The following is a 126,652-nucleotide window of genomic DNA, read 5'->3' as shown; positions in this document are numbered from 1 at the left end:
AACAGAATAGAATAGAATAGAATAGAATAGAATAGAATAGAATAGAATAGAACACAACAGAATAGAATAGAATAGAAAAGAATAGAACACAACAGAACAGAATAGAATAGAATAGAATAGAATAGAATACAGATGACCTTAAATGCACCTTATTTACATGAACGTTCCATAAACACTAACACATCCTTCTGATCTGACCCATAACTCAATATAAACCTGATCTAAATAAAACACACCTTTATCATATTCCATTATTTTCTTAGAATCATGTGTTTTTGTTTTGTTTTTTCTATGAATCAGACTTTGTTCTGCCGGAGAACAACAACCACAAACCAGATCTGCATTTCCCTCTGATGAAAACGTGCCCGAATGGACTTTTATTATTGGATGCATCATCATAATATTGAACCACATCAGTAAAAACCAACGCATAGGAGTGAAAACAATGTGGAAAAATGTTGATAAATACTGACTGTTTAAAGATTCAGCCGCATAAAGGCTATTGTCGAAGCAGAAATCACAAATGTTTGATTGGCGTCCGTTGATAAATACGACATTATCAGTGAAACCGAACTAAAGCGTGCGTGAAGATGGAGTTCGTTGTTTGGGTTAGTCGACATAATGACAGTGTGTGTATTTTTTTTTATATTTTGTCGCCACTCAGGCTGGATGTTTGTGTCGTTTGTGAGCTATGGTCCGACTGTACAGTGAGTGAGCACAAAAAGATGGAGTATATAGCAATCAGACCTCCATCTATCTGTCCGGATAATTAATATAAATCTGCTCATTTACCACCAGCCAATCAATCTCGATAAACACGCGCACGCGCTCAGTGGCGAGCACGCGCTTTCGCACTGGTTGATGGCCTGATTGTCTGCTGGTACGGCTCTGCAGAAACCTCTAATGAATGAGAACGAAGAAGAAGGAGAAGAAAAATATTCTGATTAGAGACAAATGAGTAAAAGATTGATGGAACTCTATCAGCCTCCTTGTGGATCATTTATCACTAATGCTGGGATGCCGCAGCGAGGAAAAGGCAGGATTTTCACCACGGTGGGCGGAGGAGGATTACAGACTGATAGGTTGTATATGAGAGGATCACACCAGCCTTTTCGGTCTTTTTTTTTTTTTTTTAACTTTTCTTTAAGTGAAAAAAAAAACAAAAAACCTCTTCTAGATTCTTGACAGGATGTTAACACCAGACAAAAAAGAAAATGACATGGATATGATACTGTTAAATACGTGCATTAATGTATGTTATATAAGCTTTAGAAATGAAGAATGAAGCAACAACAGTTAAACTATTTATATGAAGTAGAATATATACTGTTTGGTACAATAATCAGTGAAAAAAAAAAGAAAAAACAACAGATTTTTACACTTTTTAAAACAGATATCATCCATCCATCCATCGTCCGTCCATCCATCCATCTATCCATTGTGCGTCCGTCCATCCATCCATCCATCGCCCGTCCATCAATCCATCCATCCATCCATCATCATCCTCATCCATCCATCCATCATCCATCCATCCATCGTCCGTCCATCCATCCATCCATCATCCATCCATCGTCCATCCATCCATCCATCCATCCATCCATCCATTGTCCGTCCATCCATCCATCCATCCATCATCATCATCCATCCATCCATCCATCCATCATCCGTCCATCCATCCACCCATCCATCCATCGTCCATCCATCCATCCATCATCATCCATCCATCCATCATCCGTCCATCCATCCATCCATCGTCCGTCCGTCCATCCATCCATCATCCATCCATCGTCCGTCCATCCATCCATCCATCCATCCATCCATCCATCATCATCATCATCCATCCGTCCGTCCGTCCATCCATCATCCGTCCATCCATCCATCCATCGTCCGTCCGTCCATCCATCCATCCATCATCCATCCATCATCCATCCATCGTCCGTCCATCCATCCATCCATCCATCCATCATCATCATCCATCCATCCATCCATCCATCGTCCATCCGTCCGTCCATCCATCCATCATCCGTCCATCCATCCATCCATCCATCCATCGTCAGTCCATCCGTCCATCCATCCATCCATCCATCCATCCATCCATCCATTCATCGTCCGTCCGTCCATCCATCATAATCATCATCATCCATCCATCCATTCATCGTCCGTCCGTCCATCCATCATCATCATCATCATCATCGTCATCATCCATCCATCCACCCATCCATGTACCATTTTTATACTTATATTTCCTCGGGCAAAAAACAGCTAATTCTGTTTGATCACAGCTTCAGATTAACTTCCATGTTGAGAGAACTTGTTGTCTCATTTGAAAATATTTAAATCTTTACTAAATTAATGATATTGAACCACAACATCAATAACTTGTTTCCATTGGAAACAAACATAAAGTTGTAAATGTATTTATATAAAGTACTGTGCAAAAGTCCTACACTACATTAGGTTTGTTGGTTTAATGAAGTTCTATTTATATCAAAACTAAACATTATTGTTATAAGTGTTGTAATGTCCCAACTACAGTATCTATCTATATCTGCATTTTTTCACATTTTCATCTAAAATTAAAAAAAAGCTTCAGAATTTGTTTTTACTTAATTTTACTCAACACAGTACTTTTTTTTTTTTTTTAATGATTGTTATAGTTTTAAACGTTTTACATGTGCAATATTTGTCACATTCTGACCATAAATAATCATTTTAATCCACAAGTAACCACCTGGTTTCTCCACCTTTCACTCAGGAAGGAAAATCAGCCTTTAAACTTAATGATTTATTATTGATTATTGACAAATGACATGAACAATATAGTTACTGTTAATATTCCAGATAAACGGGAAGTCCAGTGAATAGTAGGTGTGATGTGTCCCAATACTTTTGTCCATATAACGTACCATTTATGTTATTTTTCAAAATCAGATTTTCTTAATTCATACATATAGGATTTTTTGGTCTGATTTATTTAATTATATTTTTACTTCCCGGATAACTTTGCAAGAAAATCATGAAGAATGTCTAATAACAATAACTATTTTTAAAGCTGTAAATGGTAAAATTTCACTTTTGCATTCACACACATACTGTATTTTCATTAAAAACATTTATAAAAGGTTTGTTTTTAATAAAATTTAGAAAATTGTACTTACACTAAAGACTATAATGACCCTTATTAACATAATCAGGTATAAGCCAAATCTGAACCTAAAATGGACCAGATACTATAAGTGTTGCATAGTTGTATCTAAAATGGAAAAAAGTACAAAAGAAAAACATGTAAGAAACAAACGATGTAAACTGATTGAAAAAAAAGAGTCCATGTAACGTGTTTCACACTTTATTCATAGAAAAGCACTGAGATTCCAACACAAATCAATATAAAATGGTAGTAGCGTTACATAAATAGTAATAAATTTTCGCTTTATAGACAGTAGCTCAAGAAGTCGCACAAAAAAATTACAAATTAAAAAAAAAAAAAAAAAAAAACATGTGATGATAAGCTATCATACTTCTGTGGCAACAAATACTGGAAATACCTTTTCATAATCAGTAGCACAAAGAGGCAACAAACACTTTCAATTTTCCCTTAAGTTAGAAAGAATCAAAAACCAAACAAACCGGGAAACAGTAGGTGAACTAGTGAACGATCGCTACCAGCAACAAACTGTACTCTACGAAAGAAAAGAAGAAAAGGAAAATAAATGAAGTGGGGAAGTGGTGGATACAGTTAACACGGACAGAAAAAACATAGCGAGTTAAGAAAGGGGGAGGGGCTTCGATGTTGTAATGCTGTCGGTTTTACGTAAAGCATCACATGAAGGCAGCCGGCGACTGGCGAAGTCCGATCCCTCTGTCGTATAGAAAACTAGTTCTGTTATAGAAAACAGTCTTTATCGTGCCCGAGGTGTTCATTTTTCCGTCTTTGCAGCAGCAGGATCAAACACACGAAGGTTATAGAATACGAAGCGGCTGCTGAAGGTGCGACGAAGAAAAAACAGTCACGGTGAAACTAAAAAATACGCCCGACGTAAAAAAAGAAAAAAGCGATGACGAAGAGAAGATCGGGGAAATAAACGCAATGTCAGCGAGACGCAACTGAAAAAAAAAAAACGAAGATACGTCGACGCTTGTTCGTGGAGAAATGCGTACACATTTGTTTATCGTTCCGTCTCGCCGCGGCGCCGTTACGCGACGCCGCACCTTGAGAAGACACTAAAGGTTTGATTAAATAAAATGACGTAAAGCAATTATAAACTTTGTACATTGATCTGTCAGAAAGGCATTTTCCACCATTTTTAGTTTTCTTTCCTTTAAATGTTGCAGCGTGTGCAGGCTGGCTACTGCGCATTGTCCTAATACAAAGCATGCTGGGTCTTGTCTTCGTCCGTGCGCCCTCCCCTCGTCCATTTTCGTCCACTTTTTTTTTTCCCTCCGTGGCGGGCGGGGCGGCCATCTTTAAGAGGCAACAAGACCGTCAAAGTGGTTCTGCATAGTCATGTTTAGTACGTATCTGTTTACAAATTAATGCCTTCCTCAAATTTTCTCATCTCCAAATAACATGCTTCCTTTTGGAAAACATTTTTTTTTTCTCTTTGCAAAACTAAAAATCAAACCAAATACAAATAATAATTATTAATATAGCAAAAAAAAATTAAAGAAATGTACACAGGAGCACCTGAGAAATGCCTTGAAGTCTTTGCTCTTAGAAAAAACGCTGTCGAACTCCCCATCTGAAACAATTCAAGTACATCCCCGCCCAAAAAAAAGAAAAAAAAGAAAAGAGGAACAAAACATAAAAATTAAGAAAAAACAAACACATAACATACTTATCATAAATAATTATAACTTTACAATTTTCTGAATTGACACTTTAATATTTACAATATCTTAAATGCTTAATGCTACTACTTTTTGTTTTGTTTCTTTAAGTGATGTCCCTGAGAACTGAGTTTAGCCTCTCTTTGCTTTCTTTTGCTCAGTTTTCCTTTTTTTTTTTTTTTTTATTCCATTCTTCTATCTGCGTTTCTTCAGATCAAAAAAAGGCCCAGAGTTGTGACTGACTACCCGGGTAAGTGGGTGAAGGTAGCTCTCATGGAATGTAAAAGCAGACGAGAAAATGTTCCTCTAGTCAAAAACCTCTTTCTTTTATTCTCCCGCCGTTGACGGGACGACTCATCTGCCGCGTCTTTTTCCTCAAATATAGTCCCGTTATCGTTTTTTTTTTGTGTGTGTGTGTGTGTCTGCGTATTCCCACTCAGTCATACAAAGTCACCAAACAATCAATAAATAAATGCTGAAGCAGGCAGGAACGTACTGAAGAGGTATTTGTGTGAAGTGCTTGTACGATGACGTCTAGTCCGACCAGTAAAGATTCAAGCTCTTGCTGTACTGTATACTGCCCATAACGACAACACTTTGCCACTTGGTAAGAAAAAAAGGGAACAAGTACATCCTGCACATAGAGAGAAAAAAAAAAAAAAAAAAAAACTTCCTGTGCCAAGGCATGTGGTCTCCTATTTAAGTCATCAAGTCATAAAAAGATACAGTATTCTTTGTGTTTGCACTTTGTATCTGCAACTCTTTGATAAAAGACAAGGCCACTTGTCTTCACAGTTCACAATGATCACAACCAGTAGCATTCACAGGTAAAGCGCTTTGAGCTAAAAGCCTTTTTCCATCACAAGAGTCAAGAACCGAAGGAACCCCGAACAAAGGCGACTACTTTTCGAAAGGCGATTTTTTTCTATCATCTTTGTAGCTTTAGCCATGATGAGAAGTGCATTTACTGTTGATACTTTGGTCTTTGTTGAATAAAAACCAGCAATTTTTTTCTTTTTTTTTTTTATCCTAAGACTTTTAAAATGTACTTAGTGTGGTTTTGAAACGTTCGGCTGCCACATTATTAACTTTTATCCCCTGATGCAGCAAAGATAGCATAGTTAGCATAGAGACAAGCAGGCAGAGCAAAGTTAGCATTCACTCAGTTATGTTTCTGTCAAAAACTGTTATTTTCTTTTTTTTTTTTCTTATTGTTACCAATCGTTGAGTGAAATATCCAGCTAATTATCTGCTGAATTTACCTTTGTGCTCACTAGCTAGGTGCTAACATAGTCCCTGTCTTTTAGCTAGTAGCGGGTAACGATGAGTGGATAACTTCTTGGCAAAAAAAACAGAGTAGAATTGGTATTCCCTCATAATTACATTTTTCCAATTTAAACTATTCTTTTACTTAAATTTTATTCTCCTCCACTAGCTGAATGAACTAGAGTGCCTGTCTGTTAGCTAGTAGCGAGAAATAATGAGCGGCTAACATGTTAGCAAAGACACAGAATAATTAGTATTCACTGACATTTACATTTTCTAAATCAAACTACTCTTTGACTTAAATTTTACTCTCCTCCAGTTGCTTAACAAAATATTTAGCAAATTATCTGCTAAATCTACCTGGATGCACACTAGCTAGGTGCTAACATAGTACCTGTCTGTTAGCTAATTGTGGGAATAATGAGCGGCTAACATGTTAGCAAAGAGACAGAAAAATGTATATTCATTCAGTTACACTTTACAATTCAAACTATTCTTTTACTTAAATTTCACTCTCCTTCAGTTGCTTAATGAAATATTTTTCTGATAAATTTAGCTTTAAAATATCTAGACAGGTGCTAAAACTTTACCGATCTGTTATGACGTGTTGGATAGGTAGCTAACAGTGGGTTAATTTCAAAACTGAGCTTTTCGATCAAAATATTCATGTACATGTCTTAAATATAGCTCTTAATTTTTGGCTCAAATGTCTTTTTAATTAAGTTTTAGTCTCCACCAATTGCGGATTCAAATGCATAGGTAATTATCTGCTGGATTCAGCTACCTGTAGACATGTATTTCCTTTAAAACAGGACAAAGATCATTAAGGTTGAACTAAAAACATCCAAAAGGTTTTCAGAGTTTCAGTAAAAGTTTCTTGTGATGGAAAAGGCACTTCAGCTACAGGCAGAGTTAAAACATAAAGTCATGTCCTACGGTGTACGAAAGCTTCCTAACAGAACAGACGGAGGTGAAATCGATGCCGTTATAAATGAAGCAGACTTGACTTCTGTTGCTTGTTGACTAAATCTTAATCTAGCGAGTGAATAGTGACCGCTGGAGTCTCACAGATTCTGAGGGTTTTGGCCATAATAAGCTGTACAGCAGTGCACAGGTGGGTCTGGAGATGGGACTAATGTTACCCCCAGTTCGTCACAGTCGTGTTTTGTTTTGTTAACAAGCTTATAGGAGGACGTATGAGATATACTGTGTGTATATATGTGCACGTGGAGCCTTTACTACTCTACCTTAACTAGAAGAGCCTGGATAATGTCACAGTCAGGCTTGTGGCCTTGACAAAACATGCACTCTGTGAAGCGACATGGTTCTGAAGATGAAGATCTGAAGGTCCATGGGGTAGAAGCAGGTCTGGTGAGCAGCGGTCGGCCAGTTTTTACATCTGTTAGCACTGACACCTACACAGAGACCACACATTTGTAGCTGTGTTTTCTGCCCCCTCTACTCTAAGATGCCCTGAAGGAAACAAGAGGCCATTTCTGACGGAGAAGTTAAAGCTGACAAATAATACAGTCGAGGTATGACAGTAACACTATGTGTGTTTTCGACCTCACTGGGCTTTTGTCTCTTTTTGGAATGACTCTTCTTCTTCTTCTTCTTCTTAAACCCAGCTGAAAGCGTCTTCTGGCTCAAAGTACGTACCCCCATCCAACAAAATCTTTTGGTTTTTAAGTCCTCATGTGCCACCTAAAGACAAGTTTCTTTTTTTTTTTTTTTAAAACATCACAATCTTTTGACTTTTTCATGTTAGATTAAACATTAGTTGGAGGGGAAGGGTGCATTGTTTCTGCTGTTGTTTCTCCCCCTGTTTTGCAGTCTCGACGAAGTAGAGCAATGTACTGCGAACACTTCCTGGTTCACATTCAAGAAACAAAACAATAAAAACAGGACAAAAACTTAAGACTTAGTCAACAAATGGCTCAAAATAAAAAGTAAAAATACAAGGAATTCAAAAAAACTTTAAATAGAAAACAAATAAGTTTAACTACTTCCCAAGAAGAGGGTCCCTGTGAGGGAGAGCTAAGGTCCGTGGGGTCAAAGGTCAGCCAAAGCGTTCCCTGACCAACATCATAAGTTTCTTCTTGCCCTTGTAGATTTGTTTCAGGTTGTCTATGAACTGGGCGAACTGAATGTGCCCGTCCTGAGCGAGCAGGAAAGTCTCCCGCGCTTTGCTCAGGAACTCTATGAACTCGCCGTAGTGCCGCGGACTGATGTGCGTCAGTCGAGAGTGCGTGGTGTTGATGTACGCCGAGATCGTGGCGTCCAGCAGCTGCCGCAGCGGCGCCTTGTCCGTCGACATCAGCTTCCCAGAGTTCCGTCTCCCGGGAATACCGGCGAGTCCGGGCGCGGTCATGGTGCACCGCCGCAGGATGTCGGAGAGCACCGTGGCGCAGTGCACGCTCTTCACCACCAGGGGGATGATGGCGGCGAGCTCGTTTTTGCCCAGCGAGTGGCTGAGCGCGCACGCCCAGAGCACGTCGTTAATAGCAGGGTGTGTGTCCTGGTTGTACGCCAGGTTAAGGTGTGTCATGGCGAGGGAGGCCAACTTGAACGAGCGCAGCGGGTATCCTCGGTGCTCCATGTACCGCGCGATGGTAAACAGCTGGGAGTACGTCATCCCCGTGGACGCCGCATCGATCACGATCTGGTAGGCCGTCTCGAAGGCGATGTGGTCCTTCTCGCAGAGCGTCAGAGCTGACAGGGCGCAGTTCTGAGGGTCCTTCATGGCGCACTGCAGGGCCAGGGTCCGGGCGCAGCTGGCCAGCTCCTCGCGTTGGGGGTAGTCGAGGCTGAGGCGAAGGATGGTGTTGTGGGACATGACCGTCGCCGCCACGATGCTGGTGGCCTCGGTGGGTGTGAAGAGGGTGTACCAGCTCTGGAGGATGCTCACCAGGGCCCGAAGACCTGAGGACGAGGACGAAAACGGAAAACATGAGTCGACTGGAGCCGATGATGTGCAACTTAAAAGTTTTTTTTTTTTTTTTTTTACCAATTATCTTTATTAGATTTTATTACATTTTTTACAACAACAAATGGCTCAGTTCAACACCTGGTCTATAAGAAAATTAAAAAAAAATATGAAGCTGCTGGAAGATACGCAGAGTAAGAAAAAAAAAAAAAAGTAGACTAACCCAAGATAAAGCAACTAGTACACTGACTTATGAGGTTTGGCCAGCCGCAAATGTAGTGTCATGAGATGAGTTTGTTATGATGAGGCTCATTATGAAGAAAATTTGATGGATTGATTGATTGATTGATTTGTAGCCCCCCATCAAATAATAACCACCACCCCCAGTCAGACCAAGGTTATTATCGTTAACGAAAACTAACGAAATGATGAAAACTAGAATTAAAAAAACATTTTCGTCAACTGAAATAAAAACTCAAATTAAAAGAAAAAAACGATAACTAACTGAAACTGTTTTGTGTGCTTATAAAACTAAAACATACAAAAATTACTGTATATATAAAATTCCCTTAGTTTTCATCTTTGTCAATGTTGATATCGGATAGAACATATGAAAAGATCAGCGGTATAAGAGAGGTATAGAAGTCAGGAGGCAAACGGTGAAAGAATGGAAAGTTTCAGTTTCATTTTCACGTAAGTGACGTTGTGTATGGATCGCACCCCCACCTACATTACCCCCCTCCCAATAGGGAATTTATACATCGTACTGCACATATGTTTGTGTCTCTGCTCAGTCAATGAGCCGCCCTAACCCGACCCCCAAATAAAGTGTCCAGGGTAACCCGCTGATCCGTGCCTCACTAATTTCTTTGAATAGGATTGCGAGGAAGATAAAATGTATGAAAAACACTGCAACTAATACTAGAACTAAACTAAAACTAAGCATTCAGAAAAAAACAACTAATAAAAAAAAACAAAAAACTAGCAAACCTGCTTTAAAAACGAATTAAAATTAACTGAATTCGAGACAAAAAAGTCAAAACTAAATAAAACTAAACTAGAATGAAAAATCCAAAACTATTATAACCTTGAGTCAGACAACAGACAATTCAATATTCAAGACTTAAGCACCTTGTCTTTAATTTTACCGTCTTTATCCTTTATATGCTGCATGTATTTCCTCTATCTGTGGTATAGATCTGGCCTTTTCAATCCAATCCACTTTATTTATATAGCACATTTAAACAACGTTTCCAAACTTTTTTTTGTGTATATTTTCAGTATTTCTTTGTATTTTTGTATATTGTCAGTATTTTTCAGTTTAATTTTCATGTGACAGTTTTTATATAGTTTGTCTTTTTGCACATTAAGAATCTGCTGCTAAACAGATTTCCATTGTTCCGGTAACAGTAACAATAAAGATCTATTCTATTCTATTCTATTCTATTCTATTTAAAGCTGAGTGATATGTCAGATTAATATATTTTTTGTTTTTGCTACATATTTTGTTTTTATGACCCAGGAAAGTAAATGTTTTGGCTTTTTTACATTACATAACTGTCTTGGAAACAGCATAATGCAACTTAATTTTTTCAGATTTTCTATTTTATTTGTTTTAATAGAATGTCTTTTGCAGTGGACAGAATTTTTTTTTTTTTTTTTTTAAACAGTACAGCTGTGAAATTCTTGTCCCCTGTAGAGGACAAAAATGCATTGCTGGGTCTCGAGAGGTGAAACAAAGGTAGATTCCAAAATCAAGATTACATTTTTCTGTGCTGCACTAATACTTTTCTTTCAAAAGTAACATAAGCTCATGCTGTTTCCTATGAGTCACCTGCACGTTTCAGCATTTTAAGACCAGAGTAACGGCACGTACAGCCGCTGAAAAAAACACTAAATAACACTAAAGAAAGGTAGTCATGGTTTATTTTTAACAAATAATGCACATTGGCTCCTGTAAGTGATGCTTTTTTGTTGCTTCGTTGCACATACATGAAGGTATAGGTTATCTACAATAGAAAACCAAACACTGACGTGTAATTTTTTTATGTTTGGCTGTTATTGAAAGACCAGATGAGGCGTTTACGTACCGACTTCAGTGGCGCAGGTCACCAACCAGCGAACCATCTCCCTCCTCCTCCAGTTCAGAGTGGATAGAGTCATCCTCATCACCTGGAACACAACAACATGTTCACTGACGCTCATAGTTCAGTCAGTTTCTGCAGCTTTTCAAGACATTAATATTAACTAGAATTGGATAAAAATTCACAAAAACATTTCCACTGTATCTGTACCTTTAATAAATGTTTCAGTGAGTTTAATATAAAGCACTTTTTCAGACCGATTTCACTTTCCAATGAAACTTTTGAAAAACGAATCCCATCAATACATGTAAATATTTGAGGTAAAATGCAGTTTGTCGTCTTTTCGTGGTCATCAGATATGACCCATTTGGATGTTCAGAGACTCTGTAGTTACCGTGGAAACACTGTCATCTTCTACAACATTGATCCACCGGTAAAACCCATGGAGTTGGATCAATGACAGTGGATGGACACAGTTGTTTTACATTGAGTTAATGATATATTTAGTAGAAAAAGTCACTTTTTCTTCCGTTTTGATATAATAACCTTTAAATTCAGCCTGAGCTTTAATGAACATCTACATGATCAGTAAATTAATACTACTTACGAAGCCTCTATTCTATGGTTTATAGAGCATAATAATGACTTAGCAGAAAAAAAACCCAAAAAACAGACGAAACCTCTGAAATACAAGAAGTGTTCAAATCATTTTGACCACCAATGTATATTCTACTGTTCAGTTTTCTTTGTTTTGACATAATAACGTTAAAATTTTCTACATGATCAGAAGCAGATAATATTGTATTAAAGTGTAATAAATCGCTTACAGGTTAACTGTAGAAAAATGTTTTGATATAACTACCTTTGAATTCAGTCTGAGCTTTAATGAACATCTACATGATCAGTAAAATTAATACTACTTATGATGCCTCTATTCTATAGTTTATAGAGCACAATAATGACTTTGCAGAAAAAAAAAACCCCAAGAAACATGAAACCTCTGAAATACAAGTGTTCTTATCATTTTGGCCACCAATGTATATTCTGCTGTTCAGTTTTCTCAGTTGTGATATAATAACGTTCAAATTTTCTACGTGATCAGTAAATTTAATACAGGAAAATGCGTGATTTTCACTAAAAAATGCAAAATGCAGAGGATAATATTGTATTAAAGGGTAACAAATCACTTACAGGTTAAATGTAAAAAAAAATTTGATATAACTACCTTTGAATTCAGTCTGAGCTTTAATGAACATCTACATGATCAGTAAATTAATACTACTTATGATGCCTGTATTCTATAGTTTATTGAGCATAATGATGGCTTTGAAGAAAAAAAAAACAAGAAACAGATAAAACCCCTTAAATATCATAAGTGTTTTTGACCACCAATGTATATTCTGCAGTTCAGTTTTCTCAGTTTTGATATAATATTAAAATTTTCTACATGATCAGTGAATTTAATACAAGAAAATATGTGACTTTCCATGCAAAATGCAGAGCATAATATTGTATTAAAGGGTGATAAATCGCTTAACTAAGGTTAACTGTAGAAAAATGTTTTGATATACAACTACCTTTGAATTCAGTCTGAGCTTTAATGAACATCTACATGATCAGTAAATTAATACTACTGCATTTATGATGCCTCTATTCTATGGTTTATAGATCATAATAATGACTTTGCAGAAAAAAACAAAAACAAAAAAAAAAACAGATGAAACTTCTGAAATATAATTAGTGTTCTAATCATTTTGGCCACCAATGTATATTCTACTGTTCAGTTTTCTTGGTTTTAACATAACATTCAAATTTTTTTACGTGATCAGTACATTTAATACAGGAAAATGTGTGATTTTCACTGAAAAATGCAAAATGCAGAGGATAATATTGTATTAAAGGGTGATAAATTGATTCTGAACATATAGGAGCCAGAGATTATGTGCGTAATGAGGCACCTTAAATGCTGAGATGGACCACGTTTACACTGAATGACCTACATAGGACCGTATAATTGTATTCTTTAATGTCGAGGTACTGTTTGCTTGTCTGTGTTGTTCTTTGTTGAGGTTGTTTTATTTTGGTTTCATATATTGCTGTCACTTAGGTTACTAACTTCATATCTTTTCATATACAAAGGCGTGTTGTATACATGTAACCTGTGACTGAAAAAAAACTCAATAAAATAAGTTGGGGGGGGGGGTGAATTGCTTAAGAAAGGTAAAATTTAGAGAAATATTCATTTGGAAGTCACAACAAAAATAGTTCTAGATCTTTAAAGCTTGATAATTTGCTAATTTACACAAGTTCTTGGGTGCAGCAGGCTTCATATGTGATATTTTCAACACTTGAATCCGACCAAATAATCAAATCTAAGATCCATCCAAGTTGTATTTTGTGCATTTCGAGGCTTAAATTTGTTAATATTGCATTTAGAGTAGTACATGACCCACAGAAACCCCGATGACAGACGTACATTCAACGTGTCGTCATAATTACACAGACGACTGTGTGAATTTCGACCCCTGCGTTCTGAACTCTTAATTAGCACTTTAGCTGTCAGGAATTCAACTGACGCGCTAAATACCGAGTAGAAGCAGCGGGTAAAGACACACTGATGGTCTGAAGGCTTCTTCTGTGTTTAGTGTAAAACCCAAAAGGCTTAATTATGTAGTTTGGCCTCATCAACACCGTGTGATGTTTTCTCTGTTCATTTGTAGTGAGGCTGTGGGGGCCGGCCAAAATTACACGCTCCGGAAAACCGCTGCATGTTTTGCTCGGCGGCCGATTGCCCCGTTGGGTTTTTTGTGGTGATCTGATGATTGAAAATGACGGACTCGCCCTCATTCGTACCTGCAGTCCCAGCTCCAGCGCCACGTTGAGCAGCGTGATGTCGGGCGGGCTGTCGGCCGGCGTGGCGATCTTAAAGGCGTCCTGGGCCAGTTTGAAGATTAAAGATGAGGAGTGGATGTTTTTCTGGATGGCCTCCAGCACCGTCCGTAACCTCAGCATGTCACCTGAGAGCAGACGGAGTGTGTACAATGAAAACCGGATGCAAAGAAATACACGATGTAGACAAAAGTATTGGGACACGTTGAATTCATGTGGTTCTTCTCTAACAGGGGTCTGGGATACAAAACAACACTGATAAATGTCATAATATAGTGTTATATTGGGATAAGTATCATTGCATTGGTTTGTATTGTTGCCTAAGAGATGGTTTTTACTTAATTTCTCTCAGCATTGATTTTGTTGGTTTGTTTTTTTATCTGTGACTATGGTTTTAAATGTTCTACTTCTAAATCTCTAAAATATTTCTCATGCTCTGACTGTAAATAATAACACTGGTCAACAACAAATTTATTGTTTAAGTTTTTTGAGCTGATTTAGGATAATTTTGCTGTGCTGAATCCAAAAATCACATTAATTTTGCTTAATCAGGTCAACTTTCTTAACTATGCTACATATTGGCTTTTTAACATGTTTGCTTACATTTATGGGCATTTTCACATCATATGATACAAAATTCTTTCACATTTCTTGCAATAAACGAGTTCTGAAGATTTTACTTTTGCCAATTTATGATTAATGTTTTTTTTTATATTACAGGTGAATGAAATGGCTTCGACTAGAAGATGTTGCAAAAATAAGCCTGACGTATTCTGCTACATCTGCGGTGAATACACCATTGTACCTAACAGGAATCAAGTCACAAGTTTCATTAAGTGTGCTTAACAATCTTATTTTGGTATTAAACTTGGTGACCAAGATAAAGTTTACAAAAATATAATCAATTTTGTGAGAAGATCAAATTTTTCAAAATCAAATTAGCAAAAAAACCTGACCTGATTGAGAAAAACAGATGTCATTTTTGGATTTAGCGGTGCAAAATAGTCCTAATTCAGTTGAAAAAACCTAGACAACTTGCAAAAAATATTTTTTGGTAACCCAGTGTAGTTTTCTACCACAACTAACCATCTACTTTCTTCACGTCTCCCATTAACACTTTTAAGACTGCCATTAGAACAAGCTGCCTAGGTGTCTTCATGTTTTCTTCACAATGAAAGTGTCAGAAAATATATTTTTTGCCAATTCTTTTGCACCTTTGTTTTTAGCAAGAAGTTAACTTTCAATATATGACCATTAATTACCATTATTATGAATAATAAATGCTTAACGAAGTGATATTTTGCTTCTTTTTAAATAGAATTATGCATATACAACAGTGTTTTTTAACCTTGGGGTCAGGACCTCATGTGGGGTCACCTGGAATTCAAATGGGGTTGCCTGAAATTTCTAGTAATTGATAAAAATTTTTACAATTACTAATAAAAAATATATGGTGAGTTCACTGCAAAAATCAAAATCTTACCAAGTGTATTTTTGTCATTTCTAGTCCAAATATCTCATCACACTTAAAATAAGACATAATCACCTAAAGAGGAACTTTTCAGTGAGATATAAGAACTGATTTTTAGACAATAGATCTGGAAAATCTTACCAAGATAATTTTCACTTGTTCCATTAGAAATTTTTTTGGCTTAATTCAAGATTTTTATTTTATTTATTTTTTTTTTAATTCAAAAAAAAAAAAAAAAAATCTGCCAATGGAACACGTAAAAATGATCTTGGTAAGATATCTTGACTAGAAATGAGAAAAATACACTTGGTAAGATTTAGATTTTTTTCCAGTGTAAGTTAAGTGGGAGATTTTTCCTCAAAAGTGAGACGTTGTAGTATAAAATGATCATTTACAGTCAGAGCATGAAAAATATTTTAGAAATTTAGAGGTAGAACATTTAATATCATAGTCATGCATGTTTTGGAAATGTACAAATATTCAGCCGTTCTGGGGGAAGGTTCACTCAGTTCTCTGTGATGTGTTGGAATATGCAATCCCAAAACTCTTGTCTTGTTCTTTACCTGGGACATTTGGAAGAAACGGTGCATAAAGGAGATACATATCTTGTCAAGATCCTCCTGGTGGCCGGGAAGAAGGCCATAACAAAGAACTGGCTTAAGACTGATGCTCCGTCTTACAAATAATGGCTTTCAATCATAGATGATAGACTTGACATGGAACATCTTACATATAAACTGAAGTTGGAAGAAAATCTCTTTATAAAAAATTGGGGAAAATAGCAAACATTCAGGGAAAAATGTGTCTATTCTGAAACAAGCACAGGCTGTTCTTTTCATGTTTGTTTTCTGTTCTTTTGTTTCTTTTCTTGAAACTCAACCTGAGGAGAGTGGATTGTATTATACTGATAAAAATGAGAAGTAAAAAAAAAATAAAAATCATGGATTTTAAAAAAACAAAATCAATGTTGAGAGAATTTAAATAAAAACCATCTCTGAGCCATTTTTGAAGCAAAGATAACAATTTAAACTGAACTAACTAATGCAATGATATTTATCCCACTATAAGCTCTTTTAGAAGTAGTTCTTTATCAAGTGGTCTTTAGAGTATATATACTAACCTTAATGTTAACCTGGATACTAACCCACTGTTTCTGTTTTGTTCTGTCTGTTTTTTGTCTTCTTGTGCTGTATGCAAAGCTGCTGAATATTTGAATTTCCCTCGGGATTAATAAAGTATCTATCTATCTATCTATCTATCTATCTATCTATCTATCTATCTATCTATCTACAGGGGTTGGACAAAATAATGGAAACACCTTCACCTCAAGATGATAATGCCCCAATCCATACAGCTAGAATTGTTAAAGAATGGCATGAGGAACATTCTAATGAAGTTGAGCATCTCGTATGGCCGGCACAGTCCCCAGACCTCAACATTATTGAGCATTTATGGTCAGTTTTAGAGATTCAAGTAAGACGTCGATTTCCACTGCCATCGTCTCTAAAAGAGTTGGAGGGTATTCTAACTGAAGAATGGCTTAAAATTCCTTTGGAAACAATTCACAAGTTGTATGAATAAATACCTCGGAGAATTGAGGCTGTAATTGCCGCAAAAGGCGGACCTACACCATATTAAATTATATTTTGTTGATTTTTTAAGGTGTTTCCATTATTTTGTCCAACCCCTCTATCTATCTATCTATCTATCTATCTATCTATCTATCTATCTATCTATCTATCTATCTATCTATCTATCTGTCTATCTGTCTATCTATCTATCTCATTATTGTTTTGTATCCCAGACCCCTGTTAGAAAAGAAACACCTGAATTCAACATGTCCCAATACTTTTGTCCATATCATATACCAGGCCTGAACATTAGAGTACCATCTGAGACAGCGCTGGTACCTTTAGCGGCAGTGAGCATGGTTGAAGCCAGTTCACACTGCTGTGACTCCAGGTGACCCAGTGTGAACCAGCGGGGATACCGGCTGGGCACGATGGAGATGCCGTGGTGGGGGTGTCCCACGTCTCCAGAGCCGGCTGATGACTCCAGCACCGGCAACCTGGACCAAAAAAAACAGGTTTACACATTATAATGTAGTTATTTTAACTTACAAAGACAGAAATAAACCTGCCTGTTCACATCAGACTGAGACCACATGTATAAATGAAGAAGTTACATCAAATCTAAAGACACTAATACACACACATACACTGTCTCTGTTTAGTTGTATGTGAGTATACAGGTGAATGTATAGGCTAATGCCATGTGATCATACTATGTCTATTCGTTTTTTGTTTGTTTGTTTTGATGATGCCTATGTCATCATTATTAATTTTTTTAAATTTATAGCGAACGAGTGATGTACTAATGTTGGCTGTTGTATATTTTGTTTCTATCACCTTTCGACTGCAAATGAAAAGTAGTTAATTTTATTAATTCTGGCATATTTACATGGGTGTATTTTTATACAGCAATGTTCATAAATGTGTGTGGTCCCTATTAAATAAACCAATAAAACAATAAAAAGCAATAAAACAACAAATGTGGGTCATTTGTTGATATCTATCAATTTATATGAATGTTACGGTCTGTTTACCTCCTGTTACGTTCATCTGTGTTCCCTCTTTTATCTCCTGCTTCATTCGTTCACGTCCTCTCTTTTATCTGCTGTTGTGTTTGCATATATTCTCTCTTTTATCTTATTTGTTTATTAGTTGATTTGACAGGCATAGTGCACATCTGTACATCTGAACATCTGTACTGAGACAACAGCGGATGTAAATATACAGGATTATAGATAAAATGACCATTTTTATACATAATCTCCCGTTTCATTTGCGTATGTTTTGTCTTTGACCTCCAGTGAAACAAAACTAAACTAAACTAAACTAAACTAGTTTTAACGGTTGGTGGAAAAAGACCATAGCTTTGACATGGTTTAAATCACATGTTCCTCAGTTTTACACAGATGGCTTTTTTTGCTTGAATTAAGCAAAAACAAAAATCTTGAATTTAACAAAAAAAAAATCTTGAATTAAGCAAAAAAATCTGCCAATGGAACAACTGAAAATTATTTTGGTAAGATTTCTTGAAATAAGATTTTCCAGATCTATTGTCTAAAAATCAGTTCTTATATCTCACTGAAAAGTTACTCTTTAGGTGATTATGTCTTATTTTAAGTATGATGAAATATTTTGACTAGAAATGACAAAAATACACTTCGGAAGATTTGGATTTTTGCATTGTATGAAAAATAAATCCGTTAGAATTTCAAGCACTCAAAGTGAAAGTCAAGCACTTTCCTGACCTTGAAAACACATTGAAATTCAAGCATTTTCAAGGATTTCAAGCACCCATACCAACCCTGTACATGGAGCATATGTTGAAAAATAAACATCATATCTTAAACTGTTTTTTCCACGAACGTTTTGAAGCCCCTTCGAATATGCCATGCAAAAGCAACTTCGTGTAGATCAGGAGGTGAATTCAAAACTGACCTCATGGCGCGCAGAGCCACCTTATAGGCCAGGTCTGCGTCATGTGGCAACAGGGCGGAGAACAGGTACTTGGCAAAGGTGTGCATGGGAACGCTCTCCCGGTGGATGACCTCACCCAGGCCGCTAAAGGGACCAGCTGGACCAGACAACAACAACAACAGAATCAGAATGGGTCATACGGTATTTTCTTTTCTTGATGCTGATTGACATGAGTCATTCATCTAAATTATAAAGTCTCTTTACAATTTAACACATTTATGACAATTTCTTTGAGACTCTGGTTTCAACCAGCTCAATATGTGAAGTGCCATGAGATAATGTTTATTATGATTTGGCGCTATATAAATAAAATTTGATTGATTGATTGATTGATTACAAAAGCAAATGAGTAGACAAATCTGTGGAAATTATTACAAAATGAAAAGTAGATACTGAAATTTTTTGCCTCATTTAATCCACCTCTATGTGGGCACCATTAGTCCAGATGATACTGGATTTGTTTCCATGTTGGCTGTATCATAGCCTCATCAATGGTGTCAATAGTCGCTTTTCCATTGACTCTCAAATTGCGCAAATATAACTTGCACATACAAATTCACCTAACGAAAAAACAACAATTTCACCAAAACTCTCATTTTTTGCGCAGGAAAGAGGTGTTTTTTTGGGCGTAGCGCAAATGATATATCACGCAAAACTGCAATGGAAAGACCTGACTAGAGTCAGGTGAATTAAAAAAAACAGATGTTGACAGACGTTACAACAAGCGAAGAAGAAGAGTTTTAAAAGAAACATGTTGCGGTATGTGTGGACACACCAGGAAACTGAATCATTTTTTAATTTAGTACGAGATAGAGGGGTAATATATAATAATAATAATGAATATATCTGTAAATCAACATGATATTTGCGTTCGTCGCCATGTTTATGGAATGACTTCTCCTGTCAACTCGCAATAATAAATAAACAAATCATCGCATTTGTGATTTAATGGAAAAACCAACATTACGCACTTCTGTTTTTTCAACATTTCAGTAAAAATCGGTAAAGTTTTACGCAGATGTCCATTGGAAAAGCGACCACAGGCATCAGTGATCTTTGACTTCAGGTCGTTGATGTCCTGTATCTTTGTTCAGTGCATGATATCTTTAACATAAACCCCATAAAAACAAATTCAGGGCTGATATCTGGTGAGCGATGTACCCGGGGAATTGGACCACCCTTTCCAATCCACCGGTCTGAACATGTTTGATTTAGGAACCAACCAACATGCATGATGGTTGGTTGAAGTTCATCCAGTTGTAGAGACACATATTCAAAAGGTCAAAGGGAAAAATTTGCAGTTATTGATCTCTTGTTGAAGAAAAATGGACCAATGATTGGACTGCACATGATCCCATATATCCCCCACTATAAAACCACTGGGTACATGGAACAAATCTGATTAACACATCTCATCAATTGCTTTTGTAATAACTTTTCCACTCGTAAAGAGACTTCATGGACACTGTCTTTAAAGTGAAACTCTGAACTGATGTCCTGCTCGTACCTTCCAGCAGCTGTATGGCCTGTTTCCTCAGCGTCTGGACCAGTAGATCATCCAGCTCTAGTTCCAATAGCTTCGCGACAATCTGCTCCTCGTTCCGACACACCTGGACGACACAAACATTTGAATATGTTTATTAGTGTTGGCAGTAATGCGTTACAAAAGTAATGCATTACAGTAACAGATTACTAGTGTAAGGCATTACTAATCAATTTTCAGTAATATTCTACTCGGTACATGTTCAGTAGTGCTTGCTTTACAACACACTTTTCGGCCATAATTTAATTGCTCGAATGAAAACAAAAAAACAAAAAAAACCGGCAAGATCATGAGATTTTAAGGAATCAACAATGCATCTGTAAAGTTCTATTTCCTGTTGGTGTTCAGCCAATGGGTGAAGACGTCAGAAGACAGTCCATTGTCCACATGGACGTATGCTCATTACTAACTCTAACCCTGCTTTAAGAAGCTAGTTAGCATTAGCATGATCCCTGTGATAAGCAATGACAAGGTAAGCTAACATTTCTATGACTAGTTAGAATTCTTATCGATTGCGGATTTATCTACTGGTGTCCTCGGGCTTAGAATTTTTCCATTTACTGCAACGAATACATTTACACAAAAGAACAATTACATTAATAAGATCAGATACAGGCGAATTCAATTTATCCATAAAATAAAGAATATCAACAGTATCAAGCAACGGTACATGGTCAATTTTTTATTTCTTGATGTCAAACTAAAATTCTTGAGTAATTGGACATAAAACAAACAAATGTTCTAATGTTTCCTCAGACTTGACACAGAAGGAGCTACTTCAAATTTAAAAGGTTTTTTTGAGAAATTCCTTAACTGGGTAAGTATTATGGATGATTTTGAAGTTTCTTTTACTTTTGGAGAAATAGGCCATCTAATTAATTTGGAATTTGTATTTTTATTACAGTGGACTGTGACAGGAATTCAGGAACCTTTATTCGTCTTCTAAAATCTGTAAATATTTTAGATTTCAGGGCAGTACCAATTACCTTGTTATTACATTTATGAGGAATTACTTTTAAATAACAGTAACAAGTAATCTGTAATGGTTTACAGTTTGGAAGTAACTTGCACAACACTGATATTTGTTTAAAAACCCATAACACTCACAAAAACAGTGACTCCTTGTTTAGCTGTTCTTCTGTTGAAGCCGTCGCACAAATCCACCAGTGATATTTTGTCATTTCCAACTGATTTTAAAGGATATTGTGTTTATTTTAACTCCACAAGCACAACGTTCTGATCTGTGTTTTGTTTTCTGAGCAATTAAAGGCCGGCGGGAGGCTTGTTTGTGCGTTCTATTCGTTGTTGTGACCTTATTCAGGATCCCCGAGAGCTGCTTTAAGAATTGTTGATTGGTTTTTAAAGCTCTCGTTGCGTTAAACATTTCTAAATCAGTTTTTTGCTGCTTCTTGTGACATTAAGAGCGGACCTTGGCAGCCATGTTAAGCACTCTTAAGGAGATTAGCATTTACACAAAGAAATGTTCCTGTGCATGTAAGTACTCTGACTTTCTGGTTGTTTTCCAGGAAATGAAGAAGTATGTGACCTTTTCTGGTTTGTTGCGTGGCGGCGACTTCACAGACATTTAATATTGTTTTTTTTATGTATATGCTATATGGACAAAAGTATTGGGACACGTTGAGTTCAGGCGTTTCTTTTCTAACAGGGGTCTGGGATGCAAAACAGTACTTTACAGCAACAATTTACAACAGCAAAGTAGAAAGGATCTGTTCAAGAGAGGCTAAAAAACGCCCGGAAATAACAAAAAATATGAAGCCAGAATATGGATACTGAATGTTCAAGACCAAAAAACATGTTTGAGGAGATGTAAAGCAGTTGAAAGTCTACTTTTTGCAATCTCAAAAAGTTTTATTATGGATATTTACAGTTGTTTCTGAAAATAAATATGGTAAAAACTTCAAGTCTATTTCTTTTTTTCTACTAAAACACACTATATTAAAGGGGACATATTTTGCTAAACCCACTTTTATTAGTCTTTGGTTCATTTATTTGTGTATTTGGACCCTAATAGTTCATGAAGTTTGAATTTGAGCCCTCCAGGTGCTGCAAAGCTATTTTTATATTCATTCCGGCAAAAATCAAGTGGATTTCTACAACCTGTTTCAAGTCCTGCTGAATTTGTTACATCTATAAGTAGTTACATCACGACATTTGCACATATAAGGTCAAGACTTCCGACGAACATTTCTCCAAATACGGCATAACTGTTTGTCAGCAGCAGCGGTTGTAGTCCAGGCTGAAAACAACAACCTGGAGGGGGCGGGGCTGGAAGTGGCTCATGTGCATTTAAAGGGACAGCACTCAAAACCACCTTTCTGGTGTCATTAGTCAGAAATAAGGTACAAGATGGACCTGTGGAGTTGAATTAATGAAGAATTCAGACCCAAGCATAGCATTTATAGTATATGTAGACCACAGGGAAATGTTTTAAAATGCATAATTCCATTTAAAAAAGCAAAATGTCACTCCTTTAAGCATTTATTTATAATAATGGTAATTAATGTCCAGATATTGAAAGTTAAGTTCTTGCTGAAAACAGAGGTGCAAAAGAATTTGCAAAAAAAGACATTTTCTGACAATTTTATTGCAAAGAAATCATGAAGACACCTAGGCGGCCTGTTCTAATGGCAGTCTTAAAAGTTCAAATGGGAGATGTGAAGAAAGTAGAAAAGTATTTACAGTCAGAGCAGAATTTTTTTTTTTTTTTTTAGAGATTTAGAGGTAGAACATTTAAAATCATGGTCATGGATAAAAAAAAACAAAAAAACAAAATCAATGTTGAGAGAAACTAAGAAAAAACCATCTCTGAGGCAACAATAGAAACCAATGCAGTGACATTTATTGCAATATAAAACTATATTATGACATTTGTCAGTATTGTTTTGTATCCTAGACCCCTGTTAGAAAAGAAACACCTGAACTCAACGTGTCCCAATACTTTTGTCCATATCATGTACACTACAAACAAAAAGCTAAGGATATTTTTTAATTTTTGGGCTATTTTTTTTCAGTTGGGATTCTTGCACAGCGCTTTTTACTTTTTTGTGTGTGAATTGAAACACATTTTTTAATGACCAGATATAGTTTTATTTACAAATGGCAAAAATGACCCAAAAAAAATGACAAAAAAAAAAAGAAACATCCTTAACTTTTTCTTTGTAGTGTGTATGCAGTAATTTCTAGCCAGAACTGGAAAAAATATGTTGTTTTTCATACCTTATCCTGAGCGTACAGGCCTTCGGGCATTATCCTCTGCTGACCCATCCCCATCAGAGCCACCTCCAAGGCCAGGGTCAGGTAGGACTCCCCCCCGTCCGGACTGCCCCACACCGGTACGTGGTTGTAGACTGGAGGTCTGGGGTCGCCTTCTGCGAGTCGAGGGAAAAAACAAAGAAAACAGAGGGAATAATTACAACATGTTTGAGTCTCTGAATTCATTTAACTGAGCTGAAAACACAGACTCCAAAGAACCTTTTTTCACTTAAAAACGCTGCCAACTGGCGCTTCATCGGAGAGCACGCTGCGAAGAGGCGTTCGAGACAACAAAAAGGCAAGGAAGTGACATGCCAAATTCACTATAGGGATATTTTTGAAGTCTCTTACTTACAGCCATGGCTTCATTTTTGAGACCAACGCTGAGAAATGAAACGCTTCCCTTAGAATAGAATAGACTTTATTTGCCATTTGCACCGATGCATAGCAGTATAGGTACATTGGAATTCTTGTGCGTTTCCCTGAGTCACGGAATCCAAAGAAAAAAAAAGACATGAACAACAACAGAAACAAAACATAAACACAGCTAAAACATATAAAAACAGTTATTGCACAAACAAACACAAATACATACTTGATAAATAGAATACTGTATCAGAAAAAAATAAAAAAATATATAAAAAATAACTAGAAAAGCACTCGGAGAGCACAGACCTCTGCCAAGGCAGTTCAGCTCACCACCACCCCCCCCCCCCCCACCCATCAACACCAAAATTTTAGCATTTGTTCCTTGTGCCAGTATCAACATTTCCTGAAAATTTCATCCAAATCTGTCCCTAACTTTTTGAGTTATCTTGCTAACAGACAAACAGACAGACAGACAGACAAACCCTGATGGAATCATTACCTCCACTGTTTCACTTGGCGGAGGTAATAATAATAAAAGTACTAAGAGGTAGAACAGGTTAATGGATTTGGTCTGAATATTATTAGAAAGGGATGTTTGTTAACAGCCAGAGTGGAACACAGTGACTGAATCGCTACATGTGGCATGTTCGAGTGTTTCCATAAACTGAAAAAAATGTGGGAAAATCAGCCTTGGCACGAGGGTTTATGATCAAAGCTGGGTTTAATATTTTAGAAATGTGGCGTCCGTGGACTAATCTAAGATGGCCGCTCCGCCAGGCCCCGATACTTGACAGCTATAACTGACAACAGATGCCATGAGAGTCTCAGCTGTTGATTGGTGCCCATTTGTTCTGTGTTGAAACCCCCCCCCCCAACACACACACACACACCACTGCCATTCAGCTTAAATCCCCTCTGAGCAATAGATCCCCTCAATCCTGTTTATTCCACAGCTCTGTGTGTTTGTGTGTGGTGTGAAGGGAAAAGTGGAATCGAGTTTTTTTTTCAGTGGGAAATGTCTTGTGTTTTTCCCTTTTGCCCTTGGACGCCATTGGTCGGTTTGAACAGACTTAACGCCCCGATTGGTTGACACGTAGTCGACAGATGTTCGCAGCTGTCTTGGAGGTGACCAGGCCATACACTCAAAAAAAAAAAAAAAAAAAAAACCACACACACACACACAATAATTCAAATTCCCAAAACGACATAAGACAATAATTCACTCTATCGCCAATACACACACACTGACCGATGAGTGTGCCAGTGGTCAGCATTGTTTGAACTGACAATAGTTCCCTGTAGCTTGGTAACAATGGGAAAACCCAACCCCTATTCTGCTCCGTCGCAATGGCCACTGGTGAAAAAGGAAAAAGGAAAAAAAAAAAAAAAGGCAATGGGCAGTGTGAAAAATGCAAATGGTGATGGATTCTATACCTACCACACACACACACACACACACACACACACACACACACACACACCCACATACAGAGGGCTGTGGTCTAAATGAGCCTGATCCATTCATGCTCTGCTACTTTATGGTCGTCTGCTGCACAATAGAGCCTGGTCCTGACACAAGAACGTGGACTCTGTTGTTGGATGAGTCACTCTCTGGCCCCGATCACCTCTGCCTGGGATTAGGCTGCGTCGGCCCGTGAAGGGTGACCAGGAATTAGACTGTGTGTTTGGCAAATAAACTCTGGGGCGAACCGATGCGACGCTGCAGGTTGTAGTTGTGATGGTTAAAGGGGTGAAGACACTGACAATCATGTACGTTGTGGTTTTATTAAAAGGTGAGTCATCTACAAAACAGGGTTACATTATTGTCCTGCTCCCCGAACGGGAGGCAGGGGTACTGTTTTCGGTTCCGTTTGTTTGTTTGTTAACACTGTAGCAGCAAAACTTTTGGTTGAATTCATATCAAATTGGGTTTACAGATTGCCAGTGACCCAAAATAGATGTGACTACATTTTTGGAAAAGTAGGTCAAAGTTCAAACTTTTTATGAACTTTTTTAATCTTATCTTACCTTACCTAATATTATCTTATGTTACCTAATCTTATCTTAATTTACCTTACCTTATCTTATCTTACCTTATCTTGTCTTACCATATCTTATCCTACCTCACCTTATCTTATCTTACCTTATCCTACCTCACCTCACCTTATCTTACCCTACCTTACCTTATCTCATCTTGTCTAACTTTATCTTACCTTATCTTATCCTACCTTACCTTACCTTACCTTACCTTATCCTACCTTACCTTATCTTATCCTACCTTACCTAATCTTACCTTATCTTATCCTACCTCACCTTATCTTATCCTACCTTACCTTATCCTACCTCACCTTATCTTATCCTACCTTACCTTATCCTACCTCACCTCACCTTATCTTACCTTACCTTATCCTACCTTACCAAATCTTACCTTATCTTATCCTACCTCACCTCACCTTATCTAATCCTACCTTACCTTACCTTCTCTTATCCTACCTTACCTTATCCTTCCTTACCTAATCTTATCTTATCTTATCTTACCTTCCTACAGGCTAAATTCCATTCCATAACTTTTCCAGGTTTCTCATAAAAAACGACCGTCTTGCCATTTTCTGCCGGTATAGAAGGTTTGACAATACTTCACACAGCGTTAAATGTGTTTCTTTGTGACCATTCAGAAGTCCTTTAAGTGCAGGGGGTTTTTTTTTTCTCCAGATGAATAGTGTTGGGTGTTAGAGTTTGATCTGTAGTCACAGCTGCATACTAACGCCCGCTCATAAAGAAGGTGATGTGGAAAGTAAAGGTTGTACTTATAATTCATAGAATATAGAGAGAAAAGTTTCCTGTGAGTCAAAGCTACATGTGGTACAACTCAATGACCAGGTTACAATGAGCAGGAACTCAATAGAGACGTCGGGTTTAGTGTCGTTTATCGGTGCGTTACAGCCGTCTTCGTTAGCGATTTCTTCAAACACCTTCTATAAAACTACAGGTTGGATTAATTTCTTATTTTACATATAGCCTCCTTAGGCCAATGTTTACAAAGTTTGTTCACAGTTTTGAGAATTTTTTATTTTTGCTGAATTTTTTTAAAAAGTAAAACTGTGCTTTTACTTGTAATGGTCCATATTTTGATGACTTATACCAGGGAAATGGTTACAGATGTCATTATAGTTACTATTGAGCAATGATAGAAAGTCATATGTGGACTTTGGTTGAGTTAGTTGAGTTCTCCTCCAGTGAAAGCTCCACCCACTTCTATTGGGAGATTGATCTGCATCAAAACCACAGGACTGTAACATAGAGACAGAACCTGACAACCTCACAAATTCAACTTGTTAATTCTTGAAAGAACATAATGCTGAGATACAGGGCCAATGGTCCTATTTTTAATGTTATGACACAGTTGTTTGACCTTTGATCCTTTGTAAATTTCCAGTAAGTCACAGAATCGGGTTGGTTTGCATGACCTGATATGTGACTGTGTATTTTTTTTTTTTTTTTTTTTTGTGCGTTTACCTCCGGTGTCCATGCTGTTGTCGTCATCTACACGGCAGGTCTCGGTGAGCGTGGTGAACAGGCAGCCAATGGGGTCCAAGGGGTGACCCACCCAGCCCTCCAGGTTGGTGGTGGAAGTGACGCCCCTCTGGAGAAGCTCTGGAGGAAGGAAAAGGTTTGGATTTGATTTTTGGCCATTGTACTTCTGATTTGATTGAAAAGCACTTTGTGAATTCTTTCTGCGATAAATGTTATATAAACTTTATTATTATTATTATAGAGGATGAGGAAGACAGGCACGGTGGATATTGTGTGCAGTTCAACTACTAAACTGCTAAACCCTGTAATATGAATTATTCAATTCTAGGGCAAGGATTAAATGATATAAGCTGCAAAAATGGATTTTCAATAAAGTAAAAAAAAAAAAAAAGCCTTGTTTATAGAAAACTGTTCTTATTTTTTGCCTAAAGTGAAAAATAGCAGGTTTTGCAGTGGAAAATGAATCCTATTTTAAGGAAATATATAATATAACCTCTTCTCAATCCGATTTTTCAGCTTATATTGAGCTATTTTCACTAGAAACCATCTACATCAATGGTTTGATGTAGGTTTTTCTTGTTTTAGAAATAAATATCTTAATTTAGGAAATATAAGAAACGAGAATACATTTGACAAAATTGAGTCAGCTACAACTGTTTTGATAAAATGGTAAAAATAAGAAAAAGCTTCTAATACCTTAATTTTTGAGAAAGTCACTTGTGTTTTATATGATTTTTTTGAAGAAAGGTCACTTTATTCTAAACATTTTTTAATTATTCTCTAATTATAGTTATCAGTTTGTAAAAATTCTTCTTTTCAAGAAAATAGATCCTGTTGTAAGCGTCTTTTCTTTCTTTTTCTTTTTTTACTACTTTAAAAACTTAAATACGGTGTAAATTCTTTAAGTAAAGAGTTTTTTAAATCAGCATCATCAAGAAAACAGAAGAATTATTTTCAGTAAACATGTCTTATATGACAGCATTTAATTGCTTGTAAAAACCAAAAAAATTCAATAAAATTTTGATTTAAAGTGACTAGATCTATTTCAGTTTTATGAATTCTAGCCAAGCAAATTTCACTTACCCTATTGGCAGATATTTTTTCCCCTCAAAACAACATTTTATGAAAAATAAAGAACATCTGGCTGTTTTTGCGGTGTAATGGTTTTAATTCTCAGGAAACGAATGCAAGTCAGTGTAAAGTGATGGAGCTGATATACAGTCGTGGAAAAAATTATTAGACCACCCTTGTTTTCTTCAATTTCTTGTTCATTTTAATGCCTGGTACAACTAAAAGTACATTTGTTTGGACAAATATAATGATAACAACAAAAATAGCTCATAGTAGTTTAATTTCAGAGCTGATATCTATCCATTTTCCATGGTTTTCTTGTTAATAACCAAATTCACTTCAGTTCTTACATCAATATCTATGGCATTGTACTGACAAAAACAGTGCTTTTAGGCATTCCATGTTTTCTTTTCTGTCTGTTTTAGTCACATGATACACACAGGAATTAGTACTTGATTGCAAAACCATTGTTTTTGATGACTTTTGATGGTCTAATCATATTTTCCGCGATTAAGTGTGTGTGTTCATTACCTTTCTTTTGGTGCTTGTAGATGTCCATCTGTCTCTGCTGCTGGAGGCGGAGTGTATTGATGATGGCCACGGCCAATCGGAGGGCCTCCCTGGAGTAACCGTGGGAACGCAGGGCGTCGACGCGGGCGCATGCCGTCGGGACGTGGTCTGTGCGGTCGAGGATAGACAAGGCGGGGTCACGACAGCTGCACTCGCACAAACACACACCCACAAATCTGCTGCGCTGGATACATGCGCAGATATGCACAGAGTTTTTTGTCCAAACACGTGCACAAAAACCGACACTGGGACACAGGATGGAGTAAGTACCCACACACACACAAACATAGATACACACATAAACACACACACACTGTGCCGTCTCAGCAGAATGCCACTGTGTGTCTGATAGCTGGCTTAAGTTGCAGAATCTGACAGATCTTAGCTGGAAGCTGCTTACTGCAGATACTGGCCTTAATATCAGCAGAATTACTCTGCATGTGTGTGTGTTCAGTAGAATTAGAGACCGTGTGTGTGTGTGTGTCTGTGTGTGTGTGTGTGTGTGTGTGTGTGTGTGTGTGTGTGTGTGTGGGGTGAACTTCCACAGAAACACCACAGTCACTTCTCCTGAAAATGAGGCTAAGAAAAGCTCTGGGAAAATTTAAGAGACCGCTAGTTTGACTATTTATGGACGTGTGTTGGAGTCAAATTTGTCTTTTGGTTCATTCTTGCACTTGTACTGGTAACATTTGTTCCAAATTACTGGTAAAACAATGAGAGATGGAGTGTTTTCTGACACCAAATAAGACAAAACTCATCTAAGATGTGAGGAATTAGACCTTGTGTTGCACAGTTAAAGAGGTAAATCCACTCTTTTTTTATCAGTAGTCGAGTAAAACAGGGTTCTTGTATATTTTTGCGTTAAAAAAACTAGTTATTCTCAGTTTTTACTCCAAATACTAAGCTACCAAAAAACGAAGATGTAAAACATGCCAAAAACAGCCTGCACAGAGAATTTTTAAGTTAACGGTTGTAAAATATGGGCATTTACAGCTCTTTTTTTTTTTTTTGCATTAAACCCAGAGTTAGTTCATTTTCCTGCTCCAAAAGTAATGTATTATTAACTTCTACAGAATCTCGCAACCATTTCTGCTGAAAATGGAGCTATGAACTGCTCTGGAAACACTTCAGAGACCATTAGTTTGACTATTTATGGGCGTGTGTTGGAGTCAAATTTGCCTTTTGGTTCATTCTTGCACTTGTACTGGTAACATTCATCCAAAATTACGGGTACAACAATGAGAGATGGAGTGTTTTCAGACGCCAGATAACACAAAACTCGTGAAAGATGTGAGGAATTAGACCTTGTGTTTGACAGTTAAAGGGGTAAATCAACTCTTTTTTATTAGTAGTCGAGTAAAACAGGGTTCTTGTATATTTTGGCGTTAAAAAAACTAGTTATTCTCAGTTTTTACTCCAAATACTAAGCTACCAAAAAACAAAGATGCCAAAAACAGCCTGTAGAGATAATTTTTAAGTTAACAGTTGTAAAATGTGGGCAGTTACAGCCGGTTTTTCGCATTAAACCCAGAATTAGTTAATTTTCCTGCTCCAAAAGTAATGTAACTTATTAACTTCTACATAATTTCCCAATCATTTCTTCTGAAAATGGAACTATGAACAGCTCTGGAAACACTTTAGAGACCATTAGTTTGACTATTTGTGTTGGAGTCAAATTTTCCTTTTGGGTCATTCTTGCACTTGTACTGGTAACATTTGTCCCAAATTAATAGTGAGATGGAGTGTTTACAGATGTCAAATAACACAAAACTCATGAAAGATGTGAAGAATTAGACAAATAAGAGGACAATTAAAGGGGTAAATCTACTCTTTTTTATTAGTAGTCAAGTAAAGAGTCGTCTCCAAAACAGGATTCTTTATATCTTTACGTTAAATAAACTCGTTTTTATTCTCACATTTACTCCAAATGCTAAGCTAACTACCAATTTTCTAGTAATTCCAGTGATAAAGATGCGAAAACATGCCACCACAAACACACTGTAGAGAAAACTTTTAAGTTAACAGTTGTAAAATGTGGGCACTTACAGCTGTTTTTTTTGCATTAATCCCAGAGTTAGTTCATTTTCCTGCTAGAATAGTAATGTATTAATAACTTCTACAGAATCTCAGAATCACTTCCTCTGAAAATGGAACTATAAACAGCTCTGGAAACACTTAAGAGACCACTAGTGTGGCTATTTATGGATGTGTGTTGTTATAAAATTAGTGTTTAATTTGTACTGGTAATATTTTTTTTCCCAAATTACTGGTAAAACCACAAGAGATGTAGTGTTTTCAGACGTCAAACAACACAAAGAAAACATGTTTATATCTAATAGTCTGGTTTAAAACTGGGGATGAGTTTAGAAGTGTATATTTGATGGAATTAAACTGGCTTTGAATGAAGATTTTATGTATATGAAATGTATATGAAATGCTTGTTGTATACCTTGGTGGATGGTGTTTTATATGTATGTTTTTAGTTTAGTGTTTTAAATATGGTTTTATTGTGTTTTATGTATATTATTAGTGTGGATGTATGGATGAAATGTCTATTTTCTGTAACTTCTGCTCCTGTTGTCTTAGCCACGACACTCTTGCAGAAGATATTTTTAATGTCAATGAGTTCCTTCCTGCTTAAATGAAGGTTAAAACATATGTCATCGCTGTCGGGCGGAAACCTCACAAGTCCATTTTTTGGTCTTTTTTGTTTTTGTCATAAAACGATTCTATTGGTCAGTCTTCGCATTACCTTATGATTTTAGAAATATTTAACCAATGAAAAGTGTTGAAAACAGTTTGTGGCACATCTCATCTACATCTCTTACTCCATTCATTTTATTTACAGGGTTTCTGCAGGTATCAGCAAATCTAATTTAATGCTTTTTAATGCCACTTTGAACAAATTTCATGCCCATGTCCAACTGCAGATACAGTTTTATATATAGTTGTATGTCAGTTTACCGTCCACAGGCTTTAACCAGGTTCTGCATAGTTCCTCCTCCAATCACTTCTGCTGAAACTTGCATTTTTCCATTTTTCCGACAATCGCTAATATTCCCTCCGCTCTTTCGCCACAGCATGAACACGCTCACATGTTGCATTTCTGAGCATCAGGTGTTGTGACTTCCTGTATCAGCCATAAACAATAGTTAATTAAAGGGTTCCGCCTGTCAATCATCACACTCTACTTCCGATCAAAATGATTAAATGTTTATATAATCCGAATAAATTGTGAATAGCAATGCTTTTTTTCCATCAAGTGTATTTAATTTTTTAATGCCTCTGGACATCGAATGTAATAATTTTTAATGCCATTTAAGGCCTAAATGTTCACAAAATTTGCTTCATGACTTTTAATGCTTTTTAATGACCCACAGAAACCCTGATTTAGATTATACATCGTTTTTCCAGTTTCCTGAAAAATAACTGTTTTGGACATACAAGGTTTCCTCCTGACAGCGATGATATACAAATTTCCATGCTTTTTAATGCCATTTAAGGCCTTAATTTTCACAAAATCTGTTTAATGACTTTTAATGCTTTATAATGACCCGCAGAAACCCTGATTTAGAAAATACATCATTTTTCCAGTTTCCTGAAAAATAACCATTTTGAACGTAAGAGGTTTCCACATGACAGCGACGATATACATATTTCCATGCTTTTTAATGCCATTTAAGACCTTAATTTTCACAAAATCTGCTTCATGACTTTTAATGGTTTTTAATGACTCACAGAAACCCTGATTTAGAATATACATCGTTTTTCCAGTTTCCTGAAAAATGATTGTTTTGGACATAAGAGGTTTCTACCCGACAGTAACGATATATATAAATATATATATATATATATATATATATATATATATATATTTCCCTGCTTTTAAAAGCCTTTTAAGGCTTTCATTTTCACCAAATCTATTTAATTACTTTTATTGCTTTTAATGACCTGCAGAATCCCTGATTTAGAATATACATCGTTTTTTCCAGTTTCCTGAAAAATGATTGTTTTGGACATAAGAGGTTTCTACCCGACAGTAACGATATATATAAATATATATATATATATATATATATATATATATATATATATATATATATATATATATATATATTTCCCTGCTTTTAAAAGCCTTTTAAGGCTTTCATTTTCACCAAATCTATTTAATTACTTTTATTGCTTTTAATGACCTGCAGAATCCCTGATTTAGAATATACATCATTTTTCCAGTTTCCTGAAAAATGACCATTTTGTACATAAGAGGTTTCCACCCGACAGCAACGATATACATATTTCCATGCTCTCCACCCATTTTTACACTACTGCTTGGTACCTTATGAAAAAAAATACAAGCAGCTCAGCTTTATTTAATAGCTCATGACCATCCGTCTTCCTCCTGATCATATTCCAGAGGTTTTCATTGGGGTTCAGGTCTGGATATCTGTCATTTTTCCTGAGCTGTATTTCTCTTTTCTTACCCTGTGTGTGTGTGTGTGTGTGTGTGTGTTGATGAAGCCTGCGTTGGATTTAAGCGAACATTTCCTGACTGTGCTGTTTGTCGCACATAAATCTGGTGTGCATTTGTGTGTGTTCGTGCACTTACCGAGCCACAGCGGCAGGCCCTGGGGGTTGAACAGCAGACTCTCCCCCTCCCTCTGGTAGGACGGAGACATGTAGAAGTCGCTGCTGATGATCCTTTGGAGGTGACTGTCCTGCCAGTGGAGGTCGCAGGCTTCCACCGCCCGGCTGAACACCGTCCTCCTCGGCCTGGACAGAGAGTCTGACAAACACGACACGGTTTATTAGCGAGGATTCCACTGTGTTTCCTGTCGGATGTGGGCGTGTTCTCGGCGTTTACCCTGTGCGAGGTTGCTCTGCGGCAGCGTGTTGGTGATGTTTGGAAGCTCGCTGCCGTAGTTTCCGTCCTCCAGTGGGCACACGTCCATGTCGCCCCACTTCTTCAGCTGCTTCAGCCAGCCGCTCTTCTCCTCGCTCTTACAGTGGGGGTTCAGCACCACGCATACCCACAATGCACCTGGGGAAACACAGGCAGCCAGAGGTCAGGACTAGGGATGGGAAGTGATAAAGAATTTGGCAATTCCGGTAAAATAATAATAGTAAAAAAAATGTTATTACATTATGACAATGTTTACATTCACAAACAAGTGGTTCCAGGCACAACAAACCCCGCCCCTCGCATGCATTGTTGCTTATTTTGGCATCAATCCAGCTGATGTCATCATGTCTATGCGTGTGCTGATGTCAGCATAGACAAATTTTGCCCAATATAAGTCAATGGGGAAAAAAAATATTTTAAAAATTGATGATCGACCCCTTCTGGAGGGAATACAGCTGGAAGAACTTGACTCGATTCTTTTGTCGCCCAGCACAGAAGGCGAAGTACTCTGACCAGACTGCTTGTTGGAGGTCCTGTGGAAGTACTTTGGCAAACCACTTTCATATCTTCTGGGATTGTCCCTCTGTGGCTCCATTTTAGAGATGTGTACATGGCCTCCTGGAAGCAGTTCTTAAGTTTAAAATTTGTTTTGACTTTCAAACAGTGTTTTTCAACCTTGGGGTCAGGACCCCACGTGGGGTCGCCTGGACTTCAAATGGGGTCACCTGAAATTTATAGTAAGTGATAAAAATGATCAAATTATTAGAGTTCTCGTTTGTTCAGTATTAATTGTCAGCCTTTTAAATCCAAGCTGGACTGACTATACATATCCTGACTAAGGAAAATCAAATTCTCCCTTTGTGCAGTAATCTACACCTGGCTTTTCTGCCTCCATCCATAATAATATACATTATATAGACTAAATGTCATCTAAAATTAACGTTTATTTGAAACATAGTATAACAAACTATTACATGAGCAAAAACTAATTAATTATAGCAAAAAAAAGTCTCCATTTTGAATATCTAGGGACGCCAGAAATTTGTGATGTTAAATTTGGGGTCACAAGCCAAAAAAGGTTGGAAACCACTGATTTAAAACCATGTACCTCAATGATTTGGAAGAACTCAAGTGTACTAAGAGAGATAAATGTTTATTGAGATTACTCTTAGTAGTAAGCAAGAAGGCCCTGACCAGAAAATGGCTGAAAAGAGACATACCTACTAGAAATGACTAAATTGATGTAGTGTACAATATATATGTTATGGAGAGAATCACATTTAAACTGAGATTTAAAACTGATATTTTTACTGAAAATTGGTCAAAGTGGTTCATTTATGTTTTAACTGTGAGGCCAGACTTTGTATAATTTCAATGGACCCTCAAACTTTACCGTAAAGGAAAAAATGTATATGGGTATACACGTATATTGATGTACGTATGTGATGTACGTACGTGTGGACTAGATGCAGCTCTAATGCTGGACTCTCCCCCTGCTGTCTGTTTGTTCTGTTATTGTAAGTATTTGTGTTGTGTTTTTCTCAAAGACAAAAATAAAAAGTAAATTAAAAAAAAAAAAAGATGATTGAACTGATTTCTGGCAGTAAACATTTATTTTTCTGGTCTTAACATCATAATTCTGATGAAACCAGATCATCTATACAACTAAAGACATCCCTACTGCCAGTATTTTATTGAAATATGACTGTAAAAAGAAATAATGTTTCATATTTTTTTCCCTTTAATATGAAGGCTAATAGTATTAAGTATTTGTATTGTCGTCTCAGATGATGGAAGATCTAAATAACCTTGAATATTCTGAAAGAAACAAGATATAACATGTATGGATAATACTCGAAGAGAAAAGATGACAGCTTTTTATCTAAAGATAGTAAAATTACACTGAAAATAACCAAAAGTTCACAGGGTTAAAAACACTCAGAAACTTTAAAACAATAGGAAAGTTTCAATGACAAACTTTGGTTCATGTAATGAAAGGAAAACGTTCCAAAAAACCTTCTTGAATTTGCACATTTTTAAATATTTCTACAGATTCATGGCTTTTAGTGTGAAAATTAAACACTGTTATTTTCATATTTACGTCAAATTCTCCAGAAAAACACGTTAAAAGTATATCTAATAAAGATTAAAATAACTGCAATGGATCCAGCATTATTCAAAAAGTAGTGTTTTTTCTTTGTTTCATATATTTTTTATTTTTATTTATTTACTTTTAGCAATTGTGTCCAAAGACAAGAAGGATGGGGAAAATGTTGCGACATGAACCAAAGGAATTGGGTTGGGAATCGAACCCAAGTCTCTGTAACGGGGCCACATGGGATGCATCCCAAAAACACAGTGGGTTTTTTTTTTTCAAATAAGAGTAACAACAGAGTCTATACCAGCAGCTGTGCCTCCATAAACCTGAGGAAAACCCTGACGTTAGTGCATTTCTACACTATCCTTCAGTGTCCTTCAGGTTTTTGCTTGTGTTTTGTGAATTTCAGGGACAGAAATTCATAAGGGGCTAAAAAAAAAAGGTGAAAAACAAATAGATTTTTTTTTAAACAGCCCTAAATCAGAGGTGTCACACATGCGACCCGTGGTCCAAAAATGGCCCACAGGATGAATTTGTAAAAGTGCAAAAATTACACTGAAGATATTAGCAGTCAATGGTGTCAAATTTGTTTTAGTTTAGGTTCCACATACAGAGTAAATAAAAAATAAAAAAGTAAAATAACAGCATACTAACCTATAAATAATGACCCTAAATTTTCTTCTTGTTTTAATGTGTAAAAAAAAAAATTACATCATGCCCATAAATAATGACAACTCCAAATTTTTCTTTGTTTTAGTGGAAAAAATAACATAATAATAAAATACTGACATTAAAAACTATCCTTTAACTATAAATGTGAATAACCCAAATAAATATGAACAACCTGAAAAGCTTAACAAAAATTAAGTGTAACTTTAACAATATTCTGCCTGTTCCTAAATGTTTTGTGCCTTTGTAGATCTGGTTTGTAATCATGTGCATGATATTGTTCAAACTGCACTTATTTTTCTTCAGAAATTTCATTTTTTGTGCTAAAACAGAGACGAATTTGGAGTTGCCATTATTAATAGGTTATTATGTTATTATTTTACTGGTCTGACCCACTGGGGATCAAATTGGGCTGAATGTGGAACCTGAAAAAAACAAACAAACAAACAAAAAAAACTATGGATTTATAATGTTCTTTTGCATTATTTGGTATTATTTAATATTATTATTATTTGGTAGTACAAGTGTGTGATTTTTTGTTTTTTTATTTAATTTATTTAATTTATTTTTTTTATTACTTTTATTATCTTTTTATTATTTATTTTATTATTTCTTTCTTTACTTTTATTATTTTATTATTTCTTTTTTTTTTTTTAATTTTATGTTTAGCTATTTATTTTATTTTAGTGATTTTTAGTTGTTTTATCTTCTGGTTGTGTTTTAGATGCTATTTATTCCATTATTGTGTATGTTTTTATCAGTAGTAGTAGATCATATTCTTATTTTCACTAATTCTATCATATCTTGTATTTTTACTTATATCTTTGTACCGCACTTTGGGCACTTGTTTTAAATGTGTTACATAAATAAACTGGGGGGGGGGGGTGATCTATTTTGTCCAAAACCAGCAGATTTACCTAAAAGATGAGGAGTCGCAGCCTTACACGACCTCAATATCGACACTTTTACTGAACTTCCGACTTTTCCGGTAATTTCACAGCCTCTGATTTCACGATAGATATGCAGCAACGCCGAATACAAGCCGTTACATGACTAAACCGTTCAGATTTTCCAGCATAAACCTCAGCCCAGATCGACTGTCTGTATCAGGCAGCGCGTGATGACGGTCTGCCTGTTCTTTTCCGTCTGTCATGATCTCCCTCGCTCACCCAGGAAGTGTTCTTATTGACCTCCTAAATGCTCAGATCGATTGCAGAGAAGCAGAGAATCCGTATTGATCCGCAGCCTTTAACGTTGTCTCTGTGCAGGCAGCGAAGGGAGAGTTGAAGCTCCTGCCTGGCTGACTGGACGACCTAATGGCTTACCGACTAGATGAAGGTTTACCCTGCGAGGTGACCGTCCAGAGTCACTGACCTCACTGACCCTGTCTCATTTGTCCACACAGGCATCTTATTATTAAAGGTATTAGTGCATTTACATATTTTAGTCCTTTTCAGGTGTCACTTTTTAATTGATTATATCTTTATATCTTTTTTTTTCTACAAGTGAAACTGACATTTCGTAAAACAGTTCCATAAAATACAGTTTTTAAGCTAAAAAATGAGCCTATCCATCCATCCATTCTCTTCCGCTTATCCGGGGCCGGGTCGCGGGGGTAACAGTCTAAGCAGGGATGCCCAGACTTCCCTCTCCCCAGACTCCTCCTCCAGCTCTTCCAGGGGGATCCCGAGGCGTTCCCAGCCAGCCGAGAGACATAGTCTCACCAACGTGTCCTGGGTCTTCCCTGAGGTCTCCTCCCGGTGGGACATGCCCGGAACACCTCCCCAGGGAGGCGTCCAGGAGGCATCCGAAACAGATGCCCGAGCCACCTCAGCTGGCCCCTGTCGACGCGGAGGAGCAGCGGCTCTACTCCGAGCTCCTCCCTGGTGACTGTGCTCCTCACCCTATCCCTAAGGGTGTGCCCAGCCACCCGACGGAGGAAACTCATTTCGACCGCTTGTATCCGGGATCTTGTCCTTTCGGTCATGACCCAAAGCTCATGACCATAGGTGAGGGTAGGAACGTAGATTGACCGGTAAATCGAGAGCTTCGCCTCTCGGCTCAGCTCCTTCTTCACCACAACCGACCGGTACAGCGACTGCATCACTGCAGACGCTGCACCGATCCGTCTGTCAATCTCACGCTCCATCCTTCCCTCACTCGTGAACAAGACCCCGAGATACTTAAACTCCTCCAAAAATGAGCCTATTTGAGAAATAATAGATGAAAGTTTAATTTTTGACACTGATGTTCATTTTCGCTTGATCTGGCCCATGGGTTTCAAACTTACGGCCCAAATATATATAACATAACATTATATAAGGAGAAGGGGTGGGAGTTTATAAGTTGTACTTCTTCTCACTCCTTTTCGAATATGTATTATATGTCTTACGTTTAAGCGTTTTGTTTATTTATTTTCTTCTGTTTGACATTCATGTTTGAAATAAATACATCAATCAATCAAATCAATCAATCAACATACGGCCGTCATATATCTCACAAATTAATCTAAGATATTAACAATCAATGATGAGAGTTCAGGCTCCACATACAGACCAATTCAATCTAAAGTGGATCAGACAAGTAAAATACTATCATGAATAGGGGCTTGTATTGGCAAGAATCTGGTGATATGATACAAATCACAATACTAGGGCCACAATACGATATATCACGATACCAATAAGGCAAAATGTTTGTGTTTTTTGTTTTTTTTAAAGCTTATTTTCTGGAAAAGTAACATCTGCCTCACTCAAACAGAAAAAAAGTCTCTTGTAGGCAGTATGAACCTAACTGGACAAGAAAAAAAGTGCTTTTAGGATGCTTGAAATTACCATTATTTCACAAAACTGTTATCAATTTTTTAAAAAAACTACATGCATGACCTGCAATATCACAATACTATTTTTTTTTTACAGTATACAACTGTTAAAACTGCACTTATTTTTCTTAAGGAATTTCAGGTTGCTCATGTTATTCTTATTTTTTAAAGGATACTTTGTAGATGTAAACATTTCCATAATGTAAATTTTCTTAGCTTTTGATTTAATTTTGTAAGATTTTCCCCCTAAAACATAGAGAAAAGTTTGGAGTTGATATTATTTGTAGGTTATTTTAAGATAAGATAAGATAAGATAAGATAAGATAAGATAAGATAAGATAAGATGAAAAAGACTGGTAGAAAAAAAAAACACAAGTGAGAGTGAAAATATAAAGGAAAATGAAAAATTTGATATTTATATAAATAAATCTTTATATAAATAGAGAATTTAGAATTAAACATTCTTACAATTTAAATGGTATTTACATATTTGCATTATTTACATTGTGGTTGCACATGTACATGGTGTGATGTGGGGGTTACTGTGAATGTCACTATTATCATTATTATTATTATTATTATTATTATTATTATTATTATTATTATTACTTCAGATCCTTTTGGGCTGAATGTTGCTTCTGAATCTAAAGTGAGTTTGATGCCTATGGTCTTACCCAGTTCGTCCCATAGCTGCCGACACTTGTCGTTCATGCCCGCGCCCTGCTGTCTCCATAGCGACAGCCGGGGGTCCGCCATAAACTGTTCCGTGATGAGAGTCAGCATTCTGGCGCCGTTGGAGTCTCGCATTCGTAGCATCTCCCGCACCTGGAAAAAAGCCAGAAAGAAGAGGCTTAATCACTGCAATATATGTCTAACAGTTTTAACCTTTTCCATTTAGTGTCATTTTGCAGAACGTATTCCAGCAGAGAACAAAACATGCTCAATTTGCAACCATGTTTTTCAGAAAATGTCAAGTGAGTTTGAAGGAAACTTTGGAAAAGTTGCAAAAGGAAAAGAGGCGACTTCAGTAACCGAATCCAATATTCACTGAAAGCAGCTGAATTACGTCTTTATCATTCATTTAACCTTCATTTGACACTTAAAAGACTAAAACAACTGCTGTGGAAAACACATTTTTCTCTACGTTTAACCTTTCCTAAGTGATTTACAACTATTTATTTTAATATTATACTAATTATGTCAATGTTAATAAAAGGTCAGAGAAAATTCAAAGGTTATTATATCAAAACAGAAGAAAAATGGAAGAAAAAGTGCAAAATATAGCACTAAATGTACATCAAACAAGCGTCTACAACCACTGTCATTTATAAAGGTACATGGGTTCTATTAGAGAATCAATGTTACAGAATTTTTGCACGTTATTTCAAATTTTCTTTATTTTAATATTTGTTTTTCTTTATTAAAGTCACTTTTTCAGCAAAATATATCATTAACTGAAAATGAAAACAAGCGTCTATAACCTTATTTTGTTCATGGCACTTGCTTTGTTAATTTTTATTCATTTTACGTAGTATTTTATTTGGTTTTGCTCATTTTGTAGCTCATTTTTCCGCATTACTTATTATTTTGTAGAGTTTATTATTAATTTTGTTCATTTTATTAATAACTTTAGCTGTTTGTTATTCATTTGTTACTTAATTTGAGTTAATTTTATGCATTTTTTTCACATCACTTCATATTTTCAAAGTTGTTTTGTTCATCAAAGTCATTTTCTTTGCAAAATACTGTATATCATTAACTGAACTTGAAAACAAGCGTCTATTTTGTTCATGGCACTTATTTTATCACATTTTACTTATTTTGTTCATATTATATATTATTATATTTGGTTTTGCTCATTTTGTAGCTCATATTTCTATGTTATTATTTTGTAGAGTTTGTTATTCTTTTTGTTCATTTTATTAATAACGCTGACTGTTTTTTATTCATTCTGCAGCTTAGGCTACCTTATTCTTTTTTTTAAACTTAATTTTATGTTGTTTTTTTTCTTGTTACTTCATATTTTCTAAAATTTAGAATTTGTTTTTGTTCATCTAAGTGACTTTTTTAGTAAAATATATGAAGTGAACATAAAAACAAGTGTATCCATCCACTGTCATTGATCCAACTCCATGGGTTTTACTGGTGAATCGATGTTGTAGAAGATGATGGTGTTTCCACGGTAACTACGGAGCCTCTGAACTTCCAAATGGGTCAAATCAAATGACTATGAAAATATGAATAACTGTATTTTACACTAATTATTTACATGTATTGATAGGATTAATGGATCAGCATGTATTAAACAGTGTAGATCAGTAGATGGTTGTGGTTGTCGGTGGATGTTTGGGTCTTTATGGGTTAAAAAAAATGTCCAATGAGACCAGATCCTTAAGTTTCAGGTCATTTCGTAACTGACTCCAAGCGGAAGTTAAACATAAACCAACAGAGACTAAAAGAAAGAAACAACCACGGCTGCTTAGTTGAGAGAGTATTGTGTTTTACTTTAATATAGTACATAGAAATGTCAGCTACAGATCACTGAGTACACATAAGGAACTAGTCTTACGTTCTATTCAAAGTGTTGTAAATTGTCTGAAGGCCGATTTATTAGAAAAACAGGTCTGTGTTAAGTGGGCTTGTTCCACAGTGAACACTAACCACTAACAACGTGCATAGATAAACCTTCTACAAAGAATTATATTTACCCAGATTCAAACTTGTTAAGGCTTTGAGTCTGAAGAACATCTGAGGATGATCTCAGAGCTCAAGGGCGCCCCGTTTCTCGGAGCCCTTTTTTCTTTGGCAAAGAAGTGTTGGCTTAAAAAACGGAGACAAAAGTTTCCCGTATAATGGAAGCCAAAGGGCAGAGTGCTTCAGTTTCATCTGTGATTCATTTTGCTCTTTGACTAAGAATGGAATATAGTGTATGCAGCAAGTTTGAGATGAAATGAATGAAATACGTGACAAGATCTTCAGTGTAATTTCAACATTCACTGTTGTTTATGGATATATTTCTTTCCTTGAGTTATTTATTACACTGGTCAACAACAAATTTATTGTTTAAATTTTTTGAGCTGATTTAAGATCATTTTGGTGTGCTGAATCCAAAAATCACATTAATTTTGCTCAATCAGGTCAACTTTCTGAACTATGCTACATATTGGCTTTTTAACATTTTTTGCTTACATTTATGGGCATTTTCACATCATATGATACAAAATTCTTTCCTATTTCTTGCAATAAACGAGTTCTGAAGATTTTACTTTTGCCAATTTATGATTAATGTTTTTTTTAATATTACAGGTGAATGAAATGGCTTCGACTAGAAGATCTTGCAAAAATAAGCCTGACGTATTCTGCTACATCTGCGGTGAATACACCATTGTACCTAACAGGAATCCTGTTAGAAAATGATTTTTTTTCTCTTAAAACCTATTTTGGGTGAGAACTATATAAAAAAATCAACTGATAAAGTCACAAAAATGTAATCAATTTTGTGAGAAGATCAAATTTTTCAAAATCAAATTAGCAAAAAAACCTGACCTGATTGAGAAAAACAGATGTCATTTTTGGATTTAGCGGTGCAAAATGGTCCGAATTCAGTTGAAAAAACCTAGACAACTTGCAAAAAACATTTTTTTGTAACCCAGTGTTATTTATTAATATTTGGCCAGCACAATTAAGAAATATGCATAGGTAAAATATGTGTATTTATTTATTTATTTTTTAAATGAATGAAGGAATGGTTTATTTTTGGTTTGTACAGTAATCACCACACACAGTACAACAACCACAAAAACCTAAAAAAGGAATAGACTAGAAACAAAAGCCTATTTGTATGCCATACGTATTATCAATAAGGCCTGTTACTATGAACATACTGATCAATTGTTTATAAAATCCCACATTATGAAATTTAATGATTAGTTTTACTGTACAATAATGCAAATAATGTATAAAGCTAAATTAAAGTTACTCCCTGTCTGTGGGCAAAGGTTCTTCTCAAAACGAGTCTAAATATGATTTGCGAGATGTTTGTAAATAGGGATACATCGATACCAGTACCAGGTATCGGGTCTGATACTCAGCGTATGGAAAAGTACTCCGATACAACCACACCGATACCCCTTCCGGCAGCGTGACATAAGTGCAGCAGGTACGTAACGGAGGAGTAATGTCAGCAATGAGGAGATTTTTCAAAATACAGAGACAAAAGTAACGCTGACATTAAACATCATCATCAATATCATCATCCTAATCCAACATAATGTTTGTTGGTTTAGTAAATACATATATGCATTAGTCAGACTCTGTTTTAACCCATAAAAACCCAGTACTACTTTGTACTAGTTCCCAAATGATATTTTTTCTGTATATTTAATCCTTCTGAAGTGATTTTTCACCATTTATTGACATATTATCACCTGTGTTTTGCATTTTTTGGTGAAAATCAGGTATTTCCTATATTTAATTCACTGATCATGTAGATGTTAATAAAAACCCTGATTAAAAAAGACGGTTATTACATCAGAAATAAAGAAAATTGAAGAAAAGTGACCATTTCAATAAAATATTAACTGAACATATAAACGACTGTCACTATGTAATTTATCATAATTTATTATGACATAATCCTCTGTATTTTGTGTTTTTTCAGTGAAGATCAGATATTTTCCTATATTTAATTCACTAATCATGTAGATGTTCATAAAAGCTCCGATTAAAAAAGAGGGTTATTATATCAGAAATAAAGAAAACTGAAGAAAAATTGACTATTTCAGCAAAATATTAATAACTGAACATATAAACAAGTGTGTCCATTCACTGTCATTGATCCAACTCCATGGGTTTTACTGGTGAATCACTGTTGTAGCAGATGACGGTGTTTCCATGGTAACTATGGAACGTCCAAATGGGTCATATTTGATGACCATGAAAAGATAAATAGCTGTATTTTACACCAATTATTTACATGTATTGATAGGATTAGTGGATCAACATGTATTAAACAGTTTAGATCAGTGCATGGTTTTGGTTAACGGTGGATGTTTGGGTTTTTATGGGTTAATATCCAATCTTATATATGTGAAGTATGAACAGCAGAAAAAATAAAAGTTTGAAGGAAAAAACATCTTCTGTAAAACACAGTGGTCATATTTAGAGTGACCTCCCTTTGTATTTAACATGTCTTTAACACTTTTACTCAGATAATATGACATTTATGGCATTAGTTTTCTGATTTACAACACATTTAGTTCAGTGTTTTGGATTTTCTTGTTGTATGTGAAGAAAAAAGGATGAGAAATAAACATGTACGCTCATTTCAACCCTGCAAAAACAACATAAATGTACACCAAATCTTTTAGGTAATGTAAAAAGGTACACGAAACTCGCACATGGAAATTTTATGGTAAATTTGCTTATTATGTTTGATAAAAAAGCATATAGACGGATTCATTCTGAAGCAGAAAACGTACTTAGAGGGTTATAAATAAGCAGTAATTCCTACAAACCTGTTACGTTCCATTCCTTTTCTTGCCACTAATAGTAAATATTCATGTTTAAAGGAGCTGAGATGGTGCAGAAGGCTGTGTTTGTACCTTAGCGAACATGGAGTTGAGCTGTTTCCCAGATCCGTAGTATCCTCCCTGGGACAGAAACTGTTTGACTTGTTCCCTGACCTGATCCTCATCCAGATGCCAACAGTTGTCATCGTCGATGCTGGCGCCTGCCGTTGGGTCCGGGGCACCTGGGAATTAAAACAGGGGTGTCAAACATGCGGCCTGCGGACCAAAACCGGTCTGCCAAAGGGTCCAATCCGGTCCAGGGAATGAATTGGTGAAATGTTAAAATTACACTGACGATATTAAGAATCAAGGATGTCAAAATCATTTCAGTTCAGGTTCCACATACAGACCAATTCGATCTCAAGTGGGTCAGATCAGTACAATACAATCAAAATAACCAAGAAATAATGACAACTCCAAATTATTACCCCCACCCCCCAAAGGGGAGGCAAGGCAAGTTTTTGGTTCCGTTTCTTTGTTTCTTTGTTTGATTGTTGACGCTCTAGCAGAAAAACTATTAGTTGAATTCATACCAAATTGGGTTTATAGATTGCCAGTGACCCAGAATAGATCTGATTACATTTTGGGAAAAGTAGGTCAAAGTTAAAAATTTTAATTAATTTTTTAAATCTTTTCCTTCTCCCAGTTATTTAAAATGGGCAAAATTTCAAATGTGTATAAAAACATCAATTTTGTTTCAGTTTACTTCAAACTTGACACATATACAGAGGCAACTGATATTCTGACATCAGCACACACATAGACATAATGACATCAGCTGGACTGATGCCAAAATAAGCTACAATATGTGCGAGGGGCGGGGTTTGTTGTACCTGGAATCACTTGTTCTCTTTATTTTAGTGTAAAAAGGTAAAATTACATGAAAATGTTTATGTTTACAAATTATCCTTTCACAAAAAAATGTAAATAACTTCAACAAATATAAACAATATGAAATATTGAAAGTGTAATTTTACTAATATTCTGCCTTTTACTAAATGTTTGTGTTTCAGGGGTCATACACATTTTTCAAGGTCAATTTCCAACACTTTTAAGGGTCATTTTAAATTTTTTCAGCACAACACATTATCACTGGGAGAAATACATATCTACAGAAATACATATACTCATGATTTTTTTTTCACTTTTTATCACAATGATGTACATTGTATTATGCTATAAACATCTAAAATTATGTTTCATAATAGCAAACATTTTAGAAATTAAAGAACACAAAGTTTTATCCAAAAAAATGGAAGCCACTTGGTGTTCTTCAGATACACTTGCACCGAGACAAATGTTAAGATAAAAATGTACTATGTTTTAGTATTCTTTTCATTGTATTGTTTGTTGTGTTTCACTGTTACTTGCTCTGAAAAATATACAAATCTAAATCTAATTCTCATGGCGTATACAAGCATGCTTATTGTTGACATCAGTATGCTCTGGTATATGTAAGTACCTTTGTTCCTTTTGTATACACATCAATTAAAAAAAATATTAAACAGAAGATAAAAATGTACCTGAAGTTAATCTGAGAACACCTGGTAATTTTCTTTTTTGACATAAAGTTTTATTTTTCTAAATGTATCACCTCTCTTTAACAAGCTTCGGCTTTGCATTTAACCTGGCCGAGTTAATATTAAAAATAAATATATAAATGACATTACAGAGTTAAAATTGCAAGCACGTTCAAGCACTTCAACTAAAATTCAAGCACTTTTCCGACCTTGAAAACACAACATTGAAATTCAAGCATTTTCAAGGATTTCAAGCACCTGTACAAACTCTGGTATTTATAGATCCACTGTGATCTGTACAATGTAATACACATGTGTAAATGATAAACTGAGGCGTATATTGTTAAAACTGCACTTATTTTTCTTTAAAAATTTCCAGTTGTTCATGATTGTTCATGTCATTCACATTTTTAAAGAATACTTCATAGATTTAACAGATTTTCATGATGCAATAATACATTTTTCCTGGTATTATTTTACTGGTCCGGCCCAGTTGACGTCATATCGGGCTGTATGTGGCCCGTGACCTTAAATGACTTTGGCACACCTGTATTAAAACTACTGGGATATGCAGACTGAGAGCACATGCACCGACGCAAAAACAGGAACAAAACTAAGAAGAAAAACAATAATAAACCCAGAACAATTTCAATCTAACATTAACATCCTTCTCTCCACATCAAAGCCGGTGTAAACAAGGTGAGTTCTGTTTAATCGCAGTCGCACCGGTCCTTCCTGTTCTCAATTTGCAACTCAGGAAAAACAGCCAGACTGAGGGAAATGTGGTTTACTTTTAGGCGGTCTGACTCTCAAAAATAATACGTTGCCTTTGCATTTGATCCAATGATCCCATGCACAGATAGCACTTCCTCACTCAGGAATCTTAAATAAAAAAAAATAAATGAGTTAATGAAAGTAAGTAAAATTAAGTTTTAAATTGAGTAAATCCTCTGTTCTTGCAATGACAATGCAATATTTATTCAATATTTATCAAAACATAAATGCACTATTTTTATACAGACTTGAGTTCATACATATACATACTGTTAATATTGCATTTATAATATTTTATGTATATTATAATTTTTATTCTACTTTAATTCTTTTCTTATTTCACTTTTTGTAAAATTTATATTCTATTTTCTTATTTTATTCTTAGTTTTTGTAATTTTATATTTGTTCCATTCTTATTTTCCGATGTATTTTTTTTTTTATTAATATTGTTCCACTGACTGCAACAATATTAATAAAATTGTTGCATTAATGTTAATTAATGCAACTACTTTCATTGTACACACAATAACAATGAAGTCCATTCTATTCTATTCTATTCTGTTCTATTCTACTCTATTCCACTCTATTCTATTTGGTTCCATTCCATATTCTATTCAATTCTATTCTGTTTCATTATTCTATTCTATTCCACTCTATTCTATTCTGTTCCACTCTATTCTATCCGTCTCTATCCTTCACTATTCTATTCTATTCTATTCTACTCTATTCTATCCTTCTCCATTCTATTCTATTCTACATGCTTATTCTCATACCTGTTTGTCTTTCGTTAAACTTTAAGTGCACCTTTGTGACTCCTAAAATAGCTGCTAGACTCAAACTGAAGGGAAAATAAAAGGGAACTTTATTCTTCTTCAGTTCAGCAATAAACGCTCGTCTCCGAGTGACGCTACGGGAAAACGCAGATATACTCTGAAGCTGAGGGGGGGGCGGGATGCTTTGATCCAGCAGGAAGCGAGCTGAGGAAAAAGGCCCAGAGATGTGTGTTTCCAAGTGGCCGGGAGTACGCAACAACAGCAAACAGCAACATTCCACCATCAAAGCCTCGCTCCTGGATCGAATGAACTTCAACCCCCATGATCCCCCTTGTCAAACACAGACGGGAAGCGCGGCGCGGGGCTTCCTGGGCAGGAGGGCTGCACATTGTCAACATTTAGCGAAGGGGGATGAAGTAGACGGAGAGATAAAAAGTGTTGTTTTGGAAAAAAAAAAAAAAGTGTCTGGTTTGGCGTTTTCTCGAAGCCGGCCTCTCCTCGCTGTTTTTCATCTCCTTTACTTTCTCTGGACCTTTCATCTCACCGAGTGCCATTCCTCCTGTCTCTTCCTCTCAGTGTCCCTTTCCTGCATCCATTTCATCATTCCACTGCTTTTTTTTTTTTGTTGCGTTCTTTGACATACCCGGGCCACTGGAAGGAAGGAGGTGGTGAATGCGGAGAGGGAACTCGAATCAAACGAGCCATTTGAAGCCCGGGGTGCTGCTTCGCTGGAGTAATCAGGCCAAAGACGTGTGGCAGCCTGTGGGCTAGTGAGCGCCATGTTTTAAGTGTGAAAGCTTTTAAGTCTGGCCTGTTGCTGTGAAGATATCTCAGCGCGGGGATGGACAGCACCTCTGTAGAGCTTCTCAGCAATTAAAAGACCGCCGGGCTTTCCTGTTTAGAGCCGCGTTTATGACACCGAGGCTGGAGTCGAACAGGACACTCAGGATCCAAAACAAATAGGACCAGTGTATCTGTAGCTCACCGGCATGTTCTATCAAGAATTAATAAGAAGTTGAATTTGTGAGGTTTTCAGGTTCAGTCTATGTAAGATTCCTGTGGTTTTAATGCAGGAGATCTATCTCCCAATAGAAGTGGGCAGTACTTTCACCGGAGGAGAACTCAACTAATTCAATCAAAGTCCATATATGACTTCCGATCAGTGCTCAATAGTAACTATATTGATATCTGTAACCAATTACATGTTAAAAGTAATCAAATTATGGATCATTATAAGAGAAGGCAATTTTTGATTATTTCAAAAATCCGTTAAAACTTCAAAAATCTAAATTTGTCAAAACTGTGAACCTACTTTGAGACTGTCCCAAGGAAGCTACATAAAAAATTTGAAATGAATCTGACCGGTAGTTTTGGAGGAGAAGATTGGTAAAATCTAGATATTGGTGACCCTGAGTTTGTCTCTGCAAGCTCAAGGTCAAAGGTCATGAACCCAAATGAAAGTCTATATATGACTTCCTATCAGTGCTCAGTAGTAAATATATTGATATCTCTAACAATTTCCATGTTAAAAGCCATTAAAATATGGACCCTTACAAGTAAAGGCCAATTTTTAATATTTAAAAAATTCATCAAAAATTCAAAAATCGAAATTTCTCAAAACTGTGAACAAACTTTGTCGATACCATCCCAAGGAAGCTACACATAAAATTTGAAATCAATCCGAACAGTAGTTTTGGAAAAGATTGTTGAAATCTACACACTGTGACCTTGAGTTTGACCCTTCGAGGTCACTCAAGGTCAAAGGTCATGGACCCAAATGAAAGTCCATATATGACTTCCTATCAGTGCTCAATAATAACTATATTGATATCTGTAACTATTTCTATGTTATAAACCATTAGAATATGGACCATTATAAGTAAAGGCCAATTTTTTATATTTCAAAAATCCGTTAAAACTTCAAAAATCTAAATTTGTCAAAACTGTGAACCTACTTTGAGACTGTCCCAAGGAAGCTACATAAAAAATTTGAAATGAATCTGACTGGTAGTTTTGGAGAAGAAGATTGGTCAAATCTAGATATTGGTGACCTTGAGTTTGTCTCTGCAAGCTCAAGGTCAAAGGTCATGAACCCAAATGAAAGTCCATATATGACTTCCTATTAGTGCTCAATAGTAAATATATTGATATTTCTAACAATTTCCATGTTAAAAGCCATTAAAATATGGACTATTATAAGTAAAGGCCAATTTTTAATATTTCAAAAATTCATCAAAAATTCAAAAATCTTAATTTCTCAAAACCGTGAACAAACTTTGTCGATACTGTCCCTAGGAAGCTACATATAAAATTTGAAATCAATCCAAACAGTAGTTTTGGAAAAGATTGTTGAAATCTACACATTGGTGACCTTGAGTTTGACCCTTCGAGGTCACTCAAGGTCAAAGGTCATGGACCCAAATGAAAGTCCATATATGACTTCCTATCAGTGCTCAATAATAACTATATCGATATCTGTAACTATTTCTATGTTATAAACCATCCAAATATGGACCATTATAAGTAAAGGCCAATTTTTTATATTTCAAAAATCCATCAAAACTTCAAAAATCAGTATCTGCCAAAACTCTGAACAAAGTTTGAAGACATTGTCCAAAGGAAGCTACATATACGTTTGAAATCAATCCAACCAGTAGTCTTAGAGAAGAAGATTGTCAAAATATAGACATTGGTGACCTTGAGTTTGACTCTTCAAGGTCACTCAAGGTCAAAGGTCATGGACCCAAATCAAAGTCCATATATGACTTCCGATCAGTGCTATCAGTTGCAGAAAAAATTATTCAACCATCAAAAGTCATCCAAAACAATGGTTATGCAATCAAGTACTAACTCCTGTGTGTATCATGTGACTAAAACAGACAAAAGAAAACATGGAATGCCTAAAAGCACAGTTTTTGTCAGTACAAGGCCATGTGCCAAGTGATTTTGGTTTTTATCAAGAAAACCATGGAAAATGGATAGATATCAGCTCTGAAATTAAACTCTTATGAGCTGTTTTTCTTGCTATCATTATATTTGTCCAAACAAATGTACCTTTAGTTGGACCAGGCATTAAAATGAACAAGAAATTGAAGAAACCAAGGGTAGTCTAATAATTTTTTCCGCAACTGTATATTGATATCTCTAACCATTTCCATGTTATAATATATACTGAAATGAATCCGACCAGAGAAGATGTTTGAGGAAATTGCTAACGATAGCAAAGACAATGACAACCACGATGAAGGAGACGACACCGAACACAGTGCTGTGTCTGTGATGAATGAACTGAGAAGGCTGTGGACTCACCGTGGACCTGGTTGATCTCCGAGTTGGAGGAGAGTATCTCGTCGGCCAGTTTCTGAGCGGTGGGCAGAACCTCGGTGTGGTGGGCTGTTATCAGGTACTGGACCAGTTTCTGCAGCTGATCCCTGTTCATCTGGAACAACGTCTCTGAGATGGGCAACCGCAACTTCACCTGAAATGAACAGATATGTGAAAAAGTCAGTGTGTGGAGAAATACTAGGTTTCCTCAACCAAAAGCATCTACTGATCTAAGAAGTTAAAAAACTGTTGATCCACTGGTTCTATCAATACATTGAAATAATACAAGTAAAATGCAGTTTCTTCACTGTTCATCAGCAACAGATTTGTCTTTTTTGGACGTTCAGAGGCCTACATCGTCATCTTCTGCGACACTGATTTGTCAATGTAGTTTTGAAAAATGATAGTTTATGAAATATTTTGCTAAATAAAGTCAAATTTTCTTCAGTTTTCTCTGTTTCAATATAATAACCTTTGAATTTACTCTGTGCTTGTATTAACATCTGCATGATCAGTAAATTAAATATAGGAAAATAATGGATTTTTATATAACAATCCAAAATTTGAAGGATAATATTATAGTAAATGGTGATAAACTACTTAGAAAAGGTTAAATGTAGAAGAAAAAATTATTTGGTTGTAGGTTTTGTTCAGAATAAAGGATGTATGAGACAGAATTGGAAATAGGAATCTTTTAATGTTATAAAATGTTTTATTTGCGTTATGACTTAATATTGTTAAAGGTTTAGAAAATAAATATATGTGAAATATACTCTAAATAGCAAATATTTGCCAAAAAATTGAGGATTGGATTAATGTAAATCACGACATTTTTGGTATGGAGAAACTAATATTTATTCTTGAAGACTGGAATGAGAGGATTTACCTTCATTACTAGTAGCGTCCGTTGTGTGGTCCTCTGTGTCTTTTATTTATTTATTTATTCATTTTTATTTTATTACTTTTAACTATTTGATTTTATTGCTTTATTTATAGCATTGTTGTAGTTTTATGTACATATTTAATGTTTTTAGTGTATTTCTTTTAATCGGTTTATTGTTTATGTAATGTGCAGCACTTTGGAAATGTTCTACTTGTTTAAATGTGCTATAGAAATAAAGTGGATTGGATTGATTGGAAATTAATAGTAATAATAATAATACTTTTTCTCCATATACTGTAGTGTAAGTATTATCAAAATTAACTGCATAGTAAAATGGCCTTTGTCAGAGTTTTGCTATTATTTATGATGTTTTGGATCCATTTTATTGCCATGTTTGTCATGTTAATGGTACATTTTATAACTTTAAGTGTGGGCACAGCTGAATGACTTTACAATATTCAAGTTTTTCCTCCAGTACAGAGCTGTGATGTGAGGTTTGATCTGACTGTTGACCCTGAGTTCACACTGGAAATCAGATCTGAATCCGATTCAGGACCACATTTGAAAGCGGCCTGGATCAGAATTGCGTTCAATATGATTTGTTTTGTTCGTACTATCAAGAAAATAATCACGTTAAGATCAGATTTAAACTGTTCTATAAACATATGGTCTGGTCCCAGTATAAAGATAGAGGGTCCTAATACTGATGTTAGATCAATATTCTGCCTTAAATGTTAATGTGTGCTTGTTGTTCATCATCTAGTTGACATGTGTTGTCCCTTACCTTCTGGTATTGTTCTACCCATTGCTGGTATGTGCTGCCTTTTACTTCTAGTAGTATTGCAGTTTTTTGGAGTTTTTTCTTTTTGTTCTTACCATTGTTGGTATGTAATTATTGCTGTTCTTTACCACTTGTTGTATCGTATTGTATTTATTTATTTTAACATTGTTGGTATATAATTTTTATAATTCAAATTGACGGTTGACTGTTATCTGTAGTAACACCACCAGGAATGTACTTTGTTATAATTTTTCACACACATTTTGGTTATATAATGTAAATACTGAGAAATGAGCTCATTCTAATTTGGTATAGACCTATTTTGTTCATTGTTCTGGCTTGAAGTCAAAGGACAGGAGTGAGTATTTAAAACGATATTATGTTAAGGGATTTGATGATAAGAATGTGGTGTGGGATTAAATAAGTTTTTCTTCTTCCCACTCCTTTTCGAGTGTAGATGAATGATTTTGGAGATTTGAATTTGCATGTATTCTGTAAATGCTCGAAATAAACAAATTAACTTGGTTTGAGATTTGGTTTATCTTATGTAGGAACGTCATGTATGTAAAGGTTAATGATACTGAACCCAAAGGATGATGGGGTTGTTACCTGCTCGGGCTTGCGAATCCGGTACAGAGACAGCGCCACCACGTGAGCGCAGTAGAAAATGTCGCGGTTCCCACAGCCACAGGTGACCGAGGTTATCTTGCATCTGTCGAAGCTGATGGCCACTTTGTGCGTGACCTCTGGCTCCGATGACGTGGCGGGTTCTGTTACTGTGCCGCTGAGGTGAAACCCTGCGCAGGTAAACACAAAGAGGAAGAGGATGAGGAGTGAGAACGAGTGGGCGCCAACAGCAATACTTAAGGGGAGCGCGTTCATTCGCCCCCTTTTGTTTTCGCTTCTGGACGACTCTTGCGCGGACCATGGCGGACAAAAGAAGCACTAAAGAAGGAGCATCTGTGGTAATAGGAGCCTCGGCAAACATACAGAGTGAACCTTCAGCGCTACACACACACACACACACACCTTAATGAGACGTCTCCGGCAGGGCATTGTGCCATCTGATACACCCTCTACCTCCTTCTGTCTCCAGGCACAATTGAAAAAAGGGGGTTGTTTTGGCGTGATTATTTCCTGCCCTCGCCATAGTAGAGCTAAAAGTTGCTTCAAAGATGCTGCTGCTGCTTTGCTCGGTTTATCTTCAGGGGGTACAAACACCGTTGGGTTGTTTCTGCCCGATACCCTGCCTTTAATTTCGTGGTAGAACACAAGCGGTTTGGCTCTACTTGGCCTTAACAAGCAGCCATTTGGCCAATTCGGCGTGGCTGGAAGCGGTCCAAATGCGGACTACTGACTCTTTTATTGCTTCTCACCCGCGCTGGCAGTCTAACAGCTGTAGTCTTAGTGGCGTGTTTAATTGTAGGGATGTAAATGAATGGCTCGCCTTTGTTGGCACTATTTTTTTTTTAACGCTTGGCGTGTCGGGGAAGGGTCCAATTGATGCGATGACCCATTTACACACATGAAAAGTGGCGACCACTTCCGTGACACTTATGAGCAATTTATTTGTCATTACGAGAAGAAGCTGTGTAGTAGTCGGAGGTTTAGAGGGATACGGGATAGCCTGGAAAGGTAAAGTAGGCTGGGGTGAAAGAACGGAAACAGTATAAAGGGGACAAGATAGGAGGGGGAAATGTGAGAGAAGGGAAGGTAAAAGAGGAGGGGAGAGTGTATCGGGTCTGTCCTGTCGTCTCACCGTGACAGGTCAATTATTTATGAGGCGAGGCGTGCGTGAATGTGTACACCTTAGATTACTGTATCTCGCCAAACCATAGCAACCCCACCACAGACATAAAGAAGGAGCTAACTACAGAGCAATGATATGACTATTTTGGGCCGAAAAAGCCCCAACAAACATTAATGCGAACACACAGTCTGTTACACACACCCACAGACATGAACAATTAAGTTCTGGGGTGTGGGCCAGCATGGTGGAGCGGTCTAATAAGCGTGTGTTAAGCCATCTGACTGGCAAAAAAAAAAATCCCACAATAGCCTAAACCAAATGTTGGGTGAACACATGCAGAGATCTAATCAACTGCAAACTGCTTTCACTATGGCGACAAAAGATAAAGAGCGACGTGAGAGGAGTCTGACAACCACACCAAGGGTCTAAAACGATGGGTGGATGGGTGATCGGCGGCCGGCGGGCGACCAAAGCCATCACGCCGTAGCTCCGGCTTTCAGAAAACAACCGGTCGCCCACGCCGCTGACACACAGACTACCATCACAGAGATTTACAGACATAACAATTACAACTGTGTTCAGACTGAAAGAGGCGACACAATGGGCTGACGTCCATCACCTCGCAGGAAGGTACATTAACGTTAGAGACTGTAACTGAAAAGTTCTGCTGTACTGTTTGGCTTTTAGGAAAGACATAAGATATAATGACAGCTGCTGTGGTTCCTTTGCAGAGATTTACAACGTACAAGTATCTCTCCTTGACAGAGGTCTGGGTTTCACCTCAAGCTTTAAAAGTTCTAGTGTATTTTAACAATCAAATAGAATTTTAGCATCCTAAACAAGTGCGGTTTGGATGCTGAATTATACTGTTGCAAAAGCTGACTAATGTTTGACGCAATAAAACAAAAGCAATGTGTCGAAAAACATAAATGTACTCCGATTGAGCTTTTGTAGTCTGATAGAAAAGAGGAAATCTGGTTTAGATTTTATTAATCCTGCTGTACTTCATCATCCTGAAGTCTCTGAAATGTCTGCACAGAAATAGATGCATCTCAAAGTCACTGAGAAACTTAAGATATTTACAGCAGAGGTGAACTGGGCGATGGTTCAGTGAAGGAGAGAGACAATATCTGAGCCAAGTTCAGACAAAAACTTTCAGATAATGATCATGTCTTGTCTGGATTATAATACCAACTACTCAACTTCCTACGTTTTAATGCATGATCTAATCAGTACCTGCAACAACACAACCAGGCCACACTAGTGCTTTGCCGACCTTAGAACATTTCTACTCTAAATGATACCAATTTGCAGTGAACCATGTTATTCCCAAAGCTACAAATGGAAAACCCACTGGAGACTGACTGATTAAACAGTTTGGATGATTATCTGATGCCGATGGGAGATTTTTCAAACTAGCAGTTTCCTTGCAGAACCAGACTCCAACGGTGCATGATGGTTAACATCAATTTTTACAACTAGAATTAACAACTTTTTTGGGAAAAATGATAAAAACAAGGCTTACGCTGTCAGGGGCTAACAGCATGGATATATCCCCAAAATCCCCTGCTCCCCCAACCATTTAGAAAAACACAACACCTGCTGTCAAAATATGACATCATGTAAACTCAAGGTAGTGGCATGAAGAAAGAGAATTGTTAGACAATCGATATGACCTCAATTTGAACTACATCGACCTGATAGTGGCAGAATAATGGTCAAAGAACCAAATTTTCCCCACAAAACTCCACCTAGTGAACGAAAATGACACTATGAACTCTGGATGGTGGCAAGAAAATGGACATATGTAAGACAATCAATATGAACCAAATATTATCTCAATCAGCCTATTGTTGCTTGATTTATGTCCAAAAAACCTGATTTTCAGATTTTCAACTAAAACGCCCCCATGTGGATGACTTACAATATTCATAGAGAAGCTGAAATCAATAGGGTTCTTCCATTAAGGGTCCCCTGTGTTGGTTATCAAGGAATAAGAAATCCAACCAAATCTGTCCGAGTTATCGTATTCACATGAAGGATATCCAGCAGCGGTCAGGGTAAAACCATTATATCCCCAAAACTCGATTTTAGGGATATAAAAAAAGTAAAAACTGCATTCAGAATCACCATGACTTTGACTGTTAGTTTGATGTTCAGTTCTGTATTCATTTGGGTAGTCATTTAAATGTGTATTACTTTAATTTAAGCTTAATCTCAGCAGTTATGCAGCTTCTAATAGAGGAAAACTAATTAACCAGCGCTGACAGGACAGTTTCACAACTATCTTATTGGCTGAAGTTGCCTCCGATATTGGCCGTTCCAATCCAGATTTACAGTCAGAGTGTGATATTTATATTAATAGTTTCTAATTAAGTCAAATATAGATAAATTATACCAGTATAATCATGTTTTTTTCCTGCTAGAGTCTACTGATATTGTACTACCCTTTACCACTCACTGACCTACTGACTGAAACACTCCAAAAATTAGAGGTTTAAACCCGTGAACTCCCAAACGTGTTGAAAAACCTCCTGCCAAACCAACTGATTAGCGTAGTGATGATGTTCAGTTCATGTACTTGGGTTGTCATTTAAGTGTGTATTACTTTTATTTAAGTTTCATCATCCCTCCAATAGTGGCAGAACGACTCTAGATTTACTACGAGTGTGATATTCATATTAATAGTTTCTAATTAAGTCAAATATAAATAAATTAAACTAGTTTAAACAGTTTTTTCCTGTTTGAGTCTATAGTCAGTGTATCAACATTTACCATCCACTCAAAAAATTAAAGGTTTACCCTCGTGAACTCGCAAACATGTTGAAAAACCTCCTACCATACTGACAGATTAGCATAATGTTGATATTCAGGTCATTTATTTGGGTTGTCATTTAAGTTTGTTTTACTTTTATTTAAGTTTCATCATCCCTCCAAAAGTGGCCGTTCAATTCCAGATTTACAACAATACAAATATAATCGTTTTTTTCCTTTTAGAGTCTATTGTCATTGTATCAACCTTTACCATACACTCAAAAAATGATAGGTTTACCGTCGTGAACTCCCAAATATGTTGGAAAACCTCCTGTTAAACCAACAGATTAGCATAATGTTGATGTTCAGGTCATTTATTTGGGTTGTCATTTAAGTTTGTATTACTTTTATTTAGGTTTCATCATCCCTCCAACAGTGGCCATTCAATTCCAGATTTACGACGATACAAATATAATCAGTTTCTTCCTTTTGGAGTCTATTGTCATTGACTCGACCTTTACCATACACTCAAAAAATGATAGGTTTACCGTCGTGAACTCCCAAATATGTTGGAAAACCTCCTGTTAAACCAACAGATTAGCATAATGTTGATGTTCAGGTCATTTATTTGGGTTGTCATTTAAGTTTGTATTACTTTTATTTAAGTTTCATCATCCCTCCAACAGTGGCCATTCAATTCCAGATTTACTACGATACAAATATAATCAGTTTCTTCCTTATGGAGTCTATCGTCATTGAATTGACCTTTACCATTCACTCAAAAAATGATAGGTTTACCGTTGTGAACTCCCAAACATGTTGGAAAACCTCCTACCAAACCGACAGATTAGCATAATGTTGATGTTGAGGTAATTTATTTGGGTTGTCATTTAAGTTTGTTTTACTTTTATTTAGGTTTCATCATCCCTCCAAAAGTGGCTGTTCAATTCCAGTCTTACTACAATACAAATATAATCTTTTTTTTCTTCCTCTTAGAGTCTGTTGTCATTGTATTGACCTTTACTACCCGTTCAAAAAGTGATAGGTTTACCCCCCCGAACTCCCAAACATGTTGGAAAACCTCCTGCCAAATGGACAGATCAGCGTACTTTCACAACTTCCTCACAGAATGTCAATTTCACCAGCGACTCCACGTCCACAGGAACAGGACTTTCCCAACACAAACTGCCCACTGCCTCAACCCGGGGGCATCTGACTCTGACAGGAAGTACGAGGAAGAGGACGAAAGCGAAAGAAACAGTCTGCAGATGAAGAGAGCCTCGTGCATCTGCCGCTGATAGACATAAAGAGTCCTCCAAATTGTTGAAACCTCCCGCTGAGTCCGCCTGTCAAACCAATTTTTGTGTCTCGCAGCGCACGGTAATATCATAAATGTCACAGAAGAGGATTTCTATTTCTTCCCTCTGTCTCTATAATGGATATACCTGTAGAGCCAATTTGCGCTAACCACAGCTTAGTGCAAGAGAGTCCAAATTTGATCTTCCATCGCTGAAATCCTGACAGCGTAGAGCAAAGATCAGGCATGGAAATCGAGGGAGGGCATCTCTTAAAAGCATCGGGGGAATATTTGAGTGCTATCTTCCCTCTGAGCTGTCTAAATAATGTCTTGTCAGTTATCAGTCATCGCAGTACTTCTCTGAAACGCCCCCTCAAATTTAGTCCAGTATTTTAGACGAGTGTTAGAGGTTTGGATGGCGGATATTAGGTATGCACTTTGCGACGACAGGGGTGTGTCGGTGTGCCTGTTCTATTTCGTTTAAGTAAAAGGATGTGGTTTCTCCGGTCACTGGGATGATTGGGACGGGGGTACAGATCCTCTTTTCACTTTAGATCAAGCCTAAAATGGCTCCGAAACAGTTCACAGTCCATCTGTCCGTCACCAGTCCTCTTTGTGTTGTTTTTTTTTTTTTTCCTCTTGCTAGTTTCACACATGAAACCTGCAACATTGTTGGGGGTTTTGGCTGCAGAAATCCATGTTAAAACCAAGAATTGATTTCGTATTTATAGTTCTTTTCTGTTTTGCTGCAGAAAATATGCAAGTACCTACTCATTTCTGAATTTTTAAGACTTTGTGTGTCTTTAAATTGTGGGAAAATAAGACAACTGAAAACCCCATAGATAATATTAATGATATTATTGTTTACCACTGACTTCTTTCCATTGATTCATAAGGTTAATCATAGTTTATCAATGCACAAACACCTTATGAATAATTGACATTTTTGGCAACATATAACCTACATAACTAGAGCTGAGGAAGAAAAATCTATCTTTTTCTCCAACTTCTTCAACAACTTAGGATTTGAATCTATTGTTTTGTAGCTTCAAAAACTAAAGACAAAATGTGACTCAAAAAATACTCACTTTACTAAAACTATATCCTATATCTGACTGGAGAAACCAAGTCACAATTAATATAGTAAAAGAAGAAAACCGGTTGCATTTAAATTTGTATTGCGCAAGACAAGTCTCCAGAGAAATTATCTAGATTTTTAAGATTTATTAGAAAGCAAAACATTGATTTTTGAATTAATTTATGTTATCCTGCCATAACTGAAACAAACATAAAACAGATTAATACTGTTTCTGTCCATCTTTTCTTACTAAAAATTGAACATGATAGTTAGCTTATTTTGGGATTGATTAAAAGTCTTTATTAGTCGATAACAAAACACTATATAATCAAGATCAAAATCAAGATGGCGCCTTGCCAGGAGGCCGGCCAATAACAGCAGCTCCCGTTCTGTAATTTCCCAGTTGGTGATAAATAAAGTCCATCCATCCATCCATCCATAATATGAAAAAAACAAACAATATTGAATAAAAAGCTGTAGAGCTATAGCTTATTACAACTGTATTTGTACGTGTTACTCTCACTATAGCCTTGTGAACAGTTAGCGACTTAACTACAGAAAATACAAATAAAATAAAGATATGAGGTGACTTACAGTCGGGGAAAAAATTATTAGACCATCAAAAGTCATCAGAAATAATGGTTATGCAATCAAGTACTAACTCCTGTGTGTATCATGTGACTAAAACAGACAGAAAAGAAAACATGGAATGTCTAAAAGCACTGTTTTTTGGCAGTACAAGGCCATAGATACTGATGTAAGAATTGAAGTGATTTTGGTTTTTATCAAGAAAACCATGGAAAATGGATAGATATCAGCTCTGAAATTAAACTTTTATGAGCTATTTTTGTTGTTCTCATTATACTTGTCCAAACAACTGTACCTTTAGTTGTACCAGGCATTAAAATGAACAAGAAATTGAAGAAAACAAGGGGTGATCTAATAATTTTTTTCCACGGCTATACATATGTGAAACGAACCAAGGTACAAAAGCTAAATAGACCAATGCAACCAGTGGTTTCGCAATGAATTGGTACTGCAATCAGTCACATGTTGGAAATGAATGAAGATGTAAAATAATTGCAATACAGTGATTATGTAATGATTGCAACATGCATAAAATTAGATCCCTGCAGCGCTAGCTCTACTGTTTCCTGTTGAAGTCTGTAAGACATGACACAGCAGTTCCTAAAAGACTAGATAGACATCATGTGAAGGTTTGGATTGCAAGACTTGGCATGTCCAGATGATACTCATTCAGTCGAGGTAAAACGACTTGTAGATAAGAGCGGCTTTGCATGGTTTATGGCTACTTTTACGGTGAACTTTCGCGTGTTTTTTTGGCACAATAATCCACCGTACCTGCAGGTCGGTGGGGTTGAGGCCGATACGATCACGGTATAAAATGGAACCGATGTGATTATATAGTTAAAAAGTTGCGTTAAACTGCTGTATGCTGACTCTGCTTCCATGTTGCTCTGAGAAATGAAGTGTTTTTCTATGGGTTGAGGAAGGCAGTGTGTCTACAGCAGATGGAGATGCAATGACACTTGATAAAAAAAGAAAAAAAAGAAAAAGAAGACAGGCAGCAGCACACACACACACACAATCGAACGCACATGAACACAGTGAACAAAACGACCTTTTCAGAGCCTGTCTGCTTTTGTTCTTAATGCCACGGCGAGCAGAAAGACGAAACGACCCAAACTCGTCACTGATATTCACAGTAGATAGCTTTAATCTCGCTGTCTCTCTGTCTCGCGTGCACACAAAACGCACACTCTTTGCTGTTTTTGTACTGAGCTACGGGGCTAAACAGATGAATTTCTAACAAAGGTGAATTAGGAGTGTGATGTGTGTAAACTGGGAGTGTTGCCAACTACAATGATCTGGTCTAATCCTTGGGGAAAATCACATGGCCCTGTGTGTTGAGAGTGTGTGTCATGTCTTTTTTTTTTGTCTGTTCTGGATGTACGCTTGGCATGGAAACCCAACACACACACACACAAACATAGTGTGCCGCCAACAAAAAGTCTACGTGTGTCATCTGCGGTTATCGACGCGTACACTTTCATTGCACGTTGCATTCACGCCCGGCTGTAATCCGCATTCAGTTTAGCACAAAATGAGACATAATGAACCGCATCTTTTCCCAACCTCTTTGTCAACCATGATTTGAGTCGTTTAATCTGGATTATTTTCATTTCAATCAAAAATATATAGCACGTGGGTAAAAACTGACAGTGTGTGATGTAGGTGTGTATATACGGAAGCTCGCGTAAGTAGTAAAATCAACCATCGTCAAAGAAAACATGACAGAGACCACCATTGTACGTATTTTTATTGTAAACAGAGACCCCCCCTTTTGCTGCCATGTATATATACACAGTCCTCCCAGTCGCCCTCCCTCCTTATTCTACACCATCTGTCACTCGATTGCAACCCCGCCCACACAGAAGCTCCTCGGCCAATGAGGAGGCGGACAGCTCCCCATGCTTATAGGCCATTAACCCCTAATCATCTGGGGAGATGGAGACGGGCCGGGAGCCAATGCTGTGCATGTACTCACACACACACAGCCGTAAACCACAGCGTTATTCAACCAAAGCTTCACCGCAGGCCTCAAAGGTAAACCCCGCCCACCCCTCAAACTGGGTATTAAAGTAGAGTAGATCTGTGATTCCATTCATACACTTTGCCCGCAGTGCTACGCCCACACTACACACACTTTGACTAAGAAAACACCCCGCCACCCATACAGGATCTCTGCAACACCTCTTTGGTTAAAGCCATATAGATTATAGACTCTGTGATTGGACGGAGACAACATATAATTCACACTTTATTTTAAGTATCCAATCAATCACACCATTCTGTGATTACATATGGAAATCCTGGTTCATTTGCCTTTCACGGCTCAAATAATAACCCTTTCATAATCAAAGCACATATATAATCAACCAAATACAGTATCAAATCTGCATCGAATACAATTATCTGTATAGCATCCAGTCTGGAGCGCTTCACAGAGCAGATTAAAATAGCACGGTCACAGAGCTAAGAGTACGAAACTATAGCCTAGCTTCAAAGGATACATAACAAATAAAATGCTGAAAACAAATTAAGTGATGCCAAGCACAACAAACCCCGCCCCTCACACATATTTTGTCCATTATAAGTAAAGGGGAAGATTTTAAAAATTCATAAAAAAGATTAACTTTGACCTACTGTTCCCAAAATATAATGAGATCCATTCTGGGTCACTGGCAATGTATGAAGTCAATTTGATATGAATTCAAGCAATAGTTTTGCTGCTATAGACATGTGAAATTTTGCCCATTATAAGTAAAGAGGGGAAAAAATATTTTAAAAATTCATATAAAATTGAAACTTTGACCTACTGTTCCCAAAATATAATGACATCTATTGTGCATCACTGGCAATCTATACACCATCTATACACCAAATTTGGCACAAATACACCCAATAGTTTTGCTGCTACAGACATTTGAAATTTAACCTATTAAAAGAAAATGGGGGAAAAAAAAGATTTTAAAAATTCATAAAAAATTTTAACTTTGACCTACTTATCCCAAAATGTATGGACATCTATTCTGGATCACTGGCAATCGATATACCAAATTTGGTATGAATTTAACCAATAGTTTTGCTGCTAGAATGTTAACAAACAACCAAAAAAGAAACAAACTGAACCAAAAACAATACCCCTTGCCTTCCCTTCAGGGCACGGGGTAATAAAATAACTGTACACAAAGGCTATAAAAGGTCTATTTGCACTATGCTTCCCACAGATCATGCATTTCTCTCAATTTCTTTGTCAGTATTGTGACTTTTTGATGGAAAGTGTTCCTTCTACAATATACTGATGGCTGCCGATACACATATATATCCTTCAGTAAGCCTTTATTTAGCTTTGTTGAGATTAGAAATTTCTTTTCTGGGACTTGGCCAAGAAAGCATCATAGACATGGTTACAGCTCTAAACAAAGACAGAGCAGATTAACAACTTTCATATCACAGAAATAAATAAACAAGTCCGCTATAGTCATATACAATGAAAGAAATTCAAGGTAAATAAAAGAGGAAATTTTAGTAGCAATCTGTTTTCTTGATCCTAGACTTGAATTCCTCCATAGTAACAAGTTCTGGCAGTTTTATGTCCTTCTGTAAATTATACAATGAAGAAAGAAAGAGCAGCAAATCAAAAAGCTGTTTCAACTGACTCGGAATCACCGTTTGCAGGATGTTCTGAGAGTGCAGTCCATGTTGCTTTTGGGTTTAATGAATGTATGTACAAAGATAAGATCGAAGCAGCCCAAGGAGAGATTTGATGCAGGGTCTACAAAGTAAAAAGGACAGAAACTGCAGAGAAAGCATTAACTTAGTCCAACCCGGCTGGTCTACATACTAATCTGACCATGTTAAAAGTTAAAAACACCATTTAACACGCCACCCCCTCCCTGGTCGCATCTCTTTAGCCTCTGTTGGTTGAACTCTTCACTTTCTGGATGCTTCCGCCGTCTCTGATTTCCACCTTTGATCACCAAAATGCACATCAGCAGAAAAACTCAGCAGAAAAAAAAAAAAAAAAAATCTTACAACCATGTTTTTCCTGTTTTTAATCCCACTTTGCCCCTTTTCCAAAAGCAGCACGAGGATTCATCGTCCTCCAGCAGCCAGCACACCCCTCGCAGCCTGTGGCCCTTCCCATCTTCCATCTGTTCTGACAGCTTCAAGGTTAACACACCCCCCCAACCCCCCCGCCTGCTCTCACACACAGACACACACATGGACACACACCCACATGGCCCTGTACTCAATCAGCCATCTATCTCTGCACAACAGACGTGCATATGCACCCGCAAACAGAGTCAAGTGAATCTTCTCCACCCCTCTGCCCATCCATCCACCCATCTACCCATCATTCACCCATCCATCCATCCCTCTTTCCTGCAGTGTTTGCTGATGCGATAACAGCTGATTGATTCATTTGTGATTTCCCAGCAGCCCCCATCCCAAACACACACACATACACATACACAAATACACATGCACACAAAAATCCTTGCTAACCGCCGGGACTCATTTGTCATGATTACATTGAATTGATTCCCTGATTTGCTCCATTCTGCTGAAAAAGGGGGGTAGATTGGGGGTGGGGGGGTAGGAGAACAGGGAGACAGGGAAGGAGGGTGGGTTAAGAGGAAAAAATGAAAAAGAGGGAAGAGAAAGGTTTAATCAAACCCCTTTCAGATGATGTTTCACAGTGAAAACAACAAGAACGTGGGTAGAACTGAGGGAAAATTAGCAAAAAAAAAAGTTGACGAGCTCAAACCAAACCTGACTGAGCAGAGGGAGACGTGAAAAGGGGGGGGGTAAATAGGAGAAAGGGAAGAAGCGGCACTGGACTTAAATAAATCAACGAGATTACTCTAAAAGAGATCGCATTCAGCAAAACGCTTGTCAAAGACAGATAAAGACAGAGACGGAGACCAATCAATATCATCAGAATGAAGAGGAACACTTAAGATAGCGTCTGCGCGCGTTGTTGTCGGCGGCGTCGCACACGCTCGCACGCAGGTATGTTGTTCCAAGATAAAAGCTGTAACCTCTGAACGGCGAGGAGGGATGTGTGCAAAGAAGAACGGCGGATGGCGTCCTCTTGCTTTGATGACTCCTGAAATTCAATCAAGGATTTCGTAAGATCTAATCTGAAAGCAAGCCTGTGCAACCTGAAAGCCGAAGTGGTCCGCCGATTTGACGCGTTGCATACATTCTGCCGTTAATAGAGAGTTGCTTGGTCGATTCATCCTATTGTGAGTGCGTGCGACACTAGATTGAAGGTTACTTGGTGAGAAGAAAAGCTGTAAACGTTTGCATTCAGGCTGCGGGGAAATAAAGAACCGAAAACCACAGAAAGGCTTGCATACAAACACGAGGTATATATTATGAGGAGCACAAATCGTGGGTCTTGGGTGGAGGTGATGCAGAGGTAAAGGCCTTTAGTGTATGTATGTGTGTGTGTTTTTGTGCGTTCACTATACACAGAAGCTGTCCTTTCTCCACTGTGTGTAAACTCAGTTCACCCAAGGCTATATTACAGATAAGAACAGTGTGTATTTTTTTTTTTTTTTTGTTCTGGCTGGTTGTTTGCTTGGTTTTTCGTATACGGGCATTATTGTGTTGCAGCCTTGTCGGGCAAACTCTTTACAAAGAGATGAGCAAAAGCAATTTATCGAGCCGCAAACACTTGCAGACGGACTCATGTCATAGCCCCCTGCAGGTGATGAATCCTGTTGTCTGGTTTAATATATTCAACAGAGAATTCAGGAGTGGAAAAAAAAAAAAAAAAAAGACCTGCAAGATCACTTTTTGTCAATGTACAGCTGCTTCTGATAGAAGGGGGGGGGGGGGGGGGACGTGTTAATCGCCCCAAATGTCCGACATTCGCATGAAACAAAACCATTTGCATCGGTTCCCAGAGAAAATGAACAGCCAAAAAACCCGGTCAGAGCTGAATATGTAAATAACACGCTCAGTACAAACAGGCTGCAAATATGCCTGGAAGCAATATATTCACATAGAGGCAAGAGACAACGTGTTTCTTTGTTATGTGTATGTATCGATAATTTATAGACTTACTACATAAATATAGAGGTAGTGACAGTGGATGGTACGTGTAAAATGTGATTAAGTAGTTGACAATAGTAATGGTTTGTTGGTTTTATACATGTTGGATGTACTGTTGAGAGCATTTTGCAGCTTTACTGCAAAAATAAAACACCTATAAAAGTAAAGCCTGTTGTGTGAACTTTCCAACGGTACCTAATTCTTTGGGGTTTATCAAAATTAAAATGTTTTTCCAAAGTGGCTCCCATACCATCTACTATGTTTTATGAGTACAGGAAATGTTAGTTATTCCATTTGTCTTGATAATGGGTTTTTAAAGGTAAAAATAAGTGTTAAAGCTGTAGTTTGAGGTGTTTTTGGTGACATACAGTTATTTTTAGGTTACTCAATACAACACATTTTTGCCATTGCAACTTACTAAATCTCTGTTTTCATATTAAATGCAAGGTACTTATTTGTGACATGTGTGAAATGGGACGTGTATTTCTGTGTATATAAAGAAAAACTGCTTCTTGGAGTGTCATTCATCATATGACTGAAAAAAAAAATGTGGCATGAAAATTGGAAAATGCCAAAGCCAAGAAAAGGTAATGTTAACAGAACTGAAGAAGAAGAAAAAAAAAAAAAAAAAAGAAAAAGAAAAGCAAAATAACGCTGTAACTGTTGTAGGCTAACTTGAAAATTGTTAATGTTTTTTTTCTTTTTCTTTATGAAAACATTTTCTTCATTCCTGTCAGTAAAACGGTAGAAAAGATGATGGAAGGAATTCTTCTGTTAGTACTAAGTCCTGTTGTCCACTGCAAAAAAGTAATTTCTGGAAACATCTGTTTTGACCTAAGATGATTGTTTGCCACAAAATATCAGAAAATGCAATGCTTTTACTTCCCTGGGTTTAAGGAAGTTAAAGTTTCCATTCTTAGTTCTAGTACTAGCAGTTGCATGAGATGAACTAGCATGAGTTAGCTTGTTTGTTAGCTTGTTTTTAAGCTATGCATTCATATTTTACTTGTTTTTTTGCACTGATATGTCTGACAATAACTAGACTAGTGCACAACAAGGCTAAAAAAAAATCATTTATGATTAAAAAGGATGACACGGCAAGAAACAGTGGAAGTGTGAACAGACAAAACATTAGCAAACAAGCTAACTTCCTTGTAGCCCCCTTAGTTAGCTGCATCATAGCTATACTTTAAACTCATTTTTATTTCACATCTTTAAACGTACATTCTAGTGACTTAAACTACACAAAAGTAAATACTCAAACTGTTTTCACTTAAGGCTACGTTCAGACTGCAGGTTTCAGATTTTTGGGTGAAATCTGATTTCTTGTGTGCTTGTTCATATTATACATTAAATGCGACTTCTGTCAGTTTTGAGTATGAACTGAATGCGACCCTGAAGTGGCCCATGCGCAAAAGAAAATAAGTATGTTTTTCCTGCCACTTCTCTTTCTGGGACGCAGAATTGTGGTGTTTGTTACATTTCAATGACGTAAAGGTCGGATAAATGCGATCTGGCCGTTGAAACTGAAGTTGCATTGCAAAATATCAGATACGTATCGCATTTAGGACCACATATGAAAGTGGATTCGGATTTGTGCTGTTCAAACTGTCTTTAACTGATCGGATACAGTTCACATGTGGGCAAAAAAAAAAAAAAAAAATCAGATTTGGCTCACGTTCGCCTGCAGTCTGAATGTAGTGTTAGACATACCAGTGGGAAAAAAAAGGATAGAGTATGAATTATGTTCTTATTCATTCTCTAAGGCTGTACTGCTCTTCTTGTCTCTTCATGTCTTTGGCTGAAAGAGACATATCCTGGGAAGTGGTTGCTATAGCAGTAAGTTTGATGTTAAAGTAGAAAAGACATAATGCACAGTACAGTCTTACACTTCAGTTAAACACTGAAATAGTCTGTATGATCATATCTTTTCACAATATCATTTATCACAATAACATTTCCTGTACTATTATACGGCTTAGATGAAACTCCTGAGTCATCCTGAGCAAATTACTGTCAAACCAATCACGGTGAGCATCGATACTAACTACATTTACACATTCAATAGATGGGGATGTGTCTTTTCTAAGCTTTTTTGTTATTTATCTTCCCATTTTTGTACACAGATATAATAATGATATCAATTATAATGATCTAAAATGTAAAAAATAAACTTAATGCAAACTTTTTCATACCCCAAACTGTCCAGCATGTGTCCAAGTCGTTCAGACAGTTTAAAAATGTGAAAATGAATGTAGTTTTTCCTCCTAGATCCCACGACCACAGCAAGCAAGCCTAAATAAAACTGATAGAATCAACATATGACAGCTTGGATGTGGCGTGTCTGTAGCACAGTGCAGAGGACAAAGTCAATTCCATTACATGCTATGAACACACTAACAATGAACTCACCAAACATGTAAAGAGCAGACAACTGTAAAAGGTCACTGCACTGGATCACCCTCCAATTACCAATATAGGGTTTAACAGTGATATATGTGTCCTTATTTACACATGCAACACCATGTTTTTCAGTAAATGAAACCATCCATACGTGAAGAAACGCACACACAAAAGACATGATATCTGCTACTTGTGTAGATCGTTCCCTGCAGCAACGTATTCATGTGGAATGTGTGTGCATCCCGGTTAGCTTTGTGTGTTCACTTAGTAGAGTGTGTGGGTGCTTGTGTCTGTCTGCATTCATCCGTGTATGCAATGTGTGCACATTAATGTGGTTATGCACACACATATGCACATTTACACACATGGATTTCCTGCTTGTGTTTACGTATGCCAAGCCTGTTGTCTCTGTCTCTCCCTCTGCTGGTCTTTTGTCTTTTTTTTTTCTCTGTCTCTCTCGCACTTTGCCCTTTTCCTAAACCAGCCGTGGCCTTAGCCATGGTTTTTGTTTAATATGGCGGCATGCAAAGCAAAGGAGCAACCATCTGCCATATGCATGCAGTCGCTGTCTTAGGAACAACAAGGGCTGGCATCACAATGCTTCTTTGGTTAGTGTGTGCGTGCATGCATGTATGTGTGTGTTTATTCTTCAAGCGCAGTCTGCAGGGCAAGATAAGTATGCATTTAAGAGGCTTATATTTCATTCATTTCAGGAACTGAAGGAGACAAAATGGCTCCATTCTGAGTTGGCGGAGACAACACAAGGAATGGCGAGGTAGCAACAAAAACCTAAAGAAAAGAAAAAGCTTGCCTTGACGCCGTTTGTACACACACACACACACACACACACACAGTGAAAGGAGGCACAAAGCCGAGCATTTGTAGTTTGCGCACAAACACAATTAAGCACAAAGCCGAACATTTGAAATACAAATCTAGCGTCATTAATCAGTGTTTTTGTTTACTGTACAGCTAAAAGCCAATATCTGATGAAAGCAGCCAAATCAATGTCTGAAGACTGAACAAAAGTAACTTCAAGGACATTTTGGAATAAGTGAATATTGACCTAGGCTTGTCAAGCGGATGACACACTCTCACAGAACCTCTGAAGGAAGACAGACTGCACAGGCAAACAAAATTAGCAAAAAATACAGTCTGTATGAATAATTACAGGAGTTTTTGATGTTGCAGCGACTGAAACTGAAAGCGCGGTATGAAAATCTAGACGTCCATTACCTGTGCAGCTCACAAAAAAAGAAGCAGAATATTTAGTCACAACAGCATTATGGTTTTTTCATGCAAAATATTTTTCTGGTATCCTTTGTGGGAACTATTCCCTCTAATACAAAGGTCATGACATTTGTGGTTTTGCAGGACTGCGTGCATGTCTGAGTTTAGAAACCTTTCCTGCCCTGATTAGCCTCCACCCCTACAGAGCTGATCACTGCTCACTTTGCACAACCATGCATGAAACATGAATAATGAAATATAATGAAAACAGCTTGCAAGCAAATATACAACCTGACAACACACACACAGACACACACACACACATATCCATCCTCTCCCACGCGCACAATAGCTCTGCAAGGGTGAAACTCTCATTTATCCATTAGCTGAAAAGCAATTGTAGATTTGCATGCACACACACAAATGCACACACCCAGGGTTGGGGGACTTCTGGTTGACTTCATCAAGCTCTCATCAAGCCAAGCTACCATATGGGGATGGGGCCCAAAACAGAGGGGGACTGGATTGTGTGCGTATTACAGAGACCCCCCTCTCCTTAAATGCAGCACAAAGGAAGCATGCATCACCAAATCAGCTTTGTCTTGCATGCATTATGACGCTACTGCTGCCCCATTAAGAGGAGCCCCCCCAACACACACACAGAACCCCTGAAGGTGTGTGGAGCTCAACACAGCTGAAGCAAAGCAGTGATGAAGTCCAGACACTCTGATTATCCTCACGCCCATCTCTCCTTACTCCCCCATTGTGTCTTTATTTGCGCCTCTTTACTTTTATAGCCTTCCCTGACATCCCTTCTCTTCTCCCACCATGTTGACTGGAAAGTCAGAGAAGCACCCTGAAAATCCCTCAAACACCCCCTCCCTGCCCACTTTTTGGACACACACATATGAGTGTCTGCCTACGACAGCTTGCTGACGTAGGCAGACAGTCCTTCATGGGGCACACATTGAATTTTAATCTGGGCGTGACCTGCTTTTTCTTGGCTTCCCCCTTTGCTTCCCTCCCCTACTGACTAGTCCATAGCCTTTCATGGGGAGAGCACACCCCCTCCTCCCCAGGCACCACCCCCTATAAGACCCAGGCTGTAGGCCTCGAGGCTGGGGCCTCGCCTGCCATTGTTAGCCCACAATGGGTGAGAGGCAACTGGCAGGCAGGCAGCAGCCAGGAGGCCTGGTGGAGGTGGCCAGGGGAGAGGGAGGAGAGCAGGATGATGGGGGTCTGCTTTTCTTACACTGCAAACATATTAAAAACCTATTTGCTGAAACAAACATATGATGAAAAGACAAAAGAAATAGTGCAGATGTGGCACTCTGCACCAAAGTCCCCATATTCAGGTAAATGCATTAAGACTAAATGGAGGTGGGGGGGGTCGGGGGGGGTGGCAGATTTGCAGAACCAAACAGACTCTTTGTGGGAGTCGAGCTCTGCACACAAAGCTACTACAGCCCTACACTGGACCCAGGCTGCTTACCCCATTGAATCAGCTGTCTAAAGCTGGGATCAAGCTCAACAAAGTGAGCTTTATTCTCCAATGGAGGTTCATTTATTTATTTCAAATGAGAGCATCTGTCACTGCAGTCACACTGCATCGTAACCTTCACCACAAGGTTTACAGGAAGGCCATACTCAGACCAGAAAACACACTATGTTTGGAAGAGGCAATGGAGATGGGAAAGCGTTGGCACAAGCAGAACATAATGTCATCTTACACGTTCAAAATTACTAGTTGATAATCATTGTACAGATGACTTCAACCAAAATGACATTCAAAAGTTGATGAATGCCATCTTATGTCAGACAATGAGTTAAACTCTCCACATCGCAAACCAGACTCCTGGATATACGATATACAGGACCAAACAATTAATCAAAATATTATACATAAAGCAGTGAGGTGCTGCAGAGATGTCTCAGCTTACTTTCTTTTGATTACAGTAAAAATGAAATGCAATAGTTATCATTCCCACAAAAAAAAACATGCTTACGTTGCAAAATGTCAGTACAATCGCAATATAATTTTTGCACATTATTTATCAGTGTCTAACATTTTCAGAACTGCCTCTTAAGCTTCAAACTAGAAAGACAAGACCAGCGCCGGCCTAGCAACTGCAATCTCATCTACAACTGTCAAATGTCAAACGTCTTTTTCCTCGTTTGTGGCTTATTAGGAGACAAAACTAAAACATGTTGATTACAATTCCCAGAGAAGTGACACATAAAATAATGTTTGAGGTAATTCTTATAGGCAACAGTGCAATACTGCTTTCAACATATTAGAGCATCTGGTTGTCAGACCGCAAAGCACGTTAGATTGGAAAATAATCACACGCACAAACAATCATCCAATAATGTCAACTGTCACACGCAAACACGCAGCTGCACATGCACACTCTCACACCGACACACAATAATGTCAGCTGTCATGTACACAACTGCACACCGCCATGCATGTGTGTGCGTGTGAACACACAGAAATGAGTCGTGGGAGCAATCATCTGATAATGTCAACTGTCACACAAGGACAGACATAATGCATGCACATGCACACACACACACACATCGAAGCAGAACAAAAGGCGGGAGGCTGGTAAACAATGCTTCACAATGCTCTCTGGCAGAGACTTGAGTTTACAAAAGAAAAGGTTTCCAATCGCTAGACATTCATTCAGTGTCGCGCACACATGGCTGGGGCGAGAGAGACCTTTACGACATGCACTAAGAGACACACAATGCCAGGCAGACCAATCACTCACTCACTCCATTCACTCATTCAGTTGCTCTTTTTACCCCCTCCTTCGCTGTGTTTATCTTTAATGCACTTAAAATAAAGCATTCTCCTGGATGCGTTTTTCCCTCTCGTTTCAAGCATCAGCCTCATCTATCTGGGATCAGGCTGCACTCAGTACAGCATCGCACACACATCGCATCCCATCAACAATAGCCTGGATTCACACAGAGCAGGATGGCTTGAGACTGAACCAACAGTGATGCAAGCCTTCCAATCCCCTTCTCTATGGACAATGAAAGGCTAGTAACAACAACGCTGAGGCTACAGATACCAAATGATTACCCATGTTCCCTCCTAAATGTCTCTCTCTACCTGAAGAGGAAGGTAAAAGTTGCAAGAGTCCTACGCTAAACCAGCCAAGTGTTTTTGGCTGTCAAAAGTTAGTGATTCGCAGCTTCCTGGTATTTCCCCCTTGGCACCAACACCTGCTATTGTGAAACCAGTCCAACGGAGAGAAAAGTTCTGCATTCTTTTAGTATCAACAGTGTTGTTCATTAAACCAAGTTTCTAAAACACTAGTCCTCAACACAACTGGATGAGAAGACCCTAGATTAAAGGGATCATATTCTGCTAAACCCACTTTTATTAGTTTTTGGTACATTTATTTGTGTATTTGGGCCCTAATAGTTCAGAAAGTTTGAATTTGAACCCTCCAGGTGCTGCAATGCTATCTTTATATTCATTTTGGCAAAAATCGAGTGGATTTCTACAACTCGTTTTAATTCCTGCTTAATTTATTACGTCTATAACTAGTTACATCACAACAGTAGCACATATATATATTAATATCATATATAAATATGTCAAGACTTCCGACGAACATTTCTCAGGGTACACCATAATTGTTTGTCAGCAGCAGTGGTTATAGTAAAAACTGAAAATATGTCCAAACTTCGAGCCATTTACCTAAAATGTTCAGTTGTTGGCTGAACGGGACAGAGCAGCACAGCCAACAACGACATTTCTGGTGTCATTATTGAGACATAGGGTTGTAGATGGACCTGTGGAGTTGAATTAATGAAGAATTCAGACCCAAGCAGAGCATTTACAGTTTATGTAGACCACAGGGAAATGTTTTAAAATGCATTGATTCCATTTAAAAAGGCAAAATATCACTCCTTTAAATGATTGTGTTTTTCTGTAATTCATTAGTCTTTCAGTGAGGTCCCTCAGGGCTCCATTCTAGGTCCTGTTTGTTTTTTCCTTTACATGGCATCATAACGGGAATACATAACAGGATCAATGGATGGATTTTGTTGTGTAGGTGACATTTTAGTATCTCCTCATCTGAAAGTAAGTATTAGAAATACCAGCTTTGATGCTTCCAGCTGAGCTTCTGCATGACCAGCTTTCAAGACATCTTAACACATATTCCTGAATGGATATCTGAAAGTGATTCCTGGGCTTTAGGATGGCATCCCCTCCAAACTTAAACTCACTCAGTGGTGGACAGGCCTCAAATGATTCCTTCAAGGTGAGAAAGGAAGACAAAAGAGACATGGCCGCTCATATAAAACAGGAGGTAAACATGATAAGAAGACATGCCTCCATGATTCTTCATGTGTCAAGGGTGGACGTCTTTTCTAACACCAGAGACTGGAGACCAACTTAACACCAGATGGCACTTTCACTTGATGCCAGTGCTCAGAATATCACGTTAATGGCAATGTTACTGGTTTAAAAATGTGGAACGATGGTGAACACTGGCGGAAAGGATACTTCTTTGTCTTGTCTGCAACACTCACCAACAACGATGAAAAGCATCATCATCAATATGTTCACGTTCTAGGTTGTATACAAAGATGGATGCTGCAATGGTATATAAATATTTAGAAAAACCTGACACTGCTTTTGTTGCTCGTGTGAAGAAAAGTTGTCATTACAACCATCTTTCACCCATTTTAATATCAGAACTTTTAACTAACTAATTAGAAAGATGACAAATTGGGCGCAAACTAACTTCATGACGCCTACAAGACATTGCAAGGAAAAATTTATGGATGTGTACTTGGAGTTTTTATTTTGACCGAAGTGCCATTTTGGAGGCAGGATTTGTGACTTGTACAGGGTCAAAATATGGTATTCGAAATCTCTCTAATGGGACATTTTAGAGACAATTTGACGAATTACTGTTGCTAAATGACCCACATTTTTACTTGTAAATTAATTTTTGCTTTAGTTGGAGCTACTTTATACTGAAACAAATGTTGGAATGGCAATCAATTAAATTTCACTCTCTGACGGGACATTACTTTGTTTTGACCCTACAGTATCTAGCCACTAGAGGGAGAATGAGATACAATGGCTTCATTATGTCAATCATTAAATACCAACTCTAGTTTAATTGCATAGATTCTGAAACTGCTGTGGCAACATCATCTTCAAGTTTTGCTTTTTTTGGACTGCACGCTTACCCCATCTGCAACACTTTCACTCCCTTCCTTCTTAAACCTTTGTATTCCATCTAATGTTTCATTTCTTTGCAGCTGTCTATCCTCCTCCTGTCTGTCTGTCCGCTCGTCAGTCTCGCCATTTGCCGCAGACACACAGTCACGCACTCACAATGAGAATCTGATTAAAAAGTGTGCCCCTTGTTTCCGGAAAGTGTCAGAACAGGGAAGGCCATCTGAAAGGCACTTCAACACAAATTATGTAGATTTAAAAACAGCTTTGGACACAGGAGGTGGGATGGCGGGCTGTATGAGAGGTTCGGACCACATGAATATTCATGAATAGACATTTTAACATATTCTCTCGTGGGTCACTGCAAGGGGAGAGCCAGCCAATCAAGTTCTGCTGAAACATTTTCTTACTGCCAAGGTAATTCAAGTCAGTCAATTCTATCTGATTTCTTGGCGCAAACGTTCAGAGGGTGGTGCCAAAGCTTTTGAATACAGTTGAATAAAAATGATTTGCAAACCCAACAACTGGAGAACAGTAAATAGCTACACAAAAGTTAACACAAGATCAGTTTTTATTTGAATAAGAACAAGTACGTAGCATAGGTTATTGGGCAGGCCAATGCATTTAAAGCACTGGCTAATTTGCAGTGCCAGTCCCTCAACTGTTAAAAGTTCTTTGCACAATAAGATTTTAAATTAAACTTCCCTATATTTTTGTTGGATTCATTGCATTTTTTTTTTGCAAATATAAATGTTATTTGGAAAGGTATAAAAATGACGGTATTGGCAAACTCCAACAATAAAGAAGAGGGGATTTTCATAAGCTTATTTTGAAGTTTATAGATGCTTTAAAGGGGTCATATTTTGCTAAACCCACTTTTATTAGTCTTTGGTACATTTATTTGTGTATTTGGACCCTAATAGTTCAAACAGTTTGAATTTGAACCCTCCAGGTGCTGCAAAGTTATCTTTATATTCATTTTGGCAAAAATCGAGTGGATTTCTACAACCCGTTTTAATTTCTTCTTAATTTTTTTACGTTTACAACTAGTTATATCATGACATTTGCACATACAAGGTCAAGACTTCCGATGAACACTTCTCAGAGTACTGTCCAATGTCCAAACTTCAAGCCGATTTCCAAAATTGTTCAGTTGTTGGTTGTATTAACAAACTCAAGTGGCTGAAATGGACAGAGCGCACAATCAACAACCCGGAAGAGGGTGGGGTTATGTGCATTTAAAGGGCCAGTGCACAAAACGACCTGTCTCATGTCATTACTCAAAAATAGGGTTGAAGATGGACCTGTGAAGTTGAATTAATTAAGAATTCAGACCCAAGTACAGTATTTACAGTTTATGTAGACCACAGAGACATGTTTTAAAATGCATAATTCTATTTTTTTTAAAAATCAAAATATCACTCCTTTAAGTAGTTCAGTAGTTTGGCCACTAAAGTGAAATCCAAATTCAAAAACTTTAATATCGTCTGACTATCACTTCTGTTCTGCTGTGCAACATACAGCCCATGTGCCGGATGATAGGAACATGCACGAAAAGGGTTGGACCACAAAGTGGAATCGTGGCCCTTCACCTCCATGGAATGACAACACCAACAACAACAAAAATTACAGTTCCTGAATGTCGAAAGTTAACCACCAGCGAATATTAAGTGGATAATTACATGCAGTACCATTTAATTTCTAATTCTTTCTATTGCTCTCCAATGGCCCACTTGTGTTTTTAGTTTTTTTTTTTCCCCAACATCAAGGTCACTGCCATAAAACACACACATACACACAAAGGGGACGAGGGAGGGAGAGAGAGTGAAAGGCTCTTCACAACAATGTGTGTCGTGGGCTGAATGCAGAGCATAGCACAAAACAAAAGCATGAGCGACAGCCAGCTGGCTTGGCACCACTTGGCACGGGACAGGCCCGCTTGTCCTTGGCATGACAATGAAACGCACACACTCACACAAGTTAAGACACACACACAGATATGCACACGCCATTTCTCCTTCTCTTCTCAGGTATAAAGACAGAGTCCGCACTTAAAACAAGTCCTGTTCATTAGATCCCGGTGAAGAGGGGCTGTGTCGAGATACAACGCACCAACACGACTTGATCTTTGAAAAGAAACACAGAAGACACCAAAGGCTAGTGGCTTTGGAAGAAGTTGAGTGAATATTCGGGACAAGCTTTTAGTTGGTGCCTTGAGAGTAGCTCTGGATATGAGAGTTTATATCCAGAACACAAAGCTAACCTGCCACATGATAGCGTAATGAAGGTTAGGAAAGTGGTGATAACTAACCTTAATCAAAACTTAAACTAAACACAAGGACTGATTAGTAAAAGTTTCTGTACAGATTCAAGACCTCTGAAACCAAAGCACCTTTATGCCATTTAAATGAGGCTGCAAGTTAGCATCTTTATCTTGTGCTTCAACTAAATAAACAGTATTTCATTAGTTTCATGCGCGAAAAGCACAGAAAAAACAAACTTTTATCAATGAAACTAGCACATTATGCAACACAAGAAGTGATCAAAAAAGTTTCTCCATCAATTTAATTGAAGCTGCAAGTTAGCTAGAATAGCAACTTTATCTTCTGTGTGGAGTAAGTAAACAGTATTTACTTTCTTCATGCAACAAAAGCATAAAAAATCCAGTGGAAAAAATAACCTTTATCAATAAAACTTGTCCTACATGTTGCACAATTTAAGGATTCATTAAAAAAAAAAGTGTCTCCAAAGGTTCAACACCACTGTAACCAAAGCATCTTTGTTTAACTTAATTGATGTTGCAATTTGGCTTAGTTTGCATCTTTATCTTGCATGAATAAAGTAAAAACAGGTACTTATAGGTTAACTCTCCAGTCACTGCCCTTGACTACGATGCTGACGAAGATCGGAAGTTGGTCCCTGAGCGTCTTCAATGGCAACTCACTGTTCCTAATGCGTTCAACATGCTAATGCTGATTGCTAATGCTTGGTATCCTAATGTTTGTGTGTTAGAATGGGTAAAATGCAGAGACCGAATTTCCCCACGGGGATAATAAAGTAAGTTAAGCGTAACCAGAATGAAATGAACAGTATTTCTATAACCTAAATGATTCTCCAGCTGGGTTTAGAGGAGAATTCTAACTCATAATAAACACAATGCCCGTTTTTAATTGCTCTTTAGTGACGGGTAGCTTGTTCCGCGCTTCTCACAAACCTACTGTGGTCATCATTTTAGCCAGATGGGAATATGAATCCACACTGGATGCAATAGTTAAAGTATAAAAAAAAAAAAAAAAAACAAAGCAGAGGAAGACTGTTGAAACAAATGTGGTGTAGCATGGCGAACTGTAGGTATAAATGACCAGTTCGAACCCAAACACAGTGGTTATTATTTTCAGGTGATTATACACTAATGAAAACGTAATTATGCATCATCTGTGTAATTAGATCCTCCTAAATCCCCCCCCCCCCAAACCTTACACGAGGGACCTTTAAGACTTTCCTCCTCTGCTTACACTCACTCTCATACCCCTGACACATTTAAGTAATAAGGAGAGAATATGTTTAGGAGTCTTTTTAGGTATTTTGGTGGATTAGTTCCATGTAAAAAAAAAAAAAGAACCAAACCCAGAGGAAAATGCACCAAATCACTAAAACATTTGTGCCCTGTTTCCGACCAGAGCAAACAATATACATGAAGATTTCTTAGACAGACCCATGAATGACATCTTCATTCCTAAAGTACCTTTAAAGAATGAGCCAGAGGGAGGTTGGACCATATTTCTCATACCATAACCGAGGAATATAAATCAATAAGCTGAGACAGGACACTGACAGTACTGCCTCATTTTTCACCGGACCCTACAGACTGTTGTTATCTATACGACTTAACAGAACAACGGTCATTGTAATCTTACAGTTGGCAAACATCGCTGTGACTCACTGGCCAATTCAATGTACAGATCCCTTAATCAACACTTAGGATGAGTTGGTGCGTTGAGTGAATTCAGGGTTGGTCTCTGGAAGGAACAATGGTCCAAAGTGACAACATCCAGGCTGTTGCTTTAGCTGTATCCACACAGTCACGGTTCACGTCTGCAGCTTCGCTCTGGTTTATACATAAGTAATTAATCTGTGAGTCACAGTGAGGGGATTGACGAGCCTTCCCGGCATTGTGAAACACCGTCTATAGCTTGGGGCTGAATGTATCTGCCTCCATCCCAGATGCCCCACCTCTGATTCTTCTTTGTTGAGACATTAGCGCCAGCAGGAAAATAAAGACATGAGTAATGGCCCAAGTTAAATCTTAACATCTAGTTACAACGTGTCAACTCAAAAGCATGCGGTGCGGCTTTAGCGATGCCGCAATACAACCGGTTGTAAAACTTTTTGAGGGATTTGATTGGACGGGGAGTAAAACAAGAACACCATTGGTTATTTGCCATCTTTGTTGTCTTCACATAAAATAAAGATACTACGCTGTATATTAACAGAATGCGGTTAGCATAAATATAACATGAAACATCTATCAATACAAAAGATACCGATATTTACGGATGTGAAATGCAATCTTGGCATTTCAGAAATCTTACAATCTTACATAAATAACACCAATAGCAACTGCACAAAACACTTTTGCACATACCCCCCTATGAATACATACAGTCGTGGAAAAAATTATTAGACCACCCCTTGTTTTCTTCAATTTCTCATTCATTTTAATGCCTGGTACAACTAAAGGTACATTTGTTTGGACAAATATAATGATAACAAAAATAGCTCATAAGAGTTTAATTTCAGAGCTGATATCTATCCATTTTCCATGTTTTTCTTGATAATAACCAAAATAACTTCAGTTCTTACATCAATATCTATGGTATTGTACTGACAAAAACAGTGCTTTTAGACATTCCATGTTTTCTTTTCTGTCTGTTTTAGTTACATGATACACATAGGAGTTAGCATTGGATTAAATAACCACTGTTTTTGATGACTTTTGATGGTCTAATAATTTTTCTGCGACTGCATACATAGAAGCAGTACATTTCACGTCAGAATAATATAGTATTAAATATATATATATAAAACTGATATTTGGTTGGTCATGTGCCTAATGTTGTAACTTTATTCTGCTAGGTGTTTTAACGTTCATTCATTTGTTTCTTAAGTCCTTTGTCATTTAGAGTAATATCCTCCTAAGACCCAGCAATGCAATGTTATCCTATGTAAGGGACGATAGTTTTACAGCTTTACTTTTTGCTAAAAAATATTTTTTTAAAAAATGATATCCTCTGCAAAAGTTCCATAGTTAAGTTCATTTAAAAAACACAATTACTTAATGTAGAAAAAAAAAAAAAAAGTTTTTTTCTTGGGTCTCAGAAGAATATATATATATTAACATCTTTATCTTACATGAATCAGGCTAAAAATCATCTAAACTTCCCTTTACATGTAACATTTTTGCAAATATTCCCATATAAACAAACACAGATACAAGTAGTACATTTGATTTCAGAGTATTATAGTATATATAAGATATTGTTTGTGGTTTTGGTTTCATAATGTGCTGATACAAGTTCCTGACCTTAAAACTGAATAAAAGAGGCTATAGCTGCTTCAAGTTCCTATGAGACTAACAGTTTACTGCTGCTACATTTTCTTCTACCTACGCAATAATGTGGCATTTTATCAGTAATAATAGTCACTGTGTTGGTTATTGGTTACTTATTCTGTATGTGTGTCTATGTGTGTGTGTGTGTGTGTGTGTATGTGTCTGAGGGGGGGTTAAACATGTGTGAGGAGATGAAATGACACTACTGTGTGGACATAAAGGGAACAGAGGCGAGAGGGCTACTTTGAAAAGAAAGTCGAGGTACACAAAAAAAGAGAGCAAGTGAGGGAGAAAAGGAAGAAAAGCGAGGGCCTCCTTACTCAGCAGGAGCTGTCTGCCAAGGCAGGAGTCAGGCAGGGGCCGAGTGTGTGTCTGTGTGCGACTCAGTGTAATGTAGGGGAGATAGTGGCCACGTGCCAAATACAATGACCCGCAAAGCTGGCAGGGCACAGGGTGGCGGTGTGGATGTGTATGTGTATGTGTATGTGTGTGTGTGTGTGTGTGTGTGTGTGTGTGTGTGTGTGTAGGAATGCGTGTGCGCTTGCATTCCTGGGACGCATGCCGCCGGTTTCTCCACAGTAACAGTGAGAGGAGGCAATAGACTCTGTCTCAGCAGAGGGAGGAGGATGAGGAAGAAGTAGAGAAAGCACTGCTGTAAGGGAATAAACACTGAGAGAGAGAAATCTGTCCATTAAACGTGGACAGAGGGCAAAGTGTGTACGAACTTAGACCGACATTTACATTATTGACCACAGAAATCAGTATGAGTGTGAAAGATCCCATCAAACCTGCCTCAGCTATACGTGCGCTCATTTTAACATCTACTTGTGTGTTTTGTGCGTTTTTTCTTCTGGATTTCCCCCTCGAAGACGTTTAAGGATCAAAACACAGTAATGTCTCAACAGACGGCGAACTTTAATTGACTGTCATTCCAAAATTTATTTCAATACAAAGTAGCTCCTTGTTTTGGATAATCCCTTATGGTCCAACTAAAGCAAAAATGAATTTAAAAGTAAAAATGTGGGTTATTTAGCAACACTAATCTGTCAAATTGTCTCCAAAATGTCCTGTCAGAGACATTTCGAACACTGTGTTTTGACCCTTAACAGCTGCAGCGACTAAAAGCATCTACAGATCCAAACATTTAGCAAGTTTTCAACCACTAATCCTGTACAAACATTGAAATAAATGACAAAACTGCTTCATATTGACATTTTGTATATGTTTGGTTTCAACTGTGTCTGAAACCATGTAAACTGTTGTAATTGTACAATACATTTTTACTGTTTAAAAGGGTTTTTCTGGGTTAATAAACCTCAAAACCTAAAACAGTCGTCAGCAACCAAACACATCTACTAATCTAAAATGTTTAAGAACTTTTGATCTACTAATCCTTCCGGTAAAATACAGTGCGTCGTCTTTTCATGGTCATCAGATATGACCCATTTGTACGTTCAGAGGCTCCGTAGTTACCATGGAAACACCGTCATCCTCTACAACATGATTCACCTGTAAAACCCATGGAGTTGGATCAATGACAGTGGATGGACACACTTGTTTTTATGTTCAGTTAATGACATATTTTGTTGAAAAAGTCACTTTCTCTTCTGTTTCCATATAATAATATTTGAATTTAGTCTGAAATGTTATAAATATATCTACCTTATCAGTAAATTAATACTCCTTATTCTATACAGCATTATGATGACTTTTGATTTTTTTATTTTGATTTTTTATTTGTTTCATGCGTACTTTAATGGCCAATTTAAAAAAAAAAAAAAAAGAGATGAAACCTCTTAAATGTAATATGTGCTGTAATTATTTTGGCCACCAATATATATTCATTCTACTGTTCAGTTTTCTCAGTTTTGATATAATAACATTCAAATTAGCTAAATGGTCAGTAAATTAAATATAGGAAAATGTGTGATTTTCACTGAAAAATGCAAAACGCAGTAAAATCCATGTAGTTTGATAAATGACTGGTTGTAGATGCTTGTTTTATGTTCAGTTAATGTTATATTTTACTTTAAGTCACTTTTTCTTCAGTTTTCTCTCTCTGAACCTTTGGCACTAAATTTTTCTCTCTCGGAACCTTTGGCACTAAATGAAATATATTAAATTCTGATATCTTCGTAGCTCCTTCCACTGCTTTGCATTGTGGGTCATTAGCATTACTACAGCTAGGCTAGCAGGTCTCTGTTCTTCAGTCTGTCACCATCAAAAAAGTTCTATTCATTCACTTTAACCTTCAAAACTTTATGTAAAGTGTTGTGATGTTTTTGTATAAAGTCAGGATGTTTCATTTAGAACATGTTCAGTTTAGATGCAGATGCCTATGAGTGACCGTTTGACCATTACGGACATTAATGAAACTGTTCTACGCTTCCATTTTATCATCTTTATCATGTCATGTGTCATTTAAATACCTGTCGTAGCCCTGACTCTGCGGGTGAATTTACTACAGCTCTGGGTTAAATTCCACTGCAATGTTAATGATTTCTTTACAAAACCCCCTTCCTTTCATCAGTGAAGCTTCGAATTTGCAGTGTTGATTATTGGAAAAGCCCCTGGAGGTCTAAAAATGGAATTTGGGCCGGCCCTGTGTTTTTATTTCCATCCAACTTTTACATAGAAACATAAAACTAGTAAAAGAAATAATAACCTGTTTCTCTGAGTGCTACCAAATCCAAAATTGCCACCAAATGCACACTGGCCCTTTAAATCGCAGCCAGTTCATTAATTCATTCATTAATTCTGCAGCTTTAATTTTACCTCGATTTCTCTGCCTTGTCAGATGGACAAATAATGCTGTTGTAATGTAATGTTTCCATCTACACATAACATTTTTGCAAATATTCCTATATAAAGACACATAGATATAAGCAGTAGTACATTTTATTTCAGAGTATTATAGTATATATCAGGTATTGTTTGTGGTTTTGATTTCATAATGTGCTCATACAAGTTACTAACTTGCATTTTTGTCCTATGTAGAAGAAAAGAGTTTGACAGCGTTACTTGAAAAAAAAATTATCTGAAAAAACTGTTGCATTATGCCATTTCCACTCAAGACAATTATTTAATGTAAAAAAGATAAAACTTTTCCCTTTCTTGGCTCTCGGGAGGATACACATATATGGTAATTTTTGTGGTTTTGGTTTCATAATGTGCTGATACAAGTTCCTGACCTGCATTTTTCACAGCTTTTCTTAAAAAAAAAAAAAAAAAAGGATCTGGAAAAACTGTTCCATTATGCTGTTTCCAATCATCACAATTATTTAATGTAAAAAAAAAGCAAAACTTTTACTGTCTTGGCTCTCGGGAGGATACATATATAATGTATTGTTTATGGTTTTGGTTTCATAATGTGCTGATATAAGTTATTGAGTTTTTGTCCTATGTAGGGGACGAGTTTGACAGCTTTACTTAAAAAAAAGTGTTGAAAAAAAGGTTGCATTATGAGATTTCCAATCACGACAATTATTTAGTGTAAAAAAGCTCAAAATTTTCACTTTCTTGGCACTCGCGAGGATACATATATATATTATTTGTGGTTTTGGTTTCATAATGTGCTGATACAAGTTACTGACCTGCATTTTTAACAGCTTTACTTAAAAAAAAAAAAAGGATCTGAAAAAACTGTTCCATTATGCTATTTCCAATCATCACAATTATTTAATGTAAAAAAAGTCAAAACTTTTTACTGTCTTGGCTCTCGGAAGGATACATGTATAATGTATTGTTTATGGTTTTGGTCTCATAATGTGCTGATATAAGTTATTGACTTTTTGTCCTATGTAGGGGACGAGTTTGACAGCTTTACTTAAAAAAAAGTGTTGAAAAAAAGGTTGCATTATGAGATTTCCAATCACGACAATTATTTAGTGTAAAAAAGCTCAAAATTTTCACTTTCTTGGCACTCGCGAGGATACATATATGTATTATTTGTGGTTTTGGTTTCATAATGTGCTGATACAAGTTACTGACCTGCATTTTTAACAGCTTTACTTAAAAAAAAAAAAAAGGATCTGAAAAAACTGTTCCATTATGCTATTTCCAATCATCACAATTATTTAATGTAAAAAAAGTCAAAACTTTTTACTGTCTTGGCTCTCGGAAGGATACATATATAATGTTTTATTTGTGGTTTTGGTTTCATAATGTGCCGATACAAGTTCCTGAACTTAAAACTGAATGAAAGATGCTATAGCTGCTTCAAGTCCACATGAGACTAACAGTTTTCTGTCGCTACAATTTCTTCTACCTACGCAATACTGTGGCATTTTATCAGTAATAATAGTCACTACGGGGGTATTTGGACAAAAACATTGTGATACTTGGCTCTGTCAACACGGCCCAGCTGGAAGCCAGTAGACAATGGAGAGACTGGACACAAACCAGGAGGAGGACGAGAGCTGGAGAATGCACCCAGTGTGTGTGTGTGTGTGTGTGTGTGTGTGTGTGTGTGTGTGTGTTGCTGATTTTCTTGGTTGGAAGAAGTGCAGGTCCCATCTGGCGAGGACACAAATGCACACTCCCACACAATTGCAAAGTCTTCAACACACACACACACACAGCTATTGTCTGTGGGAGGGAAGGGGGTTAAAGGGGCTCCCTCCCTCCCTGCTGACTCCTGGATGCTTGGAGCACTAATCCTGTTATCTCCGTCCCAATAAGAAATGAATTAATGAATAGGACTCGGGGAAGGACGGCGCAGGAGCGTTCGACGACTCCGACATCCTCCGAGATCTGTAGTTTTCTGCCAAACTGTAAAAAGTGACAGTGACAAACTGGAAACCCCGTTATAGGTCTCCTTGGATAAAAGCCTCGACTAAATACTAAATGTAGTGTAATGTAGTGTGATGCGCGAGGGGTAAATCTGTGATCAGGCCTCGTTTCCCCACAGGGGCCATTAAAGTTTCATCTTAGCAGACTCCCAGAGGGGAAAGCGGGGAGCTTAAAGAAGGGCAAAGCAAACTATTTTTTTCCGTGTCGTTTTGTGCTGTTCGCAAAGCTGCTTTAGATCGTCTTCTTACGCCGCGGTGCTAATTATCGATATCGAGGTAATACCACCCGAAAACAATACGTCTTTGGTGTGTTCGCTGTGTTCTCTGACCGACAACGGCACTGCCTTAAAGGAGAATAACCCTCTTTGTGTGCAAAGTCTTCCAACTGGTATTTCTGGTGTTTATTTCATCTTCTCACCAGTATTCCGTAGCAGCTCGCCCACACAATCGCAGCTCCTTGCAGTGTTTTACTGGAAAGCTATTGTACGCCCAATCACTTTCTAACCCCTTTTTTATTGGGACTTAAAAGCCTAAATTTGAGCATGCTGTCCCTTTAAAGCAGTAGAGGTTACAGGCGCTGTACATTATTACAAGACGGATCTGATGATGAATTGGATTTCTTCCGTTCGTGCCCTTGTTTGAATGAAAAAATACACACAAAAAAAAAAAAAAAACTAAAACCCAGCCTGGCCTCACTTTAAACCCACAGGGAGCAAACATCTGATCGGTGCTAAGAATACCTGTGCGTGTTGTTTGAGTGTGTGTAAACTTAGCCTCGTCTGCAGCTCAAATATCTCCTGTTGTATTTTTGATAGAAAAAAAAATAAAACCCATTGAATGTGTTTCTATAATAAGAAGCCAATGCAGTGATCATTAGCAAGGAATGAATTACCACACAATGCAAAGGCAGCAGAAAGATGCCCAAAGGAAGGCTCTAAGTTTTCAGGCTTGAGGGATGGGGGGGGTGTTAGGGAGGTTCAGAAGACAAAGAGTGACAGATTCAGACACTGAGATCTTACAGTTGTTTCTAGTGTCATAAACACTCCCTCGTTTCGTGCTTTGAACTCAATAGAAATGTCACTGCAGCCTGTGCCCGCAAACAGAAGTGATGATAAAGGAAGAGGTCCTTTCAGACCGAGGACCTGAGGGAGAACAGGCAGACGAACAAGGGGGAACTCCCCCTGAAGTTAGCAGACAGCCGTGACACGCTACTGCAGAGAAACTCACACGAGACAGAAGGAGGCCACGGAAAGACGGAAATAAATACCGTCTAATGCAATGTCATTAGTCACTGTGGTGGACAGACATAGATACACGGAGGTTCTGTATCAAGTCATTAGTCAGCACATGCAATTTAACATGGCTTCTGAGAAGACCTTGGACTAATGGCTTTACATTGACTCATATCTGCTAAAAAGTTCCTAGTCTTTAAATTTGCCCTCCTCAAATCAGAAAATGTCAGGCATTTCTGCTTTAAAAACTATTTAATAAATACATTTGGAATAGTTTGATGTGGTCAAAAATATTCAGGATGAAGACTTTTCACATCAGCCAACGCAGAAAACTATCTCAATAGATGTCAAACCATCATTTTTTTTGTTTTAGGTTGAAGAAACAAGCCCCTTATTTGCAGTTTTTGCAGTCAGTGTGGTGGACGGACATAGATACACAGAGGTTCTGTATCAAGTCATTAGTCAGCACATGCAATTTAACATGGCTTCCAAGAAGAGTTTGGACTAATAGACATTACACTGACATCTGCTAAAAAGCTCCTAATCTTCAAATTTGCCCTCCTCAAAGTAGAAAATATCCGGCATTTCCACTATAAAAACTATTTAATTAATAAATTTGGAATAGTTTGAAGTGGTCAAAAATATTCAGGATAAAAACTTTTCACATCAGCCAACACAGAAAACTATCTCAATAGATGTCAAACCATCATTTTTTTTTTGGCTTTAGGTTGAAGAAACAAGCCCCTTATTTGCAGTTTTGGTGGTTGAAACATTTCAGAAAACCCTAACCCTAACCAAGCCTTCGCTGCAGCCGCCCCCACATTATGGAACTCATTCCCGCAAAACATCAGGGACTCGAACTCAAAACAAAACTTCAAATCACCACTCAAAACTCACCTGTTAAAAGTTGCATTTTCTTGAGCCACTTTGTTCTTTTGTTTGTTTGTTTGTTTGTGAAGTGTCTTTGAGTGTCCATAAAAGCGCTATGTAAGTGTGATATATTATTATTATTACTGGTAGTAGTAGTAGTAGTATAAATAGAGGACGATAAAAAAACTGTTCAATATCAGGGGTGTAACAATACAGAAAAATTTCAGTTCAGTACGTTTTCGCTACAAGGGTCTTCGGTTCAATATGTTTTCGATACATTTTAGGTACAGGAAGGAGACCAATTTCATTTTTTTAAAAAACTTAACCAATCTTCACGAAACAATGCCAGCATATTGCTCTTGTTTTGTCGAGTTGTCTCCATTGACATAACTGACAGGGAATCTAAAATGCTCCCAAATCGGAGACCTTAGAGAAGACAAATGGTCTTCCAACTCTGGCTTTGTAGCTGTGACTCTGCTCTGAGCTGCCAAACTGGTTCACCTTCAGCATGTGTATGGTGCGTGGACCGCTTAGATGTCTGTTTAGGATATCAAATATTGCACTTGGGTTCCGCTTGTGACCACCCTGCTCATACTGTGTGCATTCCGCTTCAAGGTTCGTGTGGAAACTTCACGTTCTTCACATACAGTTGCGGCAAAAATTATTAGATCATCAAAAGTCATCAAAAACAATACTTATGCAATCAAGTGCTAACTCCTGTGAATATCATGTGTCTAAAACAGATAGAAATGAAAACATGGAACGTCTAAAAGCACTTTTTGTCAGTACAATGCCATAGATATTGATGTAAGAACTGAAGTGATTTTGGTTATTATCAAGAAAACCATGGAAAATGGATAGATATCAGCTCTGAAATTAAACTACTATGAGCTATTTTTGTTGTTATTATTATATTTGTTCCAAACAAATGTACCTTTAGTTGTACCAGGCATTAAAATGAACGAGAAACTGAAGGAAACAAGGGGTGGCTGAATAATTTTTTTTCACAACTGTAGGCTACATGTATTCGTTGGGTACACCTCCGTATTGTATTGAAGGCCCCGAACTGAAACAGTTTGGTACAAACAAGTGCACCATTACACCTCTATTCAATATGGATGCCAAGACTGTCTGAACATTTGTTAGTTTTTAAGTTAACAAAATAAACCTACAGGCTAAAGAAAAATGTATAAATGCAATTGTTGTGATATTAAAATACATCCTATTGACAATAATCATCATCCTCAATTCTTAAGTGTTACTAATGAGTGCTAACACAGATTCATAAAAGCTAAAATTTAATTCTTCAATCATTTTGTTTCATTGACTTTACTGCTTGTTAATATCTCTGCGCTGGTAATAACTCTAACCAGATGCAAATTATTTTAGGGTTAACACATGTGTCTCACTTTACCGCAGTTACACCCTGAAGAGCTGCAAATATGGTATAAAAAGTTCACACTGAGTAAAGGATGATGTGATAAGTCATGAATTCACGCTGTAATTATGACAAAATTTCACACTATCATATAGCAGGATAAAATATTAAAGTGTTAATGACGTGATATCGGAACATCATCTTCACACTGATAATATTAACACTTTTCCTGCTGTTATTCAACACCACAATATGTATTTTAATCAATTCAAAGAAAAGTTACACCACAAAAGGCACTACAGATAACATGGATATGAACTACGGAGGTTCAAGTTTGAGATATTAAAACTGAAAAAACCATCAACGATTGACCACTTATCAAATTTATACATTTTTGATCTGTTTTTGGATGACTGTTGAATGCACTTCAAGCAGCCCAAAGAGGAATTCCAAAAATATGCAAAAATGTGTTAATCAGATGATTTCAAAGCCGATCAAAGTTAAGAAACTAGTCCATCATCTTCCTTTATGTAAAGACTCTTAGAAAGTGATTACAAATAAATAATTAGAGTGTATTTCTGCACAATGTTTGACTTATTTAACCAAAATGACACCACAAGGACCATGACAAGTACGACATCAAACAGAACTTGGGATCATAACAAAATTTATGTTGATAACATTTATGAAACATGCAAATATTTCGAAAGAAGTTGTGTAGCTCGAGAAAAAATAATGTTCTAGATCTCATTTAGAGACCAGCAGAGTTGATGATGCATTCATGTGCACCTTGTAAATTCTAAATTCTACCCTCGAAAGGCCACAAACATCACTTGAAACAGTAAAGTTTACATTTTTATTCCTATTTTGCTTTGTTTAAATACACAGTTACCGCATATGTCATTATGCAGAGGATGAAAACACATCCCCAATTTACTATAAACGTTATTTTTTCAGGCTTAAAGTTTATACAGAATTATGAAATCACATATAATGATGGATACTGATTTTGATCGATTTGGAAAAAAAGTCATAATCATACTCTTTGCTGTCTCAACCCAGCTCTAACATCAAAAAGAAGCAGACGGAACTAAATCTGGGCATAAATACATGTTAAAGAGCAGATTTGCAGATTGTTTTTTCAAGCCTTATCTCTCCACACAACATGAGTCTTAGTCTATATGGGTAGCTCGACGGGCCGCACCTTCAGTTCACAAAAAAGACTTTACGCCATTTATGGGATTCATCTCTTTATCTTGTTGCCATTGGAAACGAAGCTACCCATAATAAAAAAAAAAAAAAAAAAAAAAAAAGTAACAGGTTTTCAGTGAGTGCCAGCAGCGCTGAGAGCTGGTCCTGGCAAGCCCTGCGTGGCCTTGCTTGGCTTTTGGAAAAATGACTCTTTCCTGGCTTTGTGGTATTTGATATCAAAAGCATTCTTCAGCCTTCTCCTCGGCTGACAGCTAGCGTCTATTGAGCCGGCTGAATCAGTCACCTGGCAACACACGAAAAACTAGTGCTTGGTTTCACCTTTGGAGATTTAATACAGAGTCAGGCTGCCCAGTGTTCTCCTAATCAGCATGTATAGCAACCTCACTTTAACAACAGTAGGCAGCTTTAGAATCGTATGTCAATTCACTCTGCTTCTCTTAAAACCTCGGCTTTTCGTGCACTTTACTCGTCCCTGCGGCAGACAACACCAACGCAAACCTTTATCCAATAAAGTTTCAGAAAAGTGGAGGACGAGGGAAAACGGAGAAGAAAAGAGCAGGAATTGGACAGCTAAGAGGGTCTCATCATGGTCTTTTGGTTTTCCCACCATAACGCACACACACACACACACATCCATGCAGAGCACCCCCGGGCCCCAGTAACCACCGGCTTCACACTGAAATGCTCTTTGTAAGTTAAAAGGTGTGCCAGGCTCAGCTATAGACCACTGCAACAAAAGCTGTGGTTAAATAGCATGGGAACCCCCCTAAGGGTGCAGACCAGGGTCAGTTAGTGTGTTCAGCCTGTGTGACTGTGTGTAGTTTGGTGTGTGGACACTATTAATCCATCAAGACCCAAACAGCCACTGAAGACCAAAACCATCTACTCATGTAAATGATTTGATACCTGTTGATCCACTAATCCTATCAATACATGTAAATAATTGGTGTAAAATGCAATATGTCATGTTTTCATGGTCATCAGATATGACCTATTTGGACATTCAGAGGCTCCGCAGTGAATAAGAAAACACTGTCATCTCCTACAGCATTGATTCACCAGTAAAACCCATGGAGTTTGACAAATGACAATGGATGGAGACACTTGTTTTGACATTCAGTTACTGATACATTTTGCTTTTTCTTCAGTTTTCTCTGTTTTGATATAATGACCTTTGAATTTACTCTGAGCTTTTATGAACATCTACACAATCAGTTAGTTAAAAATAGGAAAACAAATGGTTTATACCGAAACACAAACTCAAAATAAAGAGGATAATATTACAATAAATGGTGAGAAATTACTTAAGAAAGGTTAAACATAGAGAAAAATTCATTTGGGAAGTGACACAAAAGTACCACTGGGACTTTATGGGTTAAATACAGATTAATTAATTAATTGGAACTATCGGTATTGGCAGATATCAGCTCTAATAGTACCCAATAGATATTATTAGGACTCTGAACCAGAAATACTGACTTTGTGGGAAAATAGGAGTTCACACCTGCCTACAATCACTGATTCTTTACTATAAGTTTGATAATAACTTCTAGATTTCTTGATAAGAGTTCTATGTTACAATCCAGAGTGATATTTACACTTTAGAGGTTATTACTTACACTTGTAGTTATCCAGTTTCTGACAGTCAAAGACTTAATTAATTCCTCAAATAAAAAAAATAGGAGTTACTTATAAGCCGAGTCTCTAACAATAGCTGGTGTCGAGGTCAATGTGAACAAATAAAAGCTGGTTCTCGGTTTCAAGTCTGTAAAAAAATAATATGTATAAAGTTCTAGTGCCTGTCATGTCAAGTGTTGCCAGTTAGAGATAATATTCACTGCTACAAGTTTGATTTAATACACTGAACTGTTAGTTAGAGCTGCTTTCAACAGTCCTAGATCATTGATTTGAAGTGGTATTGTCTGATTTCGGTCACTGCAGGTGTGTGTCTTAAGTTTTGATTCAAACTGACATTTGTAGAAACTTGGGAGTGTGACAGAATGACAACAATAAAATGACAAAAGTTCTACCTACTTACACATTATAAGATCTTTATTGGATGGAAGTTTGGCACTAAATATGAACATTTCTACTACCTTTTGCAACTGAGCACTGGCCTTGCCCATGTCCATGTTGCTCAGCTAACAGTCTCAAATGTACAATACTCGCTAATTATTGAGTGAGATGTTTCCTATGTTGTTTTTACCAGATTTTAATTTGTCTTTGCTTTTATGATGGTTGTATTTTGTTGTTCTTAGCCCACTTTGCATCCTATGTCATCACGGTTTTACTTATTCCCTTGTGTTATGATTTGTGTACAGCACTTTGGCTAGCTGTAAAGTTTTTAAAGTGCTTTATAAATAAACTTGGTATGGTATGGTAATTAATGATGGAGGAAACCTCATGCACATATCTGTTGGGATCACTTCCTCTTTTGCAGTCTGTACATCCCTATTCGACATACTCAAAACCAACTGCTAAGCATCAAGCGTCAGACATAAAAAGTCAAATATGTACTCTAAGCATTGAGGCGCACCAATTTTGCACCATCACACATTTTAATTAAACACAGTCATAAAAATTTACACCAGTGTGTTTTTTTCTTGCAAGAATGAGGCTCTTTCTTGCATCCACTCTGATATTTGGCTCATGAATGAATGTATGAGTCTGCCAAACATTTTAGAAAATGTCCAAAACTGTGGAAACATACAACAGTACTGTCATGCCAGAAGAGATGAATATACAGCTTATGATTAGATATGACAATAAAAACATACAATTGGCAAAAAAATGGGGAAAAAAAATCTAACTGTCTTCATAATTAGGGGTGTGTATTGGGAAGAATCTGGCGATATGATACAAATCACAATACTAGGATCACGATACGATATATCACGATATATCATGATACTGTTAAAAGGCAACTTTTTTGTTTGTTTCTTTTCTTAAAATGATTATTTCCTTGAAAAACTGAATTACACCAGAAATATGCTAAAATATTAAACATATTTTTATTTGATCAAAACAAGATCTAATGCTATATCGCAAAATGTTCCTGTGTTAAAACTTAAATAATGTTTTACAGACATTACAGTTTATGATCCTGTTCAAATGTTCATATTCTATTAGTTTATAACTAATATCATAATATTATTTTTGTGTAATCCCAACAAAAGAACTAACATTATTTAATAAAAGAGTATTAAATAATAATGAATAAAATGTAAACAAAAAAGAAAAACAAAAAAACAAAAATGAACCTCCACAAAATCTGCATCTGAATAAACACCTAAAAATATCGATACAGTACTCCTTGATATCGGTACAGTACTGCAAAATGAAATATCGCGATATATTGCAGAACCGATATTTTCTTACACCCCTATTCATAATGTGACTGTACGTAGATGGATAAGACTGATGAAACGCCCAAATACAGAGACTGGTATACTCATTAACAAATCCTCCCCTCTCTAGAGATTTGAAAGGTAAAACAGCTGGACTCAAATTGCATGGAATCACTTCTTTCACCAAAAGCCCATCAGCTGCAGAGCAGCCGGGTCAGGTCAGTGAAACACAATCTGCATGGCTCTGGGAGACACTCCAACTGCAAAAAGGCTTGTGCTGAAAAACAGACTGCAATCAGATGCTGGATGCAGGCGGCCTCGAGTAAGCTCAGTCATCACGCTCAGGTTGGTTTGATGGAAAAATTCCTGCTACGCTGACTTATTTCATTCAGCGTATTCTTAAATCCGACCTATCTGATCCTAAGAAGCAACAAGTCAAAAAAAAAAAAAAAAAAATCTAAGAAAAAGACAGCGCATAAACACAGGCTGCGTCAGGTCTTTCTCACTTTGCCGTCATCAGAATCGGAGGAAAATTGCACTTCCCCTGCCTCATTGTCAGACTAAGGCATGGGGGGGAGGGGGGGGAGTGAAAACAGGGAGGACAAAGAGCACAAGTCAAGGCTAAGTAGCAGGTCTGCTGCTCACCACGCCATCGAGAGGAGACTCCAATCAGAGAGAATTATCCTGACAAACCCTCTTCAATCACAGCCACCCTCCCCCGACTGCTACATCCCTCACGTTTGTTCTCGCATCCGACGCTTTGACTGAAAAAAAAAATTCATAAAGAAAATAGCTGTGAACGCTCTCTTGCGAAGGAAGGTGATAACTGTTGCCTGTGTATGACAAAAAAAAAACTGTAATTATTTATCTATAAATAAAAGCAGAAAAGGGGGAAGAAACAAAGGTGCGCAAAGTTACAGACTGAGCAGCCAATCGGATGGTTACGTGGGCGGGCCGTCAGCCAATCGGCCGAGACAACCTGCCAACGTCTCCGGAGAAGACGAGGAAGGGAGCTGAAAAACTTGAAAATATAAAAGTGCTTCTTGGTGTTTAAAGCAGATGAGATAAGATACCGTTTAATTGCTTCTTTCATACGCGCCGCTTTAATCCCATTGTTACAGTGGTGGTGTTTCATCCCGCTGATAACTCTCAACACTTTGAACACTGATTTACACACACACACACACACACACTCACATACACACACACACACATATACACACAAAGATTTCCTTTCTGCTGCCATGGCAGAAAAAGTGCTTAGCGTACCACATGCTCCCTTTTTTGAGGCAAAATTTAACTAGGTGAAAATTAGACTTTAAAATCAAAAAAGAAGGGGGATATACAGATCGGGCATGGGGTTAGAGAGTGGAAAAGCAAAAACAGTATGGGGGGGGTAGATTGAAGGAGCTGAAGATTGGATCTGTTTCTTCTTGCTGACAAGGTCAAGACGGAGACATAAAAGCAGGAACAAACAAAAGCAAAAAAAAAAAAAAAAACAGGAACAGGAACAGAACAAAAACATTTCTTCACACCACAACTTAAAGCCAAGACTTGTAGTGTGAGTGATTTAAGACGAAACTATTCATCCCTGCTTTGAAAATGCCGCTAAAGTTATGTCGAATATTTATGCACACGAGTAAATAAATAAAGATCTGTCTGGGTTTACGAGGCCAAACTCAAGAGACCCCAGATGGCTAAACATCTAACAGTCCTGTGGTGAGAAGGCATCTAATCCCGTTACAGCGCGACAACAATCAGAAACCCACTATTTGCCGATATGTGCCCGCACTCGGACACTCTGCAGCCGCATGAAGGGACGAGAAATAACTCAGAGCTTTAAAGTGGACATTTAGTGACCTGTTATGTGCTTCAAGGGATGGGCTCCTCCCAAACTGACAGTTTAGTTTTTCCAGTAATAAAATCTTAGCGTGGATAAAAGCCAGCAGAGGCATGATTCAAGGCTGTCTGGAAATGAGAGCGACCGTTAGGTAACACTTCAGAGACTCTGTAGTTTGGTCATTCTATCAAATTAACCCATAAAGACCCAAATATCCACCGTCGACCAAAACCATCCACTCACGTAAAATGTTTAATACCCGTTGATCCACTAATCCTATCAGTACATGTAAATAATTGGTGTAAAATGCAGTTTGTCATCTTTTCATGGTCATCAGATATGACCCATTTGGACGTTCAGAGGCTCCGTAGTTACCATGGAAACACAATCATCTTCTACAACATTGATTCACCAGTAAAACCCGTGGAGTTTGACAAATGACAATGGATGGATATCAGTTAATGATATATTTTGCAGAAAAAGTCACGTTTTTCTTCAGTTTTTTTGTGTTTCTGATTTAATAAACTTTGAAATCCCTCTGAACTTTATGAACATCTACATGATCAGCGAATTAAATATAGGAATATTCATGATTTACAGTTAAAAAATGCAAAATACAGAGGATAATATCATGACAAATGGTGATAAATCACTTTAAAAAGGTTAAATATAGAGAAAAACTAATTTGGGAACTGACGCAAAAGTAGCTGTAACAGTAACTGAACACAAAAACAAGTCTTTCCATCCGCTGTCATTTGTTAAACTCCATGGGTTTTACTGGTGAAACAATGTTATAGTAGATGACGGTGTTTCCACGGTAACTACGGAGCCTCTGAACGTCCAAATGGGTCATATCTGTTGACCATGAAAAGACGACAAACTGCATTTTACCTGAATTATTTATAAGTATTGATACGATTAGTGGATCAACAGTTATTAAACATTTTAGATCGCTACATGATTTTGGTCACTGGCAGCTGTTTGGGTCTTTATGGGTTAATTCAATATACTGAGAAGTCCTACTGAATACATAATGTTATAAATCAGCCTGTGTTTATTAGAAATCAGTTAATTCCTATTGGTCAATTATTGTGTTTAGACAGAAATATGAAAATTTGCTGAAAAAACAAGCTAATCCCTCATGAATATACATACACATAAACACTAAAATATGCTTGAGGAAGACCCATGTTTGCCACATATTTATCTTGTTTAACAGAGGCTTATGTTAGTCTAACATATCACTGGACTAAAGAAGGGAAAAAAAAAAAAACGTCCAGCGTGTCTGCTTCCGCCATCTTTGTTTGGGTGCGAGGCGGGTGCGAAGGGCACTTAGGACCAGCCATAAACAGGACGTGGACTAACACACACACACACAGCAGCTTTTTGTGTGTGTCAGTGTGTGTGTACGTGTGTAAGAGGGTGAGGGGTCTTGACCGGGTTGATTCTCATGGCTGTTGACCACATTAATCATGCTGCAGTGTGTGTGTGTGTGTGTGTGTGTGTGTGTGTGTGTGTGTGTGTGGCTGCACTTGACTGCTCCTATCAATTCCGTTTCATTCTTCCGTCTGCACCCACTTTTTCTCGGGGCATCCCCACACCCACCCCCACAGAGCTCAGCAGTCTCTCTGCCTCTCGTTCCTTCTGTGCGATGGACTGCTGAGAGCCTAATGAGGGCCCTCCCTCCCCTTCAGCTTCTTTTTTTGTGACTGCACAGAGTGTGTGTGAAGGGGGAAGGGAGAACCAGAGGTGACAGGTTGCTTATATACCTCTACATTTGCCTCTCAGACCATCTCTTCCTCCCTCCTTCTGGGTTTCACACCTCCTCCGGCCCCCACGTCCATCTCCATCCATCCTCACACCCTCTTCTCTCTCTCTCTCATGTCCTTTCTCACCCGTGCCACCTCCTGATCGTCCTTACCCGCAGTCGTCTCACCATTCGTTCGCTGGTGAGAGTGCGGCCTAATGGGCCATAGCAGGCTTTCCAATGAAGAAACCCACACAGAGCGCAGTTATGAGCAGGCACACGAAGAAAAAAGTACAACAGGAAACGTACACTGGAGCGAGAAAATAGGAGAAACACTGAATAGGCATGTTCCATCCACCATAAATAGATCACCGTAACCCAACATCCCCTGAGTTATTTTCCTCTGCTCATCATAATCAAATACATGAGAACATATTTACCAGCTGCATGTACATCTTTTGCAATAACGCCAAAGAACAGTCAGTGTGTTTATGTAACACTTAAATCGATTTATTGCATTGGTCAATGCATGTAAATGTGTTAGCGCGACTGAAATTGAAGTTTAAATACTCAGACTAACACGCCTAGATAATGCAACTGAAAGTCGATCTGCTTCTGCGTGTAAACAGACCACCCACCCTGGAAATGAACGGGGCGACCTGAACGTCGAACATCATGCATCTCATCTGCCCAAAAAGTAGAACAGACAAAAAGTACACCATGTACAGATATGCAGCTCTGTCCACTGTTGTGCTAATTTACGTCCGGGTTGCTAACTCGCAAGGTCGTGAGTGACTGTTGTTGTGGTCGGTGATGGCGTAGGCTAACAGGCTGAAAAAAAACTGCATACTGCGACCTGTTGTACCGGGGATGACATGATTTCAACAATTAATTGATCACGCTCCTGTGCATGTACACTGGGACAAAGACAACGATCTAATTGAACAGTCAAGTGACAACCGCAGCTCGACTAAACTATGGATGTCAACATACTGTGGAAAAGGATAGTTGTATTCTTTCTCCTGGCAACCACAACTTTGAACAAACTCACTGAGCTCTGCTAACACACTACCAATTTGCAAAAATGAAGTGTGAAAGAAAGGCAGCAAACACAAGCAGACAGAAGTTGGCTGTAAAAATGCCAAAAGGAAGCTACAGAGCCAGCTATTATTTGCAGAAATCCACAAGACTTGGAAAAAAAAAATTATTCTCCGTTTGCCAATTGTGCAGGGCATCTGTAGAAATGTATTCAGAATGTAAATGTCGTGAAATAATGCACTGATGAGACCTAAGTTGTGTATTAGCCTACAATAAGAGTGATATCACTGCTTTGACTCCCCTTATATACAGTCACGGAAAAAAAATATTAGACCAATATGGAGCCTTTGCAGAGGACGCCTTTTTTTTTCCTTTATTTGTAAAAAGTAAAGCTGTAAAACTCTCATTCCTTACATAGGATAAAATTGCTTTGCTGGGTCTCAGAAGCATATTACTGTAAATGACAAAGGACTGAAGAGGCAAATAAAAGTTAAGACACTTAGCAGAATGAAGATACAACATAAAGCACATGACCGACCAAAGATCAATTATATATAATACTATGTTACTCTGACATCAAATGTACTGCTTCTATGTATTTATGTGAATCGTGTGACTAAAACAGACAGAAAAGAAAACATGGAATACCTAAAAGCACTGTTTTTGTCAGTACAATGCCATAGATACTGATGTAAGAATTGAAGTGATTTTGGTTATTATCAAGAAAACATGGAAAATGGATAGATATCAGCTCTGAAATTAAACTCTTATGAGCTATTTTTGTTGTTATCATTATATTTGTCCAAACAAATGCACCTTTAGCTGAAGCAGGCATTAAAATGAACAAGAAATTGAAGAAAACAAGAGTAGTCTAATATTTTTTTCTGCGATTGTATGCACACATTCAACCTTTAAGAGTTACAAAGTGGTCACATTTCAGATTCATACAGCGAGCGACTCAAATCCAGCCATACAGGAGGCCCTGGCCCATTTGCTAATGCACACTGAATAACCATAATTGGGGACTTGGTCTCTAAGTGATATAATTATTCGTAGTTTTAGTGCTAAGTGCTTCCTTTAAAACCTTATCTGCACATTTGGGGAAAGGCAGTGATGGTGATAGTGGGAGAGAGCGAGAGATGAAAAGCAAAAGATGACCAGAGAGAGCCGAACCTTAGCATTTAGCACGATCAAATCAGTTGAAGAGGTCATTACTGATGATACGTATGAACTGTTGAGTGTTGAAGACAGAAAATGACAGCGCTGTTAAGAGAAACAGTTCATATATGCTATGGCAATCATGTGCTGCACACATGCAAAGGACAAAAAGGATAAGAAGCACGCTTGTTGACTCATATTTCCTCAGATCAAAGTCGAGCAAATGTATGGAAATAGTTTCTAATCCAGCTATAATGGACGTTTCGCACACAATGGCCTCCTATGGGTCCTCGTCTAGCTTATTGGCAGTAATAGCAGAGTGGAAAGTAGGATACAGGCACTCGCTGCAATACGCAACAGAGTGTGTATTCAAAAGAACAGTACAAAGCAGAGCGGGGGCTATCTATGATCTGCAACTGCCCATTTCCAGTGGAGATGGGGAAACACAATCAAGTGCCAAATTCACTGCATTCAAAGGAAAACTGCAAAGCATCTGCATAGAGATCAAGAGGCGGTCTGCGTGACACAAAGCGGGGCATTGTGGGGACAGAAAGAGGAATTTCGATGCGAGGTGAAAGGCAGCCGAGTGCTACAGATGTGGAAATAAAACCTAAAACATAATCCCTTCACGTTCGCATCTTAAAAACTGGTTTCTGCCATTTTGGTTCCATACATGACCAAACTGGTTCTGCTTACATTTGCAGTGCTACACACGTTAAACCACAGGTGTCAAACATGCGACCCGGGGGCCAAATCCAGCCCGCCAAAGGGTCCAGTTTGGCCCTTGGGATGAATTTGTGAAATGCAAAAATTACACTAAGATATTAACAATCCTTTTAGTTCAGGTTCCACATTCAGACCAATTCAATCTCAAGTGGGTAGGACCAGTGAAATACTATCATAATAACATATAAATAATGACAACTCCAAATGTTTCTCTTTGTAAATGCAAATATTTTCATGTATTTACACTAAAACAAAGTATAATTTCGCAAAAAAATGTGAATAACCTGAACAAATATGAACAACCTGAAATGTCTTAAGAGAAGTCAGTACAATTTTAACAATATTCTGTCTGTTACTAAATGTTTTGTGTGTTTGTAGATCCACTGTGATCTGTACGTTATAATGTACATGTGTAAATGATAAACTGAGGCAGAATATTGTTAAAATTACACTTATTTTTTCAGTTTGTTCATGTTATTCACATCTTTTGAAAGAATAGTTTGTAGATGTAAACCTTTTCATACTGTAAATGTACTTTTTTCACTCTAAAACAGAGAAAAGTTTGGAGTTGACATTATTTATATATTATTATGTTATTATTTTACTGGTTTGGCCCACTTCAGATCAAATTTAGCTGAATGTGGCCCCTGAACTAAAATGAGTTTGACACCCTTGTGTTAACCAACAAGTGGTTGCCGTGACGATGCAGTACAATCCAAACAACAGGTCAAATCTAATCTAATTGACCCTTCTTTTAAAAAACTTCTGCCATATGAATGCCGTCTTATCACGCAAAGAGACAAAGACAGGAGGCGTGCAAAATAGAAAAAGATGCATCAGAAATGATTAAACCACCCCCCTATCTTGGAAGAATAGTTAGACATTTTGGGAAATATGCTTATTCTCTTTCATGCCAAGAGTCAGATGAGAAGATCAATGCCACGCTAAATGAAGCTGGAAGCTGCAGGCAATTAGCTTAGCATAAGACGGCTGCCTGCACGCTAGGATGTCTCCACCCACCAGCTCCACAGAATGCACCGAGGTCCAAGCTTCAGGATCATTACCATTTACTTATAAAATCCCCACAAAACTACCCACTTAGGCTCTGAGGGCTCCTTTGTAAAAATGCCTGCCGCTGATGAAAAGACTAGACTAGTGGGCACAACAGCACGGCACACAAATCCAGACACACACCTTCGACATGAGTTCTGCTTGAATGAGTTCTATCCAACCATCAAGTAATCAATAGCGCCACAGTTTAATGTTGCGGGTTTTTTTGTTTTTTCTTTCTTCTTCAGAGGAGGAAGGAAAATGGGTTTGGAGTCCATAAAATGAAGGCAGGTTTTAATCTGGGTCTAAATTGCTTTATTGGCTGAAATGTTGAGGCTGCAGTTGTTGTTTTTTGTTTTTTTTGCAGGAGCTCGCTTCAACAATATGACAATAAATACCGCCAGGCAGTGAAAATGCATCACTTGTAAGATTGTGTTTATTGTTTATGTTGTAGCGATCTGTTTTTAAGATCCCTGTTTTATGTTGCTGCAGGACTGCTCGTGGCAATACTGGATTTTTGGATGATTTGTGATGAAATACCTGCGTTTTTCAGCTATTTTATTTGCAGTCTATGGAAAAAAAAAAAAAAAAAATAGACGATGCTGACAGGCTATTTCATCATATCTTTAATGGATTTTCTAGGAAATGTTCAATGTGATAAAATCAATATTCAAAATTACATTAAAATAGATTGTTTTTTTAAAGCACACTAAAGGTATCTTTTACAAACAGGTCTACACCCCAGAGATTACTTTTTTCTTTTTTCTCTTTAAACAATGCTACCTGTCATTGCCTCCCACCCCCACTTCAGTCATCCTGGATTTCCCCTCCTGCCGTGTTCCACGCCACAGGCACTGCTTTTATTTTTATGCAAACTCGTCACTTAATCCCTCGTGGGATGAGTTATGAGATTATATTACATAAAGGAGGAGTTTTGGAGAATGCCGACTGACAGCTACGAGGCGAACTACCTGACCGTGACAGAAAGTTTAACTCATTTTGCATTTCAAATACCCGCATCCCTTTATGTCTGCCGATTCTTCTCCTGTTCTCCCCAACATTTGTCAGGCAATTATGGCCAAACGAGGATGTTACAGTCCCAAATTGAGGCTCTTTCAAGTCTCGGTCAACCTCTGGGATGTGCACAGGGGCCAAATGTGTCCAATAAGCACACAGAGCCAATAAAAGACAGGTGTGGAAGAGTGCAATAAGTGAAAACACACATGGACAGCTAAAATAGCTAAAAGGACAAGGCCAGCATTGATCTCAGCTGATAATTGTACACCCACCACCCAAGGTAAAAGCACAAACGGTGGAGAAAAATACACAACAAACAGGACGAGGAGTCATGAAACAAGACAGGGGCAGTAAAAAAAAAAAAAAAAAAAAAAAATGTTCGGCTCTCGCACACCTTCATACACACTATACACTGTTACACAACTAAAAGAAAAGGGGCTGTGCTGAGTAAACAGTACCCACGGCGAAGAATACCATTTTTGCTTGCTTTTGCAAACAACTCCGGAGTGGAAATGGCATGGCTGGGAATTGCAGCGAAAATGTGGCAGAGGCACCTGAGGCCAGGTTAAAACAGAGAGCACAGCAGGAGGAGAGAAAACACCGCACATACTGGATAAAAAGTACACAACCGAGAGTCATTTTAAGGAAGTGGCTGTTGGAGTTATGAGTTTTTTTTCTGCTTTTAAAGGATAGTTTAATGTTGGTTCAGCTGTCTGACCCACGGTTAACTGGTCGAAGGGGAACAAAAGAAAACTCGATTAGCACTCTCCCATTCATCTTTCTCTGTTCCTTTTTTTTTGTGCGTCTCAAATGCAACGTACAGATGGCCTCCTCACTGTCTGCGGCAGGAAGCCTTCAAACAACGGCCTCTGATTAATACATTTATATAATCAGCCCTTATGCACTCGCGCGCACACACACACACACGTACGTACAGGTGCTTCTCCCTTTGATGAATACAACAACAGAGCATCTTCCTAATGGCCTCATCCTTCACCAGCCTCTCCGAGAGCTAATAAGAGTGAGGGGACGATTTGTTTTACCGATTTTCTCTTTTCAAGTGTGGCGGGCATGGAATTAATTACGCTGATTAAATATTGTGTGCTGGGAAAAGGGTTTTCGAGACGGATAGTGAGAGATTTGTGCGTGCTAAGTGGCTGAAGTTGTGGTGTGGAATAGTTTCAGTGCAGGAAAAAATAGAACGAGTGCAAACAGAAAAAGATGTGGGTTTTTTTTTTTTTTTTGCAAATGAATGCTCAAGCGTCCAACGATTATCTCCGCTGTGAAGGTTAAAGCACTTATAAGTAGAATATGTACCATTTCTTTACAGTAATGGTGACTAAACAAAGTAGATTTAGAGCGAAGAAAATGACTCGGTTAATAAACTGTATAAACGGGAAAGTACATGTGACATAAAACATGAGCAAATACAGGAGTTTATTGCTTTGTAACTCAGAAGCAATAGAGCGTTTCATTTTAACAAGCTGATGTGGCAAATGCTAAAGGTGAGAACGCAGTTTGTGAGTTATTTGTGCTGCAGGACGAAGGGTTTGATGTTCATCCAATATCAATGAATAGTTCTACACCACGAATGGAGAAAAAAAAAAATCTGGCTTTTTTGCTGCATGTGTTAGCTTGTGGCATATTTTAGGACATCTTCCTAAACTATTTGTAGCAAGTTGATGGTTAGTCTTGTGCTTTTCTAGTTAAACTGCCAGCTTTGAGAGGAAATAGTGACTCAAAAAATAGATGATACAAATTTTTACTGTCAGATGTTAGTTCTAGACTGACCATTTCCCTTTATTTTTATTCGCTGACGCAGTTGTATTCATTGAGGTATGTGTTACTTTGGCTTTTTTCTCTTTTAAAGCAGTCATCCAGTCTAATAAAGACGTAGTTATATAATTTTAACCGATTACCTGGCTACTGGATTACCTATTGGAGGTTATCGGTCGATCTTTAGTTTGGTTCTTCTTAGCTGCATGCTCTCCTATTTATTATGATACTTTTTTATTTATTGATATTGATTTTGCACTGTAGTCCCAGATTGAGAAACGAAATCTCACTCTCTTGTATACGTAAGGATGGAAATGACAATAAAAAATCCTTGACCTATGTTTACAGGTTGTTGCTAACTTTGTCTGCTAGCCATGTGGTGTGGTTTAGCCAATAAGATGTCCTATGAACTATCAGTAGCAGGTTGACCATTAATAACCTCCACCAGGAGGTACTGTGATCACTTTGCTTTGTGTGTTTGCGTGTTTGTTTGTTTGTTAGCAAGATAACTCAAAAAGTTATGGACAGATTTTCATTAAATTTTCAGAAAATGTTGATACTGGCACAAGGAAGAAATTATTAAATTTTGGTGGTGAGCGGGGGGGGGGGGGGGGGGGGGGATCTGTCTTGGCAGAGGTCTGCGCTATCCGAGTGCTTTTGTTGTTTCATGTTGTTAAAGTCAAGCTACGGACTCTGAGGGTGAATATAAACCAAAAAGTAAAGTGACGCTTAGAGTGTTTAGGTTTACATGTTTTTTTTTTTTTAAGATGTTCAGTTCCAGATGGACTATTTTATAACTTTGAGTTTGATTCAAGCATCCAGATTAATTCATTTATGTATGTATTACTTTGACTTTTTCCAGTCTGGCAGTTATCCAGTTGCTAAAAATATGGGTAGTTTATATCTATCTAATATATATCTGGGGCTCCTCTTCGAAACTCTTTAAAAATCTATGGCCATCAGTTGACCTCTAGTTTGGAGCTGCCTCCTACATATGGGAAATGTCCCAGAAGACCCCACTTTTGCAATATACAAACCTATTTCTTCCACCGTTCAAGCAAAATAGCCTACTTGTTGGAGCAGCAATAACTTAGCTAAATATAAAAAAAATAAAAATAAAAAAAAACTCCAGCATATGTACTGTACACTGGCATAAAAACAAAACTTCAATATGTAAAAGCTCAGTAGAAGTATACTTTTTAACAGTGTTGGCAGCTATAAAAGTTGAGAAAAATAAAAAGATAAAGATGTTTTTTAATTTTTTAGGACCACAGACCAAACAGTGGCCGTGACATAAATGTGATTTCCCTGCTTGTCTATGCATCTAAACCAGTGGTCTGACCTCTGGAGTTACTCATCATTACCAGGAAGAGCATGAGCCAACATCCCCAACAGTTTGGAAACGACGCAGAGGTGCAACCCAAGGGTGTCGTCGACAAACTGTCTGGTCTCCTTCTCGCTCGCCAGAGTCATGACTAGCTCTTTCCAACCCCCCACACACACATACACACGCACACACTCCTTCTGTTAAAACCACTAACACTTCCTCAACCAGAAGCAGCCGTGTGCATTAACTTTCAAGGAGAGACAGGGCAGTAAAAAAAAAAAAAAAAAAAAAAAAAAAAAGACTTTACTATAGTGGAACCTACAGACGGAATATGATTAAAGGGTAAGTCATCCTTTACTGATGCAAGTTACAGAAACAGAAGGGGGGGGGTGTGTGATGAACATTAAAGAGCATGGGTGAAAAAAATAACAGATGTGGAAGCAGGAAAAGATTGTAAGTGTACGGGGGGAAAAGACAGGACAGGGATGTGGACGGAAAGATGAAAACTGAGCGGCGGGATCAGTCTCAGGCCTTGGGAGTCGAAGTCAGTGAGGAAGATGGGGGATGAGGCAAGCAAGGATGAGCTCACCGCCTCCTCCGGACTTCTATCGCAACGCCATTGAGAAACCGAAGAACGGATTTACACACCAGAGGTCTGCAAGCTCCTCCACAACAAGGAACCCTGCGGCCATTCTGCCAGGAAATTACATCGGAACAAATACCGGCAGGACGAACCACCAACACCTCCCTCCGCACATGAGCACACATAGTCAGCAAACTGTATTCCGAAAAGAAAGAACATGTAGCCTGTGATGTAACTGGGTGAACGTAGCTGTAGAAAGGAGGAACAGCTTCTGCCTGAATGGCTATTGCATGTAGTATTTTTTTTTTTTTTTTACTGAAGTTGCAAGAATTGGATGAAACAAGCCTGTCATGAACTCCGACAGGTTAAAGTGGAACATGTTTAGCAACAACAGAGTCTAAAGGAGTTAGAGCTATGCAATCTGACAGTCTTATCATCTTAAATACATTCCAATGAGCCAAATACTAGTAGAGGTGTGTTTTAGCTCGTGCCTAAATATCGCAACAAAATCTTTCCTGAATGATGCAGAAAATGCAAAGTTTCTGGTTGGAAATAAATTTGATTAATTAAAGTTTTGCTTCCTGAAAAATCACAAAGTCCCAATTTTTCTTCAGGAGATGGAACTGATGGAAGAACATTTTACAAACAAGTTTTGTCCTTAGGTACTGTAGCCAGAAAACAGACGATAAATCAATAATTACCTCTGCCAAGGAACAACGGAGGTTATGTTTTCATTGGGGTTTGTCTGTTAGCAAGACAAGTCAAAAAGTTATGGATGGATTTGGATGACATTTTCAGAAAATGTTGATACTGGCACAAGGAACAAAAGATTCAATTTTGGTCTGCGCCCTCTGAGTGCTTTTCTAGTTGTGCACAACACTGAAAAAAAAAGACTTCATCCTTTGGACATATCACCTAGCTAGTTTCCGATATCTGATTAAATAACATCAACAAAAACCAAGTTACTGAAAACCAAGGGAAAACTTTAGATCATGGATGGTAATTGTACCTCATAAAGATCTTCTGGACAGATTTCCAAGCCTGAAATTAAATAAATATGGTAACAGTGAAACTCTGATGCTTCAAACAGCACAGTTTATGTATCCATCATATCGCTAGCTTTATGTAAAGAAACAGCGGTCGCCCTTACAGAAGCTTCACTTATTGATATTTGACTTTCTGTACTAGATACATTGCGAATCGACACATAGTCCTAATTAAAAGCCCGATCTGAACATGTGACGTAAAGAAAAGCCTCGGCGTTTTGATCCGACTGACTGACCGTCCTGTTCCACTTTAATCCTGTTCAACTTTGCTGCTTCGCTTTGTCAGAGTCACCGCTGCTTCAAAAGGCGTCAGGGACCCATTACAGCTTTATGTAACATCGTGGAGATGGCGATGCACATACACACACACACATATACACGTAGACACAAATCCAACCCCCCCACACACCCCCACTTCAACTCCCCCCTTTCTGTGAACAAGGGGTTTTTCTACAGCTGGGTAACAAAGCATGACCCAATAATCCCAAAGCTTGACTCACAGCTAAAGAAACCCCCTTCCCTCCCTCCACTTATATCCCTTCCTCCCGCTCTCTGAGGACTTTATAAGGCTGTGGCAAGGGGGCTTATGGGTCTACATGTGTGTGTGTATGGGGGGGTGGGGGGTTACCAATACAAGCACGCTTAGCTTTGATTATTCCAATTATGACTTAAAGCTAGGACTAGATTATTAAGAACACATGGGCCGATGAGTTGATGAGCTCATAACCCTCTAATACTACAGTATTACTGTTAATATAGGTCAACGGGTCAAGGCGTTTACTCATTATAATATAGGGGAGTAGAACAGTGAACTTTTTCAACTTCTAGATAAAAAGATTTCTTCATAAATCACTTTGCTGGGAGCGCCTAATGACTGGCCTCTAGTTGCTCCTAGCTTACAGCTGTGGTTTTAAGCAAACTAGTGGGTCACTGAAAATCAACACAATGCAAAAACAACTGCGAGACACAAAGTTTTACATCCATCCACCTTCTGTGACTGATCTAGATCCAGGTCTTAGACAAATTCCAAGAGCGACTAGACCTGAAAGTATTCCTTCAAAGTTTCTTGTTGGGTCTTGTCTCTAAAATCCCAAAAAATAATAGTGACTCAAGTGTAAACAGTCACATTAGAAATCAAAATTCAAACAACAAACTCAGTATTCAGTCATGTGGGTCCCCATGGGTTCCCATTTAGATTTCCAAGGGACTGGTCTTGAATTCTCTGTGACCCAGACACTGAATTTGTCATGTCCTTCAGAGTAGAAAAGCAGATCACAGATTTCCTCCTCCCCTCGCAGCAGATCCCATTAGTAATAATTAGACAGTCACTCCAAGAGCACATACGTCCAACTATGGCCTCGTAAGCCTGGACTTAAATCGCATGCTTTATCTCACAATGTCTGAGAAGTGGGAGATATGAAAGTTTGTCCGCTTTTCCTGGAATGGCTCATGGAGGGTACTCTACCCTTCCAGTAACTTCATAAAAAGTTTTTAATCCTGTGGTAACTTCAACGTAACCGTACTCTTGGTAAAGTAACTGTGAGAACCCGAGACAAAATCCTGGCTGTATAAGAAGAGTAGCTCCTGCTGTTCTTATTGTGATATCCTACATTGTGAGTTTCTCTTGTTACACTTTCGTTTCTTTGGGATCAAACGTAGGAAGATTTACTTTTAAGTTTCATATCTGTGGATGTTGAATGTTAAAGATGCAAAACCAAACAAAAAGGTGCAGCTCCGAGTCAGTACCCACAACCTCTACATGCGACTGACGAATGACCTACCATGCAAACACCTGAGAAATATTCCAGTCCGTGAAAACAGCTCAAATGTTAAAGCATCGCAGCATTTTTCAGGCCAGAATTTCCTGAGATGCCATGCTTTAAGCCATGCATCATCAACATGCATGTGTCAGCATGCAGCCTCAACTCCCCAGAAAGTTCCTGTTACAGAGTACTCAGGCCATCTCGCTTTCTTAAAAACAAGCAGTGCTGCTGTTCTAAGTGGCGATTATATTATGTCACGTCAGGCGAAAGCAATCTTTACACTGTCATTTACAGGTCTGTAACGCGATCCTTAATGAGCGCATTGTGTGTGAGCGTGCTTGGTTGCCCAACCTATATAAAGCAGCCGTGAAAACCAATTGTTCTCCTTTTAAGTCAGTCAGTAAACCTTTCACAGTAACTGGTTCCCATGGACCGCAAAGTGAGGAACAAGCCAAATCTTATCTTGGTGTCACACAGCTATTTAGCCCGTCTTGCGTTTTGTTGACAGAAAGACAAAACCGTGTGCCTGCCTGTTATGCCTGACCTTGGTGGTGGTGGGGGGGGATTGGGAACGATTTGCCAGCGAGGCAGGTAAGACTGGAAATGTTTGCTTACAGGTGTATGCTTTGTTTTGACTGTTTAAATGTTAACTAAAGTCTGCCAAAAAAAAAAAGATACAGCTTCTTTAATTAAAAGCTTGGTGATCTGGCATACACAGTGCAAACTCTTTCCCAGATTGTAAATGTTCAGACCAGCTTTTATGTAAACATGTCTAGTTTTATTACTTATTACCCTCTGCATGCACATTTTCTTGCACTTTATCCTACTGCTGCCTTGACCAGTGAATTTCCCTGTTGTGTGATCGACAAAGTTTCATCTAATCTAAACCCCTTAGTTCCACTAACAACCACAGCCTCCCTCACGTGCGAACACTAAGACAATGTGCTGGTAATGACAGGAAGTGTTAGAAGTAGGTCATCACTTTAAACCCACTTGAGTACCATGTATTCAACTCATGGTTAAGCGAAGAAAAAAAACAAAACAATATGGTGTGCATGTTGAGGGCTTAACCCATAAAGACCCAAACAGCCAAAAGCATTCACTGATCTAAAATGTTTAATAACTTCTTAACCGCTAATCCTATCAATACATATGAATAATTAGTGTAAAATACAAATCGTCATCTTTCCATGTTCATCAGATATGACCCATTTGGACGTTCAGAGGCTCCGTAGTGAACGTGGAAACACCGTCATCTTCAACAACACTGATTCACCAGTAATGCTGCGTTCCAGGCCACCCATAACTCATGTTTTTCCAACCTTCTACCGGTAAAAATGCACTGGAATGACAGTCAAATCTATGACTTCCCACCCGTGAACTCATACTAGATTGATGTACTCCCAGTTCCGAGCTCTGACGTCACGTAGCCCATGAGACAACAATGGCGGCCCCCATGAACGCTGTGTTTAAACCAAATTGTTTATTAAAGCAAGGTATTGCTCTAACGTTATTAATGTGCAAATGTCTCTTGCCTTATGCATCATTTTTACTCTGTTTCCCTGAAATAAGCAAAGAGCAAGAACTTCTGGAGAAAGAAATGACTGTACATGAACATAAACCCCGTACCGTCCGCCATGCTGGTTTGTTTACATCTAGCTCCCACAATTCCTTGCGCTCAGGCAGTTTGGCGTGACTTGCCTGGAACGTTACAAATTTGTGAGTCGTGGTTTGAAGTCGTGACTTACAGGCTCAAAAACCTGCCTGGAACGCAGCATAAAACCCATGGAGTTGGATCAATGACAGTAGATGGAGACACTTGGTTTATGTTCAGTTATTGATAGATTTTGTTGAAAAAGTCACTTTTTCCTCAATTTTCTCTACTTCTTATACAATAACCCTTAACCCATAAAGACCCAAACATCCACCGTCCACCAAAAGCATCTACCGATCTAAACTGTTGATCCACTAATCCTATCAATACATGTTAATAATTGGTGTAAAATACAGTTTTTTATCTTTTCATGGTCATCAGTTATGACCCATTTGGATGTTCAAAGGCTCCGTAGTTACCATGGAAACACAGTCATGTTCTACAACATTGATTCACCAGTAAAACCCATGGAGTTGGATCAATGACAGTGGATGGAGACACTGGGTTTTACTTAAGCTAAAGAGAGATTTTACTGAAAAAGTCACTTTTTCTTCAGTTTTTTTCTGTTTTGATACAATAAACTTTAACTTTAATCTGATCTTTTATCACCATCTACATGATCAGTCACTTAAACTGAGAAAAATACATCATTTTCACTGGAAAACAGGCTAAATTCAGAGGATAATACTACAATAAATGGTGATAAATCAGTTAGGAAAGGTTAAATAGAGAGAAAAATTAATTTGGGAACTGCCACACAAGGCACACTGGGTCTTTATGGTTTAACTTTAATCTGAGCTTTTGTGAATATCTACACAATCAGTGAATTATATCGAAAAAATACATGATTTTCACTGACAAATGTCAAATACAGGGGATAATATTATAATAAACGGTGAATAAACACTTAAGAAATGTTAACTAGAGAGACAAATTAATTCCAAAAGTAGCACTGGGTCCTTATGGGTTAACTTTAATCTGAACTTTTGCGAATATCTACACAATCAGTGAATTATATAGGAAAAATACATGATTTTCACTTATAAATGCAAGACAGAGGATAAAATTATAATAAACGGGGATAAATCAGTTAGGAAAGGTTAAACAATGAGAAAAATTAATTACAAAAGTAGCACTGGGTCTTTATGGGTTAAGAGCAAAGGTGAAGCTGGAAGACATCTGCATAAAAGGAAAAAGCAACAAAACTTCTTGAAGTAAACCTCACTTTCATACTCATCAGGCTCAGATTGCATTTAGTTATAGGGTTGGAATCAATGTGCATTTATAAGATGCAATTAGATCCAGCAGTCCTACAGAAAAAAAGGCACCAGCCACAGTTTTCACCAATCCCCCAGATACCTTGGAGCAACATGAAACCCCAGACAAGCTCCAGTGGCTCTTACACCATATGGCCTAAGAAAAATCCTCCTGGTAGCTATAAAAAAAAAAAAAAACCTTGCTTTTTTTTTAACTTCTCATTTTGACCATTCATCGGTTTCATCTCATCAATTTCCCCCAGTGCATGTGCTCATTCTGTGGCCGTGCAAGAGCCGGGGGTGTGCAGCTTAATGAGAATGCGAGTGGAGATGGAGCTTTGCGGAATGGCCCTTTGTTTGGAAACAGCCTCTGCAGCGCTGGAAATGCGAGACGCTTATCGATCATTTCAACTGGAAGCCTTTTGTGTTGCATGAGGCTGCGGGCAAATGCACGAAAAAAAGCACATTTACGTCCCATCATCCACCTACTATGAACTTCACTTTAACGGTGGAGGGGGGGGGAAAGCAACATAAACAATGCAAAAAACGTGTATTTTCTTTTTCCACGTTGGTGGCGACTGCGCTCTTTGTCCGGTCCGAGCAGCAGCAGAAGCAGCAGCAGCAAATAAACACCAAACTATGGAGGGATTTCTACGGATTAACGTTGGATTAATCATAATAAGAGACCCAATAACCGCCTTTGTTCCTTGCCTAAGCCACCCACAACTGATGTAGAGTTGAGAAAAACACAAACACATAGAAATAAAGCCCTAACGCTATTGTATCCGCGTCTGTCAGCCTTCTTCTTCCTCCTCCTCCTCCGCCGCCGAGACCGCCTCCCCCCGCTGCTGCTGCTGCTCTCCGGGGTTACGGCTCCGGAGCAGAGCAGCCCCGGAGACGGAGTGGGGGGGAAAAAGTGATAAAAAACGGCTTCCTCTGTTCGAAAACCGCATTGGACGGAGATTTTAAGGGTTTATAGTAAAAGGTAAAGACACATGTTAGCCGCTACCGAAGAACCACAATAGGAAGCCCTTTAATTTTTAAACGGCAGTTGGTCGGCTAAGCTAGCAGCAGCCGAACCTCCGCTTCCCATTTACAGAGGTCGACACCCGGTCCACACTCAACAAACCACCGCTGCCCCGGAACACACTTGAGTATAAACTCCCCCCGAAGCGTGTACGGGTTTATTTGAGGCGAAAATAGACCCTTTGCGTACTTTCCACGATAGCGAGGAAAACTTCCATCAATCAAAATCACCCCCCCCCCCCCCCAGTACGGATCCAACAGCGGGGGTCGGTCGGTCGGTCGGTCTGTCTCCCCCCGGTCCACGGAGCTCCAACCTCGGCTTAACTGACTTTACTCCACTTACCGACTTGTAAAACGTTTTCCACACAGCCGGTCTCAAGCAGCCTGATTCCACGGCGAAAGGGCAGCCCGTCTCCGGTTCCCACCGTTCCGGCTGCCCCCACGGTGGCCGTCGTACCGGTGGTAGATCCTCCGCCAGCGCCGGCGGTTGTAGCTCCGGACCCGGCGCCCCCAGCCCCGCCGGTGGCCGCCGACGAACCCTCCTCGCCGGCGACTCGGCACTGAAACGAAGAGTACATGCATATCTCCTTTTCGTTGCGGGGAAAAGACCAGTAGACGATGCGGCGCTGGACGGGCTCCGGGATCCGCTCGAAGCGCTCCTCTACCCTCTCGAAGGCCCACTTTTCCGCGACTGCCTTCGCGGCGCAGTCCAGTAGAGACTCCGGGGAGCGGTACCGGGAGCCGGGCAGCCCGCTGCCGTGGCCGGGCCCCGGTCCGGGACCTCGGGGAGCGGGGCGCAGGCAGGGTCGCTTGCTGGCCGGTGGCAGGGAGAGGAGGGGATGGGGCGGCTGTTCTCTGCGTCCTTCCGCCATGGCGAGCCGATCAACACTGACGAGACGGACGGTGTGCGGACACCGAGCGGCAGCAGGAAGCCGACTACACACACACACACACACACACACACACACACACAGACACTGCGCCGCCACAGTCAACACACCCGGGATAGAAGACACGACTTCCGGTGTGACCTTTCACAGTAAAAGGAGAGTTTAATCAGTTTATTATTAGGACTGTTTTTTGTTTTTTAATATTTACTTCTTGTGTAAATATGTATATAGCCTATTGAGTTTTATTGTTTTGTATTATTCTTATTCTTATTACTGTTATTATTATTATTATTATTATTATTATTATTATTATTTGCAGCTATTAAACTTTTTTCCAGCTATTGAACTTTTTAATATTGCTGTGTGATAAATTATTGTATCCTGTGCATACTATCTATCTATCTATCTATCTATCTATCTATCTATCTATCTATCTATCTATCTATCTATCTATCTATCTATCTATCTATCTATTTCATCATCTGTAAAACAAATAAATAAATAAATAGATAAATATAGTTTTTTCTTTTCTGTATTTCACTGCTGGCATAGAATCAGTAAACTAATTATTGGTTATTGATTGTCTTTAAAACATGGATACCATTAAACTATCAGCGGAGCTGTGGCGTGGCATCCTTCCTGGAAAACACAAGTGAATCGTGCATTGTGTACATGAAATTAACAGTATGGTCTGACGCAGGTGCATCTTGATCTTTTCCATGTCTGTTCTCTCCTCTTCCACAGCAAATAAGCAGTTTCTTGATTCTGCTGTTTAATCCTCTCTTACACAGTGACCTGGTTTTACCTTCGCCATGGCCTTTTCATTCAGCTGTGGATCCACGGCTCCTTTTTGGCCTCTCTAACACCTTGTGGCCGACAGGAGAATGAAAATATCTGATCTGCAACATTCTACTGCAGTGTCGTTCAATAATGGACTTTTAACTTTGCATCAGGGAAAAGCAGAGAGCTGATTAATCAGATCATCTACCCACTGAAAATGCATTATTTATGACTAAAATTAGCTCTTTTTTAATCTCTCACTGTATTAGAGCACCAATTACCTTTGACTTCTACATCTAAGTCAAAATAGTAAATATCTATATGAAGAAATCTGAAGATAAGATAAGATAAGATAAGATAAGATAAGATAAGATAAGATAAGATAAGATAAGATAAGACTTTATTCATCCCACCAAGGAGAAATTACACAGCTGACTGCAGCAAACATTAAAATAAAGTGCAGGGAAGACAGAAAACACAAAATATACACTTGTGAAACAACAAATATAAAGAGGAAAAAACAAAAATCTGCTATTTATGCAAATATCGATATACGTTTAGACTGAAATTTAAATATTACATATTAATTTACAATATATTTGCACATGCTGAACATCATATTCACAAATTAATTAATAACGTGGGGACTAAATATCAAACTATCTCTTAAAAACAAACTAATAAAGTCGGTATTTGCAGAATGATGCACTATTTTGACTTCTATTACATTTAATATGAAAAATGAATGAAGATATTGCAACATAGATAAGATAAGATAAGATAAGATAAGATAAGATAAGCAAACATAAAAAATAAAGTGCAGGGAAGACAGAAAACAGAAAACATACTCTTATGAAACAACCAATATAAAGAGGAAAAAAGAATATATCTTCTCTAATATCTTCTGTTAAAGTCCGTATTTGTAGAATGAAGCATAAAATGAGCCATCAGCAACTTTAACTGTTACTAATAGTTTGTGAAATGATCTATCGGTGCAGATTAATCAGCCTATCTCTGCTTCTATTACATTTAATATGAAAAATGAATGAAGATATTGCACTGCGTTTATTGATATCGATGTAATATAGGACTGATTATGACAAATTTGAGTTTTCACACTGATGCTGTAACTTCTAACATCACCGTGTCTTTTATTTTAAAAGTCAGATGTGTTAATTTCCTGTCCTGGGTTTTATTTCTGTGTGACTTGATGAGTAGGTTGAGAGAGCTCAGATCAGAGAGAGAGAGAGAGAGAGACAGAGAGAGAGAGAGAGGGGGAAGGGGGGGGAGTGGGTCTATAGATTGATGACTGGTGGACCATGATACACGTCACCAACCCACACAATAACAAAACACTCCTCTCTCTGATCAGCGTGGCGTGTGAGCTCCAGCTCCACTCACCCGCTCTGAATGAGGATTTGTTGTAGATGCAATAAAGAAGTGTGGAATGAGCATAAACAGGGGCTTTAACCCTCAAAGAACTGAACAACTGCTGCAAAAAAAAACATATACTGATCTAAAAAATGAAAAAAATACATATCAAACCATTAATCCTATTGAAACGTAAATAATTCAGATAAAATGCAGTTTGTCATCTTTTCATGGTCATCAGATATGACCCATTTGGATGTTCAGAGGCTCCGTAGTTACCGTGGAAACACCATCATCTTCTACAACATGATTCACCAGTAAAACCCATGGAGCTGGATCTATAACAGTGGATGGAGACACTGGGTTTATGTTCGGTTAATGATATATTTTGCAGAAAAAGTCACTCTTTCTTCTGTTTTCATATAAAAATCTTTGAATTTAGTCTGAAATTTTATGAATATTTACCTCATCAGTAAATTAATACTTCTTTGATGCCTGTAGTTTGTGGTTTATTGAGCACAATGGTGACTTTGTAGATATTTCTTTTGTTTCATGCGTACTTTAATGGCCAGTTTAAAAAAAAAAAGATGAAATCTCTTAAATATAAGTGTTCTAATTAACTTGGCCATCAATGTACATTCATTCTACTGTTCAGTTTTCTCAGTTTTGATATAATAACGTTCAAATTTGCTACATGATCAGTAAATTAAATATAGGAAAATGTGTGATTTTCACTGAAAAATGCAAAATGCAGTAAAAACCCATGTAGTTTCATAAATGACAGTGGTTGTAGATGCTTGTTTTATGTTCAGTCAATGATATATTTTGCAGAAAAAGTCACTTTTTCTTCTGTTTTCATATAATAATCTTTGATTTGGTCTGAAATTTTAGAAATATCTACCTATTCAGTAAATTAATACTCCTTATGATGCCTTTATTCTATACAGTATAATGATGACTTTGTAGATATTTCTTTTGTTTCATGCGTACTTTACTGGCCAATTTAAAAAAAAAAAAAAAAAAAAAAAAAAAAGGATGAAACCTCTTTAATATAGGTGCTGTAATTATTTTGGCTACCAATGTATATTCATTCTACTGTTAGGTTTTCTCAATTTTGACATAGTAATATTAAAATTTGCCACATGATCAGTAAATGAAATATAGGAAAATGCGTGATTTTCACTGAAAAATGAAAAATGCTGTAAAATCCATGTAGTTTCATAAGTCACAGTGGTTGTAGACGTTTGTTTTTATGTTTAGTTAATGATATATTTTGCTTTAAGTCATTTTTCTTCAGTTTTCTCTGCTTGGATAGAAGAACCTTTGGCACTAAAGGAAATATATTAAAATCTTCTGATTCACCAGTAAAACCCATGGACTTGAGTCAGTGACACTGGTTGTAGATGTTTGTTTTTGACATGTGTTGCTGAAAAACTCTCTTTTTTCTTTAGTTTTCTCTGTTTTGATAAAATAACCTTTAAATGAATTCTGAGCGTTTATGAAAACCAACATGATCCGTGAATTAAAAATAGGAACATACCTGATTTTCACTGAAAAATGCAAAATTTAGAGGATAATATTGACTGTTGTTTGTTTTCGTATCCAACTAATTCTGTAAAGCCCTGTGAAGCAACCTTGTTGTCAGATAGGGCTCCACAAATCCAATTGTATTGAATTGAACTGAACTGAATTGAATATTCCAATGAATAGTGATGAATCACTCAGGATAAACTGACACATAATATTGTTAAAACTGCACTTATTTTTCTTCAGAAATGTCAGTTTGTTCATGTTATTCCCATTGTTTTAAAGGATAATTTGTAGATGTAAACATTTTCAAAATGTAATTTTACCTTTTTCACTCTAAAACATAGAGAAAAGTTTGGATTTGACATTATTTATATATTATTATGCTATTATTTCACTGGTCCCGCCCATTTCAGATCAAATTTGGCTGAACACAAATGAGTTTGACACCGTTATTACAATATACACATCAATACATCTGTACACTGCAAAAATCTGAATCTTACCAAGTGTATTTTTCTCATTTCTAGTCCAAATATCTCATCACATAATCACCTAAAGAGTAACTTTTCAGTGAGATATAAGAACTTATTTTTAGACAATAGATCTGGAAAATCTTATTTCAAGAAATCTTGCCAAGATAATTTTCACTTGTTCCATTGGCAGATTTTTTTTGTTTGAATTAAGCCAAAAAAAAAAAAAATCTTGAATTAAGCCAAAAAAATCTGCCAATGAAACAATTGAAAATAATCTTGTAAGATTTCTTGAAATAAGATTTTCCAGATCTATTGTCTAAAAATAAGTTCTTATATCTCACTGAGAAGTTACTCTTTAGGTGATTATATCTTATTTTTAGTGTGATGCGATATTTTGACTTGAAATGAGAAAAATACACTTGGTCAAAGTCAGATTTTTGCAGTAAATCCTTATAAAAAGATCGAATAAAAACAGTTTCTCTCCTTTGCTTTGCTTGTGACATAACTTGCTGTGTCTACATTTTACATAGGAGCAGATAATGACCCAACTCATCCTCATGAATAACAAAGTCAGTGTTCTGCAAATTTAATTCACACCATTATGTGTCCCATACATATCAATTACCCCAAGCTTGGCAAATACACATCCGTGTGAATAGACCCGACACACACCTCAGTCTGTTTCCCACAGTGGGCCACACAGGGGCTGCTGTCGATTTATACAAACGATAAAATCCAGTATTTATTCATATCGACTCCAAAAAAACAGGCTTTTAGACTTTCTTATAGAACGCTGCTTCTATAACGTCACTCTGTTGTTGTTTCCTGTGACATTTTCTAACATTTCCTACAGTCTGTGTGTGAGTGTGTGTTGGTTTGTTGGTGTGGTGGTGTGTATTTGTACATGCTGACATCCTAGTGTGAATGAGTTCGCCCACCGGTGACAGACCGACAACCTGCCGTGGACTCACACATGTCTGGACTGGTGTTTTTGTGTCTGTTTACGCTAAATCCCTCTTTGTTCAGCATCACCACTGATTAGATTCATCCTGCTACAATAGACACAAACACTAGTAAATACTCTCGCATATTATTTGTGTTGTGTAACTGTCTGGAAACACTTTTTACCCCGCCCCCCCGAAGGCGAGGCAAAGGGTATTGTTTTTGGTTTGGTTCGTATGTTTGTTTGTTTGTTAACACTCTAGCAGCAAAACTATTGGTTGAATTCACACCAAATTGAGCTTATAGATTGCCAGTGACCCAGAATAGATCTCATTACATTTTGGGAAAAGTAGGTCAAAGTTAAAATTTTTTATAAATTTTTAAAAATCTTTTTTGTTTTTTTTCCCCTTTTACTTATAATGGGTGAAATTTCACATGTCTAGCAGCAAAACTTACGGTTGAATTCATACCAAATTTGGTTTATATATTGTCAGTGACCCAGAATAGATGTGATTACATTTTGGAAAAAGTAGGTAAAAGTTAAAATTTTTTCTTAATTACCTCCACTAAGGAGGTTATGTTTTTGCTAGGGTTTGTTTGTTTGTTTGTTGGTTTGTTGGTTGGTTGGTTGGTTGGTTTGTTGGTTGGTTTGTTGGTTTGTTTGTTGGTTTGTTTGTTGGTTTGTTTGTTGGTTTGTTTGTTGGTTGGTTGGATGGATGGCTGGTTGGTTGGTTGGTTGGTTGGTTGGTTGGTTGGTTGGTTGGTTGGTTGGTTTGTTGGTTTGTTGGTTTGTTTGTTTGTTTGTTTGTTTGTTTGTTTGTTTGTTGGTTGGTTGGTTGGTTTGTTGGTTTGTTGGTTGGTTAGTTAGCAACATAACTGAAAAAGTTATCAACGGATTTTGATGGAATTTTCAAGAAATGCCCGAAACGGGATGAGTAACAAATTATTAGATTTTGGGAATGATCCAGATCACTGTCTGGATCCAGGAATTTTTAAAAGGATTCTTTATCATTGGGAGATAGGGATATTTTCAACATATGTATGTGTAACTCCACAATGAATGATCAGAGTGCTTGGTTAAAAAAAAAAATACAAAACACAAAATACAAAATACAAAATACAAAATACGTTCCCAGCAGGTTCTACAAGATATTGAAGATTGATCTGGATCCTCACAAAATTCTGGATACCATGATCCAGAACAGAAAAAAATAGTGGAGTTTTGGAATTTTCATTCAACTAATATATTTGTTGTTTTTATATCTTGGCAAAACACATGAAATAGAGGAAAACACAATAAAAAAGACGATAATATCAATGCTAAGGGTTTAAGTCCAAAGTCCAGGTATTATTTTTAGTAGATCACAGCATGGGAGACTGAGCTGCCTCGGCGGAGGTCTGTGCTCCCCGAGTGCTTTTCTAGTCTTTAAAAGCTTTTTTTTTTTTTTCACCCATTTACTTATACTGGGTGACAATTCAAATGTTGATAATAACATCAATTTTGTTTCAATTTACTTCAGACTTTGCACATATATGGACATGATGGATATGCTGATATCAGCACATGCATAGACATGATGACATCAGCTGGATCCATGCCAAAATAAGCTACAACACGTGCTAGGGGAGGGGTTTGTTGTGCCTGGAACCACTTATTGTTTCTTAATTTAATTAAAGTTAAGACAATCAACACATGGAACATGACGTCAAATACAACACAGTGAAAAGTATGGTTAGGATTTGTAGAACCAGAGAGGACAGAAGTATAAAATTACCTGATTTTTATTTGCTAAATATTGTGCTTCATGTAACAAACAAAACAAAATACCTTGGGCATGTACATATGGAGGACTAAAGAGAATAAAGACAATAAAAGTGAATTGAATTGAACTAGTAATTATTTATATCAAACTTTAAAGCAGGGCTGTCAAACTCATTTTAGTTCAGGGAACCAGTAAAAGACAGTGAAAAGGGTAAAATTACATGATGAAAATGTTTATATCTACAAAGTTTCCTTAAAAATCTGAATTAGATGAACAACCTGAAATGTCTTAAAAAATAAGAGTAATTTTAACAATATTATGCCTCAGTTTATCATTTACACATTTGTATTATAACTTATAGATCACGATGGATCTACAAATATACAAAATATTTAGTAACAGGCAGAATATTGGTAAAATTACACTTAATTCTATTAAGATATTTAAGGTATAGTAAATATCGCAAATTAAATATTAGAAAATACATGATTTACAGTGAAAAATTCAAAATACAGAGGATATTATTATAATAAATGGTGATAAATCACTTAAGAAAGGTTAAATAGAGAGAAAAATTTGTTTGATAACTGACATAAAAGTAGCACTGGGTCTTTATGGGTTAAATATAAATTCAAGCATTTAGGGGTTAATATGGGGTTAATAATAGTGTCATTTTTTTGCATTTCATAAATTCATCCCACGGGCCGGATTGGATCCTTTGACGGGCTGAAATTGGCCCATGGGCCACATGTTTGACACCTGTTCTTAAAAGCATCATAATCTGTTTTTATTATTTTGTTAAATTCTGTGACACCAAAAAGTTTCACCTTGACTTTCTAAAAATCTACTTTACCCCACAGTTTTGTAAAAATAATTACAAATATGACTTTTTGGATTTATATGGTGACAGATAAATGAGATGAGAAAAGCTTTACTTTACAAATAACATGTTTTCAGACTTGAATCACTGACTTCCAGACCTGTGGGAATAAACATTTTTGGCCGACCTGGTGTAACATTAGGGTTTTTTTCTTTTCTTCTACATAAGGCGTGGATACAGAAGTCATATACGGATTCATTCTAATTATAATGCATAGCCCTGGACTTCATTGGGAAAAAGTAATGACTTGATTTAATGCAGGATCATACAGTATGTGTCCAAAACCAAGGACTTTTCAGTACGAAATAAAACAGAAATAGATTTATAATGGAGCTTTAAATTCACAGGTTAATTTTCATCCATCATTTCCAGTTTTTGCTCTTTCAACTTGATGCTCTGGAAACTACAAGGTCAATGAAAAGTAAGGTTTTCATCCTTTTTAAAAGGCAAAAAAATCAGTGTATCCAATCCAATCCAATCCAATCCACTTTATCTATAAAGCACATTTAAACGACAAGAACATTTCCAAAGTGCTGCACATCATAAAAACAATAAAGCAATTAAAAGAAATGCTAAAAGTAATAAATAAGTACATAAAACTATAACAATGTTCTAAATAAAACAATAAAACCAAATAGTTAAAAGTAATAAAATCAATCAATCAATCAATCAATCAATCAATCCACCGTATGTATGGTCTGACCTTTTAAATGTTGAAAATAAGTTTTTAGGTCATTGTAAGAACCTTTACATTTATTCTGAGCTTTAATGAACATCTACATGATCAGTGAATTAAATATATGAAAATAAATGATTTTCACTAAATAAAAAAAATACACAATGCAGAGGATTTTATTTTAATAAATGATGAAAACTGTATAGAAAAAAATAACCTGAAAAACATCAGGAAAGTACAAGTTTTGGCTTTTTTTCAAATTAAATAATTGCCTATATTGGAAACATCATGATGCAATTGTGTTTTTTTCAGATGCTTTTATTTATTTGTTTGTCTGTTTGTTTGTTTTTATGGAATGTCCTTTGCAGTGGACAGTTTTTTGTTTTGTTTTTTGTATAAAGCTGTGAAACATAGCTGGGTTTCAGGAGGTTTAGGGTTAAAACAGACTTCAAAGTTTATGACTTGAGACGTGACTTACAACACATGTCTATTAATGCAAATTTAATGTTTTATATTGAATAAAGAATGAAATCTGTGTAGTCTGACAAATGACAGTGACTGCAGACGCTTGTTTTTATGTTCAGTTAATGATTTATTTTCTTCAGTTTTCCCTGTTTTGACTTCATAACCTTTTCAGGGCCTTTTATTTTATTTATTTTGTATACTGTGTTACATTTCAGTTTTGTGAGATGACTGATCATACAGTTGTGGGAAAAAAATTATTAGACCATCAAAACATCATAAAAAAGTCTCAGGCCCTGTCGTTACTAATACATTTTGTAAGAAAACTCATACTTTTTGCTACTTGCACCCACTAACATCCTGAAAACAGAATGGTTTATGAGGTTTTTTGTTACTTAGTACATTTTTTTTTCATGATTCGTCAAAGCTCTTTCACATGTCCATTTTTTTCTTGCATTGTCTCTTTGTGTATCTGCGCTAGTGTATTCCTTATAACAGTTTTTGCCGGTCATGAAAAGACTTCCTTTCTTAATATTTATTTATTTATTTATGTTTAAAAAAAGATTTACATCCTTTTCATGGCATTCTATTTTATGTATTTCGTATACTGTGTTATATTTTAGTTTTGTGAGATGACTGATCATGCAGTTGCGGAAAAAATTATTAGACCATCACAAGTCATCAAAAACAATGCTTATGCAATCCAGTACTAACTCCTGTGTGTATCATGTGACTAAAACAGACAGAAAAGAAAACATGGAATTCCTAAAAGCACTGTTTTTGTCAGTACAATGCCATAGATATTGATGTAAGAACTGGAGTGCTTTTGGTTATTATCAAGAAAACCATGGAAAATGGATAGATATCAGCTCTGAAATTAAACTGCTATGAGCTATTTTTGTTGTTCTCATTATATTTGTCCAAACAAATGTAGCTTTAGTTGGACCAGGCATTAAAATGAACAAGAAATTGAAGAAAATAAGGATGGTCTATTTTTTTTTTTTTTGCAACTGTAGTTTGATGCTGCTAAATTCCACTCTTAAATTCAACCATTGGATTTTGTCCATGTAGGAAATCCCTACCCTACACAGGAACCCCTGAATGTGTGACAGGTTAAAGTGCCTTATTTTGTTGTAGGTTAAAAAGCGCATTATTTCTTTGAAATGTTCTCTATGGGTCATTAAGAAGTCTATTTGTTCTCAGGTATTATTATGGCTTTATATATACTGGTACTGAAGCACACAGGTACAATATAATTACATTTATATTTAGTTAAAGAGGGAAAATACAGGTTTATATGAATTAAATATTACGTTTAAAATGGTTGTTATGAAAATCATTACATATTTAGTTTAAAAAGCTAATGCATTTACAAAGGTTTTATCTAACCCTTTCATGCATACTGGTCACTACAGTGGACAGTTCTTCTCCAGCTGTTCTCTTGTATATTCGTGGGTTTTATTGTTTTAGTTCCATATCAGTGAACACAGTGGATGCTTATGCACCACCCCATACACTGACATTCATACCACTACTGTAACTGTGCTGTTCTTGATAAACCTGATAAATCAATTGCTAGTTCTAATTAATTGTTTTCTTAAACATAAAGTTTGTTTTTTTGCATATTATCTCCATGAAGTGAGTAATAAAAAGTATTAGTGTAATAAAATGTGACAAAACATCAGATTGGCTGCATTAAAAAAATGTATTCTGAAGTTTTCACACAGTTTATCACTTTTTGACATTGCATTTTAAATACATGTTTCTTTACTTGTAGAAGCCAATAACGTAATAACGACCGATAACATGATAAATTTGCCTATTTTAAAATGTAACAGACCAATAACGTAATAAAAGTGTTGAACCAATAATGTAATAACTTTTGGCCAATAACATAATAACTTATGTTATTGGCCTGGTAAAAAAAAATTCTTTGCAAATGTAAGAACTGAGCCAATAATGTAATAATATATTAATATCACTGTATTTAAGTTTCATTTATTAGATATAATTGTGATAAAATCTCTCTCTTTCTCTTTCCCTCTCTCTCTCTCTCTCTCTCTCAGTAACCAGCCAAAAACATAATAAGTTATTATGTAATTGTCCAAAAGTTATTACATAACACTGGGTTACAAAAAAATGTTTTTTGCAAGTTGTCTCGGTTTTTTCAACTGAATTAGGACCATTTTGCACTGCTAAATCCAAAAAATGACATCTGTTTTTGTCAATCAGGTCAGGTTTTTTTGCTAATTTGATTTTGAAAAATTTGATCTTCTCACAAAACTGATTACATTTTTGTGACTTTATCAGTTGATTGGGTTTTTTTTATATATAGTTCTCACCCAAAATAGGTTTTAAGAGAAAAAAAAAAAAAATCATTTTCTAACAGGATTCCTGTTAGGTACAATGGTGTATTCACCGCAGATGTAGTAGAATACGTCAGGCTTATTTTTGCAAGATCTTCTAGTTGAAGCCATTTCATTCACCTGTAATATTAAAAAAAACATTAATCATAAATTGGCAAAAGTCAAATCTTCAGAACTCGTTTATTGCAAGAAATAGGAAAGAATTTTGTATCATATGATGTGAAAATGCCCATAAATGTAAGCAAAAATGTTAAAAAGCCAATATGTAGCATAGTTCAGAAAGTTGACCTGACTGAACAAAATTAATGTGATTTTTGGATTCAGCACAGCAAAATTATCCTAAATCAGCTCAAAAACTTAAACAATAAATTTGTTGTTGACCAGTGTAATCGGTTCAGGACTTTTATTACGTTACAGGCCTATTACAGTTTAAAAATGTAACGGGACTAGTACAAAGGCTGAACCCAAATGCAAGACCAGAACACAGATGACCAATTGAGAGTGTTTATTCAACACAATCACAGTAGTAAAAACACAGCACAAATTAGTTAACACGTCTATGAAGGCGTGTGATACTGGACTCTTCGTCCGGGCTGTGAGCGGGGAATATGGATGGTCAGCATGGCCGAGCCGGAGGATTACCGTCAACACCCCGACTAGGGCAAAACAGAGGATAGTCAAAAAACAAGCCAGGTCATACACAGGAGGGCAATTCAGGAGGCAACGGGACATGAGGGAAAGGCTACTCACGGTCAAGGTCCAGGCGAGGGTCGAAACACAAGGTAACACGTTGGAGGCTGAGGTAGTCAGGGAATAGGCAGAATCAGAAGTCGATGTACGAACCAAGTCAGAACCAGACGAGCAGGCAGACAAGGAACAGGCAGAATCGGTGGTCGGAAGGCAAAACAGGTCAAAACGGGCAGACAGACTGACAGGTATCCAAAAACGCTGGTAAGTGAGCACACAAAGGTAGAACACAAACTGGCAAAGGAACAGGGGAAAACACAGGGTTTAAATACACAAGAGGGCGGGAAGACAATTGGACACAGGTGGAGATAATCAGGGAGGAGTCAGGTAATCAGGAGCAGGTGAAACAATCAAGGAGGGGAAGTAAAGACACCAGACATGACACAAGAGGGAAACTTAACAAAATAAAACAGGAAATGACAGACAAAACAGAAAAGACAGACACAGTCTGGGAGCAGACATGACAAAA

At 37.4% G+C, this 126,652-nt stretch overlaps 1 protein-coding gene across 1 annotated transcript; it reads right to left on the bottom strand.

Annotated features, from left to right (window-relative positions):
* Positions 1-7,691: 7,691 nt before the first annotated feature.
* On the bottom strand, positions 7,692-114,199 carry zswim5 (zinc finger, SWIM-type containing 5). The gene is made up of 16 exons (XM_030160122.1): positions 113,647-114,199; positions 54,091-54,278; positions 51,803-51,971; positions 45,460-45,608; positions 40,531-40,681; positions 34,230-34,406; positions 33,975-34,151; positions 29,330-29,476; positions 27,710-27,847; positions 23,789-23,940; positions 20,516-20,618; positions 18,970-19,105; positions 17,374-17,531; positions 13,957-14,120; positions 11,110-11,191; positions 7,692-9,015 (listed from the first exon to the last, which is right to left on the bottom strand). The coding sequence occupies exons 1-16, from the start codon at positions 114,173-114,175 to the stop codon at positions 8,153-8,155; spliced, it is 3,483 nt and encodes a 1,160-aa protein (XP_030015982.1). The 5' UTR covers positions 114,176-114,199; the 3' UTR covers positions 7,692-8,152.
* Between the last annotated feature and the right edge of the window lie 12,453 nt (positions 114,200-126,652).

The sequence above is a fragment of the Sphaeramia orbicularis genome, chromosome 17 (assembly GCF_902148855.1).
Source record: "Sphaeramia orbicularis chromosome 17, fSphaOr1.1, whole genome shotgun sequence".
In the NCBI taxonomy this organism is placed as follows: Eukaryota; Metazoa; Chordata; class Actinopteri; order Kurtiformes; family Apogonidae; genus Sphaeramia; species Sphaeramia orbicularis.
The sequence above is the reverse complement of the archived record's forward strand: the minus strand, read 5'-3'. Positions and strand labels throughout refer to the sequence as shown.

What these genes read in the sequence shown, in the direction of transcription:
- zswim5 (XM_030160122.1), bottom strand. Translation starts at nt 114,175, where the DNA reads ATGGCGGAAGGACGCAGAGAACAGCCGCCCCATCCCCTCCTCTCCCTG. An exon ending in CATGCTCACTGCCGCTAAAG is followed by an intron (nt 14,121 to 17,373) that starts GTACCAGCGCTG and finishes GTCTGCTCTCAG; the next exon opens with GTGACATGCTGAGGTTACGG. An exon ending in CGCTGGAGCTGGGACTGCAG is followed by an intron (nt 11,192 to 13,956) that starts GTACGAATGAGG and finishes GTTGTGTTCCAG; the next exon opens with GTGATGAGGATGACTCTATC.